Here is a 141,571-nt window from a genome sequence, read left to right on the forward strand (position 1 = left end):
TCTCTCTCTCTCTCTCTCTCTCTCTCTCTCTCTCTCTCTCTCTCTCTGAGATTTCTTAGAATGACTTACAGGCTGCAGTCTAGCTAATACTACAATGGCTGGCTGTGAACAGAAGTCTAGAAATCTAGTAGTTATTCAATCCACGAGGCTGGATGTCTCGGCTAGTCTTCAGTTTACACTTGAATCCTGAAGAAGTAGGCTTTAATGCCCGTGACGGAGTGGACTTGTTAGTAGAGTGAAAGCAAGCAGGCAAAGAGGAAAAGCTTCCTTCTCCCATACCCTTATAAAGTCAGCAGAAGGTGTGGTCCAGATTAGTGGTGAGTTTTCCTAGCTCAAATGATCTGGATTAAACGTGTGTCTTCTCACCTCAGGTATGGATTCAAAGCATGTCTTTTCCCTGCGCAAAAATTCTTGATTAAAAGTGTGTCTTTCAGCTTCAAAGATCTGGATTAGAAATTGGTCTTCCTATTTTGAGTTAAGTAAAAATTCCTCACAGGTGCACCCTCCATTTTTGGGTTTTAGTTAATTCCAGATATAATCCAGTTGACAACCAATAACAGCCATCACAACTTATTTTCTAAGTCATGTTCTGTAGGAGGAATGGTGGTGGCTACCTCTATGTAAACGTAAATGTTGGGGCCATGCAGCTGTAAAGGCATCTCCTGCAGGAGGACCTAACTGAAGACTGCCTGAGAGACGGAGGATTGCTGACTCAGACAGTGCCAGCCGATCCAATCGGGAACTACTGTTTAGAAGAGATACTTTCTTGGGACCAATGGGGCAGGGTAGAGGGTATTAAAGGCGCTTGGAGCAGTATTTTGATGAGCCTGTGACTGCTCCCAAAATCAGGACTCTGAGCCATATCACTTCCAATCCCTAAGGGCAGGTAGGATCTGACAGCAAGTAGCCCAGGGCACAGGCAACAATTCTCTTTTACATTTTTTTTTAAAAAAGATATCTCTCACTTTTATCTTTCTGCTCAAATCTTTAAGATATTTTTCCTTAGTTTCACTCTCTTTGAAGCAAAGAAGCAAAGATGAAAAACCTTATCAAGATCTCATCCTCATGCCAGCCACATCTGCTGATAGCCTGTATCTGTGACCCCTTTTTGTCATTGATAAGTTGTTCCTAGTCAAGCCTGGTCCCTCTGACAGCCCATGCATGTAATGGCTACCACCCCTCTCGCTCAACAGAATACCTCAGTCACAATTTCTGTATCCCTCTTATCTGCTGTTATTTCTCACTGATAGACTGCATCCTTTCCATCACCTTGCAAATATGCTTCTTGATTGACTGGGTCATTTTCATTCTTTCTTCCTGATTGATTGGGTCATTTCCATCACTTGGTAAATATGCTGTTTTATCACCAGCTCCCAAGATTTTTTTTTCTTCTCCTTTGACTGGAATTTTCCAACCATCGCCTTCCTCAATTTCCTTCTTCCCATAAAGCTTGTATCTGCCATACCCACTGGCCTCTCAACTGTTCTCTCAAGACATTCTCACTGGGGTTTCACATCTACTGCTCCAAGATCCTCTCTCTTCTCAAAGTCTTCTGCTTTGCCTGCTTTTAAGTCAAAGGTCATATCTTCGTCTTCATACTACCTGACCCTTGACACCATTCAATAACTATTCACTCTCCTGTGCATGGAATGTTCCTTTCACTTGGCTTCTAAAACACAACTTAATTGAGTCCTTTCTGTTTGCTTCATGTTGTTTCTCACTCTTGTTGATTCTTTATCACCTGCTTGACCTTCAGATTCTGGCACATTACTCAACACAATCCTGGGGTCTCTTCTCCCTCATCCTGTACTCATCCCTTCAGGGATCTACTTACTTCATAGAGACAAGATTCAAGTGCTTGGTAACTACCAAGAACTGATATTCTTCTTCACTGATGAGGCTTGGAAAAGTCTGCCGAGCTGGAGATTATTTTGACTCCTAGTCTAACCTTTGCCAATGGAATACAAGCAAAAGAGACTTGTACTCTCAAAATTCTTCCTGTCCATCATTTAATTTTCCTCTACATTAGCCAGCCTAAGCCTCTGTGGTGGTTTGTGTAGGGATACTCATATATTTGTATGCTTAATTCCTAGTTCTGGAACTGTTTAGGGAGGATAAGGATGTGTAGCCTTGTTAGAGGAGGTATGACCTTGGAGGAGGTGTATCCCTTGGGGGCAAAGGATCTCTACAATTTCTAAAGCCCATCTCAGGCCCAGTGTCTCTATTTCTGCCTGCTGCTCATGGATAAAGAACATAAAGCTCTCAGTTACTGTTCTAGAGCTATGTCTTGTCTACTTTTTGCCATGATGTTTGTAGACTAATTCTCTAAAACTTTAAGCAAACTCCCAGTTATATATATATATATATTTTTAAATGAGAATTTCCTTGGTCGTGATGCCTCTTTACAGCAGTAGAATAGTAATTAAGACTGAATTTAATAATACCAGAAGTTGGAGTATTGGATGATCATGGACTAATCCTCTAAAACTATAAGCAAGCCTCCAATTAAATACTTTCTCTTATAAGAGTTGCTTTGGTCATGGTGCCTCTTCACAGCCACAGAATGGGAACTGATACAGCCCGGGAAAGACTCTGTGAATCATAACCTATTTCTACTCATCGTGGACTGGACTTTAAAGGGATGAGAAACTCAACTCATAAAAGGCATGAAAGTTGAATTTTAACTCCCAGCTTGTCACTAGGGCCTAGGTTCTTCTGTCACCACATTGGCATAGAATGTAGACTTTGGGACTTTGGATTAGGTAATCATTTGAATGTTTAATGGGTCACCCATAGTAGGAATTTGGAAGACTTCTGTGCTGAGGGTAGTGTGGACTGTGCAGATCAAATGCTTTCAGAGAGAAAGAATGTTATTGGCTAGATGACAGACTGTACTTACGATTGATCAGCAAAGAATGTAGCTGCTTTTTGTCCTTGTCCTAAAAATTTGAAGAATACATTGAAGAGTTTTGGATTAATGCTGTTGGCAGAGGAGACTTCAAGACAGCCTAGAATTGAGTCTGTCAGGTTGTTATAGTAATAACACTTATAGAGATCTACCATGAAAAAGAGTAAGCAGGAAAAAATACAAAACAAAATGTACAGTTTGAGGAGAAGGGAGCACCAGGAAGTGGAATGCTGGAGTCAAGTTCTTTAAAAGTTTCACGAGAATGTCCTGATGCAAAAAGGAACAAAGAGAATAGTAACCTCAGGGCAAGGTTCCATCTAGATAACCCTACAACCTGCAAAATAAAAAGGCCTGAGGGATTGACTGGGCCTAAAAAACAACAGAAAATGTATGCAAATGCAATTCAAGGAGAAGGCCAGGTTCTTGTCCCAGCAAGCAGAAGGACTTGGCAACTTCAGTCACATGGTTCTAGTTGACAGTCAAGAATACAGGAGTAAAGAAATTATGAGATCTTCCTCCACTGTCATGGGAAGCCACTGAAGCCAGAAGTATGGCAGGAGAGTCCCTGCAAAGGGGCCTAGAGAGGTCACTGTATGAAGCTATGAATGTGAAGCTGGATTTCAATCGTGACCCCAAAATGTTAGAGATGCTAGAGCCATGGGATACCTGCATAGGAAAGCTGCAGATAACATGTGAAATCAGCTCAAGAGAGAAAAGTCTGCTGTAGTCAGCAAACCTGGAATGGAAGAGTTATCTAAAAAAAAAACCCTTTCATATCAGACATGAAATCACAGGATTTCATTTTTTATCAGTTTTAGACTTGCTTTGATGCGTAATTTCCTCACTTTGCCCTGCTTCTTCCTTTGTGGAATGATAATGTCTACTCTGTGCCATAATATGTTGGAAGCATGTGATCTCCTTTTGTATTTTGATTCAACAGGGGATATAGTTAATAGAATGTCTTGAGTCTCAGAAGAGACTTTGAACTTTGAACTTTTAAACGGCATTGAGACTGAAGAACTACGGGGATTTCTGAAGTTGACTGAATGCATTTGCATTATGATATGGTTTCAAGACTCTGAGACTGAAGAACTATGGGAATTTCTGAAGTTGACTGAATGCATTTGCATTATGATATGGTTTCAAGACTCTGGGGAACCAGGGAAAAGAATGTGGTGGTTTGAAGGAGAATGGCCCCCATAGGCTCTTATATTTTCATGCCTAGTACTCAGATGGTGAACTGTTTAGGAAGGATTAAGGGGTATGGCCTTGTTGGAGGAGGTATGCCCTTGTTGGAGGGAATGTATCACGGGGGATATATTTTTGAGGTTTCAAAAGTCTCTGCTAGGCCCAGTCTCTGTCTCTCTGTCTCTCTCTTTTTCTCTCTTTTTCTGCCTGCAGGATCAGGATGTAAAGCTCTCTGTTGTCTGCTTGTCATCATGTTGATCATGGACTAATCCTCTAAAATTGTAAGCCAGCCCCCAGTTAAATGCTTTCTCCTGTAAGAGCTGCTTTGGTCATGGTACCTCTTCACAGCAACAGAAAAGGAACTGATACAGCCCCTGAATGACTCCCTGGTGTCTGGGACCCTCCAGTGGCTATCCCCAGTTCCTCTTCCCACACACCCCCCCTACATATTTTTGTTTGGTTTCCTGACTCTCTGTATCTCTCACACATCTCCTCCAGTTCCTGATACTGTCCCCTTATTTCCTCCTTCTCCTTTCTCCCTTCCAGGTACCCCTCTCCCTCCACCTCCTATCATCATCCTGTTTCCCTCTCAATGCAGGACTGAAGCATTCACGTTCTGCTTCCTTTCTTCTAAAGTCCATACGGTCTGTGGGTTGTATCATGGACATTGTGAGCTTTTGGACTAATATCCATTCATCAGTGAATACATACCATGTGTATTCTTTTGTGTCTGGGTTACCTCATTCAGGATCACATTTTCTAGTTACATCTATTTGCCTGTGAATTTCATGAAGCCCATTGTGTAAATGTACCACATTTTCTGTATCCATTCCTCTGTTGAAGGACATCTGGGTTGTTTCCAGCTTCTGACTATTATAAATAAGGCTGCTATGAACATAGTAGAGCATGTGTCCTTGTTATATGTTGGAACATTTTTTGGGGCATATGCCCAGGAGTGGTATAACTCCATCTTTAGGACCAAATGGGGCTGACTTTAGCTGAAATGCATAAAGAAGGGGGAGATAGAGCCTGTAGGGACCACCTTCAGTAGATAGGTCCCCAGTCAAGAGATGGGACCACCTACCCATCTCAAAGCTTTTAACCCAGAAATGTTCCTGTCCAAAGGAAGAACAGGGACAAAAAGATGGAACAAAGACTGAAGGAAGGGCCAACAGGTAACTGCCCCACCTGGGGATCCATCATGTCTGTAGACACCAAACCCAACACTGTTGCTGTGGTCAAGAGGCACTTGCTGACAGGAACCTGGTGTGGTGGTTCCTTGGGAGGTCTGGCCAGCAACTGACCAATGCAGATGTGGATGCTTGGAGCCAACCATCAAACTGAGCTCAGGAAACCTGGTAGGGGAGCTGGCAGAAGAACTGGAGGAGCAGAGGGGGAGTGCAACTCCATTAGAAGAACAGTATAGGCTGGCCTGACAACCCAGTTCTCCCAAAGTCTAGACCACCAACCAAGGAGTGTACCTGGAGGGATCCATGGCTCCAGTTACATATGTAGCATAGGATGGCTTTGCCTGACAGCAATGGAGGGGACTATTGTAGTAAATTATTTAAAATCGGCCTCTTGTTAATCTGACTACCTAAGCTGCAGTGGCTCTGCCTAGCCCAGCTGCCATGTTTTTCAGCCTAAGGCCATGTGTGTGCTGCAGCTAGAACCGGCCCACCAGAAACACCAGCCCTGCCACCCACTAGATGTCAGTGTGAGGGATGGCTCTGCCAATCTTCCATGCTGTCTCCACAAGGCAGGGCATTGCCCAGACCATTCCGCCATCCATTCGAGCCCAGTAAGAGAATGAGACTCTAATTCTTATAAATTAATCAAAGGCTTTATATATTTGATAATGATTAATAACAAGATGCCCATACAAGGAGAGTTGTATCCCAATTAGCTAACCTAATTATAAGTTTATAAGTTGTTCCCTACAAGTGCTCTCCTTACCCGTGTGGTTCTCCATCCTCCTAAATCTCTGCCTTCTCTAGCTCCTCCTCTTCCTTTTTTCTCTTCCTCTCCCAACTCCTCCTCTTCCTCTCCTTACTCCTCCCACCTTAGCTCCTCCTACAGGGGAGGCCCTTAGTTCCGGGGAGGTTTGATGCTCCAGAGTAGAGGGATGCTGGAGTGGTGGGGAGGGAAAGTGTGGATGGATGGGGAGCTTCTCATACAGGCAAAGGGGAGGGGGGAGGGGGAATGTGGGTGGGGGATTGGTGGAGGGTTAACCAGGAATTGGGATATCATTTGAGATGGAATGATTAATAAAAAAGAAAAAAAAAAGATTTGCCTTGGTCACGATGCCTATTCACAGCAACAGAACAGGAACTAATACAGCCCCTGAATGACTCTGTGAATCACAACCTATTTCTATCATCATGGATTGGACTTTAAAGGGATGAGAAAGTCTACTCACTAAAGACATGAAAGTTGAATTTTAACTCTCAGCTTGTCATCAGTGCCTAGGTTCTTCTGTCACCACACCAGCATTTTACCCATCTCAATACACCAATCTACAGCCTGATGATGTGGAAACTCCTGAGACTCACTTAGACTCTAAACCTGACTATTCAATTGTCTTTGGTACTTCTCCTTAGCGGTAACAAACATCTATGCTTACATAAAAGAGATTATATCTTTTACTTAACACCCCCAAAATTCCTAAAAATATCTATACGAGGTACATCTACCTCTCTACAGCAGGTTAAAAGGAAGTTTCGCTCTTTCAGTGCATGAGAGAAAAATCAACTTACAATTGACATGTCAGATACATTTCTTGGGGGCTGGAGAGGAGGTTCACAGGTTCAACACATCAACGTCTCTGAGTTTGGTTTTCAGAACCCACATCAAGTGATGTGTATCTACAGTAACTCCAGCTCAGGCTTCCAATGGTCTCTTCTGGTCCCTGCAGTCCCTACAGCCACACCCCTAAACATACACACATGCTTAAAAGTAAAAATGTTAATTACTATTTTTTAAAATGGGATTCATTGTTTAGTCTGAATCTGAGCTTTCTAGTAACACTATGAAACTGTGTCTTCGAAACACACATAGAATTTAAATATCTCCCAAGTCCAACCACTTCCTCAGATCCTCCGTACTTCCACATTCAGTCACCGGTGCCATTCCTGCCTGCATCGCACAAGGCTGTTAGCGCATTTCTATCTTGGTTCTTGTTGCCTTTAAGCATCCCCTATGTGCAAGAGTAAGAGGGATTCATTTAAAACAGAAGGCACCACGTGATTATACTTCTCAAGTTTTCTGAATGTTTCCCTTGGTGTGGATAGAGTCCTTGCTAGGGCCTGCGGGGTTCTTTGTGCTGAGGTCTTTGTTTCTTCCCAAGTTCCCAAGATCTCTGATACTCTTTGGTTTATATGTTGTGTGTGTCTGTGTGTGTCTGTGTGTGTGTGATTATATGTGTGTGTGTGTGTGTGTATGCAGTGTGTGAATCTTTGTATGTGTGGTGTGCATGTGCTTGTAGGTATGTGTGTCTGTATGTATGTGTATGCTATATGTGTATGTGTGTGTTATGTGTGTATCTATATGTGTGTGTTTCTGTATGTATGTATGTGAGCACACATGTGAGTGCACATGTGTCTTTCATCACATTTAGATTCTAAGTGCAGCCAGGAAGAGTAGAGTGGGTCCTGCCAACTTAACCACCAACTGTCAGAGGTTAAGTCACTTAGCTTTTTTGAATAAATGACATCATTTCATTGTGTTGCAGGGTGGTTTGAGAATTCAGTGTGAAAAGTATCATTTTTGCTTGTGAATTCAAGCCGGCAGAAGACAGTTTCCATTAAGAAGTCATTTCTCTGTTGAGTGAAGACTTAGCTTTGGTCAAAAAGAGAGGTGTGCAGTTAATCTTATTCACCTTAATTACAAATTCACACAGTGGGAAAGCTTTAGCTAAGGCTGAGTTTCTGCTGAATTGTTCTCCTTCTATTTATTTATTTATTCATCCATTTATTTATTTATTGTTTTATTGTTTTATGCGTACATTTCTTTGTTGATACAGGGTTTTACTATGTAGATAAAGTTAGCTTTAACTTGGCATTCTTGTGCCTCAGCTTATAGGGATGCACCAGCATCCCTCAGACTAAGTTTCTTAAAACAAACTTGAGGCTGAGTGTGGTCCTTCACACCTCTCATTCCCGCAGTCCTGAGAATGAGGGAGGGAGATCATGAGTTCCAAGCCAGCCTAGGCTGCATAGAAACATACAGTCTTCAAAGATGGAAAAGGTATTACACACATACACACACACACACATGCACACACACACACACACACACACACACACGCCAGTTTATAGTTCAGTAAGTGTTAAATATGACAACTATCGGCTTTTGCAGATCAAGATTTTGAATGGAAAGATCTTTATTCAGCTAAGGGTTACATGTTAGATCATGTACATTTTGAAGAAAGGAGATTTTAAAATGTGACCATTTCACAAATGTGAATAGCGTGGTGTCTTTACCTGTCAAGATCATTAGGTTTTGTGGAAAGCATGGTGGGACAGGTGGAATGTCTATTTAAAAATCTGTAACAGGGAACCCTACAAAATCTGTAGCTTTTTGAATGCTGACAAGAGCATACAAGTGAAAACTAACCTGATATCAAGGATCACAGAGACAGCACAAGAATACTAAACAACATATTACATTCATGCAAGTATCCCCAAATATGGGTGGAGGAATCCCAAACTCCAATGCTTAGGTCCTAGGTATTATGGAATACAGACCTGAGCCAGAATTGTCTAGTGTAGAGTCATTCTGAGGTTCTTGCCCAGTGATCTAGCTCAGGCCAGGCTGGTTTACTAGACCTACACTAGGCACTGTCCTGTAAAGAGAGCACTGGCGCCCTGCTGTGGCACCAGGGGGCCACTACCACTCACAAGCAATCTGAATCCCCTTCATCTCAGTGGTAGTGATGATATGCTCAGCCCTCTGGAATTCTTGCAAAGAGAGGTTTCCACAGTTTAAGGTATGGAGTCCTTCTGAGCTTTTCTTCACATGGAGGATCCGAGCACCCAACTCTTCCCTATCCCCCAACTCTGTATGGCTGTTAACCTAAGCATCCTCCAGAGGTTGTTGAAGCAGAGGCTGGGGTGTAAAACTAAATTTTTGTTGTTGTTTTTGTTTTTTTAATGTTCAATAATGACTCCAATCTCATTATTTTTTGTGGGCATCTTTTCTCATGCTAAATTTAGAATTATTTTTCTAGCTGCTTTCTCTTGTATCTAGAAATGGTGCTAAGTGCCTTACCATTCTTCATTTTAAAATAGTCCCAGGACCCTGGCGTGTTTGAAGGCTGCAGTTCAGGAGTGATTCTCATCAAGGCCTCTGCTGACCGCTGACGCTCTAACAGACCACTAGGGGTGAGGAGTTGATGGAGCCAGAGCATCACTGAGAAGAATCCTAAGCACTTTGGTGTTACTTGAGGGAAAGCGTCTCAAACCTGTAATTATAATTCCTGGAAATAATCTAGAATTCTTCTAGTGCAGCTGGATCCTCACAGCATCTCGGTAGGGAAGGATAGAGACACAAAACCCTCAGCATGAATCAGGAAGCACTAGATAGAAGTGTGTCGTGGGCAGCCAGAGTGGCTTTATGTATCCCACCTGTGAGGATGCCCGCCGTGAGGAATGACTGAAACCTCATGGCTTCTTGTCAAACCACACTCGTATTGATCCAGCACGCGCTTGGTAATCTCATGTTCCTCACACTGTGCTTGGAACCAACAGTAAATAGGCATCAAAGAGCTCAACCACCTGTCAATGCTTTTACAAGAGCCGTGTGGGAAAATACAGTGATCAATTGCTGAGAAGCTACAAAAGATACATCTACGGGCATTAAAGCAGGTGTGAGGTGAGACTTCCTGGAGGTTAGTTACCTTTGAGATGAGTCCTCCAAAAAGATGCATCAAAGTGTGAGGCAATGGTGAACCAAAGCTCCTTCGTATCAGTAACAGAATGAGCATGGCCCTGCGGTAGGAGCAAGTGAGACCATTCATAGAGCATGGGGGTTAGAGAAGCAGAGAGGGAGGAAGAAACATGGGTCACACTGGGAAAGTCACTGTGGTATTATGGTCTTTTAAAATGGTACTGAAAAAAGACACTAGACAAAATCTGACTGTTGCATTTAGTCACTCTGCGGGTACAGTTGACAGCAGAGGTCTTGGGCTGAGCTCCTCCATGGGAGTCTTTGCAGAAATAGCCTATGTAACATAGGTGCCACATTAACTTCCCTCACTGTGGCAAACCCCATAAGAAGGAAAAGGATAAAGGATAAAAGATTTGCTTTAGCCTTCAGCGAAGAGCATTCAGTCCATGGTTAGTTGATGCCGTTGATTTGTGGCCTGTGGCACAGCAGCAGGGTTCATGATAGAGAAAACTACATACCTCATGGTGTCTAGGAAGTGACAGAGAGATGTCTCAGGGTCCCCATATGCCCTTCAAGGTTTTACCCTCAGTGACCTAACTTCCTATCCTTAGGACTCACCTCCTAAGGGTTCACAACCTTTTAATGCCACTCCACTTAGTAACCACACATAATATGTGTGATGCATGTGTGTGCACACACATACTGCATGGTTGAAATTCATAGGATAGGCTCAGGTGTTTGCTGGTCCTCGTCTTGTCCCTTGTTTGAAAGGGGTCTATTCTTGTTCACTGGCGTATATGGCAGTCTCTTGGGCCTGGGAGCACCTGGGGAATCTCCTTTCTCCAGAGGAGCACCGGGCTCACAGATGTGTGGTACTGCACCTGGCTCCACCTGGATTCTGGGATTCAAACTCAGGTCTGCATGCTGGCTCTCCCTGGGCTGAGCCATTTCCCCAGCCCCAGAAGGTTGTTCTTCTTAGTTCCCTCCTTTCACCCACAAGACTGAATAAAAAGATTTTCCCAAGTTTTACAAAAACCGATTAGTCTTTGCAGTAGCAGAGATTTATAAAGTATAGTGACTCCAGTGTATCTGTGACCTGTGTGGATACTCTAGACAGTGATGTGGAATGTCATTCATTCTATGATGCACAGTCTTTCTCAACAGCTCATGCCTAGGGATAACTGTCTGACTGTGTGCTTGGTCCCTTGGATATCACCACACCGCAGAAACTGGCTGCTTACTCTCCGCAGAACTTCATCCTATTAAGAGTTATATATAGTTTAAACAACCCTTAAAATATTCTTTATTGTTCTATTTAATAAAAAATCTAGGATTCGTAGTGTGGAGTGGAACCAGCTTTGGCAAGGTCAGGCCTGGGTGTGGATTCCTTCTAGATCTGTAATCTAGAAGGGTGTTCGTGTGTGTGCAGTGCTTCACCTGTAAAATAGATACAGTTTCTCTCTCCCAACTTTGGTATTTGTGATAACCAAAAATTCAAGTGAAAGTGCTTTCCCAGCGCCTCTTAAGGAGAGAGGCAATCCGGGAAGAAAAGCACATTACTTTACAAGTCCTTTCTTAGAAAGGGGGTGAGGGATGATCATTGATATGAAACGCCCAGCAGGGAGAAAAAATGTTGAGTTCTATTTGCCTTAGTGAATCTTTACAAGAAAACAGAAATATCTTCGCAGTCAGTTCCACTTCAAAGCTGAAAAAAACTGATACATCAACAGCTACCTTCTGTGTGGATTCTGTATCAACCCTGAGATTCATTCCATTCCGGGCTAGAATAGTCCCTGCCTTTCCAAGGCTCAAACGTTCCTTGCTTGCCTCTACTCAGATGGCCTCTCCGGACTGACATCTCACAGATTCTCTTAGAACTTTCTGTGTCAGACTGAAGGGTGTGTAAACAAGAGCCGGAACCATGTGGAAAAGATAAGAATTTTATTTCATAAATTTAGGGGAAACCGTGTGGGTTAACTGGGAGGCAGACGGTTTGCTTTTGGTTCCTTTCAATTTCTCACCGTGAGGACACCGGGACAGTGGGATCGCAGGCAGGGCACCTGGCAAGGCCCCTGCGGAAGGTCGGGCTCCGGAGAAGGGCCAGTTGGCGCTGGGAGAATCCCGCTTTTCCAAACCGCAGCTCGTCCTGTAATTAGCCGAACAAGTCCGTCTAAGCTGGGCAAATCACTGGTTTTCCACGAAATAGTTATGTTTCTGATGCCCTCAGACAGATTCACCTCGAAGCCTAAAAACAGAGACTTTTTCTTCCCCAAAGCTGGGGGAGGCAAGAAAAGTGGAGTCCACACTGTTACAAAGAGTGGAAAAGCGGAAAGACAAGGGTTCCGGGAGAGCGTGGGAGCGCTGAGTTCTCAAACGGGAGTTTCGGTGCGCAGAGAACAGGCTGTGTTCTTGTGCTTTTCTCCCGAGGGGAGCGAAGCGCAGCTTTCCTCATCTTTCGGAGGACCCGAGCGGCTTGGCTGGGTGAGTTGGTCTCTGCAGACCCGGCAGTGGCGAAAGCTCCCCAAGTTCCGCCGCGCCCGGCGTCGCCTCCCTGCCTGAGCCCGAGGCGCCTCCTCGCGTGCCAGCGCCCCGGGGTGTCTCCTTGCAGGAGCCTGCGGGGGGAGGGGACAGGGCGCGACGCGTGGGTCGCGTCGGTCCCAGCCCTGATGGACGGCCGACGCTGCCTCCGGGGCGGGGACAGCTCAGGCCACCGTGCGCACCGCGCACCTAGTGCACCCACAGCTCCGGGGCTCCCGGGGACAGCGGCTCTTAGTCCGCGGTGCCGACTAGAGAGCGGCGCGACCTTCGCCCCCGCGACGACTGTGGGCTGCGGCAGGTGCGCGTCGCACCGGGTCCCCGCGTTCTCCCGCCCCGCCACCCGGGCGCCGCGCCCGCCCCGCCCCCGTCCCCGCCCGCCCTCGGGCCGCCCGGGGCAGGGCCTGTAGCTGCCAGGCATGGGAGGGCGGCCGGCGGCGGAGGGTGGCTGAACGCGGCCGAGGGACCGCGAGGTGGCCTCCTGTCTCTGCGCGTTCCCCTCCTGGCCCTGAGAGGTTCACAGTCAACGAGCTTGCTGGCTGCAGGGCCCCGGCCCCGTGGAGGCGGTGGCGTGGTACTCTCCCCGTCCCGTAGCGCTGTTCCCCCGCGATGCGCTGAGGGCGCCCAGATCCCTACACCGGCGTCCTCTGCTGCGCCCAGAGCTGCCGACCCCATGGGCCCCTCGGATACCGCGCACAGCATGCGGGCACCACTGTCTTGGCTGCTGCTGCTGCTGCTGTCTCTGCAGGTGGCAGTGCCGGCGGGCGCGCTGGCCGAGACCCTGCTGGACGCACCCAGGGCCAGGGGTGCCAGCTCCAACCCGCCAAGCCCTGCCAGTGTGGTGGCCCCGGGAACGACGCCGTTCGAGGAAAGTCGGTTGCCCGTGTTCACCCTGGATTACCCCCACGTGCAAATCCCTTTCGAGATCACTTTGTGGATCCTACTGGCCTCCTTGGCCAAGATTGGTAAGGAACTGTACCCGTGGGTGGGGGCGGGACGATCGGACTGGGGATCCTGGTGGGTGACCCGCCAAGTAGGCAAGTAGTTGGTCTCAGATAGTGGCCAGCTCCTCCTGCACCAAGGCAGCCTTGGACAGACAGATTAGCTCCTGTGGTTGAAAGATCTCCTGTTCTTGACACTTGCCTTGGAAAGCCGGGAAAAGACTGGCCCATAGCATATAGACCCGCTGCTGACTTCTGCTTTGAATGTCAGATTTGACAGCTCTGTGCCAAAGTTGAGGGAGACGTGCGTGCTGAGTCAGACAGTGTACAGCTAGATTGTATATATCGTCTACAAGTAGAGAGGAGAGCAGAAATGGGCAAGATCTTGGATGGGCAAGGGTGCATTGGCGAGACACAGACCCTCCTCATGTCCCTGACTGATTAGGTGCTTAACCTGGGACTGTGGACACCTGAGTGCTTGCCGCTACAATACCAGTGCCCTGTTCCTTCTCTCTGGACTCTCTCTAGAAAGCCTTTTCTTTAGAGGTAACTGGATCCAAGGAGACCAGCTATTCACAAATAATTAACCCATCCCCAAGCTCAGCCCCCGTTTTCTCATCTGTTAGCCTGATTACTCCATCATAAATGCACACTCACAATTTTACTCTGTATGTAGTATTAAAGTAATTCACTATAGCTGTACTGTTCAAAACGTATGAGGTCAGAAGAGTATGATGGTTTTTATGTTTTATGCATTCACCTTGTGGGATGCAGGTTTCCATACATCTCAGCCTTTCTAGAAAATCTTTCTGATGAGCAGGGAGAGACCCACGGATGGTAACAACACAGGAAATGCTCCTCGCACAGAGAACAGAGGAGTATAGCAAATGAATTATGGCTGTGGAGAGATGCAGGGGTCACATCCTGGCCAGACCTATACAGACTGTTTTCAATGATGACTGGAGTCTGATCAGTGTGAGCTGTTCCCCAGAAACAGCATTCTAGAGAGAAACAAAAAGTGTGACTGGAAAAGGGGTGAGTCTAAGCAGGTGGCAGGGATGGTTTCTAATAGTGTAGGACTTGCAAGCTAAGCCTGGAATTGACTTCCAAGGTTAGATTAAATCTATTACCTTATAATGGTGGTAAGCAGAGGTGTTCTACACTACATAATGACTCTGCAGTCTGGAATTGCTGGCTCTGGCATGACTGACTAGCTGCGTGTTTTAATTCCATCTGAGCAATGGTATAAGGGACATGGATTTCCCTATCAAGCAAACAGCCACATAAGCTCATGGCCTCTAATAATAGCCTGAGATGCTCTCTCTCTTCACATAACTGTCACAGCATCCCTGCCCTGTAGGGATGTGCAGGTGTGAATACTCTCACCCTATAGAGCTGGAAACCAAAACTGGAATGTTCACACTGTGACCGACAAAGTTGGACCCACCGAATTCACACAGGTAGCTTGCCCTTGGGTCCCTCCCTGTGTCTGAGTCAGAGCCCAAGAGGGCTGCATTTGTGACCTTTTCCATTACTGCTTTTCTGCTCTGACACCCTCTTCTGTTCTTCACCCCTGATTATTTTAATCAGATTAATTACACTAATAACAGCCGCCAGTGGGCACTTAAGTTCATTATCCCTCATTTTCACAGCCTTCATCCTGGGTAGATATGATGGCCCCACTTTGGGGGAGGAGGAAGATGAGACATTAGAAAGCTTTGCTGGTGGGTGGAGAGACCCAGTTCCAGGCAAGAGGAGGGACCTCATCTTTGGTCCTCTCTAAAGGCTTGTTCTGGAGTAAGAATTAGAGGAGAGTGGATCTGTCCATTAATCCAGGTCATCAAGGCAGGCGTGCTGCTGGTGACAGTGGTGACTGAGCTCTAGAGAGCTGCTGTACTATGTCACTTTTCTGCTATCTCTGTGTTTCTTGCCTTCTGTCTTAATCCCTGAGTTGTTCTCTTGTGTGGCCTTTGGGTGTCCTCTCAACCCAGCTGTGGTATTCCACTCATCTTAATGGACATCATGATCCTAACTGTGTAGAACTTGGTTAAAAGTGTCCCTACTTGTGTGAGTCCAAGTTCACGTGCATGCACCTTCATGTCTCAGTTAACCATGGTCTTAGCCCAGTGACCTGAACTCCCTGACCTTCTGTTTCAAATGCCACCATGCCCTCAAGATGCTGGATTTGACCACAATTATAATACATTGCACATGTATCCTCCAAGTTCATCTGCCTTCCTTGGATTCTGTACTTCTCTGGCCACTGGGACAGGGCAGAGATGACAACATACCATTCTTATCCCTTTCTCAGAGAGAGGTTCAAGTTGTCAGGTGCTGGCTCCCTGATACAAAGGGAAAGAAATAGATCTCAGAACAAGAAGCAGAGTTTTCAAGTTAAAAAGAAACTCTGTTGTTTGGAGTCTTTTGCTATTTTCTTCCTATTTTGCAACCCAGCCTTCTCTCATCTCCTTGGCTGCTTCTGAAGGAATGTGCAAATACCCAAATATACCGAAGTCTCCTTTCCACACATCCTCAAGTCTTTCTCCAGCATCACCCTGACCCCAAGACCCTCTATTCTTTGTCTGGCTCTGAGCAAGACTGCCCAGGTACTGCAGAGCAATTTCACAGGCCAGGAAAATAAGTTCTGAAACAGAGACTGTGGATCTTTGTGTTAAATGTTTACATTTTATTTATCAGATACAGATTATACACTTATCTATCACCAAGACCAAAGTATCCATGCAGAATTAGAACTGAAAAAAAACAACCATTCACATTGTCACTGCTCAGCTTCAGCATCTAATGCCAGTTCTAACTGTGTAGAAGTTTATTAAGCTGTATAGACGTTGGGTCTGGTTCATGTCAGAGAATGATATTTTTATTTATTTTCAGGATTTGATTTTTAATAGCAAGGTTTACTTGAAAATTAAACAGGTTCTCTTCTAGCTTTTGTGTTGGAAAGCTTTTGTCTGAGGGCAGTTCACTTATGTAGGTAGCTTAAGTCGCTCACATTTGGGAAAGGTAATGGAGTTCCACACGAATGGAGATGTGAGGTTATGGGGCTACACAGAAGGCAGCTCATATAGAAACCATGGTTTCTGTTTGGGGCATTTTAATGGAAGTACCTGGTGTGCCAGGACTTACCTGCTCAGAGAACAGGGAGAAACATTCCCAGTGATTAATCTAAACAAGGATGAACAGGTTGCGCCTAGGAACATTTGTAGGAGGTTTAAATACCAGTGGTGAACTTAGAATGGCTATCTAGATTGCACTGCTTCAGGTCTTGGAAGTATTCTTAGATATCAGAAAGCATGCTGGTTTGTCTTGTTTTACAAAAGGCCTAAGTCAACTTATCTTCTCCTTGCTTTATCTGATTATTGGAGGAAAAGTCAAAGTCCTCATTATTTGGCTAGAGATGTAGGTCTGCGGTTATAAAATGTCCTGCAAGTCTGATCATAGAATTGATGAGATGGGTATGTGTAAAACAGTTTAGCTGAATGGAGAAAAACAAAAAACAAAAAAAAAGAGCACAGTGATGTTAGCCCACCTTAGGACAAAGCACTTCCTTGCCTTTTACTTAAGACCTCATGTTTGTATACATTATGGTCTCACTGTGCAGGCGTTTCTGGCAATGCGATTCTTTTTTTGTACAGAGAAGTCCACACACCTTACCTACTGAATCTTATGTGCAAGGATATAGTTCCAAGCTGACCTTAAGAGAAATCTAGAGGAAGAAGCTGAGCACAGATCCTTCCTGGGCTTACAGCTGTCTGCTTTGCACTCTTTCATGAACTAGGCCATTAAGGGCTGTGATTGCTCTAACCTGAGTGAATATGGTTGTATATTCTACTTCTGCTCAAGGTTCAGGGACAGAGCACTAACTCTCATCTTTATTTATTTATTTTTCCCAATCTGCTTTTATACCGTTTTAATTACATGCAAGTATTAAGGTCAGTTCTAGGTTGAGGAGCTAGCAATACAATATAGGCAAATACTCAAGGAACAAACAAGACAGTAAACACAAATAGTCAAAGAATAAGCAAGGCAGTAAACAAAGTCCTGTGATCACTCCTGTGATCACTATTTCTAAGGGCTTATCAGGATGACCAAAATATCTGATCCTATTTCCCTGTCCTAGACCAAAGTCATTTTCATGCCCTGAGTATTACAGGACCTTGGTATTCTGAAAAAAGCTTGCAAATACTGGAAGAAGTAAATCAGGCTTTAAGTAGAAGCAAGAGGGTAGTGGGCTTGATTATTGCTGGTAAAACAGCTTTAATTACACCACTGCTTCTGCAATTGCTTTGACACAAGAGGTTAAGACAGCTACTTTTGTTAATCATTTAGCCAAAAAAAAAAAAATGTTACTAATGTGTTGAGTATACAAGAGGATTTAGATAGGTGTTTGGAGCAACAGATGGATGCTCTTTATCCTATTCAAATTATTGAAAGAAGGTTCAGAGTTTAAGAGTAAGGAGCCATCTTGAGTGTCATGCCAAATACCAATGGATGTGTATTACTTCTAAAATTTACAGTAATAGTCATTATAATTAGGAAAAAGTAAAGACACTTGCAGGGTATTTGTCATAATTCTAACACCTCTCTGGATGTTTTAACTTTGCATAGTGAGATTATGAATTTAAAGAATGCTGTTCCGCTGAGCTTTGATGATGCAGACACTGCTGATAAAATTATTCATGGCCTGAGGTCAGTATTGTCATTTTGGTCAAGCTTCAAGAATGGCATATATAGCTTGATCATTACCTTTTGTCCTGGGAATATTTCTATTCCTGCCCATCATATTAAAAAGCTTGTCTTTAAAAACATCAACATGTTGTTAGCCAAAGTACATGGTTTGAAACTGAAGATGGACCCCCAGACAGCTAATTAATGTTATTAATTTAACAGGCTGGCAAGCCAAGGATGGGTAAATTCTGCACAGAGCCTTACCAACCTAAGATAGAAGTGCAGTGGTTTTGATGATGCATATTCCATTAGGGGTAAAAAAGGCATTCTTGTCAGAACGACCTAAGACAGGCTCACTCTTGTGTGAGAAATAAAAATGAAAGAGCTGTGGAGAGTTTTGGGGGCTTGGCAGGGATCTGACATTGTCCAAGGACAAGGAAATGGGCTTCAGGCAGGAATCTGACATTAGGCTATAACAAAGAAGTAATTTCAGGCAGAAATCTAAGTCTTAGGCTAGTACAAGGGAATAATTTCAGGCAGGACTCTTATCTTTAAAGTAACTGAACTCTGGTCTTTCTTCCAGGATTCCTTGTATGCCCCTGTACAGCACTGGGGTCTCACTGAGGTTGCTTTATTTGCGTTTTCTACCTTGCTGGGTACATTATATCATTAGTGTTGTTGTTGTCATAGTTGTTTTTGTTATTGTTATTTCCTGAAATCCAAAACATTTGGCTCATGAAGATGTTTGTTCTGGGCTTTGGATGCCTTGAGTTTAAAACATGAGTCTCAAAAGTTGTATATGTTCTTGGATTTAGAGATTTTTATCTCTGAAAAAAAATGTCTCCCTGGACTTGCCTTAGGCTTTGTCTAGTTTGTCCCAAGTTTGTATGCCATCTGGAGAGGAGCATGGGACGAAGTTCATGGTCTTTGCATTTCATTTTGTATATACTGCGTGTCTGCCACCATGAGCTTTGACCTAATAAAGCCAACAGGGTCCAGTTCCTTTTCTCTTGAGAGCACCACATATGTTCAAGGTTGCCCATATGTTTTCAGTCTGAAAAATGAAGGCAGTAGATATTTTGTTTCTTCTTAAAGATGAATTCATGCATCATAAAGATGATGTCAGGAGATTAGAGTCACAGTGTTCTCATCTTTACAATAACAGCAGGTGGTTTTTTTTTTTTTTGGTTTGTTTTCTGTTTTGTTTGCCAATTGAAAATCTTAACTGCTTATCAATTTTAACAAGAATAACTATTTACCATTAGTGAGGTGCTTATTTCTTGTAGAATTTTCATGTGCTTCGAAGCCCCCAACACACACACACACACACACACACACACACACACACACAGACATGTTTTCTTTGTAAGGCTATTAAAACTTGGCTTTGCTATACAGATATGTTTGATTTTGGCTGATGATTCTATTATTCTAATATCTATGGTAGTAGTGCTATTTGGTTTATCTGTGGTTTTTTTTTTTTTTTAGTCAGTTGTGAGTCACTTATATATTTATATCATTTAAACTTTTACTATTGCTTAAAAATTTTTTTAGAGACCTTAAAGTTCTTTATTCATGTGCCCCTTTCATTCTTAATAGCTTTATTCTTGTCTCTCATCAACTTGATCAAAATTATTTTTTCTCTTGTATTTTAAAAAATCATTCTGCGTACTGAGCTCCAGTTTTACAGCCTTTGATTATACTCTTGGGGGTTTCTTACTCCTGTTTACTTTGGATTACTTATTTACTCATTAAACTTAAAGCTTAGATCATCCATTGTTGAGTTTATTTTTCAATATTATGGCAGTTTCACCTCACAAGGGTAATTAATCCCCCCAAACTGCTAATAATGGGACACATAATTACTGCTGTCTTAACTATGTATCAAATACACACATTTTTCTGACCATCTGCTCCAAAATTAACATGTACTTGTGCTAAAATAACCCAATAAAATGGGCAAAATAAGTTCCTTACCTTACTCCTTACTCCTAAATAGCCCTTTTGTCTTCATTCTCTCTAAGATATAAGAGTTTTCTTGAACTCATCAAAGTTAGTATGTGTCATACCTTTAAGACAATGTCACAAACAAGACTGATTCACGGTATTTTATGTTTATATGTATTAATCTTCATTACAAATAAAACATAACTCAGAATTTATTCATATGACTGGATAATATCACAGCATGCTTAGCCTCTAGAGTCAAAAGAATATCTTATAAAGTAAAATTATTAAATGTCAATCTCCCTGCAAGGTGTTGTGATTCAAAAGTGTGTTCCCTAGCATGGTGACAATATGCACACTAAGAGAAATGTTCCTTTCTGTCCTGCTTCAGGCTCACAGCCGTCTTTGATATATAGACATTCACTGTCATCTTTGATATATAGACTTTTACTGTCTTCTTTGATATACAGACATTCACTGTCATCTTTGATATATAAACATTCACTGTCATCTTTGATATATAAACATTCACTAACATCTTTGATATATAGATTTTACTGTCTTCTTTGATATACAGATATTTGCTGCCATCTTCCCACATTTAAAAAAATCATATTGATAAACACATTGAGACTATTTTTTCCAAGATTTATTTCATTTTTATTAATTTTTTTTCATTTTATTTTATGTGTGAGTGTTTTGTCTGCGTGTATGTACATATACCATGTGAGTGCTTGGTGCCTGTGGAGATCAGAAGAGGGCATTGGACCTCTTGGAACAGTCTCCTAGTTGCTAATTTCTATGTGCATGCTGGGAATCGAACCCAGGTCCTCTTCAAGAAAAGCAAGCACTCTTAACCACCGAGCCATCTTTCCAGCACCACAACTGTGTTTTAATTTGATTTTTAAATTTGTACAGCACTGGTTACATTTTGATTGGAAAGGTAAGCTGATGACTTCTACAGTAGTTTCAGTTGTTGTGTTCTGTGTGGTTAATGAGGGGCTGTTTTAAAATCAAAATTTTCTATGTGAATGTGAGAAGAGGATAGAAAGTAAAAGTGTTAGTGCCCTGTGCTGTGCACATACCCAGGACATGTATGTGTACACTCACAGGCACATTGGTTCAACATGTATACATTGTGGCATTAAGCTCTTCAATACTGTTACTGTGTTTTGGCTATGTTTTCAGTTCTGGCCTGTGTAGAGTGACCACTAAGAGGGGCTATTTGTAATTCTGTTAAACTTTACTATCTGGTTTACCTCAGTATCTTAGGTATATACACACTTAGTATTGTTACATCTGAGTTCCTTCCTTAGTGCTTTCCTTGTGGTTAAATTTGACCTTTTTTGTATCACTGTTGTTACTCAAAATAGAACTGAATTTTGTAATCCCTTTTCTGTACGGGTGTTGCCATATCCATATTGCTAACACGGGTCCCCTATATGTTACTAGGAAATCAGTCACATAATTTTTATTTAAACGTACCTCATTAAAACTCATATAACTGGGTTTTCTGCCTTTAAAAATGGAAATCTTTGCAGTTTAAAACAGGAATGTTACTACACTTATTGCAGTGATTTATTGGGGCTCATTTTATTCTATGCTTCTACTCAATGTCTTTCTTTTCCTTTTTCCCTCAATATTTTGATGTTGCAGTAGCTTTCTTATTTATCAAATGTATTACTGCCCTGTCTACTCTCCGACCATTCCCTCTCGTCCCCACACAGCATTTGCCATTTCCATGGTTGTTATTGGCCTGTTCCGGAAGATGCTTGAGCTTTATGCATTTTTAAAATCCTATTTCAAACTTCAAGTTGTCTCAGAAGGGATTTCTATAGGTAACGTTTATTTAGATTGATAAATGTGTTCAGCATGTTTTCTTCATGGTTGCTTCCACCTCTTCCTTCTATATAACTTCCCTTCTCTGTGCATACATTCTTCAGTGAATACTTCAGGGATAGCCTTGGTTGTCACCCTTGTTCAAGTCATTTTCTCTTGGTGGCACTGGTTCTACCCAGGGCTTCATAGGTCCCAGACAAGTTCTCTGCCATTGAGCTCTGTCCCAGCCCTCTGAAAATGTCATTAATTTGTTTATAGACTGCAATGAAAAGTAAACTGGATATAGGATTTTTTTTTTCATAAGATAAATATGATGTCATTGCTTTCTGTCTTCTCTCCTTTGGGCCATTGTGTTACCTGAGCTTCAGCCTCAGCCTTGGGTGTGTGTGTGTGTGTGTGTGTATGTGTGTGTGTTTGTGTAATGCAAGTATGTGCATTTGTTTGTATGATATATGTGTGTGTGTTTTTGTGTGATGTATGTGTGTTTTTGTGCATATGAGCATGTGCATGTATGAGTAGGTGTGTTTGTGTGTGCACATGTATATGCATGTGTGAGTATGTGTGCGTGTATGTGTAGATGTGTGTGTGCATGCATGTGTATGCATGCATGTGTATGTGTGTGTGGTGTATGTGTGTATGTGCTGTGTGTGTGCATGCATTGTGTGCATGTGTGTGTGTGTGATGTATGTGTGGTATATGTATGTGTGTATGTGGGGTGTGTGTGTGTATGTGGTGTATGTATGTGTGTGTGTTTGCATATGTATGCCTCTGATTATTTCTGATATTCAGCGGCTGTCTCAATGTGTCCAGCAGAACTTATGTGATTTTTCTGCCATAGAATTTATTACATGCCTTAAAAAATTTTTGTTTTTCTTTCTCCATCATTTATTTTTGTATTTCACTGATTTTTTGTTTCCAATTTACCATACTGCCCGCAGTACACCTCTAATTGGTAGTTAGCCTGCTATATAGGCTTTTCATCTTAATTGTGTGTTCATTTCAACATTTCTGTTCCCTTTTCATGTCTGTCCACCTTTGGTCCATGCTGTTTTGAAATTACTTAATTTTCCTTCTTCCTATTGTTTTTATTTGTTTATATTCATGTTATAGATTCCATCAGCATTCGGGTTTTTTTTCCCCCTAATTTTGGAGGTGTAAATTCTCACAATGAGCACATCTCCAGATCTCATCTTTTGGATATTTATGTCTTACAGTGGCTGTAATTTTTTATTAGGAGCTTAGCATCACCCGGGGATGTGTATTTGGTTGAGTCTGTGGACCTTCTAACTTCTTCATATGAAGTGGTTCTCAGTGTTTTGTTTTGGTGGTGGGTTTCAGTGTTTGTTTCCCAGTCAGTGTTCTTGTACGGATGAAGTGAGTTCTCTCTCTATCTACAGGCATTTTTTTAAAATTTAGAACAAAATAGTTCTTTGAGATTCAGGACTTTATGCAATAGTCCTTCCTCTACCAGTCTAAAGTCATATCACATATTTTTATATAGGTGTTAAAATATCAGGTCCCAGCACAGGGGTCATGGATACAGCTCTGTCTGGAACTCCCCTAGCTCACTGTGGCCTAAACACCCACTGACATCTCCTGCTTTGATTTATGTCCTTATTTCTGATCTCCTAGGCATTATCTTCTATGTTGACCCAAGCAATTAGGCATTGATATTATAATCTGTACTGAGAAGAGGATTTGTTTCCATCTATATTGTTTAATAGTATGATGATTGTATGCAGTTTTTAAAAGAAATAGCTTTTAAAAATGTAATTAACTGATTCACTAATTTGTATATGTTTGTGCGTGTGTGTGTGTGTTTATGCATGTGTGCGCATGCATGCTTGATGTGTATGTGCTGTGACAAGGTGCATAGTACATGTGTGGAGTTCAGAGGATGAGTATGTGGAGTCTCTTCTCTCCACCCAAGCTTCACTGAGTTCCAAGAACTCAGGTTAATTAGATTCGCATCTTCAGGCAACAAGTGCCTTCACCCTCTGAGACATTCTGCCTTTACAGAAAGATTTCTATGCATTGTTTAAAGTTAATGGCTAGGCTGTCATGGCTTCTCACTTTTAAGAAGAGATGCCTGTTCTTCCCTCACTTAAAACAGTTGGGTATGCAAACGGTGATTTGTTGCCTTTGTTTTAGTATCTATATTTCCTTGCTTGTGCTAGCTCAGGAGCTGAAGATGTATTGGAGGAAAATATACCCAGAACCATATTAGAAATAGGGTGATCCAGTTCTATGTTCCCTTCTGGTCTGAGATCTCTGGTGACTCTTCGCCTCCCTGGGTCTCTCATTGGTCAACTTTGGGCCATATATCCATCCCTTGTGCTTCCTAGGTCTATTTGGACCATGTGAAGATACTGTGTATAACACAAAGCTTTCCCTTTTTAACAAAGCAATAGGAACCGAAGCCAAGAGAAGTGTGTGTTTACTTTCTGAAAGCAATGTGTGGCCATGGGTGGGTTGTCGTCATGAATGGTGCCTGCTCAACTGCAGCTTACTCATTTGCAATTAAGTCTTTTTAAAGTAATGAATCATAATTGAGGTACTTCCTGAAATCATTCCTTATGCTGTCCGTCACCTGTCATGGGCTTCCTTGTTTGGAGGTGTCTTTATCTTCTTCCAGCTCGCCACTCATCCAGCAGACAGAGATGGCAATTTTCTGTTAAGCTCTCCACGTGACTGTGCTTGACTCACACTGGACAGGCAAATGCCGTATTATTTCTTCATGTCGGCATATAAAAGCTTACAAAGAGAGGAAAGTGAAGAAAGGCATGATTGTATTTGGAAACTTATACTGAAGGGTAGTTCAGGGTGTGTGGCTTGCTCGTGTATAATTAATTAATTAATTAATTAATTAATTCAGTCAGTCAGTCAGTCAGTCAGTCATTTATACATTCACTTGACTAGCCATTAATAAGTACCTGGGTTTGACCTCTGTAGAAAACACCTTTAGGTGTGTGTAAAGGTTTTATTTTGTTGTTGCTTTTGCTGTTTGAGTCTCCTGTAATTCAGGCTGTCCTTGACTCTTCTACAGAGACAAAGAACTCTCTATTCTCCTGCCTCTGCCTCCAGCTGGGATTGCAGACATGTGCTACCACGCCCTGGCAAGATTTACTTATCCATGTAAAGTACCTCAGGCAACCACAGGGCTATGAAATAGCTCCATTTCCATGTTTCTGTGTCTCAGTCACTGATAATTCTGCTACTCCCAATTCCTGAACTGGTTTCCCAGGATCCCAAGGCTGGAAACCTGAGCACTATAGTGAGACCAGCCTTGTCTTTTCTTGCCCCATTGCAGGGAAGAAATAGATGGGACTCTCATAGTTTCTTTCATAAGATAATAATAGCTGAGCAGGACACAACATTAATTCCACCAGCTATTGGTGACATGCTTACTTAAATGATCACCATGTTACTTACTTCTCATAGTAATGCAAAAATTACATCCAAAATTTCAAAACAGGGAAGAAAACACAAGGTTCAGGGAGCTTATCTACATGGCCCCAGACAGCCCAGTTGGCAAGTGGTTGACCTGGGGCCACCATTAGTTCATCATTCCTCTCTATGTGGGATTACCTGCCTACTTCTTGGAAGAAGAAGCATATTGAACTACAAGTAAGTCTCTGTGTCTGTGGGGCCTGCTTCTGTGTAGAAACAACTGATCAGAAACACTGCAGAAGTACTGGATCTATATCAAACACTTGGATATGAATGGAATTTTTTTCTTGTTATCATTACACTATGGTATAGTATAGTTTAAACAGCATTTACATTGCTCATGGGTCATAAGTCATCTAGAGATCACTTAAAGTGTACAGAAAGGATGTGCATTAGTGAATGTAAATATTGTACCAATGCATCTAAGAGACTTGATGATGTGTGTCCTTTGCTGATGGAGAAGGATTCTGGAGCCAGCATCCAGCATCCATTGGTCGTGAAGACCAATGGTGTCATATGCTCAACCGTGGTCTCCAGAGCACCTTGGTGGACCTGACCTACCGATTCCTTCCTTGGAGACAAAGAGCTGTCCTTGAGACCCATGCTTGGCCCTTTCATCTCTTTTGACCAGGTTAGACTGTCACTGCAAAATCAGACTGCAGTGGTAATTTCACCTGCTTCCTTCACAGGGTAGTTGTGAGAGCCAACCGGAATAATACACAGAAACAACTGGTGGTCTGGAGTGAGGAGTAATATGGTTTCCTAGCAACACTCTAAGTTGAGTGAGATAAAAAGAGCAAGGAAGGAGAACCCATTATCAGCACCAAAGCTAGACTATACATAGAATTTCAGAATCTCGAATCTTGAGGCATTCTTTTTATTTTTACTTTTTTGGTGGTATAGAATGTTTATGCTTTGAGATACAACAATCCTCCCTGCTCTGTGATTTACGCCCTACAATTCCATTTACCTGTGGTCACGCATAGTCAGGGATTAGTCATCTCCTTAATTTCAATGGTTTTATTTCTTTCAAGAGAGAATAATTGCATCAACCTAACTAACTCAAGTAAATTCCTGTAGCTATTCCAGTTATCAGTAGCAATTGTTGTTGAGCTCATACCTTTTCTAGCTTATAAGCTCAAATTTATCATCGGTGTGAATGTTCATGGGAAACATAAGATACGTAAAAGGTTTCATACTATTTCTGATTGCAGGCAGATCTGGGAATGTGTCCCTGTGGATCAGGGAGGATGCTGAACAAACTTAATACATTAAGGGGTCAAAGTAAGAGGAACATGGGCTACTATATGGATTCTAATGAATATTTATTGTGAAAATTCTAAATATGCTTTTTTGTTGTTGCATGTATGCATCCTATGTAACAGACCATCATGCACATTCAGGCACAAAAGCACATACAAATGACATGCGTTCTAAGATGTGGTCATTATGAAGGAAGGGACAGTGTCTTTTTAACTCATGGTCTTGAACTGCATATGGTACATATTAAAGAACCAACAGCAAATAATTATTAAGTAGGTGAATAATAACAAGAAAACCTTTTTGTTTCTCCACATGCACAGTGTACAGTAATTAAGGTAATGATACACCCTGTATGACACCTGTGGTTTGAATTTATTGTCCAGGCACATATATTATTCATTTGGCCTTTCACGATCGAATATCTTAGCCTATCCACTTGCTTATCCACTTATGATGGGCATTCTATTCTTGAATGTACCTGACTGATCCTCTAAACTCTGGTACCCAGAGACCCAGCTCTGCCACTCACTTAGCCATGACTCCAATGTCACAGGATGGCCCTCACTTGCCTCTCTTATTTCACCTGTGAAGTGGGATACTGAAGATGACAGCTTCTTCACTCAGCTGTGCTCACAGCAGAGTCACCACACTTCGAGCTTACTGTCTTAAAGACCTCAGACACGTGGCTAGCCTCAGGGAGAACAGATGCCTTCCTCCCTTCCCAAAACATAACAGCACACTGGAGAAATCCGTCCTGTCCACTCGTTTCATGGGAAGTCGTTCGACTATTTAGATGTTCTGGCCTCCTGCTGCTGGTGTTATGAATAGGCTTCTATCCAAGTCATACATATTTCAGGTTCCAGCGTTGCATAAGAGAAAATGAGGAAAATCATCTGCCCACTTTTGCTTAGTTTGCTGTGAAAATGAAAGGCAGAAAAAACCCATCTCAGTCACTAGATTGTCCTTTGAAACTGAAGGCTGAGCAGCCAGGCTCTGCATGCGGGGGCTCTCACAGGCAAGGTGTGCCCTTCCCTGTGAGAGCAAGCTAGCTCTGTGACACTGCTCTGGCACTTCCCTGGCAGCCCAGAGCTGTCATGACTATCCATGGATAAGTCAATAATGCATGAGCAGTGGAAATACAACTACAACTACAACTATAACTTTAACTTTAACTATAACTACGTCTATATAACATGCATAATGTTATATTTCCATATATGTGTGTTCTATGTGCAATTACTTAGGAATTTTATGCATTTAATATACATGTACACATATATGTATGTATGTACACTCACACATATTATATTGACCATTCCATCTCTCACTATCCTCTCTGATCCTCTCCACACTCCTGCAGAGCTCACTATGTTTCCCAGCATGTGTGCCCCACTGCATATGATGAGAGCTGCCAAGATGAGCAAGAATGGAGGGTTATTTCCCTAAGAAGAACAACTTACCAGTGGCGACACCACAAATAATATGACTTGTTCCCTCCCAACAGCTATTAGCTGCCTATAGGGTGTGAGGGATGGGTGGGACCTCATGAGCCTCCCCTTAAGGATGATAGAATATTGATAGTCCCATGGGGTGGGGAATACTGGGGGTGGGAATGTTTAGTTTTTATGATTTTTGAGATAAGGTTTTGCGTCCTAGGATAGCCTAGAACTCATGATCTTTCTGCCTCCAACTCCCAGTAGATGGGATAGCTGCTGTCCATCATTGAACTCAGCTGGGTCTTTTCCATGTGATTTTCACTTCTAGTTTTTGTGGTCGGCAAGACTGCATTGTTAATGTCAACCCTAAGCTACATCCTTAGTAGAATGGCATCCATCGTTCAGTCTGGAATATGATGTTCACTGCAGCTCAAGGGACTCACAGTTTCCAACGAAGTCAGCAAACATCCTGTTTGTGTGAAACAGCGCTGATCTCCCAGAGTACCTGTATTCTGCTGCCTAGGTCAACCTTCTCAGCTGCTGGCACCCCTCAGTTGGTCATCTATGTATGAGTGAGGGACAGTCCGCTGCCTCTACAGAGGCTCGGCACACAGGCCTCTTGTTTTTGTCTGGTTACAATGTTATAGTTACGACCAGAACTTCCTTTTCTGCTCAGTTATTTCACAACTGCAATCTACTCTGTTCCTCAGGATAGAATAGACTTTCTCTTCTCTTGTCTTGCGTTCCTGCTGATTTTCATTCATGTACAGACACTCTAAGGCAATGCTTCTCAACCTTCCTCACCCTATGACCCTTTTATGTAGTTCCTCCTGTTGAGGTGACCCCAATCATGAAACTATTTCTTTGCTACTTCATAGCTGTTATTTTGCTACTGTTACGAATTGTAAATATCTGATATGTAAGCCCTGCAAAAGTGTGGTTCAGCTCCAAAGGGGTTATATCCTCAAACAGTTCCACCAACTGGAGACCTAGAATTCAAACATATTGGTCTCTGGGGCCATTCTCAAACCACCACCTTCCACTCCCTGGCCTCCAAAGAGCCACTAGAGAAGAAATATCTCCCCTGCCCCTGTGGTGGCTGCTGTTGAGGGCTTGCAACCACTTAATTGAGAAGTGAGATTCGATGGCAATTACTGGCAATTGTGGATTCCTTTCCTATACTTCCATCTATTTATTTTAAGTAACTGGTCACTTTGCTTAGCAGCCAGCCTCCTGGAGGAATAAACCTCAACCATAAAATAAAGCTCCCACCCAAGGTGGTTGCAGGGGTGGGGTGGCCTCCTTAGAAAAACTCATATAACTTACTTACAAGGGCATCAGGATACAAATAAGGAAACCCATCCATCATTTAGTAACACGTGATCTAAAAAAAGGCAAGTCCTAGGTTTAACCTCTGCCCCAGAGCAATACAGTAAGAACTACTTTGAACTATTAACCTTCATGGAAAGTTTTAAATTCAGCTTAAAGCACACCCAGGTCCTGTTCCTACCGGTCCAGCTCCTTCCCTTGGCTAAACTGTGCAAAGGGCGGGCTCAGAAAGAGTAGCTGGGACTTAAGGACACCAGAACTCTATTATTGCATCCAAACAATGCCTCTGCATTGGAGGGTGTCGCCTGGGAAGGTTCTTTCCAGGTGGAACTGTCTTTTATTAAGTTCCATGGTTAAATGGTATTGCTAAAATGTGGAGTTGGAATGGGGACACAAAATACTCGGGGGGGGGCTAGACCATGAAGAGAAACTTAGAGAATATAAAAATATCTCAACAGGTTCTCCACAAGTTGACTCCACTCAGACTTCTCCCATGAAACATGAGACCAGTATTTTTCTAAGGAAGAATACTTAGCATGTCCAAAGACAATACTCTCCATTTTAACAGCAGGATCTCGTTTCTCACCTGGCTATATGAGAAATTCCCCTGACATCCACTGATTACTTTTCTCCTCTTGAAGAGGTGCACATTTCCCACCCAGAGAGGATACGTCCAGAAAGCTTTGCAAACTGTCCAGGGTCATTACTGTTATTTTCTGGAGTCAAATTAGACTGTGACTGTGCTCAGCCGTATTTAATTACCAGGCTTTCTAAAAGGTGTCTCTCATGTATTTTGCTTTCACTGTGCTGTGCTCCCAGAGAATTGTGCATAATTCCCAGGATGGTAACAGAACCTGTGCTCTTCTGCTGACTGGTGAGGTCTGAGTATGCTAGCAGAAAACACTGGCCGTCTTCCAAAGCCCTTACAGCCTTCCTAACCCCAGGCTCAGGGGGAGATTAATTTGAGATGATGCCCATCAACAGGAAGTGGCCATCCTGTCTAGGCATATAATTGGTTTGCATTTCATATAAAGTTCAGAGCTATTAATTACCTTAAATCAAAAGTGAGTCCTGTGGTTGATGGAGAAGCCACAGGCTCTTTTGTTTGTAGGTTTCTGTGTTACACCTCCTCTGTCCTTCAGCGGGAGGCTCAGCTTGCTTTCTTAGGCTGAAAGGTAAGAAATCAGCTTATTTTGAACAAGATCGAGATACAAAATGAATCAGTACCTGTGGAAAGATGTTTGTTAGTTGCTCCTTTAGATGCTTTCTGAAGGGCCAGGACAGAATTCTTGACAAGAGGAACTTCACAAAGGAAAACTTCTTTGATCTCATTTTTTGGAGCGGTGGGGCAGAGTTTATGCTGGTAGAGAAGCAAAACAGAGGGGTAGAAGTGGTCAGTCACACTGTGCCCACTGTCAGGAAGGTTGGGATGTGAACCCTCCTACACAGCTAGCTTCCTCCTTCTGTCTTTCATGTTTTTTTACTTAGTCTGTGTCCCCAGCCCATGAACTGGTGTCATTCTTATCCAGGGTGGGTTTTCACCTTTGAGTGACACCTCTCTAGAAATGTCCTCACAGACATGCCCAGAGCTGTGTCTTCTAGGTGATTCTAAATCTGGCCAATCTGACAATGAAGATTAAATGCCAGAAGTCTACCCTTCCTAAACTTCACTTTCGAGCGCATCACTTCAATTCATAACACTCCCTCTCCACCCAGTCCCTGAAGTCATATATCTATCTCACAATTCAAAATGTGTGCAGTATACCTCTAAAAGTTTCCATAGTCATGAACAGCCCTGTTCAAAACCCCAGAGTCTATAATATAGTCTTGCCTGAAACTCAAAACAATCTTCTAACTGTAAGCCCCTCTAAAACAAAACAGAACAGAATATCTAGTATACAATGGCAAAGGGCTTTATTTTGGGTCATGGTTTGTGGGGCTTGGAAGAGATAGAGAAGGCATGGTAACAAGATGGCTGGCCATATAATGTCCACAGGAGCAGAAAGAGATGAATGGTCAGGAACTTGATATCTCCTTTCTTCCTTTTTTAATATTCTAGGATCCTAGTCCACAGGACACTGTTACCCACATTCAGGACGGCTCTTTGCATCCTGAGTTAATCTTCTCAAATACTCACAGACATTCCCAGAATTAGTGTCCTAGGTCACTTCAAATCCAGTCAGACTGATGGTCAAGATTAACCATCATTTCTGCTCTTGTGCATGCCTAGAAATCAGCACTGATGCGGCCTGGGAAAGCCGTAGTTGTCACTTCACTGAAACATATTTAGGTTTTTACTAGAGTGATGCCTTGCTTGCTGTTATAAGACAGGGACTCCAGCATGGAACTGACCCTTTTAGTGTGCTTTGTGTAAGCTCAGCACTCTTAGCCCACAGGGGAGCTTCATCTGGGACTTCTTCCCTAGAATTGACACGAGCATTAGGAAACAGAAGATATCCTGGCCCTGGGAGCTCCTGCTTAAGTTCCCTATATGCTGATATATTCAGTATTAGGCATTATACCAAGAACCCCTCTCCTGTTACTATTCAAAGCAGAACATTTTCCAAACATCTCTGTGTGTAAACAAGAATTCCCTGTTATTAGAGGGCAAATGGACCACGTTTTCAATTTTTGTCCATATTGTTGCTGAAAGCAACATCTTTGGCCACCACTGTCAGAGAGGAAACGCTCTATCAGTTATGAATTCAGAGACTTCCATAAAGCAAAGGAATCAGAGAAGTGTAAGCTTTATAAATTTTTTTCTTTCCCTATCTCCTCATTTCCTTCCTCCCTGTGTGTGTATGTGTGTGTGTGTGTGTGTGTGTAGTTGTGCATACTTATCTTTATATGTTTCATATTCAAAAGATTTTGATTCCATGAAGAGAATTACCAAGTTTCTGTTTAAAACACTAAGTATAAAATTTCTAGTTATAGATATTGGAGGAAATCTACTGAAAAAAATTCTGACTCATTTTATAGAGACTTAATCCATTGGACCAAGCTCTTTGTAAACAAAAAAATATCCTTCTAAGATTTGATCTAATTTTTTCTAATTACCTTGACTGCAAATAATAGTCTGAGATTGAAGAAAGGATTAAATGCAGCCAATAATTAAACAAGGGCATGAGTCAAACTCTGTTTCCAGCCCCGGCTCTGTGATCAGCTTATGATTCTGCTGTTGTCCATGGAGAAGGGGGTGGTGCCGACATGGCTGTTCACTGAAGAAATCCTCTAATCTCATGGATGTGAACTTCAGTAACTCTGTGTTATGCCCTGGACCTGCAGTGGCCTCATCCACTGATAGAAAGCAATCAGCTCCAACTATAGACCTGAGTATAGAGAGAGATACCTAGGGCTATGAACAGCCAAACCTTCCCTTACATGGTCAAGATGCTGAGATGGAAGTCTGTCTGATAAGCTTCATTCATGTTGAAGTGAAGATTAGGACTCTAAAAAGAACAGAGAGGAAAATGGAAGGGTTTGCCCAACACCAGCCCCTATCACAGTCAGAGAAGTTTGTGATGCTTGGTTTCCCCAAACTTCAGTTTAGACACAAATAAGCCAGCAGGAGCTTCCTGGGTGTCTCTTTGTTCTTTTCAGGATGGGGGAGAGGAGGAAGGAGTGGGAGCAGATGATCTGTAGAACCAACTGAACCCTAACCTGCTAAAGAGTTGCTCTGATGGTTGGCATCTTACAGAATTGAGTGTGGGGTGTGTGACAGAAGACAGGCCCAATTCTGTTGGTTTTGTTGCAGGGAGACATGTAGGAAATTCTCAGGATGAAATCTCTCCATTTCTAAAGATGAACTCATCTGTAGAACTGCTCCATAGACTAAGTAATGTGGCCGGGCAGTCTACTGTGGCATGTCAGGTTATAAACTAGCCTAAGATATGTCATGTGACTTGAAAGTTTGCTTTTATTGAAGATGTTCAACTTACAGTGCGTTAGTTCCCAATAAGTCTAAATCGAAGATATCATTAATTCAAAACACAATTAAGAAACCTAATCTATGGAATAGCTTAGCTTAAGAACATAGTGACCAGCGCAGTGGTTCTCAACCTTTCTAATGCCAAGACCCTTTAATATAGTTCCTCATGTTGTGGTGACCCCCAACCACAAAATTATTTCATTGCTACTTCATAACTGTAATTTTACTACTGCTATGAATCCTAATGTAAATATTTTTAGAGATGGAGTTTTCATGACCCACAGAGAACAATGAAACTAGGGTCTTAGTTGTTTCCCCTTGTGACCACATAGCTGACTGGGAGCTGGATATCAGATGCTCACAGGAGAAAACTGGGCCATGACGCTCAGAAAAAGATCAGTACTCAAAGTCTGGTTTCCATTGACTGAGTAGCTGTTCATAGTCCACTGAAGTGAATAACAAGCAAACGAAAATCCAAAACACGGAGACTTCATCATTTTTGTGACTTCAAATACACACTTCAGGGGTCTAAGCCTATTCTGTGGGATGAGTGCCTTCAAGGTGAGTGGGAATTTATTTGACAGCCAAGTTAACACTGACGCAACATAGTGCATTTTCCTGCGCATGCAATTACAAAGATAATACATGCAAAGGCTCTGGGTACACATCAAGCAGGAGTTCTAACACTGAGCTGCTTCCCTAGATTCTAGCAGTAATTAATCACCTAAAGGAAGCTGTTCCTTTACTCTTGCTAAAGAGAGGCAGTTGCCTTTAGCTAGGGATAAAGATCAATGAATTTTGCATTTATAAAATTCTTATATTGTAAGTATTCTTGTGTTCTTTTTCACTGAGCATTTTTTATAAACTTAAGGAAGAGCAAGAGAAACACATGTGCTGTGAGAGGTGGGGCTATCATGGCAGCACATGATGCTGTGGGAGGCGGGGCTATTACGGCGTCATATGGTAATCTACCCAAACATTTCCCTGTTTCTTTCCATTTTGCTTTGTGTATTTTTAGAAATTACGTTTTCCTTTGAATTGCCAATAGTTCCCATGTTTCTTTTCCCCTTTTAAATAGTCCACACAGCATACATTTCAAAATGGACTCCAAAGTGCCTTAAAGAGGCTCGGCTCATGCTCTGTGTCAACAGATCAGTCTTTTCCGTTTAGCACATCATTCTGGTTACCACCAAATACCCATCCGAGCGAAGCATCCTCTCTTCCACCTGCTTGTTTAGCAGTGTTTACGCAGTTAAATCAATATTTAATGTTGCGTTTACAACATTATTTTATAACAATGGGAAGGAGGAATACAAATGAAAGTGAAGACTATTTTCTTCATGATGATATACCATATAAAAGTCGTCATCTTGATTTTAATGAAATAATTTGATGACAGGGTCAGCAGTGATATCTTTTCCATCTTTCACAGCTATGGGCGGTTTGTACCTTCCTTCCTTTTCTTGGGAAGGGGATGGAAGTGGAGTATAGTTGTGCAATTAATATCCTCAGAATTGGCTTTACTGACTGGGGAGGGTTCATTGCTGTGCAGGAGACAAGAGAATCCGACATCCTGCCTTTCTGATCCTGCCTTTCTGATGCTGCATCAATGGCTTCCAGAACTCCTGTAAGTGTGGAAGCTAAATGGCCGGCTCAGACCTTGCTAGGGGCAAGATCACATTTTCATCTGTGATGTTTGGCTGGAGTAGAGCCGTTATTATTTGAAACTTTTCTTTCCTGCTAGGTGGATTCTTTCTAGGTCTCTTATCCAGAGAAAGCAGATCTGTGTTAGGTCTTTGGTTGTTTCTACCTACTGGAATATCCTGGCTGCTGGCTTCTCTAGTTCAAGTGTAAAGATATTAGAAGGAAACAAATTAATACCAAAAAAAAAAATTCCACATACAAACGAGAGGCTGGACTGGTGGCTCAGTGGGTAAGAACACTGACGCTCCACAGGGAACCCAGTTTCAGCTCTGGGTTCAGGTTGGTGTTGGGAAGCAACAGCAAAGCCCCTCAGTGATCTGATCTGTCGACACAGTGCATGAGCCAAGTCCTGGAGTTGGAGCCACGGTTCTTCTCATCTTCCATCACTCTCGCCCGTTTTGCTTCATGGTTAAGGACTGAAATTTTCAGGTGTGACAAATGCCAAGAGAGATGTATTCCATCTTACCGGAGACAGAAATCTGTCCATCTTCGTTTAACCTTAATTTTCTTACCCTTTATTTTCTTCAGACTTTTAGTAAGATGAGTTTAAACATTACCATCATTTAAACATTTTTGTTTCCATGAATTTTTTTGTTTGTATGTATTTTAATTTTATTAGAGTTACATGAAGCTGTCTTCATGCAAGTACGTAATGTACTTCCAGCATAGTCCCCAGGTACTTGACTCCCTCCCCCCATCTCCCACACGTGCACATTGCTCCCATCTGCTCCCTTGACAGGGTTCTCCAACCTTTTGAGTTCTTAGGGAAATTGTCATCTGCAATGTTCATGTCCAAGAAACACACAATTGGTTTACAAAAATAGATAACTAAGTCTGGTAGTTTTTTTAAAATAACTTTATCATTTTGTGTTGGGCTGAATTCATAGCTATCCTGGGCTACATGTGTGCTGAAAGCTATATGTTAGACACTACTGAAAACTATATCATTCCTATTTTTTTTGTTATTTATACAATATTTGATTTCATGTATCTATAAAGACTAGAATTCACAATTGAGAGAATGCCTGCAACATTTTTTTCCCTGAGACTGGCTTTTAATTCACTTATTATTATCTCTGATTGTATTCATTTTCTTACAAATAATATACTTTTGTTCTTCTAATGGGTGAAAAAAGCCATACCATGAGAATAAATTCTATTTTCTCCACCTATTCTTCTGTAGATGGCCCCTTATCTGGACTTATAGTTTTGTTCTAATGAGTCATTAGAGGTGCAATTAAATCAGGTGTTAGCATGTGAGGCAGCCCCTTCTGTTTGTGGAATTTTTATACTTTTTTCTTTCTAATATTTTTAACCCTGACCTGAAGAAGCCAGCAGCCAGGAAATGTCAATGGGTGCAGACAATCACAGACCTAACATTGGTCTACTTTATCTAGACAAGATAATAGTAAAAAGCCTATCTTGTGTATGTCCCATAATTTAGTGTGAATCTGACACATGACAAAAGAACACCCATGTGCCACACACCTCTGACATGTTGACCTGAAGTTCTTCAAGCATGGGCACAAGAGTGGCATTGCTGGGTCACATGGCAAGTTTTGAGTGTTTTGAGGAACCCCCTTGCTGATTTTCATAGTGGCTGAGCTAGTTTACAAACCCTGCCCCAAAGTACAGTACGTAAAAGGGTTTCCCTCAGACATCTTCCTTACAGGGGCAACATTTGTGCATTATTTGTTTTCATGGTGACTTCCATTCTGACTGAGACAAATTCAATCCCAATGCAGTTTTCTCTTGCATTCCTTTGATTGTTTGAAAACAGTCTCCTCCTCTCATTAGCCTGTTTGTTGTGTTGTCTCTTTTTGCTGTTTAGAGTTTTGGGTTCTTTGTGTACTCTAGCTCTACATCCTCTGTGAGAGGCTACCTCTTCACTGGATTGCTTCCTTGCATGAAATTTCACCTCTCTACTGTTGGCTATTGCTTGAGAAGCTGGCATCCTGATCAGACAGTGCTTGCCCACACCTGTGTGTTGAAGTGTTCTACCCCACTCTTCCTTAGAAACTTCAGAGTATCAAGTCTCACATTAAGGTCTTTGATGGATTTATGTACATGTTTATAAAGGAAGAGAGAGAGAGAGAGAGACCAGGACCTACTTTTTATTCTTCAGTGTGCAAAGATTTAGTTCCAGCATCATTTGTTAACGAGGCTTTATTTACTTCATTATATAATTTCAGCATCCTTGTCAAATGAGGTGGTTGGAGCTGTGAGTGTTTACATGTGGGGCTTTGGTTCTAGTCTACTGATCTATATGTGGGTTTCGGTGCTAGTATAAAGGCCTAAACATCTCCTACCTTAATATTCTTTATGTTCTTCAGGGTGATAGTCACCCACCTCTTAAATTATGACCACCTGGGAATTTTGTTGTTTGCTATTTGGATATCAGTCTCATGTAGCCTAGGCTTGCCTTGAACTTTCTTTGTGGCTAAGGTTGACCTGGAAACGCTGATTCTTCTGCCTCTTCCTCCCAGGTGCTGTGATTATAGGTGTGGACGACTGCACTTCACCCGGAGTCATTTTACAGTTGATCTATAAAAGAAATGTCTCTGTGTGCTTCTGTTACATCTTGCTATCTACACGATTTTGTAACGCCAATTAAGTTATGCTGTCTGTCCTCATTGGTATCTGGCCTCTTTCTTTATGAGACATTCTTCTGCATTTATGTGCCACTATCTGGATTTATAGTTTCATTCTTATGATTCATTCATGGTGCAATAAAACCAGATGGCAATGTGTATGGCAGTGATTCAGAACAAGTATGACATCACATCTTTAGGAAGCCATGGCTCTTCCATAGCATTCTATATATGCTGCCTGCTATTTATTCTAGGTAAACCTTTAAACAGAGTGATGCTGTTCACGAACATTCTGGTTGGCATTTTCTGTCTCTCTTCCTGTTGTTCTCCACCTCAATAATAACCTACTAAATAATTTGTTGGTCAAACTAAAACTGTGAATCCCTCCTTGACCACCTCCCCTCCCAACCATCTCAGAACTCCCCAGGCTGGCATCATATTATGTTGGAGACACAGTATTCAAACTCATTGATCTGACCCTCTCTCATGTACACCTTCCTCTTAATGAGGGACACTTCCCAACTGTTGAAGAATGTGCTGACAGTAGCCAGATGATCCTTTACAATCATGAATCCAGTCATACCTGCCTCTGTTCACGAGCCTCCTAGGGCTTCACATTCTTCTCAGAACAGATCCAAAATCTTCTCCTGGCCCCAGAATTGGCACATTCGGCATTTGATTGTTCTTTTCTTTCTATGATGCTCTCCTTCCCTCTCTGAGATGCTGCCAGACTGGCCAGAAGTCTCCTAGCCCAAGGCCTGTGTTTTTGTTCTTTTCATTCATGCATGTTTTGACTCCTTTACCTCACTTGGGATTTTTGTCTCTCCCGGACCACACAGATATGAAGTATTCATGAGAAGGAGTCTCTCACCCTTCTCTTCTTTCTTCTATGTCCTCATTATCACCCACTTTTGTACATGCACTTAACTTTTGTGTCTTAATTACCATTGGATGACCACTACTCCCCTTGTGCTAGCTGTAATGACTAGTGTGTGGTCACAAGAAATGTAGATTAGAAGAAACAAAAATAATTTGATGGGGTAATGATTTCTGCTTCCTCCAGCTTCTTCCCATCACACACAAAACCGTAGTAAATATCCCCAGTGGAATATTCTATGCCTTTTCAATCCTATGAGCACAGTATGGGAAGAAATAGAAATTCTTATTATCTGAGAATTTCTTTTTATTACCAAGTACCCATTCTGTCATCAACTCCTCCTTCTGCTGAGACCATCTTCCACAGGGTTGTGGACAAGGCTATGTGCAGTCCGGGCTATAATAAGCATCTCAGTCTTACGTTTATAGGCAACTGTTTTCTTTACACTGATAGTTAATCATATTCATTGGCTTTGGTTCTTTAGGTGTTTCGATCTTCTTATTTCTAAATTCTAGTCTCTGGTTTCTTGAAGGTGACTTCCTTCTGGTTTTCTATGTATGAACAGGAGGCGATGCCAAGGTCTCTTCACTGGTTTTCTCTCACGGTGGTAGAGAGCTGGGTCAACAGGTGTTGCTTACGTTAAGATCAGTGAAGATCTTTGCTGCTGGATTATAGTTCCTCCAAACAGGTCATGGCAAGTCCTTCTGGACCTCGTCTCTCCCTGAGCCTACTGTTTTGCTTCATTACTCGAAGAATTAAAAAAATCCTCCTCAATACATCTTAATGTCACCTTCTCCCATGAAGTTTTCTCCTATGTCCTCATCTGAGCTGCTTCTCACTCCCATTTCTCTGATACTTGTTGTATCTCCTGTATGATGGCATTGGTCATTGTCTTGCTTCCATCATCAATTATTATGGGCACATCTTATCTACTGGACTAGAGATACATTCATTGAATACAAGATATATTCATCTTCTAACTCATCCAACCCTCACTGGTAGAGGATGCTCAATAAACCGATGATTAAGGGCCAATTCTTGTCTTTGTGCCTTTCCAAAGTCCGTCCTGGGTGGGAGCTCATTAACTTTCCCTTCAAGTGGCCAAGTCATGTGGGGAAATCAAGTAGCATCTGACTTCTGTTCTAGGTGACTTCAACAATGTTTGGTGCTTCATTTCCATTTTCAAAGTTTGCAATGCTTTTATTAAGATCAGTGTTTTGTAAAACCAATAGGTGTAACATTCAATGAGAAGAAAGCCTATGTACACAGAGCTAAATTATGTTTTAGAGTGACTGTTAAATTAACCTTTAAGCCTTAGTTTATGACTAAATCTTATGGCAAACCTACAAGCCTGGTAGTATGTTTCTAAATATATCTTTAATTAATGTTTTATTTTCTTTAATAAAAATATCTTTATTTTAAATAAAAGAATACATTTTAATAAAAATATATCTTTAATAGATTTTAATCAATTCTTCATTATTTATTGAATTCTATTATTTTGTATAGTATGTATTTTTTTTTATGTCTTAACCATTTGGATTAGCAGTTTATTTAATATGATTTACTTTCAGAAATAGACTCTTCAGTATTTATTCGAATTATATTATAAGAATTCTTGGAATATCTGATTAAACTAACACTACTATTTTCTATCTGTTATATATAGCCGGTTTGCTTACAGCACTTTCTGGAGGTGTGTGTTTAGTTGCCATGTAAGTGGAGATACTTTAAAAAAATAAACATGTTTTAGGTTTAAATGGCCTTGCTTATTCCTTTTAATACCTGAAAACAAGTTTCCATAGTACCCACTCCTTGTTCTTCTCTTTTTCCCCAGTCAGGTAGGCATGATTTACATAGACCATTACTGAGTCTGTGGGTAGCCAGCCCCAGGCCCCAGGGCTGGGCCAGGCAGCCATAATCACTGCACAGTACTGCCTTGGTGCCCATGGGATTGTTCTGTGCTTAACTCAAGCTTGGCAAATATTTGTTCATCCAATAGATGCTATTATATATTTTTTTTTCAATCTGCTTTGAAATACAGAACAAAAATAAAATGGAATAGGGACATTTGCATCTGTCTTTAGCTCATGCTAATGTAGCTCCCCAGAGACTCTCAACTACTCCTTTCTACTAATCCCCTGTCTCCCTTGAGCTCTGTGTGTGTATGTGTGTGTGTGTGTGTGTGTGTGTGTAAATGTCCTTGCTATCTGCCTTGCCTGGTTGGTTTTTATTTTGTGGTTGTTTTTAGGTTTATTTTCTATGTTTTTTTTTTTCTGATTTTGACTTTTACATTGTTGCTCTTTGGTGGATCCTGCTATCTGAAGCTTCCTGTATTTTTTTTTTTCTGCATTTGCCCTCTTCCCAGAATTTGATAAAACAGGTTATGGTAGCTACAGTGAGAAAAGCAGATGTTTAGTTTTTAAGCTCAGTTTATTTCTAGATTTGAATGTAGAGAGAGATTAAACTCATGTCACTCTCGGGGAAGAGTATTATACATTGTATTTTTATGTGAGTATACTCCTGTTCTCCTACTGAGATTTGTTACAATAAAAACAAAACAGTAAAAATTTAAAGCACTATCATTGCAGATTTTTATATGCTGGTAATAAAAATTGAATGAAAAGAAATACGATATCCCTCAAACAATAAACAGAAGGTACCGGGAACTACAAATAGCCTGCACCTGGGTAGGTAAGCACAGAGCAGCCTACAACCCAAATATGGATTGGCATTGTATGGCCCACGGGCTGAGGGTCATTTCTAAATGATCAAAGCCAGATTTAAATAAGAACATGGCAGCATGTGGAACTGCACGAGAGTCTAGTTTCAAAGTTCGTAAAAAAAGCTTCACTGAAACAAGGGCGCAGGAATTCCCTTTGCTGTTACCCATAATACATTGCTCCATGTACTCTATGAAGACAAACTAAAATGCAGCCTATATGCTATAACTATTTACTCTCTGGCACTATGCTGAAAATCTTGGCCACTCTCTGAACTGCACAGTATTATTTCTGTAGTAGTTCATATCAGTCTCATAAAAACCAGCAACAATTTCATCCGGTGTTCCTATCCAATGCCTGGTACATTTCTAACTAATACTAGGAGGATTGAATATCCAGGCACAGTCACTTCTATCTACTGAAGTTAATGTCACCTACACAAAATACCCAGAGGGAGAAACAAACATACATACATTATGACTGGTAATTATTTGTATGTGTGTGTGTGTGTGGCTGATATTTAAGAAGTCAGTTTAAAAAAAAAAACAACCAAAACTATAAAAAACGACTCAATTTGGTGATCAACTGATTCCAGGTGCTCACTGAAGCATAGATGTGGGAGCACGAAGTCTTGTTTACCAGAGTGTCACAGTGTGCCCTTCATGCCTCTGCTTCAGTTCCCTGAAGGGCACTAAGCTGAGGACGCCGGTGACCGGTGACTGCCTTTCACTTAATCCCATCTTGATCATGGAACAGCGGGGCAGATTCAGTAGCTACTGTCCTATTTCAGGAAACGGTCACTCAATCCGGTTTGACAGACAGGAGCGTTTATATAAATTCCCAATTGACTCACAGGTGTTCCCGTCTGATGCTGCCTGCGCTCCTGGTGGATTTTCTTCCCGTGCATATATTTGCAAATATCCTTCCTCCTTCTTGGGTCTTCATCCCATTGGTCTGGTATTCTGATAGCCTCCTTCTATGCTCTGTTCTGTTTATTTCTCCTCCGCTGTTTCCTATTGGCTTAGGTTATCCTCCCGCTTCCTTGGGCCTTCGTCCCATTGGTCTGGCCTTCTGATTGCCTCCTTCTTTGCTCTGTTCGGTTTGCATCTCTGCCGTTGTTTCCTATTGGCTGAGGTTTGGGTGAGAACGAGGACTGACAGGCATTCCCGTTTAGGATACATGGACAGCATCTCTGTCTCTTGTCCCTTGCTTCCAGCCCATATGTCATTTCCCATCCTCCGCTTAGAGGCCTTAGGAGGTCCACTCTCCTTAGTGTGAGAGAGCCCCTCCCAGAGGCTGAGTTAGGGAAGGAAAAGGAAACATCAGGAACAGGAGTGGGTGTCTCTGAAAGCAGGCCTCCTCCAGTGCTGCTTTGCCTCCAGGCTTCATGATGTTTGTCTGCATATCATTAGAAGTGTTTTCTCCGGCTTTTTCCTATGAAGTGACGGAGGCCGCTACAATTCCGGGGACTGGCGATGTTGCATGGACAGTTGCCATGCTGTGTGGTCTGTAACCCAGTTATCACTGAGGATTTTTACCTGGGAGGTATATATTTCACTATATAGATGAGTGAGAAGAACCTAGGTACACTTGTCACCCAAGCACAGCCCTATACCAGAAACGGGAGGAGCTGCACTCCGAACTGGCATGGTAGTCCAGTGTGGCAAATTTGAAGGCCCACGGCTCTGCTCAGGGCTCAGTTCCAGGAGGCAATGGATTGTGCTTGGATCCTGGGTTCCCCCAGGAGGCTGTTGCTGGCATGCTCTTATCATACAGGAAGTGCTGGCTGTGAAAGGAGGCAGCATGTGGAGAGATGGGGTTTTGGAGGACTTCTCATTCCATTTCACAATGAGGTCAGTGGGCCAGAGGCCATGAGCAGGGGACAGCTGCACCCACTGGCAACATTAATTCCACTTAGTAGTCCAACTTGCCGGGCCTGTAGTAATAAAACAACCCACAATAGGTCATTTAAATACCCCACATACAGATGTTCACTTTATTGTGTAGAAATTATTACTTTATATTCTTCCAGATTCTGTTGTTTCAGCTCATGAAGTCTCACAGCTCAGCATGTCATGCTGCTTGAAGGAGAGTTTCACTTATTAAAACAACGATGGCAGTGGGTCTCTGGGGATGTATTCCGGCACGTCCATAATATACCTTTCCTATAATTTTGACACCTTTTCGTCTTAGATCATTCCTGATGCTGCTGTAGACTGGGAAGTTTAATAGAAAAGGCATCTATTTTCTCATGTTTTTGAATGCTGGGAGTCTTAAGACCAAAATTGCAACCTTTGGCCTTTAATAATGATAGTCTCATGTGGCAGAAGGCAGAAGAGCAAGGGAGGAGGGATGGAGTCTCCCAAACACTGAAGGAAGAAGGCTCTTCTTTAGCTCAGAGTGAACACAGATCTGCAAGTCTCCTGTCTCCAAATGGCATCCTGTCTTATCCTTTTCACAAATGAAGTGGGTTAGTGAAGGGTGAACAGAAGAGAGCCTTCTTTACATGGGACAAGCAACTGGAACAAGGTAAAGGGTAGGAACTGTGTGGGAGTGAGGATCCAAAACAAAGCAAAACAAACAAATAAAAAAAAACAAAAATATGGGCGTGTTTACACACACAAATAAAAACAAACAAACACCCAGAAAACAAAACACACAAACAAACCCCCCAGGAATCTCTTGAGCTATTTCGTGACGGTGAGAAATCAGAGGATCCCAATGCTAGGCCTCTCAGGTAGGCCATTCGATGTCAACTGTGAGTAGTTCTTTCTGTTACAAACATACAGAGCGAGTAGATCTCAGACACTGTGGGTCTCACAGGGCAGGAAAGTTGATCCCAGGAGCAAGAACAAATTTCTGGAGCACTGAGGGAGGAAGGAATCTGCCATCCTTCAGCCACAGGTTGAGTTTTGAGTCAGCCTCTGAGGATCTCAGCGATCAAAGCCGTCTTCCTAGTTGAACAAGTCTCGCTATGGAGGGCACCACATGACACGGATGCAGGCAGACTGTATTGACTGGGCGTGTGGAGAGAAATGAGGTGTAGGGATGAGAACAGTGAGGAAAGAGCCGTCAGGCCTGAGGGGTTGTGGTGTCGAAGGGCAGCGTTTCCATTATCCTGTCACTGCAGTGATAGAGAGGTACACATGTGATCCTTGGAGGGTGCCTCGGATGCGCCTGACATGCCGGGTCCTCCGGAGGGCTGAGGGCGCCTCAGATGTTCCTGTGCCTTACACACATGGTCCTCAGGAGGGCGCCTTGGATGCTCCTGGCATCTGGACCCTCTTTCCACTACTATGGTGACTTCCTGATCATCTTTGTACAGGTACAACCTTTACTACAGTGTCTTGACGTTTCCTGTTGCCACTATGCTGCTGGCCTCCACTGAGCATCATTGCTGAGGCTGCCCAGTGTACTGGGTTCCTAGTTTAAATGTCACGGTCCCAATCGTCTCTCAAAGTTCCCTCCTCTGCAGTCTGTTATATTGAATTGGGCTCGCTAGAGCCACAGCCTTTCGTATTCTGCTTTGATTCTAAATCATGAAGTGTCTCAGGGTGGCCTTGCAATCATAGGGTCTCCTGAAGATACTCCCGTTGATCTCCATGGGATAAGTCACATACCATGCTGCCCTCATGTATTTGCCCAGTCAATATGCCCTTCCCCCGGTTTACTCTGTGATAGCCACTTCTTAGGTGTTCTCTATGTCAAAGGCACTCAGGGCTCCTGGACAGAGTAGGAGATAGCTTTTTCCTTCCTTTCCTTTCTGGTGAGGCACTTATGCCTGTCTAGGAGTTTAGTCTTTAAAGTCTGCCCAATGCTACCTCCTTGTGTATGTTTTCTTTAGCAAATAGCTATAGGCACCTCACTCACTTGTATCAGACTGGAGTAATTCAGAGATATACCTGTGTCTTCACGTGTTTGAGAACTCTTCCAGAGACGGAGATCACAGTGTGTATATATTTTTCATAAAACAGTTACTTAACATACCTTTTCTTTCCTCTTTTGGTTTTTTCCCTGATGGTGTTTCTCTGGGCAACAGTCCTGGCTCTCCTGGTCTCAAATGTAGACCAGGCTGATCTTGAACTCACAGAGATCTGTCTACCTCTGCCTCCTGAGTGCTGGGATTGAAGGCGTGTGCCACCACAAACACTTCTTAATGAGTTTACTTCGTTTTCGCTTAAGGATCCCACATCTCAAAAATGTAACATGTTTTGTATTAAAATAAAAGGACATGAGATTAAAGATAAAGCAAATACTATCTTTTATCAACAGGAACACTAGCATACACGGGGACACGCACAACACATACACATTAATCGCATAGTTCTATTTCATTTCCATACAGTATTTTAGAAAAAGATAATAAAGGTATAGAAACCCCCACATGGGGCTATGGATACAATGGGTATTTATAGCATTTGATTTCTGGCTTAAAATTCAGTTTGTGACTCAGTAGTATCTCCTGCACGTATGTAAATAGGTAAGTGTATAGCTCAGGCTAGCCACGAACTCATAATCCTCCTGCCTCTGCCTCCTTCAGCAAATCCTACCGGCGTGCACCACAAACTGTAAACCCCTGGGTAACTAAAGTCATGATGCAGACTTCAGGTTGTTCTGTATAAAATGGAAAAATAATAAATATTTTTTATTAACAATGTTTAAGCTTGCTATTAAAAAATAGGTAAGTGTAACTTTTAAAAAGTGGGCTGTTTTGCAATATGGAAGCCAAGTATAGTGATCTCGGAGATTCTGAAGTTATATCCACTATTGCTATGGGAACTAATACCCCTCCTCTTTGACTCCTGCATAACCCAGGCTCTGTGTTTCTCCTAAATAGGTTTCCATCTCTATCACAAGTTGCCCACGATTGTGCCTGAGAGCTGCCTTCTCATAATGGTTGGGCTTCTACTTGGTGGGATTATCTTCGGTGTTGATGAGAAGTCTCCCCCGGCAATGAAGACAGATGTGTTTTTCCTATACCTCCTGCCACCCATCGTTCTGGATGCTGGCTACTTCATGCCCACTCGCCCCTTCTTTGAGAACTTCGGCACCATTTTCTGGTATGCTGTGGTAGGCACACTGTGGAATTCCATTGGCATTGGGGTGTCTTTGTTTGGCATCTGCCAGATTGAGGCATTTGGCCTCAGTGACATCACCCTGCTCCAGAACCTGCTCTTCGGCAGCCTCATCTCAGCTGTGGACCCTGTGGCTGTGCTGGCTGTCTTTGAGAACATTCATGTCAACGAACAGCTCTATATTCTGGTGTTTGGCGAGTCTCTTCTCAACGATGCAGTCACAGTGGTGAGTGAACACATCACAGAGTATGTGGGAACCACTTATTACTCACATTGTAGAAGGTTCTCCAAGGATGTAGAGGAAATAACCAACCACGCTCATCGCCTCTTACTGTATACCTGGTGTAGGGAAGTATCTTCCCACCTGACAATGGAACAGTAGATTCTACAGCAGACATCAGCTTCCCTCTAAACCAAATCATAAGTGTCTATCTAGAAATAGCATCAGACCCAGGCTGAGAGCTCAGTCCCCCAGACTGTCTCTTGCTCATCTTCAGAGGGTAATTACAAACCTCAGTTTGCTTGGCTTGTTGTTTTAACCAATGGGCTGTATGATAGAGTTCCCACACCTTCTCCTTGCTGGAGTAACTCACAGAGCTCATATATATTGGTTTAATGCATCAATGCTGCAAAAGATACAGATGAAGGGGTGTACCAGGCAAGACATGAGGGAAAAGACATGAAGCTTTCACACTTCCTTCAACACATCGACTCTCTACACGCGAGCTATCCAAAAGCCCTCTGAACCTGCCCGTGTGGGTTACTTTTACACAGGCATAATTGATAGTATCATTGGCCATAGGTTGATTACATCCTTGGACATAGGTTATCAAGTTCACCTTCCACCCGTACTCTTCCATGTGGTTGGAAGATGAGGATGAAAGTGTCAGCTGTTGAACTTTGCCTTGGTCTTTTTCATGGGCAGATCTCAATCTTGCTAAATCTGTAGCCACCAAACAATCAGTATGATTCAAAGACGCTGGCCACTGAGAAAAGTCTACAGACTGGATGTCTGGGAAGGGGAGGGAACATTGAGGACATATTTCATAATATCAGAGCCCTTCACTTTGATTAATGATCTTGTGTTGTGATCTTGAAACTCTTGACATACATTTTAATTAATTACCAATATTTTATTTATTAGGGTATAATTAGCTACTTGTTTTCATTTTTCAAGGGGCCCCCAAAGAATGTACAGCCAGCACCTTTATGAAATACAAAGCACAAGCCCCAAGTTACAGAGCATAAACATGATTGTGGTCATGGTATCTCTGATGGCTTAGCACTGTGATGTTTTTTAAAGTAACGGTCTTTGGTAATAATTTAAGATATCTCAGATCCCTGTGAGAAGGGAGGCCATTAGTGTATACAAAGTGTTCAACACTTGTGAATTAATGTTTACTAGGGAATCTTCTCTCTGGGAACAGTTTGTCTGCTGCTGATGGCCGTAGAGAAATCTGTTCTCAGGTGTTCTTTCTTCTTCTACTAAACCATCACACCCCTGACCCTCATCACATTCTCATAGCCAGAGAACACCTCTGGCTCTCATCATGTTTCCATAGGCATATATATATTTCTATTATATATATAATTTTATATTATATAATATACATAATATAATTATATATAATATAAAATTATATATATATGTATATATATATACATATATATATATAATTTTAATTCTTTCTTGTCACATACAGAGTCAAAAGTTGCCATTAACTTTAGCAGAATTCACTTCCACCTTGCCTTCTGAACTCAGGCAAAGTGTAGGTTGGATGAGGCAGGTCCTACCCTGATCCCTGGACCTTCAGAGAGCTCTCCCTTCAGTACTTACAGTCACATGATCCTGAACAGAGAAACTGGTTAGTTTGCACCAGTGGTGTCAGAGGGAGACTGGAATGGCAACCATTGACTCCTAATGAACAGCTCTCTCTTGGCAACTCTTTACACAACCTATGAAGGCAGTCTTACCACTTCGTAGATGGAACTGAGGTGGACAGATTCAAGTGCGTTCGCTTCACATAATCTCAGTCCTCTCCCCACTAGCTCTTGCCTTTCACATTCATGACTCATTTGATAATGTGCATAGGAACACACATGGTTCTCTCTTAGTGATATTTTATTGAAGAGGCAGATCCCTGAAGTAAAGGAAAGGTTGTTTTTTTTTTGTAATCTGAAAGGATGTGCACTAACTTCAGTTGGACTTTATTATGGAGAAAATAATTTGATAGTTAATAAGTCATATAATTTTAGAACAGTTCCTCAGATGGATATTTTTTCAGACAGCAAGTTAACTTACTCAAATAACCGAACTCAATTCATACATTCTATTACTTATTAACAGTGATTGGTCATTAACTTTCGGTATTAAATTTTAACTAGGAACTGCCATAACAGTGAAGACATTTTATAACTCATTCTAATTTCCTCAGGCTTCAGGTTTTCTCCTGGGACTTATATTTATATGTAAATTTTACCCTTGCTAGAGGAGATTATGGACCTGTGAATGTGGAATTGTGGGAGTGAGTCTATTTAATGTGAAAGGAAACTTATAAAGAAATAAGAGCTCCTTGCTATATTCCTTCTAAGGGAAAGTTGGGTTGTTTTCAGACAAAGAGAAGCTTATAGGGTCTCTATCACCCCAAAAATGACTCGTTCAGTTAGCTCAGTGGTCCACTCTGAGTTTTTTCAGAGTCAGATTTCAGGAGGAAACTGGATAACTCACAATTCAAAGTGTGTAAATGCAGTGGGGGATGCCAAGATAGCTCCTGCACTTCTTCTCAAGGAGGCACAACCATGAGCTGCTTTGTGGATAGAGATGGATGGCTGCCCCAGTGAAGGCAAGAGACAGACAAAGAAAGTATGTGTTTAAGTGGAAGGTCTTGTGTATGACCAGGACCTATTGGTTTTCTGTGATAGATTATGTCTATACTTCCAGGCTCCCTCAAAACATACACTCATGGAGTATCAGAATAGTCTCTCAGTTTTGCTACCAAATAATGGCAAAGATAAATTCCCTGATATTATTTCTCTCACAGAATTGATTACATATCACACTGAACTGAATCCATGTTAGGAACAACTAGACTGATGGTGTAAGCAGTTATTTGTCTTCTCCCCAGAGTCCTTCAGAGGACAGAAGTAGAGACATTTTACTGATGATCCTTGACTCAATCCCAGAGTTGTATCACCAGGAAATATGAAAAGCTGTGAAAATCTGGATAATGATGCTTAGAGCCAAATGTGTAGCATCACCCGGAGTCGAAGATTGAGGGACATCAGTCAAACAGAGCAAAGCTGTGTTACATCAACCAACCCCTTCCTTATCATGATAAGCTCATCCAGAAAGGTTAAAGAGAAGAAACTGTAGCACCAAAGTATCTCAAAGCCCAAGCAATACTGAATCTAGAAGTTACAGACCAAGCACACCATGCTCTTATCAAAGGCTAGAGTAAACTAGAATCACAATTGAAAGATTGAAATTGTTTTCAGCTGGTACTTGTAAGTTAACCCTTTATGTTATTTTTATGAATACATTTTCAAATCCAAAGACAGTCCAAATTCCCAGATATCAAACATATTCTACTGTTTCCATGTGGTCTCTGACAAATTGATTTGTTCTCCCCCAGTAATGTATAGCATCATGCCTCAAACCCAATGCAGCCATTGAGTGTTCTAATTTTCTAAGACTCATGGAACTTCCTTGAGTGTTTTCTTGTTGTCTACCTGTAGCTAGGCTTGGTAAAGGACAGCTGTCTTTGAAGACAGAAGTTAGTGATGCATCTTGGTGGTACCTTATTGTGGGGTGTGAGTGAAGTTTCACCTAAGGATGGTAAACAGGGAACATTGTATGTTCAATCTAGACCTTGAAAATCACATAATTATTGGTAATTCATGATATAAAGTAATCATATTTTGTGTTTCATAATAAAGTGATTTGCATGCTAGTTTCTGTAATAAACAACTGTATTTGCATAATTTGCTATGTACACCTTCACTGAAGCAGTGCACATTTAAAATCTGAATTCAAATTGTTTAGTTCATAATGTCACATGCACACATCTGTAAATAATCACAACAAATGAGCCTTAGAACATATGACAGGCTGGAGAGCACTCAGCCATCACATTGGCCTATTAGTAATTTATTACAGAGGTGTCATTGGAGTTTTAATTTCTTAAAATACATGTCAACTTTGGGCCAACACCTGAGATGTTTGTATCACCCACACTCATCATTATAATACACACACGTATTCATATGTAAATTAAAACTCCAAATCTCTTTTGTGTATAGATTATCTAAGATAAAATTAGAGAGCTTAAGTGAAATGAACTATCTGGGTAGTTATAATTAGTTCCAAAAGATTCACTATAAAGCAAGTTAGAACTTATAAAGGCTCTCCGATCATAGATTATGCTTCTACCTTACCATTCACTCTGGCATGGCACTGGTATCTTGACAGTAAAACTGGTCAAACTGGACTTCTTGCCCATTGCCCCAAAGTAAAGTATTTGTGAGTGAGCTTCACTCTTCCAATATTTAGAGCAATATCTGAAGCAGAGTACCCTTCGGTACATTGGATGGGTTGAGTAGCTAGGAAAACAGGTTTGGAAGGGTCGTGACTGTGCGACTCTGCTGACAGTTATTTCATGACTCTGCTGACAACAGTTATTTCATATGCAGCACATTCACGCTCCCCAAGCAGTCTTGTCAGTGTGATAGATGGAGGAAGGACAGAGGAGGAAAAGACTGTCTGTCTCTCTCTAGGAAGAAGTTTCTTATCTTGTTTGGGGTAAACATGGTACTCAATTGAAAGGCAGCCAGTACAAAATGGCAACGTGGCAACTGGTTTCGAGACCTTCTGTGTATTGCAGGTCAGAGGTAAGGACAATTCCCAAAGGCTATAGGAATCGTGAAAGGCCCTTAGGAAGAATGGAAGCTTCAGTAATGATGTTTTTGGAAGACAGTTCCCTAAGCCTGGGAACTGTCTTCTTAGGGAAACTGACAGTAAAGAAAAGCACAGGAAGGAATAGGGATATGTGTTGTGCTTTATATAATAGTGGGGAAATTCTGCCTCTGCCTTTTTGGTGTGTTGTGGAAAGCAGTAAATCAGCAAGGAAGGAAGAAAGGAAGCAAGCAAGCAAGGAAGGAAGAATGAGAAGGAGGGCAAAATTTATGTATTAAGACTTATCAGAGTTAGGCAACCAACCAAAGACACTGAGTCTTGGGAATAGAAAATGTAAAATTCCAATGGTTAGGGTAATAGACTAAGGGAGATATGGGCTCTCTAGTGCAGACTGGTAGAGTCTAGGACGGACCTATAGCATCTAAGTAGAGCCAGAGGGAGGCTATCTATACAGAAACTGAACTAATTTACCATCAAAAACACTGGGGAAAGCCACTTCTTCTGAGACACTGGTGGCTGTTACCTTTGTCTTTGGCAGTTTGGAGGCAAGAGATTCATGTATCAGTTCTTAATCTCCCGAGAAAGCAGTGGTGGCCCAGAGTTGCTACTGTACCGGAATTGTGCAGCAAACTTGTGACTGAAAGTAGGAATTGGTACATCCACCAAGTAGCATGAAAGACAGAAGTCCTAACAAGGTGGATGACCCAAGGAGCTTGTAATCCAGAGGAAAGGAGGAAACATATTTATGTCAAGCCTATGAGGTAGTAGACTTTGTCAATGACTGAGATAGGGCCAGGGGTTCACAAGCATTGGGACATGGCTGCTTACCAGGAGGCTGCTACTGCATGAACTCATGTCAAACCTTCAAGACTTCATCCAGGTCAGGAAACTTTTACTCCAACATTACTTCTGACATTGATTTGTTAAAACAAAACAAAACAAAACAAAACTTGATTGATTTTCATTTTCTGAGAGCCAAATGAAGGCACATCTCAGCCCTTGTTTCCAATGCCCTCCCAACTGGCTTTAAAAAAAATTCTCAATGTTAAATTCCACAGTGAAATCAGTACAGAAGACTGGTGTGAGTTGAAGATGTCTCAGTGGCGAAAGCAATGAGGCTTCAAAGTCAGTCCTTTCCCTTCCATGTAGCGCTGGGGCTTCCACACACAGATGACAACATGTTGCTCCATGTAGCGCTGGGACCGCCACACATGGGTGAAAAGATATTGATTCACAGCTCTGGGGCTTCCACATATGGGTGAAAACACATGGGCCACTGAACATAGAGTAGCCCTCTTGAAGTCTAATTAAAATCAAGACTTCTAAAAAACCAAACAGGAATGGTCCTATTACTTAAGAGGCATAAAGTGGGTGTGAAGCTACAACATGTTTATACTATACATGATCACATACCATGTATAGATGACCTCTTTAAGAAACATCCTCAGGACTTTACATGATAGTAGGCATGTGCTGTGTATGTGAGTGGATCAAGAAGACGGGATATGAAGTGAAGATGAGTTTCCAGGAAGGAGGAATCCTTCAGCGGGGTACTGGGAAGCAAGTATTTGAAAATATACCTGCAGGGAGTAGTTGAAAAAATAATGTTTTAGGAATAATTTGAGTGATAACTTTGTAATATTCTCTTCTTCACGTCTCAAAATATTTATTTGAAAAGACACCAAAACAGTTTTTTGTGTATTGAGATCCAGAATTTGATTCTACGTGGCAAATAACTACACAATGATTTCCCCTGATATTGAGCAAATCTCCTTCAATGATTTTGTCTGTACCCAGGGTGATCGTAGGGAAAACTAGGAGGAGTATTTTTTTCTTTCTCATGTGTAGCATATGGTCTATTCCCATGGGCGCATGTGGTGTGTGTGTGTGTGTGCGTGTGTAAATGTGTGTGCAAGTGGAGGCCCAAGGTTAACACTGGGAGTCTTCCTCCATCATTTTCCACTCTTTTGTACTGAGGTAAGATCTCAAAGCTGGACTCAAAGTTTGATAATGGCAGCTGGCTTCTGAGGTCCCGTCTCTTTCCCCTGAGATTACAAGCAAGCCACCATGCCAACTCTGAATTTGCCAGGATGCTGGGAATTCAAACATTGATCCTCATACTTGTGTGACAAACACTTTAACCGGTGACACGTCTCCATCCCCGGAGGGATCGACAAGTGTGCTTTCTCATTCCCCCAGGTCCTGTACAACTTGTTCAAGTCCTTCTGCCAAATGAAAACTATCCAGACCGTAGATGTGTTTGCTGGCATCGCTAACTTCTTCGTCGTGGGGATTGGAGGGGTGCTGATTGGCATCCTCCTGGGTTTCATAGCAGCGTTCACCACCCGTTTCACCCACAACATCCGGGTCATTGAGCCGCTCTTTGTCTTCCTGTACAGCTACTTGTCCTATATCACTGCTGAAATGTTCCACCTCTCAGGCATCATGGCGTAAGTAACTCACCGCTAACAGCTCCTGATTTGTGCGTTTCATTGAACTTATGCATTCTAAGATACTACAAAGAGTTATGTAAAAGACTAGATTTCTTATCCTGAGAACAACTAGAATTTGATTTCTTTAAAATTCTTTTGTTACACTGAAATGAAATTATCCAAATTTTTTTAAATTATGCTATTATTCAAATTTATGCTAATGCAATCTGGAGTTTTGACATGAAAAATGTGCTAAAACTAAATCTTGAGTTTCCTATGAAATATAATCATGAACTTGATTGTTGATCTGGATCAGATACCAACATTTTATGAATCTGATCCCCACGCACCTTGAGGGAGGCTGCAAAATATTCCAGTAAGGTTGCATCATATAAACTGCCCGTGGTGTTCTAGAGCTCTTTCTGTGTGTCTAATTGAATGATCTTACACACAGTGGGTTTGTTGGTTCAAACCATTCAATACAGGATACAGTGGATATGATGGTGTAATTTCAGGATAAATTTAAATAGATTTTTAATACATAGACTTCAAAATAGATTGTTTTAAATATGGAACTTAAATTTTTGGAAGGGGAGTTTAAATTATTTTGAAGTAAATAAATAACTTTATGAGTTAAGTAAAATTAGTTATTTACAAAATAACATATTTATTATGATATATTATTATATAACATTATATATTTGTATATAAATAATAAGTAATCAATAATCTCTGTTTTAGTCACTATCTGGGAGGAAGGTTTGTAAAAACTTGTCTTTGTAAGCTGCAGATTGGTAGTGTTTGGATCACATGGTTCTTAGGGTGTTAAACTGAAGAGAGCTAGTCAATGGAGAATTTTCCCCAAAACAATACCATTGTATGATGGTTACACTCTTCCTAGGGTCAGTGAAAAACACCATATTTAAGCATAATGTAATCTTAATGTAATATAAGCATAATCTCCTACCTAGGTTTTGCTTTGACATTCAGTTGCACCCTGTAAACTGTAGTCTGTGTGACAGAGTGTTAGAGTTTGCTCTGTAATGTAAGCCTAATTCTTTCTGCAGTTTTCCTTCAGACCTGCTGTAGGTCCTATGTTGGTGAGACCTAGATTAGAAAGTGTTTGGGGTCATGCCTCCTGGCAGCACATTCATTTCAGAAGCAGATGGAGTCTGTGGGGCAAAGGGGCAAAGGGAAGAAGCCAAACTCACCGTCATTAAAGCCACGAGTTAAAGGTTGTGTGGTTTTCCCTTTCAAAGAGAACCTAAATAAAGCAACGTATTAATCCAGTTTGACCCAGTAATGAAACGTTCCTGGTTGCTATTCATATCACTGTGTGACTTCCAGTGTCCTCACTGTTGTGTGAGTGGAATCATTGAAAACGTGTGATTGGCTGATTACAAGGTCTGTAGTGGAATGTGGGCTGGGCCTGGTGTCTAGTTCTAGAAACAGGTTTATAGGAACTTTGGATTTCAGAATCTGTCTATGGACTGTGTATATGACGTGTTTAGAATGCTCTAAGTGCCCATCTATAATTAATCATTTTGTACAGTGTTCAAGAGTGGAGATGGGGATCCCTGAAGAAGCTGAGTGATGGAGAAGTTGGGTGAGGGTGGATGTGGGCGTGGCAGCAATGTTAGGGAGGCCTGGAGTATATTGGGCTTAATTCTCCCCAAATCACCAACCACTAGAGACCAAGTATTCAACCTTATACTTATAGAGGACATCTCATTTAAACAACCACATCTACATTGTACCAAATTTAATAAAAGAACTATTAAAGAAGAGATCCCAAGAGACTAAAAGTATTGTGTACAGCCATTATCCTCTGATGGTAGGTGGTAGAGTGTATGTACATCAATGCACTAATTCTCTCAGAAGTGGGGCTCTATGTTCTAACATGCCATGGTCAGTATGCTGCTCAAATCATGAGTGGGTATGGTGCTTCTGTAGTGTACGTTAACGGGTACATGTGCAAGCACTGTCCGTGAGGTTCGTTGTATGAACTTCCAGGTTGTAGTTACTAATATCCCTAGGACACTACTGGTCAGGGCATACAGCATACCCATGTCATGAGAAGGATGCATCCAGACTTTTCTTATGGAACTAACAAAATTCTTTTGGACTTAAATTGCACTGAGCTTAGAAATTATTCTCATTCTTCCTCTTACCTAGACTCTTGTCATAAAAAAAAAAATTCTAAGTTTAATGGAAGTTAAGATGCCAAGGATGCTGAACATGTTAGTTCTCTCTATTGTTTGCTGAGAAGAGAGTGTTATACCAGGAATGCAAATAGGCAGGAGGGTAGCCAGGTGATCTCAGATCCTACACTCCTCCCTAAGGACTTCCTTACTATTTAGGAAACTTAGTCTACTTCTGCTTTTCATCCTCCCTGGGTTTCTCCCTAACTTCTTCCACCCTTCTCTCTCCTCATATTGCCCTTGTGGACTCTGGCTTTTGGTCCAGGAGCTTGACCTTAACTGAACTCTTAGAAAGCCAGTTCTGGAATGAGCCTGTGAAATGATCAGGCAGTTAACACAAGAGTCTGGTTGGAAAGAAACTTGCACTGCAGAATAAAAAACTTAGCTTTAGGCTGAAAATAAAACCAGACTTTCAGGGTAGAAAGTCGAATTTGTGAATTGATTATAATGAGATAGCACAAGCAAGTGTCCTCTGGACATTCAGAAGGCTTGTTTCTGCTGCTTATCATCATGAGACTGTTGTTTGATAGCCACTCAAGACAATGAAATCAACTACTATATGATGGAGGTATAGCTGTCTTCTGAGCTTCCCCGGGCATTCTTAGATTCAGATTTGGATTCCCCTTTTGTGGTGTTGCCTAATGCTTTGATACTTCATTGAATATGAAAGCACCATTTCTACCTACAGTCCCTTGTATTTTCAGGTAGGATTTAGGGGTGTGTGTATGTGTGAACTTTTGTCTCTGTGTTTGTGTGTATCTGTGTATGTGTGTGTTTGTGTGTATCTGTGTATGTGTGTGTGCTTGTGAGTGTATGTATGTTCATGTGTGTATGAATGTGTATATGTGTATTTTTGTGTGTATATATGTATATTTCTCTGTGTGTATATGTGTGTATGTGTATATGTGTGTGTTCGTGTGTTTGTGTGTGTATATATGTGTGTTTCTGTGTGTGTGTCTGTCTGTGTGAGTATGAATGTGTGTGTGTGTGTGTGTGTGTGTGCATGTGTGTAGGATGCATCGTTGTCTAAGTGGTTTCAAGTTTACTTTCCATGACAGTAGGACTTAAAGTAACGGGAAGGTTTTCATCCCACTCTCTACACATATCAACAGCCCTGGACACTTTTCCTTATCAAAGCACCTTTGAAGGGACAGGAAGGCAACTAACAGGTCTTTTAGGAATTAAAAATTCTTGGCTTCATGCATATGCTTTGAATTTTATGTCAGAACCTGCTCATGGTGACTCCCCAGGCGATGGGAGATACTACCTTCTTTTCTGGAAGGCTCTACTGAAGTTTGTTATCTCCCTTTGGATACCAGGTTCTGGTGCTGAGCTTGTACCACGCACAAACCCCAGGTGTCAGATGAACATGTTCTACTGAAGAGAGGTACTTGACCACTATGTAGTTTATAGTGCAGAGAGAAAAAATGGCTTTCCCTGTGCCTCCCACCCCCAGGCACCAGAAACTTCAGAAATACCTCATGTCTTCAGAGAAGAGAGTTGATGTTCAACATTCTCTTCATTTTTTAAAGAGTAAATAATTCTATAGAGTTTCTCCTCTGAAGGATGCAAATATTTTCTATTTGTTGTTCAATTATTGTACCTGATTTATTGCAAAGAAAGTAGGAATCAGTAACTTTTTAGCATCATTTAATGAATGTGTACACTGCAGGCCTACTTGGCCGCAGACTATCTTGGTGGATATTTATAGCTGTACTCTGGTTCTCTAGAGGCTGAGCCAGCCCAGTCCATGTTAAGAAAAATGGGGAAGGGAGAAGAGACATAAAAAAGAAAGAAAAAGGAAGTTCTAAAATGCAAATGTTTCTAGAATGTTTGCCACTGCACTGAGGTCTCGGTGCAGGTCCAGCCTGTGGTTGGGGTGGTCACTGCTGCAGAAAGCATCCTCTTCTCTCTCCATGTTTTTCTTTGTATGCCTGGCAATCATCTTTTATTTTACACTTCGAGAGGAATGAGAACACTGATCTTGTTTTCTATATTGTACTGATTCTGAGTACCTTTATTAGTTCTTCATAAAGGTTCTAAGGAACCAGGGACATAGGTCGTTGACAAACAATACCATTCATCAGAAATGTGGTAAAACTGAGCAGATCAAAGTCTCGAAAGGCTATGGTAATTTGGGTTTTAGCTACTTTAACTTTAGGTGGAAAATAATTGAGAGAAATGTCTAATTGGTCCATTTGCAACAGATGGGGGAAGTGGGAAGAACCATGTTGGAGAAGTTTTGGGTAATGTAAGCTTGCGCTGCTGGTTCAAATGATGAGTTAGGGCTGTGGGCTTTTCTAGGAAAGGATAGCTGTGGGCTCAGCTGTCCTCGACTCATTCATTCTTCACTGTACTTTGCAGCATCTGGGAGCTTATCACTTCGAGACTCATGGGTATGAAGTCATTTTTCTCCATGTTAGAATGAGTAGGTCTTTTACTGCTGTTGTCAAAAAATAAATGTAAAAACCTTAGAAATCACAGGAAACCACAGGGTTTGCACATAATTTTTGCACAAGCCGTCACAATGATGACATATTTTAGACACAAGGAGTATCTTGAGCATCCACCCTCCAGCAGATAGAGTTGGCAGGAAGGAGTCAGAGACCAAGCCTGGAGCCCAAGGTCTCTGACTCATGGTCTTGCATTTCTTCCTGGGTTACTGTGCCTTACAACACACAAGAAGCAGTAATTGTATTTTCAGTTTTGGCTTACCCCTTCACTGATATCATACCTGGACATGACCAAGCTCTTTGAAATCAGATATGACTAAGCAAATATAGTTAGTTATACAGTAGAAATTGGTAAATGGTAGAAATTTTGTCAAAATTAGGCAACGAATCAGGCAGACAAGAGGAAAGTAAAAAGAAGTATTACAATCATCTGAGAACCTTTAGGGAAAAGAGAAAACAAAGAAACAAACAAAAAGCTTATTATCTTTTATTAGCCCTTACCCAAGTTTGCTTCGACAATAGGGCAAGAATTTTTTTTTAAGAGGGAATTTGAAATGGGATAGCCCAGAATTATGTAGGTAAGTTAAGAACTCTTTTGTATTTATTTCTGTGTTTTTAGTTGTTTACTTAGAGTCAGCTGGTGAATAGCAGGATTTACATGGTATTAATTTTTCCTTCTAGCCTGTCTAATGTGGTTGCCACCGCCCACACATGGCTTTTGATCACGTGAAATGCAGTTAGCAAAAATTAATTGTGCCCTAAGAGGAAATGTTTGGCATCAGTAGGAAAAAGAAAACAATTATAGAAAATCTTGTTAGTGACTTTTATTTTAATTAGACATTAAAAATTATGATATTTGGCCATTTTGGCTATGAAAATCAGCATCACCAATTTGTATATATGTGTGCTAAATTGTGTGGGAATAAGGAAACTCAGTTGAACAATTGCCTCTATCAGAGTGGCCTGCGGGCACATTGGTGGGACAGTTTCTTGATGGTTGATTCAGTCGATTGATACAGGAGGTCAGGCCCACTGTGGGCAGTGCCACTTGTAGACAGGTGGTCCTTGGCTGTGTAAGAAAGCAAACTGAACAAGCCATAGAGAGTCAGCCAGTATTTAGCAACCTTCCATGGTCTCTGCATCAGTTAGAAACCTCTTGGGGGTTTAGATATAAATATCTTCAACATTCCATCTGGACTGCAGCTCTCCCTGGGTAGAGCTCGTGAGCCCTGTGACAATCAGCAAAAGGAACCAGAGTCTGTAGTCTGGGCTAGCAGCTATTTTTGTGAAATGGATTTGTAAAGTCATGTAAGTTTTAATATTAAAAATAATTGGGTTGCCTCCTCTTCTTAGAAAGAAAACGATGTCAAAAAGTGTTATGTTCAGCTGTTTGCGGATACGGAGCATGTTCTTCTTATCCCAGCATTTGGAGAGTGAGCATTTGAAAGGACCACCATGAGTTGGAGGACAGCCTGAACTACAGAGTTGAGGTCCTGTCACAAAAGCCAAAAACAAAGAAAGGGCACTGTTTTTGTTTCCATCTTCTTTATAGATGGCTGGGAAGTGATTAGTGTGGCCCAGTGTTGAAGATAATCTAGGCTGGGTTTTAACCCTGATGGCCAGCCTTCCTTGCCTCCGAACATACTTCTGATTCTGCGGGCAGGCCACACTGGTGTGTGGTGGTGGCTGTACCATCCAAATACACATTAGTTTCCCAGAATTCATCAGTAGGATGAATCAAATAAACTATAAACACTGTGCCTTGGCCTACTTAAGAAAATTCCCATGGTAACATTTATTTAAATCAGAAGAACATTGACACCATTTTCCTAGCAGGACCTAGTTACCTGGTTATGGTGCTGGGCTCCTTCAGTACCAACATGAGGGCAGATTTGGGGCATAACTGGAAATTCTGCAAAGAAGAAAATATAGTGATATTTGCCTGCTAAGTTAAAAATGACAAAACAGTTCAGTAAGCTGTCTCAATTCAAGAACTTGTTCTGCCTTGTCTCCTTAAAGAACAAAGACACACATGTGTCTAAGAGTGGATGGTTTCTTTACCAATCTTTACATTCCCTTTAAAGAAAAGATATGTGATATCACTGTTGACTTATGCTTCAAGAATACCAAGTTAAAGAAAATCACATTGCTTTCTATTAATATTTAGTTCAAACCATAAAACGAGATAATGAATTGTAAGTAAAACTTATTGATTTATTGCTACAAAATAATTATCTTTTCTTCCCAGAACTTTTTTTGACATTAATAATGAAGTGACAGTAACTTTCTAACTAGAATGATGTTTGACTTTATTTCGGTATTGAGTGGTTGGCTCCAAATAAACAGTTTAAACTGTAGAAAAAGGCAAAGGATTTTATGATTTAGTTGTACAACATTAAACAACTTAGAATAAGTTATTCAAATACAAGGGTGTCATAATTGTAGGGAATCTTAAAAGACTCCCTAAAACCCATAGGGGGAAGGCTTTGTTGCCAACCTATAGGACATAGTAAGATCTTCTGCAGTTAGGGCTGAGTGGAAGAAAATCATATCACCTGGGGTGTGCTCCTGAAGGGGATACTGGGAGATGTGCCTCCTTCCACTTCTCAGCCACCGTAAGGTAGCTTCTCTGACACATACTGGTATACTTTCTCACAGGCCCTAAGCAAGAGGGCCAGATGACTACTGACCGAATCTCTGGACACAAATAAACATCTCTTTTTTAAGGTTAAGTGTCACATGTTTCTATTGATAGACATCCATCTATCACAGAGTCAAGACGTGGTCTTCCTGTGACCTATTGGGCACCTGAAGGCGAGTGCCTCACCTTGATTTCCAAGACCTCAATTTGTTTTTAATTCGTCCTTTGCATGGAGAGGCCATATCTTGGGTGACCCTGAGGATAAGCTGTGTCTCACAGTGAACAGCCATGTGACATTTCTCTTCATGCCAAAGCACACCTCTCTCTCTTTCTTCCTGTGCCACTTCCTTTGCAATTACCAAAGCTCCGAGTTTTCACTGTTCTCAAGAGAACTGGCCAAGTGGCCGAGCCTGCCTTCCCATGAGTCCTCACACTTAATCCAAAGCTATTTGAGGTAACTTGAGTCATCCTGTGCTCTCGTAGCCAGGTGCCCAGTTCAAATAGGAGAGTAAAGTTCTGTGAGTGTGGGGAGTAGAGACAAGGCATGAAAAATGAGGGCTGCTGGATTATGCGAATAAGTAAAGCCCCTACATGGACAGGTATGGATCACTGGGGACATGACACCAAGAACTCCCTTGCTCACTAAACCATCTCTTTGTCCACACTGGCCTTCTCTGTGTCATGAATGGGTATCTCAGAAGCATTAAGGAATAATGCACATAGAAATTGGGTTTTGTGTATCTGCAACCCAGCTGCTTGGAGAGTTGGGGAGATGTAGCCAGCCAATTCCTGTTAGGAAATATTTCAAAGGAAAGGCAGTGGCTTGGAGAAGTATTTGAATGGAACTATCAAGAGCAACCCTGAGTCATAAAATGTGAGGGCTGTTGCCAGTGGAAGACAGTGGTTTTACAACTGGCTTGCCTGAGACAGCCACTCAATGCACTCTGACTACATGTTATCAGGGGAGGAGAAATCACATTTAAAAATAGGATAGAAATGATGACACTTTGGGTGAGATCTCACTGACGAAGAGAAGAACATTCTGAGAGGGTGGGGAAGCAGAGTGGAGACACTGTGGGGTCTCCAAGGAAATGAACTCCAAGGAGGGGAGGAAAACTGTCTCTCACCTTTGTCAAGTAGGTATCTGAGACCCATTCTATGCTTTCCCCACAGAACGGATATACTTGTTATTCTGTTACAATAAAAACAGAGGCAAATACCTCTGTGTCTCTTTTACACCAAGGTTTCCATTGGCATGCAACTGATCATTGTATGGTTCTAGGGGTGGTGGGGGGGTAAAAGCCAGAGGTCATAGCCTTAGGGCTACTAAGTGGACCAACTGCCTCTAGGGTTGAGTAAGGTGATTCACCTCATGTCCCATGCATTTCCCTGTCCCAAGCCAACTGACTGTGTCCCATCTGCTTTCTTAAAAACGATGGTACATTTAGAAAATACTTAGCAGGACCATTGCATACAAACTCCCAGATTCTCTTGGATGAAGCAAGGCATCTGTGCCTTTCCAAGTGTTTTCACTATTTATGTTGCTCACAGACACACTCTTCTAACACACACACCATAAGAGACTCCAGGAAGCAGCCACTTGAGCTCATGATTCCAGGACACAGGAACAACCTTGAAAATGCTTCGTACCTAAGAGTGTCACAAGGGTGTTGTGTGGCATCTCCCACACCGAGTGCCACCTGTGATCTCTATCTTTACCATGACCATGTGGAGGGCTCCAGTTTCATTTCTGTGTTAAGAGTGGACCAGATCTTTAAGGCTCTTTGAAAATATTTCTCAACACTCTCCAGCTAGTCACTCAGCCTCATAGTCCTGTGATTCCTTACGGTTTGTTGAATTTTAGACAATGACTTATGGTCCTTTGTGTGATCCTACTGCGTGAAATCCCATTTACATCAGGTTCCAACAAGCAGTATGTAAGCACAGAGTTGAATTGGAGTTGAAATAAGTTGAATTGAAAGCCTTGAAAGGTAGAGGAAGCAATATGTGGTCTGTGGGAGAGGACAAGGTAATAGGAGTAACCCACCGTTTCCAGTAGTTAAGGTGACTCGAATTTTTTTCATACTTTACAGAAGGACATTCAGTTTTTATGCTTGAGTCTTCCTCTGAAAACAATTTTATTTGCATTTTGTAATATGTCAAACTCACTTTCTCTTGGTCGCTGGGTTTCCTGGAAGAGACAACTCACTCTATAGTAATTTCATGCTCTGGAATAATTAATTTACTTCACATGAGTGAATTCTTTTTCTGAGAATCTACACTGTGCCCAGAGGCACCATAAAACCTGGATTTAATCAATACAGAGAAAGCTACTGAATAGGTCTTCAACACTTCAAGGCTTGACTCTGAGTATGCCTTCATGTTGGCAAAGTTTTCATAGAAAATATAGGAATTTTTGTGTTATTCCTGTGATTTTATTTACACATTTTAGTATCACATGTGTATTTGTAGTGTGAGCAAATTAACTGTGCAACAGTGTATGTCCTAGAACACTTCAAAGCAGCTCTGATTCTAGAAAGAATCTCATAATGCTAAGATCAAAATTGAAATTAGAAAATAGACCGATCTATTTTTAAATGTATTTATTCTTATAAACTTCTAAATAATAGGTATTTTCCCTATAAAAACACAGAAGCATGTCTACGTATATCTGTCCAGAAATGATACATGCATTATCTTTATAACATATATGCACATTATATATACATATATATGCATATATGCATATGCATACACATTATATTTACAACCAGAAACCTGCCTCCAGCCCCTGATTTCAGTACTAATGCTTGCTTCCTTTGGTTTTAATGATCATAACCGTCTAGCCAAAGAACCTGAACTTGGTAGCTACTCAGGTATAGAACCAATACAAATCTATACTTTCTCAAAGTACCCATAAATAGAAGAAATACGCAGTCTAGAGAAGGCTGCTAGCTTCATGGGCTGCTATAATGGAATCATAGCCTCCTACAGATGAAGGTAATCACTGGAAGAATTTTCTATTCACAGATAGTCAAATGACAGATTGTTTAAGTAGAAACTCTGTCTCACCCTTGAAGACCCTGTTGAGGTAGTATTAGCTAGCATGATTTTTGCCTATGCTATATTTTAAGCAATTCCAGGATAAAGAAAACCTCAATTGCCAGTGGATGCAAAACCCACTAATTACAGTGATTTTACTTTTCCATCTCTAAATTGGTGATAATCACCGTACAGTTATGTTAAACTGAGGTAAGATAATCACAGAGCAGAACATTTGACCTCTATGTGGTCTCTCTTGATGAAACCTAACACCTGTCAAAACATGTTCGTGTCTTGGTGTGTTATGTAGACCAGGTGCTGGAATGGGTTTTGAAAATGAAATGACAAGCTATCAAGGGAAGCCAATTATCCTTATCCTTTTGGCTTGCACCCTTCCAAATCTGTCCTGTGTGTATGTGTCACTCCTCCAGAGGTTCTTGTCTAGAGTATAATTCAGCTCATGTCAAAGTACCATTCCTATTGAGAGCATGTCCATGTAGTAACTGGTCAAGATGCATCAATGATGCCTGCCATATACAGAGTGGGAACATTTTTCTTGCTCCTCATGGACTTAGGAGATATACATAGGGACAGAGATGATGGAGACCGGAGACAGTTACATTCACAGATAGAAAACACAATGTCTCCTCCTGCCTACAGCACCGGGTAGGAGCTCCCAATGGTTATGTATAACTATCGTTTTCTGACCCAGGACTTCATTTCTGGTCTTGCAGGGTTGTCATTCCACTCCCCTCTGGCTTCCAGGGCTTTTCAGCAGTTTCCTGAGCATGCCAACCTCTTTCTTTCAAACTTCTGTGCATTCCTTAAATGGTGCTTGTCCATCTGTGAGTTTCCCATCTATGAATTGCACTGACAGTGTATCAGAAATATTTGTAAAGGAGGATTGCATAGATTTGACTGAGTGAGGGTGATGGGCACTTACTTAGTGCTTACATTGTGTATAAGCAATCCAGGGACAGTTTATAATGTACAGGGAGTGTGCTTAGTTTTTCTTCAAATACTGTCATTTTATGTAAAGGGCTCAAGAATCTTATTATATCCAGGGACTCTTCAAAATGCACCACTACAGGCAGGGAAGGGAAGCTGTGCTTCTCTTCCATTTTTTCTTTCTTGATGGCTTAAAATTGCACAAATGCACCCTCTTCTGTGGTCTAACTAACAATTTCCTTCCCCAAACTTCTAACAAGTTCTTTCCTTTGATTTTACATTATTATTTACCCCTTGAGAATTTCATACGTGTATATACGTGTGTTCTAATCACATCCAGCCTCAATTCCCTCTTTCAATTCCTTCCGAAGCCCCCAATACCACATTCATCTCCAATCTTCATGGCCTATTCTTTAAATAAAAATATAAAATAACAACCCAGAGTCTATGTAGTGTGGTCTCTATGCACATGGGGGTAAGACCACCCACTGAGGGAAGATTTACCCACCAGGGAATAAATCTCTGAAGAAAACTGATCAGTCTCCTCCAGAAGTCATCAATCACATTCTCATGAGCTCCGCCCACTCCATGCTCAGTAGTGACTGGTTGATCTTGAGAAGTTCTTCGGCAGTAGTCACAGCGTCTCTTCACAAGTGTCATTGGTTATGAAGACAATGTTAATGCATCCTTTCTGTTCTTGCTTGCATCTGGTTCCTGAGGTGTTGAGGGACAGTGGCTGTTTCTCCCCTCAGACTAGGAGCTTTTGGAGGCTGAATGTGTGCTCTATTAGCCTTCATAGATCTTCATAGACCACAGCTCAGAATTTCTCACCAGGAGATGCTCCGAAAATTTTGGTTGATATAAAATATCTATTAATACTCATATTGCCTACTGCTACAAATAAGAGAGCTAACTATGCATGGAATAAGGGATAACTCAGTGAAAAGAGCTACAGAGTCAGGTCATACTGGGAATGCTAAAGGTCAATATTTTTTAATGACGGTGGAATTAAGCAATTCAACTAGAATTTCCTAAAATATGGAGGCTCTAGTTAGACCGTTCTTTTGTCACACTAAACCCAGGGACGCACACCTGAGTCAGATATTTCCATAGAGCTAAGGAGAGTTGGTCACTGTTCTATATCAGTTTTGTAAGCGTACTGCAATTCTCTAGAAAAATGAAGGGAAAGCAGGTTTGCTGGATGGTTAAAAATGGTCTGTTCTGAAATGTAACCAGCCAGAAGGGGCTGAGGAGGTTTTATTCCTCTCTGTTCACATGACACTGGTTTCCTTGCTCCTCCATAAAATACCAGCTTCTTTGTTGTACCTCCAGACCAACTTCTTTGTTGCTTTGTGTCCTTGTGACATGGATTGATCTGCAGTCACACCAGAACGGCAAAATCTATGTGGAGAAACACCTTCCAGCCTTTGATTGAGTGGCCATAAACATCAAGTTTACATGGTTAAAGCAGAATAGCAATATTTGGAAATTTTACTCCAACCTTTCCATGCATTGGTACTGTAGATGAACAGGTACTCCCCAAGCAAGGTGTTCCTGGATACCAGGATTATACTCATCCCCCAATGTGTTCCTCCTCATGAAATGATGCAAAGAGTGAAACTGCTGGATTACAGTCGGGGTCCAGCCAGCATGGACATCACTCCCGGTCATGTGGGTGATACAGCATTACAGAAGTCATCCACTGGAAAAGATTCCAATGTCCAAGCTACATCTTGAATCATATCTGAATGATCAGTGTTTGTTCAGTTGCTTCCCATCAGGAAGTAAATATTAATTTTGCTGTCATTATTTGCTTATTGTTTAAGTAATGTGGTGTTTATGATTGTGGAGGGGTGGGTAGCATACTCACACAGCCTTATTCCTGCCTCCTCCCCCAAAAAAGGTTTTCAAATGATGAGTGAAAACTTTGAAAGTGAAGAAAAGAAGGTCTTGAATCTGGGCTGAAGAAACACAGAGTTAGACTGTTCTTTTGTCACACTAAACCCAGGGATGCACACTTGAGTCAGATATTTCCATAACACTAAGGAGAGTTGGTCACTGTTCTATACTCGATAGCAGATGGTGTTTCCCTTTAAAAATAAAAGTAACAGAGGGAAATTAAGTAATGAGAATTTGGTAATCATTATTCTCCACAGCTGTTTATATATTTATAGATCTCCTTGATCTTTAAGCATCCTCCCCAAGGGATTAGAATATTTTAAGGAGTAATATGGCCATTATAAGTTATATTCAAATTTTATACTTTCAATGTTGAAAATAAACTCCTTTGTCCTTGTTGCTGACCCTCTTTTCCCTATAAAAGGCTGCAATCCAAACAAGTTAGAATTTTAGCTTGGCTTTTTCATCATGTTTTTTGTACTAGGGAATCTTGATTCCTAAACATTTGATTTTAAATATTCAAGTAAGCTGAGCCTGGTGGTACAGGGCTATAGATCTAAAGGAGGTTGAGGCAGGAGGATTGCAAGTTCAAGGCTGGCATTAGAGAAACTTTAAGGCCAACTTAAGCAACCTAGTGAGACTTTGTCTGGAGATTACCGGTGAAGGGGCTGGTGTAGACGAAGATGCTCATCAGAGAGAGTATGCCTGGTGTTCAGAAGCCTGCAATTTAATCCCAGTTACTCCTGCCATATCATGCCAAACCATGAAGAAAAAAAAAGCTGGATTTCTGAGATATAATTAACCAGGAGTATCCAAAGACTTCTACATCCTAATTCATAGAACGTACTAAATAACTTACATTATAAGACACATGGGACATTGCAGGTGAGATTCAGTTAGGCTCTTGAGATGCAGAAGCAGCAATAAACCTCACGGCCTTGGTGTTATCACAAGACCCTTATGAGAGGCAGTTAATCGTCAGAATCGAGGAAATGTTAGGGACAGACTGATGATGTGGCTACAAGCCAAAGATTGTGAGCAGGCTCAAGAAGTTAGAGCACAAACAGAACAGAGTCTCTTTAGAAGCTTCCAGAAGGAGCACAGCTCCCATCACCATCTTGGTTTTTGATTTTGACTTATTCAAGGAAGTTCAAATAGACCTTGAAGTGCTAATTTCTTACCATAGACATAGGAAGCAAATACAGATTGCCTTGTTCTTGAGACTAGAGGGGTCAAGGCTTGGCAGGAAGTGGAAGCCTTCTCATTAGACCTCTGGGCTCACTGAGAACTCCCAGGTGTGAGGGTAAGGTCTACAAACAGCACTGACTTCCTGGATGAGTATTTGGGCACCACCATTTACTAGCTGTGAAATCTTGAGTCTACCTTTGTTCTCCTATTTCCAAAAGTGGGGGTGACAATAGAACTTGCCTCGTAAACATGTTATGAGGATTAGCTGACACAGCCCAAACAGAAAATTTACTCAGTCCCTGGCTCCAAGGAAAGGTTCCTCAAACACAAATCTGTATTGTATAAGCCCTCAGCTATGCAGAGGCTTGGCCATGTTTGTGGCTGCCTAGTTTTATTAGCTCATTTTAAAGGCTGCCCTTTCTTCTGGAAATGGGCATGAATTATACTGTCTTCACCCATATAAATCCAAAAGAAACACTTTTTTTGTTCTGATGGCAGTAGGGCGGTAGCATTGTGCTTAAATACAGGGTCCTCACAAAGGTGGAGTATTTGTTTTGTTTCATATAAAAACAATATGAAAACACTGATGTGAGGAACAGGTCCCTTCTGCAAGGACACAGGCTTGCGGCTCTCTGCCAGCTCTGGTCTCAGAGCATCTCAGTTTTGCATTATTCAACTGTCTCATGTCATAGGGGGAAGCTTTTCTTACAAACAAATGTTTGGGTTAAGGAGGCCACCTCATAGGCAGAAGACAGTGAAGGCAACTTTGGTGTGACTCTGGGGTTGAACCAGATACACTGTGCCTGGCAGTTGCTTTATGGCTCAGTTACACTCAGTGGAAGCTGAGGCAGCTCACCAGAATCCCATCTCTCTGTTTCCCCCTCAGCTCATTATGATAATGAAGTCCTGTGGCCCTAAATGGTGAATACACCACTTCATACAGGACTTGGTGTGTGCTGTCACATGCATAACACAACTCCATCTTTGAGTTGCACTTGAGTTGGTTAGGGAGTGATATCCTGGAAAGATATGACCTTGTCTGTCCACATAGCAGAAGATACTGAAGATCATGGCATGCTCTGCAGATGATGGGCAGTCAGGGTATGAGGTGTGAACCAGATGTTCGAGATACAGTGAGGGAAGGATAGGAAATGTGTGGTCCAGTGAAGGAAACACACAAGGAATGAGAGTGCCCACCTTGCCAGGATGTGTCTGATCTTTCTCTGAGGTATGCAAAGATGCCATGTCAGATATGCTACCCTAAGAGTGATAGCCAGGAGCACAGTGGCCCCAATATTGTGAAGAAAATGCTAGAGAAAAGAAACAAACCCTCTTTTTACTTAGGGATTCCTGGGGCCTACCTTGAATTTGCAGAAACAGACCCAATAGACTAGTTGAGATGATGCCCAGAACATAGGCATTGTGTTAAGGAGATGGCTTAGTGGGTCCAAGGCACGTTCATGAGGAAGAATCCAACATGGATAACACCCAGTCATACAGAGAGGGGTTTAGTTAGGGAGAGTGGGAGTGGAGGAGAGGATCCCACTGCAACCAGAGAGAGTGTAGGGTTCTATTTTGTAGTCAAGGTTTTTAGATAATATAGGGATAAAGTGTGTACTGGTGGAAGCGTTGGTTTTATGGGATGATAGTGGGTTTCAAATTATTTTGGACTTATTTGGGATGCTCAAAAGACTGCTGATGGTGATGGTGACGATGGGTTGGTAAGAGAACATGGGTATATAATAAGCAAGCTGAAGGGACTAGAGAGCTGGATAGAGCAGGGTGCTTCATACCACAAGTATTAAAGAAGATCTTCAGAGAGGGCGAGGGTTATATGCAAATCCTGTTCCTTTACAAAGTCCACAGGCCATGAAAATAGAGGGCTTACTTAGGTGTCCCTACAGGCAGGAGGCAGTGTGATTGTCTGGGGTTTAGGAGCCGACTCTGGCATTCTGACTGTGGTAGACGTGACATTTAAATGGAAGACACATCTCCCCTCTAGGATCACGGCGTGTGCAATGACAATGAATAAGTATGTGGAAGAGAACGTGTCTCAGAAGTCCTACACGACCATCAAGTACTTCATGAAGATGCTGAGCAGCGTCAGCGAGACCTTAATCTTCATTTTCATGGGCGTGTCCACCGTTGGGAAGAACCACGAGTGGAACTGGGCTTTCGTCTGCTTCACCCTGGCCTTTTGTCTGATCTGGCGCGCACTGGGTAATGGACAGTCCTTTGCTCTGTGAACAGTCGGTGACACTGGCACACAGGGGGGGAAGCTTCTTCTGCCTTTATTGCCTCCTTTCATTTCTTCTTTGTCTTCATCTTCATCTTCTTTGTCTTCTTCTTTCTCTTCTTTTCATTTCTTCTTCATCTTCTTTTACTTTCTCTTCCATCCCCTTCTCTTTCTCCTTCCCCTCCTCTTCCTCTTTCTCCTCCTTTTCCTCCTCACTCTTTCTCCTCCTCTCCCTCCTCTTCCTCCTTCCCCTCCCCTCCCACCTCTTTCCCTCCCTTCCCTCTCCTTTTCTCCCCTTCTTCTCCCCTTACCCTGCTCCTCATCCTCTTCCTCCTCATTCTCCTCCCTTCTTTTCCTCCTCCTCTTTCTCCCCTCTCCCTCTTTCTCCCCCTCCCCTCCTTGTCTTCCCACTCCTCTCTCTCCTCCTCCCCTTTCTTCTCCCTCTCCCCCTTCTCCTCCTTCCTCACCTACTCCCGGGTCTCCTTTTCTCCCTTCTGGATCCCTTTCCCACTGACTTCTGTTTCCCCTACCGTTGTTCTGTTTTCACACCCCCCCTTATTTTAACTTTTTCCATTTTCTTTGTGCTAATTTATCTTTTCCAGTCTTTTACTGTAAATAAAATTAAGCCTCTCTTTTTGTCTCTAATCATGATAGGTGGAAGCATGTTATCCCGATAAAATAAGAGCAAGGATCCAAGAGTCCCCAGTATTTGCAGTTCTGGGGGCAGGGTTGGTGTGGGGTGGGCCTCGTGGGTCTCTCCTTAACACACTATACAATCACAGAGACTCAGAATCCCCAGTCCATATTCACAAAGTCTGTTCTCTCTTTGTCCATAGGCGTCTTTGTTCTGACTCAGGTGATTAACTGGTTCCGGACCATCCCTCTGACCTTCAAGGACCAGTTCATCATTGCCTATGGAGGACTCCGTGGTGCCATCTGCTTTGCACTCGTGTTTCTCCTCCCAGCGACTGTGTTTCCCCGAAAGAAGCTGTTCATCACGGCTGCCATTGTTGTTATATTCTTCACCGTCTTCATCCTGGTGAGTGTAGCTTTCTTCTAGAAAAGTTCTCTCCCTTCCGCAGGAGACGCACAAGTTCCGGTTTCCGGATGAATGAGGTCCATGGATGTGAAGTCGCATTAGGTGCGTTGAAGCTTTGGGAGCGGTGCGAACTGGGAACATGATATTTCCTGTCAGGGTTCATGTGCTGGATTGGGTACGGCACTACAAGAGTCCAATTTGGTCACTTGGCCCCACAGAGGGAACGGTTATTTTAGGAAACTCGGCTCAGGGAGTAGAGTTTACTGCTGGAAACTGACGAACTGCGCACTCTAATCCTTGTCATTTGCCTTGCTCTCCGACCTAGTAAATGTACTTGCTGAGTGCTGGTTGGAAGCCATGACCTTCCAACGGCTACTTGACCGGAAGTACCGGCTGCTGACAGTGCTTTCCCTGGAGCAGGGAAATGGTGAATCCAGCATGTTGTGAGGAAGCAGTAAGCAACTTGGTCAATATGCCAGCTCTCAGATTGTAATTTACTCTTATTCATTCAGCAGAGAAGTATTTGTCTTGTGTTCTGTGACAGGCACTGATATCAGAGTTTAGGAGTCTTCCTGAGCCAAAGGTTCTTGTCTTTGCAGAACTTCCATTGTTGTCAGAAGTTAGGGGAGAAACCTGATAGCAATGTGTGGAATATATTTAAAGGAAGATATTATACAATAAATGAGACAGGTATAAGGAATGGAGAGGACACCATAGACAGAGGGTAGGTTACAACTCTAAAGCGATATTCACAGAAGGGAAAGGTGAGGGTTATGACATTTGCCAGTGGGAGGTGGAGACATCCAAGCTGAGGAACATTCCAGGCACACGATCTGGGGGAGATCTTGTTTCCCAAGCAGAATGTTCTTGGCTGGAGTACAGGGTGGGCTAGAGTAACACAGAGGACATGGTGGAAGCTTGTATTATTTGGGGCTGTGAAGAGATTTTCCCTTCTCCAAGGGAAGGGGACACAAAGTAGAGTCCAAGGAAGACTGCATACAAACCCTGATGGTGGCCAGAAAAGAGGTAAAATTCCAAGGTACCCTGAAGGCAGAACCTGCAGGATCTCTCTAGATGTGACGTGTGTGTGTGTGTGTGTGTGTGTGTGTGTGTGTGTGTAGAAAGAGGATTCGCTGGTTCTCAGGGCTGATGCCTGAGTAAGGAAAAGAATAGACTTGTCCTCAAGTGAAGAGGGGAGGTCTGTGCTTGAAGGATATCAGAACTGGGGGCAGGTGGCAGTTCAATTGCAAGCTTGTTGGGCTCAGGGTATCTGGGAGACTTATAAGTGCAGACACTGATAGAACAGGTATTGGAAGCTCAGGTTCAGTAAAGAGGGCAGTCCTCGACTGATGGTATCTGAAACCACAAAATGGAGCAGATTTTCCAGAGAGTGAACATTTACAGTAAAGAAACAGAGGACACCAAGGTTGAGCCTTGAGGCCACCTGACCTTAAGGCCTTAGCAGAGAAGGAAACTAACACAAGGTTTCTATCCTGCCTAAGCGTCTATAAATGCATCCTAGATACCTTACCCAGAGCATCATCTGCAGTATGAGTTCCTGTAACTCTCAGAACCATTCTTGCCACATAACTCCAAGAGCTTAATGCCCCTGATTGTTAGATAAAGGAAGTGAGGCCCAGAAACTGGAGTGAACTAGTTTTGTGAAGTTGATCATCACCTGGTGGATCTTTACCCAGAGAGGAGAACACAAAGATATTGATGGTCTTGTCCCAAGCCAGCATGTATAAATGTGCCTTGTCTTAACAGAAATGCTTTAAAGAAATGGAACATTAAAATAGGTTATATCAAAGTGTGGGTGTGTAAATCGGTTTGTGTGGACATGCTAGGTGATGTTGACATAGCGACTGAATTTCTGTGGACATTCTCTGCACATATTCTCACCACCACTCACATATATTATAACCTAGCAAATGCTGCCTCTTTCAGTGCATTAGAGGTTTCCTTTCTTACTCAAGAAAAAAAAAACCAGGCGTGCAAAGAGTCCTCAGCATTGCAGTACAAGCAGATTCTTACAGTCCGTTCTCCTCCAGGCAGCCCAGCTTCACTTGTCAGCTTCAGACCACCCAACATGAGAACAGTGGGCTTTGTAGAGTCCTGGCCATGGACATCCAGGAAACCCTGCTAAGGTTGAGATGACACTTTCCATTACAGTTTTTTATAGATCCCTTCAGGGGCTACCACAAGGTGGTGAGCATGTCAGGGGTCAGATTAGAGCTTTCCTATGTGTGTCATCTCATTTTGTCCTCAAAACAATCCTCTGAGACGAAGACCAGCATCACTTCCCAGGAGCAAACTCATTCTCAGAGAAGAAAATGACCCGAGGGTGAAGTACTAAGCCTAAGGCTGACTGTAGCCTCAAAAATACCAAGCTCTTTCTGCTCTGCACCTCTAATGCACTGAAAGAGGCAGCATTTGCTAGGTTATAGATATATGTGAGTGGTGGTAAGAATATATGCAGAGAATGTCCACAGAAATTCAGTCGCTATGTCAACATCACCAGCGTGTCCACACAAACCGATTTACACACCCACACTTTGATATAACCTATTTTAATGTTCCATTTCTTTAAAGCATTTCTGTTAAGACAAGGCACAAGTATAAATGTTGGCTTGGGACAAGACCATCAATATCTTTGTGTTCTCCTCTCTGAGTCAATGAAAGATCTTCAGGGACAAGAGCCTTCATGGATTTGTTGCCTCCGTTGATAACAATGCTTTCTGGAATCCTTTGGAGCACCCACCTGAAGTTGAGCACAGTGACCTATTTTCCTAATGAGTACAAGGTGTTTGTTGTAGGGAAGTATGATACAGAATACAAGTGAATGAATGGTGTGGTGTGGTCACTACTGCTCTTGAGTGTTATGTGCTGTATGTAGCTATACGGAACATACCTTTAGACAGCTGGCAGCTCAGGTGCTCCATTTGCTCCAGTCTCACAACACAGGAGATGGAGGCTTTCAGTTCTGGGGTTACAGGGCTACAGGATCACTGACAGAGCTTCTCAGCTTCCTGTTGTGTGTATAGGCTATTGCTAATCACACTGTACATGTGCAATATTTCATTTCCATGACAGTTATAGTCTTAAGAAGTGCTTGGGCCATGTAGGCTGCACCCACTCCCAGTACTTTTCGGCTGCATTGGGTGGGCCCCTGGGAAGTGGACCTACAATAATCCCGTCATTGGGCTAACTCACAGCCATCTTAGTCCCTTGTAAATGTTCAAGTTACCAACCATTTGTCAGTTTGGGGTGTAATATTGTCATAAAGGAAGGCTCCCCAATGTTAGCGGCCATATCAAGAACGGCCTTGGTTTAGGAAAAAGCCAATTTTTGTTGGGGTGATCAAGAGGCCAAGCTCTCTAGCGAGATAAACGAGGGCAAAGCCAGGCATACCAGGAACCCTTCTGGAGGGCGTGGGAGTCTAGGGTTCGACAGTAGGGGGAGGCAGGGGAGCTGGCAGCTGTGTCAGTCTCCTTCGGAGTCACTTCTGGATCCTCTTCAATTTTCAGCTGATGGTAATGAACTTCAACCGTCTTGTTGATGGCAGAATCAACCTGGTCCTTTCACCCACCTCGGGGTCCCTTGACATTGCCCATCGTCGACAGCCTAAAGCCTTCAACCATCGATGTGACTCGTCTCACATCAATGTTTTGGGGTTGTGAACTTGTCTAAGACCCCCCATAATTAGACATCCAAATTCAAAATTCACATAGTTGGGATTGATCATAAGACGCCTTCTCTAACTAAACAGAGAAGGGGGAGATGCCAGAAGCCAGGACCCTTGCCCTTACCCTTACCCCCTACCTTTCCCCACCTGCACAATGTCCCCTGAAGCTTGGCAACTGCAAGATCCTGCTTGGAAACTGCAGATAGACTCAAAGCAGTGTACCATATCTTCTGAAGAATAGCAGGGAGACCATAACTCAAGCAGTGTACCATATCTTCTGAAGAATAGCAGGTAGATCATAATTCAAGGCAGTGCACCGTATAGACCATGACATGTTTCAAGGCACAGGCCAAGAAGATTCTGTACTTTTCCACCACCTGGCCCCTCTTACCCCCTCCCCTTGTAAAACATGCTATAAAAAAGCATTTCATGTTCAAAAAAAAATTAAAAAAAAAAAGAAAGTAAAAGAAGTGCTTGTAGCGGCCAGGCGGTGGTGGCGCACACCTTTCATCCCAGCACTTGGGAGGCAGAGACAGGCGGATTTCTGAGTTCGAGACCAGCCTGATCTGCAGAGTGAGTTCCAGGACAGCCAGAACTACACAGAGAAACCCTGTCTCAAAAAGTCAAAAAAAAAAAAAAAGTGCTTGTAGCAAGGGTTTCTTTTGGCAGGCATCCCTCACTCTTTGATAGGAGAGTGAAATATGAGAGACAAAAATAGAAGCTGAGTGATGGTGACTAGAAGCACTACTGAGGGTGCTTGTGCATGAGGGTAAGGTATAAGGGTCCCAAATGGAGAAGAAGGAACACAGTCAACAGGTAGGCAGTAGGAGCCATGCATCGGCTACTTTGAGTGTGGTGGACTTGTCAAGCTAACTAACCCTTTAGTGAAGGTGCACTTTAGGGGTCAGTGTTTAGACTGTGCTAGTGCACACAGGCCAGTCTTTCCCATTATAATCTCTTTCTGATAGCCATATGGAAGGAGAGGCCATAGCTCTCCACGTTATACTAATGTTCCTTGTTCTTTCCAGTGGGTGCATACCACTTGATTATGACCACCCCACTCCTTCCCGTATTTCTCTCACCACTGTTTCTCTAGACAACACAAGACACACATGCAAATTTACACCAACATCCTTCAAAAAAAAATAATAGATCCCTGAAATAAAACTGGAGAGAAATCTTAATGATGGCAAGAATAGCTAGTTACAGATCCATGCAAACACATCCATATTTTCAAGTAAGATATCTGTTTTCTGCCAAATGTCAGCTTTTATGTTGCTGGACCTATTATCAAAATTTAAAATTTATTTGCGTAGAGGTGTTTTTAATGCATGTACGTTTGTGTACCACATGGATGCTGGTACTCTCACAGGCCAGAAGATGGCATCAGGTGCCATGGAAATAGAGTTACAAACCATTATGGGCTGCCTTGTGGGTGCTGGAAATGAAACCCAGGTGCTCTGTGAGAGCAGCCCATGCCCTTAGTGACCAAACCACCTCTCCAGAAGTTCCCATTATCAAATTTTAAGATCTATTTCCTTCTCCTTACGTCAGAATTTCTTGAAGGATAAATTCCTCCAGTCTGGTACATTGTTATGGCTGTCTTCAAAAATAGGTGAGACATGAGTTATTACTTATCATAACTTGTCATGATAATTTAAACATTGCTTAAATCATGCTGCTAATTTGAGTAACACATTATGCTGCCTTTGAATGCAGCATTACTTATGGATCTACACATGCGCAGTCTTGATGTCTAGACATTTGAGTTTATCTTCTTTTCAACAAAGTAATATTTCAACCAACAGGTCATGCTCTAAAATTGTATTAGAAATTGGGTTCTGTGAAGCACAGAGCACAAAATGAGAGTTTAATAGGGCCAATCTGATCTGTTCTTTTGACCTCGTTCCATGTATGTTCTTTCAGTCTCAGTTTACCTAGCTGTAGGATGTAGATTGTGGGACCCTTCTCTCAAGTGTTGTAGGGGAATATGTATAAACAGTGCAATACCTGACATAGAGTTTTCATCTTATTATTCCATGTAAAATATTAGGATAAACAATAATAGAAGAGGGAAGTGGTGTCATTCAGTATGCTTTGATTTGGGCTGAAAGGTAGAGTACAGTAATCCTTACTCACTTATCCCTAAAGTCATGTAGAAGATCTGAAGAATACTACAAATATGTCCAGAAACTACTCATAAATTAATGAACTAGATTTAAAAACAACAACCCATCAGCTTTCTGTTGCCATTGCATGTTGATGACATAATTTGCATCCTTGTGTAGACTGTAAGGCAAGCAGGTGGATACTGACACCAGTCTGATGGATCAAAGACAGAAGACTTTATTATTCATGGGAGAAGTAATAGCCAGAATGTTATGTCAATTTCCCTGAGACCTTGGTTCCATGGAAATGGCACAAAGGGCTCATGAAGGACAGATGCCTGTGTAGTGGCCTGCTTTACAGGAGGGGTATAGAGCTTAGGAATTTATCACTGTCTGTGAAGGATGATGTTGTTTTATTTCTCAAGATTGTTCTTTGCTCATACCCTTAGGAATGCCCCTGGTAAAAGGCTCTTTGTACATGCAGGAGCCTGGGGATGCTTAGGGCTCATGTGCTCTTAGTGATAAATATTTGATGATGTTGCCTACCAAACTGAAGTGATGGTACTCGCTATCTAATAGACACTGTGAGGCCCCTACCATGTGCTCTCTTTTGTTAAATAAACTACCATATTTAATTAATGTAACATTACCAACTGGGTAGGATTCCATAGACATCAGGATATTTAATATAGTCCTAGATGACATGAATAGGAAGATCCATTTTTTTAAAAAAAATGTATGGAAACAGTTTAAGATGTGAAGAGAACAGTGAAATTTATTGCCCAGTGTTTTCAACTGAGCATTCAGAGTTAATTTACTGATGATTAACTAGGGAATTATTGGGTCTATAGGGGGAGAAATAATTTCTCTATAGCTATGTAGGGTTTGTGATCTGGAATTCATGATAGAGGCCTGGGGGATGGGAGACCCCAACTGTGGAGTCATCTGAAATAAACACATTTTAAAGAAATGAGATGGGAAGAAATTAGTCATAATGAGGGAAGAAGAAGAGGAGGGGGAAGAGGAGGAGGATGGCGAGGAAGAGGAGGAAGAAGAGAGAAAGATGAGGAAGAAAAAGAGGAAGACTAGGAAGAAGAAAGGAGGCAGAAGAGGAGAGAAGAAGATAAAGAAGAAGAAAAAGGAGGAGGAGGAGGAGGAGGAGGAGGAGGAGGAGGAGGAGGAGGAGGAGGAGGAGAATGTTCTGAAGGCAGAGACTTGAGGAAGCTGGATAATCTCAGGAGAGTGAACACAGTGGTTGGTGATGAGAGAAACATGGAGGGGGGAGAGGCAGAAGCCCAAGGGTAAGAGAGTTTGCACAGAGGAATCCATAACCCTAGAAAAAAGCAACAGCATCCTGGGTGAGGAATGCCCATGCTCACAGGAGCTCTATGATGAGAGTGACCTCATGACTAACCGGATCCAAAAGAGAGACACTAGGGGCAAATGATCTTCCAGGAGAAGGATGACAGGCAAGGGGCACTTGACAAATATGGCTCTCATTCCAGTTTTTGTAAGATGAGATCTTCAGCTATACATTTGATTGTAGAAAATATTTGTTTCAGTTTGCTTACAGAGTTTAAAGACGGACTTCTGGTATACCCCTCTATCGCTCACAGTGCCTTACTCACTTGGACTTGAAGCAGGATCTGTTCTCTTATTGACCCTGGAATTCCTCTTGTCTTGGGGTAAGCTGGAGGCCAGCAAGCCCAACAATCCTTCTGTCCCAGCTCTCACAAGCACAGCACTATTACTGATGTGTGTACCCATGCCTGACTGTTTCTATGGGGTCTAAGGATCTGAATTCAGCTCTTTATGCTTACGTAGCAAGCATTCTCACACACTGAGGCATCTCACCAAGCAAACAATGATAGGTTTTAATAATAAACTTCTTGTAAGTTTTCTAGGGAAATACTTGCTAACTCAGCATGGAAATATTAGAAGCCCCTCTTTGTCAGTATTAATTCCACAAATAAGAACTTGTTTTTTTCCTGCAAATGGACCAAAAGAATGCTTATTTTAACCAAACAACAGGTTAGGCTTTCCTCTTCTTTTCTCTCATTGTTGGCATGAAGCAGAGATAGAACAAGGTAAAAATGTTACTCCCAGTAATTCTCTATCCTTGCTGTTAGATGACTCTGAGGAGGACCCCAATTTGTGGTGCTGAATTTGTTGTGCCAAGGTTGAGTGACAGGTGAGGATTTATTTGCACTTTGCAAAGAATTTTTTCATATTTTGTTACAAGACTCTGGATTACATTTTAACTTTTTCATCCTCCATAGATAGCAACAAGCTATCTTACTTCTTAAAAGTCCTACCTAATGGCTTCCCCTGTAACCCAAATTAGAAATTTTCCAAAGGGATAAAATAGGTGACCCATCAGAGGTATCATCTCTCTGTGCTTCCAAACCAGAGGCTTTGGCTCAGGTAATAAAATATCCTGATTGGTCAGGCAAGGCAGGCACACATGCCACATGCTCTACTTCCAAATAGATGCCTGAAAAAGGAAGAAGAGAGAGAGGGAGAGGGAAGGATCAGTGTCTCACAAATGATTTCTACTTGGCATGATGCAACAACTGAAAGCAGTTTCCAGAGATGAACACATACTTAAAGGAATGTGATTCTAATTAGATGTACAATCTTTCAGTTATTAATTGTGAACTTAGATGTGTTATACTTTTACCAAGTTGAGTTGATCTGGGGGTCTCCACACTCACTTCCTGGACTTGGTCAGTGTGGTTTACCCATTCAGTTCATTGACTTCAAGTCTGTCTGGCCAGTAGTAATTCAACATGAGGGTTGGAGATGACCAATCTCTGTGAGCTCCTATGGACTCACATTAGTTGATTCTGTGGGTTTTCTAGTGGTGTCCTTGACCCCTCTGGCTCCTACAATCCTTCCTGTCCCCTCTTCTGTAGGATTCCCCCAAGCTCTGTCTAATATTTGGCTCTTGGTCTCTGCATCTGTTTCCATCAGTTGCTAGGTAAAGCCTCTCAGATGACAGTTATGCTAGGCTCCTATCTGCAAGTATAGCAGAGTATCATTTACAGTGTCAGAGGTAGACTCCCTCTCATGGCATGGGTCTTAAGCTGGACCAGTCATTGGTTGGCCATTCCCTCAATTTCTGTCAGAACCATTTGGAACGACTAAAAGGCAAGCTAAAAGTGGTGGCTCACAACCGCAGCAATTTTAGTAATTGAGAGGCCGAGGCAGGAGGATTGATAGCAATGTCAAAGCAAGCCTGGGTAACACAGTGAGTTCTAAGCTAGCATGGGCTTGTCTCAACTCAACATCGAAATACAGGTGAAAGGTGAGATGGAAATCAAATGGCATACACTATACTTAAACATAACCCCTTCTCTCATCAAGAAAACAATCCATCTCTTGTGTGCAGCTTTCATGCTATGTATTCTCAAGCAAGAACCTGGTGCTCTTCTTCCACTCCACCTCTCCTGCCTCTTTTGGAGCCAATATCAGACCTTATATGTGTCACATCTGGTAGATTGTGTTGTGTCTGCTAATTCCCCTTTATTTTCCTTTTTGAAAAAATAAATTCTAGTTGCCTTTACTGTTGTAGGTTAATTAAAGATTGCACAAGTTCTGTTACACATCTGAATATTACATTATCATGCTGTGTTGTGTGTAGGCATTAATTAAGAGAAACTGTCATTGTAATCTATTTATCCTATTTAAAACTTTAAAGTATTTTAGAATTTCAAATATTTCTAATATCCTTCAGGTTTTACCATTCTCCATATAAGGGTTTTATGCAATTTTCATAAGGCTTCATATATTTGAATATGAAAACATAGAAGTATCTAATATGACTTAATATGTACATAGTTTCTCCCAGTGTATGTGCCATACTTCATAGTAGGATATGTTAGTTACACAAGCATACCTGTAGCCATAATATGATGTAATACATGATAACATAAACATGGCTATTATATGATTATTGTTTATAGTCTTTAAGGTATGGGTTGTGTGTGTTTATTTTTCTACTAGTCATTTTCTTGCTATTTCTGTAGGGAAGAGATCTCTTAAGTTTTAGAACAAAGATACACACTGTCCATCAGCAACGAATTCTTGGCACTTTGTTTTCAGGACTTTCTGACTTTTCTCTTGGCTCTAGTTGGAGCGTAACATGTGAATCTATGCCTGACAGCAGAACCTAGTGCCCTCTGCCCTCTGTGCCTCTAATGGAGACGCTTTTAATGTTTCATTATTGAATGAGGTGTTGACTATGAAATTTTACAGACATCTTTTTCAGAGTATGACTTTCTTTTATTCCCCTACTTTACTCAGGAACTTATAATTTTCTCAGGTTAACCCCTGAGTGTGTCGAGCTCGCTCTTGCAATGTTTCCCACTTCTGCTCAGGGGCTTTCCTAAGTCTCTGCCAGGAGCTGATGCCAGCACCTTTCAGGATTCTTGCTGAGCACTTCTTCAGTTTGAAGCTTCTTTGGCTCTCTCCATGTGTCTGTCCTTCACTCCGTCGGCCTCCTTTGTAACTGTGCTGGGATAGAGAAGACCTTCATTTAGACACAGTCCTAGAGCCTTGGTCCCTTGCTGTTCATCTTCATGTTCTCATGCCCAAACCCCAGGGCAGGCACACAGAAGCAGCTTAGTGAAAATTGTCTCTGTGGAATGAACAAATGGAAAACAATCACTGGAGAGTTTTCCTCTGGTTAACACAGTGAGCAGCCAATTCCTTCTAACTTCATTATTTCCTACAGTTCTTTTCCAATTCTTGCCATTTTTAGCATCTGCTTTATGTTGAATGTAGTCTTATGAAAATCAGACATCTGTGGAAAAGAAAGATAAGAATAACAAAATTTTGCATTTACCATCTTAACCCTTAGCAACAGTCTAGCTTTCGTTTGTGGTTGGCGATTCTTAGGAGATGATAAACTATGATTCAACCTTTCTCTATGAGGAAACCTTTATTTATGTACATATTTTCATGCAGGGAATAACCATCCGGCCACTGGTGGAGTTTCTTGATGTTAAGAGATCCAATAAGAAGCAGCAAGCTGTCAGTGAAGAGATCCACTGTCGGGTAGGTGCTGACTGGAAAACAGCTTAATAAAGAAAATGTGTGGTAATGAGAGAAACAGCATTGTGCTATTGTGCACTGCTGGAAGGAAAAGGGAAGAGTAGAAGGCTCAAAGGGATGGGAGAGGCCTCAGGAAGGTCTGTGATAGATGTGGACTCCTCATAACCCCATGGTATCCAGTCCAAGCCAGCTAAAGTACTGAACCTGCAGAGAGAAAAGAAAGCCTCCAACCTGAAAATGTTTCTACCAGCTATTTCTTGTCATTTTGAAAATTACAATCAAACTTACGATGATCAAAGTAATGAAAATATTGCCTCAGGAATTGAAGATAAATGGTTGGCTTACTGCTTCCAGCCAAACCAACTGTGAGTGTCCCTGGAGTTAGGCATGATGCCATTGGGCTGAAAAGGACCCACTTGTAAGAAAAAGCCAACGATTAGCCCATCTTTCTCTTTGTTTTAGTTTTTTGATCACGTGAAGACTGGGATTGAAGATGTTTGTGGACACTGGGGTCACAACTTCTGGAGAGACAAGTAAGAGGCCAAGCAACATCCTATCATAGTGGCTCTTGGTCACAGTCGGGAACAAAATATAAAAGACACTATTGGAAACTTGATACAGTTAGTTGTACTGTTTTTCAGCCTGGGAATCCTGTGTTGTGCTATTGTGGACCCTTTTATGGTTACTCTTAGCTATAGACAGGCATAGTGATACATACTTGCGATCCCAGAACCCTAGAGTCTGAGGCAAGAGGCGCCACATGAGCTCAAGGGCAGCTCAGGCTACTTAGAGACTGTGCCAACTATTACAAAGACATCTTAGCCACAGCAGAGTTATAAAATTGTTATAAACGAGGCAGGAGCTTATTTCCCTATATGAATACTGTGAAACAGAAGACCCTGGCATAGCAGATGAGAACGACACTCCATGTTCCCTAGAGTAGAGCCATTAACTGGGAGTGGCCACCATACTTACCCTGGAGGCAGAATTGGTCCTTCAGTGTCACTCATTTCAGGTGCAAGATGGAAGAAGGACCATTTAAAGGCAGAGCATCTTCTGCTATCATTAGCCAGAGTCCTCAGAAACTGTCAAACTGCTTTTCTATGCAGCTTCCATGACTAGAGAGAGACTTTTGTGGTCATTCCTCACTGCAGAGGAAACAAGAGCCTCGGTTAATGAGTTAAAAGCCAAGGGTTCCATTACTGTGTATTCTGCCACATTAGGATGAGGAGCATATCAGGGGCAGAGATTTATAACACCAGGGGATAATAGTAAACCTGAAGGGAAAAAAAGCAAACAAACATGAGCTTACATAGAAGGATTCATATATCTGAATGTACCTGTTATAGAAAACACACACACACACAGAGTTACTTCATTTGTTATTGTTTTGTTGTTTTTGTTTGTTTTGGTTTTGGGCTTTTTGAGGCAAGCTTTTTTTGTGTAGCCCTGGCTGTCCTAGAACTCACTCTGTAGACAACCCTAGACTTGAACTCCCAGAGATCCACCTGCCTCTGCCTCCCAAGTGCTGGGATTAAAAGCATGTACCACCATTGTCCGGCCTGGATTTACTTTTATAAAAAAGACTCTGTAGTGGTCAGACACAATTTAGTATCGACATGTCTTCATAGTGGTTATAAATTGAAGTGGGAACAGTTGACTAGACAGAGCAATGAAATCAAGAAAGGAAGGGTTTCTGACAGCTGCATTTGAAACATGGGGCCCAGGAGCTATCCCTCATCAGCAAATGGGAGCCCATGGTGGGTATCAGAAACAGCCATGCAGGCAATGTGGCTAATGCTATCAGCAGGCCTCTTTGCTTACAGAGTGATCTGTGAGCATCTGTGCACATATCACTGGCTAGGCCAGACTTCTGAAGAAAAGAAAAAAAAAGCACAGAATTTAAGCTGGAACGTGAAGTCAGAGTGAGACACTCTAGACTGTAGTAAGATATTTCCCCTTGCTTTTTCTTTCTAACCGGCTCACAGGAATTTTACTCACTCATTGATATAAACTTGGCCATTTGCTGATCTATGTATTTAAGGTGGAAGAATTTGGATGCTTCTGTTTGCTCACACAGTGTAGTACGTATTGGGCTATATATGATGTATATGTCAGAGCATCAAATTTTATAATACAGAAAACAAAGAAATTATATTGTAAGCAGGTGTGTGTGTGTGTGTGTGTGTGCATGTGTGTGTGGTGTGCGTGGGTGTGTTGTGTGATTGGAAGAGGAGATATGAGAGAGAGAGAGCCTTTTTTTTTTGTTGTTTTGTTTTTTTTTGTTTGTTTGTTTGTTTTTTTTTTTAATTTTTTTATTGGATGTTTTATTTACATTTCATATGTTGTCCCCTTACCCCATCCCCCACCTACCCAGGAACCCCCAATCCCCTCACACCTCCTCCTTCTTCTTTGTGGATGTAACCTCTATCTACCCCCCCACTCCCACCTCCCCACCCTCAAAACTCCCACCCCCTGGGGCGTCCAGCCTTCATGAGGTCAAGGATCTCATCTTCCACCTGTGCCCAGCAGGGCCCTCCACTCTTATATATTCAGCTAAGGCCCTGGATCCCTCCATAAGTGCTCCCAGGCTGGTGGTTTAGACCCTGGGAGCTGTGGTTGGTTGGTATTGTTGCTCTCCTCATGGGGCCACAAATCCTTTCAGCTCCTTCAGTCTTCACTCTAACTCCTCCATTGAGAACCCCATGATCACTTCAATGGCTAGTTGTGAGCATCTCCCTCTGAATTACAAAGACGCTAGTGCCAGAGCAATTACAAAGCTTAAAGCATTGTTCATATTCGTGGATGTTACACAGGTCCCCTGAGCTTAGTCTTACTTCATAAACTAAGGAGAGATATTTTCGCAGTTAACCACCTGGGAGCACAAGGCAATAAAGCTGACTAAGCCTGCTCTGTAAAACTCAGGACAAACTGCCACTTCTCTTGGGCAGCATTCATATTTTTTGGGGGGTGTGTGTGGATTAAAGCTAGCCTTGTTCTCTCTCCAACCGTGTTGTATAGTTTAGAAATTTCCTCACAGAGATGAGACCATTTATGTGCCAAACCAATACGATATACGTTCTTCTTCTCTTTGTTTTATCTTCTCCCTTTCAACTCTACATGTTGAGTGAGAAGCGTACTACAGACCAGCGAGTTTCCTTTCAGTGGCTAAGACTGGGTTTCATGTTCCCCCAACCCTTGTGCATCAAAGTACAGAGACTACAGACATGTGTAGGCACTTACTATATCAGCAGCCCCATGCACATATAGGAACAAGAGGTGACATCCTTTTGGCTTTCTATGGCTGTGATATAAACCAGGACCCAAAGCAACTTGTGGAGGAAAGGGGTTAATTCATCATATAGCTTCAGTGAACTATGAGGAGGGAGTCAGGCCAGGAGCTCAAGGGACAGAGACATTGGAGGAGCACTGCTCCCTGGCTTATTCCTAGGTCAGTCTGCTTTTCTATAGCACCCAGTACCACATGCCTAGGAGTGATGCAACTCACAGCTGACTGTGTTCTACTATATCAATCAATAATCTGGAAAATAGCAGTTGTATGAAGGTACTTTCTTAATTGGGGTTCCTTCTTCCTAGACAGTGCTAATTTGTGTCAACCTAACAACAACAATAGCAGCAGCAGTAAAAATCTAACCAGTGCCAAGAAAGGGGTGGTGAGGCTAAGATGTGGGTTTGAAGTAGAACTCAGGTGAAGGTCAGAGGAAATCCATGTGTCCTTGAGGTCCACGAATGTCGTGCAGGCAGACTTGCAAGAGGAAACCTTGTCTCTGGAAGCAAATATCACTCTTCCATGATGCTATTCATCAGCAACAAATAGTCTTAATTAATCCACAGCATTTTACAATCCCATGTTCAATTCCCACACAAACTTCAAAACAGGTTTTTGATTGGTGTCTACTGCACAATCATCAGGAAAGCAGATACAGGACACTGGGTGCTGACACAGCTGTTTTCGTATCAATTATGAATATCCGCCCGAGTGTGTACAGAGCTGTTGACACCACCAAAAACGAACATACAAAAAGAAGTTATGCTTTGAGCATCTTGGCTATCTTTCCTTTATTCCAAAGCCCCGGTGTTACAGAACCTCATTGGCCCTGGAAGAGAATTCTTGAGGTGCTTGATATGATCAGCTGAGAACAGGATGAAAGGTGACACAGTGGTGACATTGCTCCGGTGATGTGAAAGGCAACACCCATGTGGAGCTTGGCAGAACGAGAGGGGGAGAAAGCAATGAGAAAACAGTCACTCCCTGTGTAGGACAGAGCAGCTGCCCCTCCCATCTCTGTCACTCTCCATTTAGTTTATCTCTGGTAAAATCTAAAGCAATAATAGTCATACGAGAAGTGCTAGAGGCCTTGCATTACTGCAGAGAATCCTGGCTCCGGGAGCCTGGCACAAAATTCAAAATAAACATCAGAAAGAGGAGGCCCAACTTTTGCATAGTAGTGGGCCACTAGCACAGCGCATTCAGGGCGGCTTTTTAATTATTCAGCGCCCTCCAGCACTCAGAACAAAGAAGCAGTGCCAAGAATGTGTGTGAACATCGGTTTCCCTCACAGCACAGGTGTGCCAGCCAGTAAACCTCTTTAGGTCGACGATGAATCAATGTTATATGCCCATTTCTTTCTCAGCAAATATTTATTGCCTATTGTTTTACTTAGACACTGGCATGTGGAATTGCATAACCAAATCTACAAAGCCAGCTGATCAAAATAGCAGTCATTTATTATTAACCTGTGTGAGTCTAGAAGTTCCACGTGGGCTGGACTGGGCTGGGCTCATCTGGGCTGGGCTTGTTCTTACTCCTGCAGGGTGGAAGGGAGTCAGCTGATCCCGCCAGAGTTTGTCTCACATGGTAGGGGTAAAATAAGGACATCATTTACGTCCTGTTCACCTTGGTTCATAGACATGATAGTGTGTGCCTAAGGTGGTGTGGACATGCAGGATCTGGGATTCCATGGCAATCCTCTCTCGTTGGTCATTGTGCCAGTTTAAGACTCTTCGGTCATGATGTTAGGAGGAGGCTATTCACCAAAACAAGTAACAGTATTGATCACCGTGAGTAGGAATAGGCAAAGGTCATTTAGACTATGATGGAAAGCTATGGTTTGGTTTTGGAAGATTTGGATATAAGAAGGCCCTGGGACTGATATGTCTGTAATACACAAGGTTAAACTGTGCCTAACTTAGATCTCTGCAGTGGGGATACAGAAGTGGAGAGAATCCCGGTAATGCTGATTTTACCTTCAACTTCAAGAGACGGATGCTAAGATGAATAAGAAAACTACATACCATGCTACAGGATGATAGCTGCCAGGTAGAAGACTATATCTGGACAGTGAGAGAGGAGACAGGGTGCAACGATGTGGGGAATAGACGAGTAGAAGCTGTTGCATTTGGAAACAGCTCACAGAGGTCTGGCTCACAGAGGTTCTTTTGCGATAACTACTGCTGAATGTTACGGGGAGACGTAAGAAAGCATTTCAAGTAGACAGGACAATGACTATAAAGACCCTCAGAGTACAGGTGTCAAGGGACAGAGGTAGGAAGGACCCCACATGGGCGGAACTGCCCTGTGGGCAGAACCATGGTCTACCACGAGAGTATGACATCATGCTAGTATTCAGATGGCATTTTCAGAGACTAGTTTCTGTGCTGAGAATATACTATACGGACAGGGACACCTAGTAGGTGCCCAAAATCAGTATCAAAGTCCAGGAAGAAGAAAAAAGTACAGTGGCATCTGGTGACGGCGCTACAGGTGCTGAAAAGTGGCCACGCTTTTATATATATTTTGATGGTGGAACTTAAAGTGATCGCTGACCGAGTGGTATGGAATGTCAGTTGGCCAGGGCTACCATCACGAAGCTGTACACAGTAGGAGGTTTAAATAACAGAAATGGGCCATCTCACTTTTATGAGAAATATAAAATCAAACACAAGATGGTAACAGGGGTTTTTCACCTCGAGGGCTTTAAGGAAAGGAGGTGTTGTTCTTAGCTTGCAGAGGGATGTGCCCTCTGAGACCCTTCACACTTATGTCTCCTTGAGTATCTGTGTCTAAGGATGCCCTTCTTACCAGTATGGCAGTCACACTGAGAGGACCTCACTCTAATGACATCATGTCAACTTAGTCATGTTTGTGAAGACCACATCTCCAAATGAGGTCTCAATCTGACACTCTAGGAATCAGGCATTCAACATGGGAACTTCATCCCATATCATGGAATATAGAAGAGAAAGATTACACAGGATGTCAAAGAGTTTGACCTGGTAGAGACCAGGGGAGGGCCAGGGAGATGAGGTCCATTTAAATACTCAGAGTATGGACACTCGTTAACTACATCATACATATGTCATATATATGTACACACAAAAGCATATATAAAATACACATATGATAAGACTACTTCAATTTTCCTAAGGTTTTACATTGGTGAACTTTTCTTGTTTAATGAGCTATCATTAATTTAAACTCTGATTTTACGTATTTGTAGGTTTAAGAAATTTGATGACAAATACCTTCGGAAACTTCTGATTCGGGAAAACCAACCCAAGTCTAGCATCGTGTCCTTATATAAAAAGCTTGAGATAAAACATGCCATTGAGATGGCAGAGACAGGGATGATAAGCACTGTCCCCTCCTTTGCATCTCTCAAGTGAGTACCACATTGTAAAGGGGAGCAAATGTAAGTAAGTATGCACTGGTATGGTTTTGAGACCTGTGATAATAATAGTATTATAGTAAAACTATACTATGTACATTATAGTATACATATGTATATACTATATACGTTTATATATACTATATATGTAATATATATAAATTTTAAATACTATATAATAACATATACCACATATTTATATACATTATATAATATATACAATAATATATATTATATATATACTATAGTACATAACATATAATATATGTATATGTACCATATACTATATACTATAAACTATACTGCATACTACATACTGTATACTATATACTATATAGTGCATACTACATACTATATCATTTATAGTATATAGTGTATTATATTGTGCATATTAAACAATGTGTATCATATATGATATATGCTATCATATATGAAATGTATATTATAGTATATATAGTGTACATAGTATTACATATCATATACTGTATATAATATATATAATGTATATATACACAATAAAATATAACGGTATAGTATAGTATAGTATAGTATAGTATAATAATAGTATTGATGTAAATCCTAGAGTGATGGCTTAAGATCTCAAAACAAAGTTAGGTTCTGGTTAAATGCCAGAGCTCTGGGTGTATAGTATGTCTGTCATGTTTATATTTCATTATGCTGTGTGTTTTGTTATATTGGGAATGGAAAGTCCAAAACCACAGTCATGTTTAGGTTGTCCGTGCCTTTGTCAAATTAGTTGTGGGAAGCTCAGTACTGGATGAACGGGAGTTAGAACTCTCTCAGCCTTGTCAAATGGACTGTTCTCAAAGTGTGTTAGATTTTGCTCCTGTGGCTACCCAGAATGCATCTGTTTCTTTATTGAGTGTTCACAGCTGTGTACTTAGGCTTGGGGAAGTACACATGGTTTCTGGATGCAGTGGTTCCCAGCCATGACTGAACAGTGGAGACACCTTGGGAGTATAAGAGATTATAAAGGGCCTGGGTGTCACTCTGAAAGAATTCAATCCAGAATCCCTGGATGGGCTTAATAAATTAAATTATATTTCTAATTGGATATGTGCTAATTAAATTTCTATTGGAACTGATGATTCTGTACTTTCTGCTAGGAATAGTGAATAGATAAGACTGTGAGTCATTCTTTTTAAAACCAATCACATAAGAAGCTGGCTGTGGTAACATGTACCTGCAGTCACAGTGTCCTGGGGCCAAGGTTTCAGGAGGGTGAGTTCTAGGCCAGCCTGGGCTACAACAAGAAACTGGGTATGGGTGAAGTATGATATAATAGTTGTCTCTGGAACCTGATGCACAGTTAATCTTAACAAGAATGATTTTATCACTGAGATAAGTTTTAGAAACTTAATTATTCTAAAACTGAGTACTTTAAAAATATTTAGAATGTTTGGAAATATTGAGCAATTCCTAATTGCTCCTTTTGAACTGAAATCTTACTCTGAAATAATGACGTTATAATGCTAAAGCGGGAATTCATGATTCTAAAATACTTCACACGGTAAACACATTTTCCCCCTAACCATTTACAGTGACTGCCGTGAAGAGAAAATAAGGAAGCTCACGCCAGGTGAAATGGATGAAATTAGAGAGATATTATCAAGGAATCTCTATCAAATCCGTCAGCGGGTAGGAAAAATTTATGCACCAGAATACTTAATTTTGGCTAAAAACATGCTTTCCAGCTGGGCTCCATGAATAAGTTTCTCTGTAGATTTCTGTCCTGGTGACTGTCACATGGGCCGTCTACCCTTGTTCTCCCAGCATCCCATCCGTGAGACTCCCTAAGTCCTCCCAGACACCTGAGCTGAAGCATCAAAGGCCCAGGGGTTGTGATGCTTTGGTTTTAGAGATAAAGGCTAATGAACTGATTGGTTTTATATATTAAAGTACATGTGGGTCTGGGAGCATACATAGCACAGAGACAAAGAGGGTGCCCTGCTCTTGTAGAGAACCTGAGCTGTATTTCCAGCACCCATGCAGGGTGACCCACAATTGCTTGTAACTCCAGCTCCAGCGGGATTCAGTGCCCCTTGGGCATCAGCACACATGTGCACATACCCCACACAGACACAGACACATACAGATAATCTTAAGAAGAAGGTCTGATAGGGCCGGAGAGACGCCTCATTGGTTAAGAGCACCGACTGCTCTTCAGAGGTCATGAGTTCAATTCCCAGCAACTACGCACAGTGGCTCACAAATATCTGTAATGAGATGCGATGCCCTCTTGTGGTGTATCTGTATAAATAAAAATACATCTTTAAAAAAAATCTTATAGCTTAGACTGTAAATCTATCAACTCTTCATAAAGTGCTAGAATTTCTTCCTGTCTTCCAAGCTCCTTTCACTGTATTTCCATCATTAACACTCTATTCTAATAATATGCAAATGATATGTTAAAAACATGCCAATCATCTTTTGCCAAGAGTCCTTTAGCAGACAGCTTGTGTTAACTCCTTTGAGTCCCTCACAGAGCTAGGTGTGATTGTTGTCTCCATTTCAGAGATGAAGAAACTGAGGCATGCTCAGCCTGGCAGAGATCATTTCTATTTCTTCAGAGTCTACACCCGTAGACATAGCTGTCACCATTTCATCCATATTTGCCTTACCACCCCTTTCTCTATGACTCTTTCAAGGGCAGCAACCTCTTGTTTAAAATGAAACAAAACAACAGCGGTTGTTTCCAGGATAATCTAGGGCCTCTACTGCCTACCTCCACTTTATCCAACATGATTCCATCCATCCACGCACTTAGACTCTCACGGAACAACAGATTCTCTGCTCAGATTGCCCTGTGCAGGGTGGACTACCTCTCTATAGTTAGATCCAGCTCCTGCATCCTGTTATCTGGCCCATAGCCTCCCAGGTTTAAGTTCTTGCCAAGGATCATACTATCCCAGCACTATTTTAGATCAGATAACACGTGGGGCTTATGCAGTGCATCTGGTTGAACATTTGCCTTTATGGTTTTATTAGACTTAAATGTCCAACTAGGTAGTAATCTCCTTGAGACAGAAGTAGAATCTAAGCCTCATTGCCTTTTTCTTGGCTCGCAGGTCCTAATATATTTCAGAACATGGGTTACTTCCAAGATGTTCATTCCTATTTTATCAGGAAATGAACATAAGCAGTAACTGTGCTGTATGTGGCATCTGGAGAACCTTCATTTAGAGGTGAAAGTTGCTGGTGGTGACAGAACATCTCACTATGACAGCCCTGAAATTTGAAGGGTTGGTGCCACCAAGTGTTAGTACAACTTGTGTTTATGACCACAATTTCTACTCAGTAGAAAATGTGTTTGAAAATTATTTTTGTTTTGTTGTCAATCATGGCTGAAGCGTACATAGCAGACGAGGTGTCTGTGAACTAAACTCCTTTTCTAATTTACAAAGCTCACACCTTTCAGTAAAGAAAAGCATACTTGCTGACTTATGAAAGAATTAATTCTTTCAAAATCAGAGTGTTAACTTTGGGACTCTGGCTTTCGATTTTGGTTTTGTTCTACTGGTGTAAAGTCAAGGAGAACCAGTGGATCCTTTGGTAAAAATATCCCATATGCTTTTGTCATTTCAGACCTTATCATATAACAGACACAACCTGACGGCGGACACAAGCGAGAGGCAAGCCAAGGAGATCCTGATTCGCCGACGACACAGCCTTCGGGAAAGTCTCAGGAAGGACAACAGCTCAAACCGCGAGCGCAGGGTAACCATTGACCCCAGAGTCACAGGACTTCCAAGGGCAGAGCCCTCAGCTGTTCTTCTCACCAGTTGACAGGAAGAATCGTTGGCACTGCTGGTTAAAATGGCTGCCAAAGGCCAAATCCCAGATACCCTGGGATGGAACAAATAGAAAAGTCTTTTTACCATGCATAGAGTCATGCTCCTACAGTCTCAACTACTTGAAAGGCGTAAGCAGGAGCACTGTGTGAGGCCAGCACAGACAATATAAAGTGAGACATACCTTAAGAAAAAAGGACAAACAGTAATTCATTCCTTTTATAGTATTTCTTTTGCTTTTGTTTCATTTACTTGAAATCTTAAGTGACCTAGGCTGGCCTTCAACTCCTTATATAGACAAGGATGCCTTTGAACTCCTGATTGTCCTACCTCAGATGTCCGGGGTCTATAGGCCTGCCTGCAATACTCCACCAATTTTATATTTAGAATCTAGTTTTGCCATAAAAATTTAGCTTCTGGCAGACAGTTGCTGGCATTTCTGTCATCTGAATAACATTTTCTATTTCTTTTACAGGCATCCACTTCAACCTCCCGATATTTGTCCTTACCTAAAAATACAAAGCTTCCCGAGAAGCTGCAGAAGAAGAATAAGGTTTCAAATGCAGGTAAGGATTCTGCCCGGAGCAGAAACACCTTCCGGTCTGTTGGTCTGTTTATGAATGCTTATGAAACAAAACTTTCTAGTTTTCTTCATTAAGGACCAGCCCAATCCCTAGTGATCCTCAAATAGCAGCAACAGGCTGCCCTGTATTAGCACTGTGACTGTACTTGACAGACTTCTGTGCATATTATAAATAATCCAATCCCGTGTTTTTCAGAATGACCCTTTAAGTATAGCAAAAGCAAATCCTTTTAACTGTGGACTTATTAAACCATAAATTCAAAGTTGTAAATAGGAAGATATATGACATTGATATTCATACACTAATTCTAATGTATTTTCATGGAGTGGACCGTAGCTTTTACCTCCTTGTTTGATGATAAACTCATGTACACACACAAGCTCTTCTCTGTAAACACCATTTTGCTAAAATATGAGAGGTACCAATTCATACCTCTTTGCAAGCACCTTTGCTTGTTTGTTTGTTTTTGACTTTATTAAGAAGAGGTTCCTTAGGGCAGGGCAGTGGTGGCTCACGCCTTTGATCCCAGCACTTGGGAGGCAGAGGCAGGAGGATTTCTGAGTTCGAGGCCAGCCTGGTCTACAGAGAGAGTTCCAGGACATCCAGGGTTATACAGAGAAACCTTGTCTCAAAACAAAACAAAACAAAACAACAACAACAAAAAACAAAACAAAACAAAACAAAAAGCAAAACAAGAAGAGGTTACTTGTAGGAATGGAGCAAGGGGCCAGAAACAAGAAGCAGGGAAATAGAAGGCAAGATGGCGACTATTTGTAACTGTCTGTCTGGTTACCACTGCGTTTCCCAAGAAACAGTCAATTCAAGTCATGCCAGCTGATAGGCAAGGCATGGTTCCCGTTAGTGGTCTTCCCAAGAATTCCAGCTCCCAGATGGGGGTCTAGTGTCTACTCACACTTCTTCCCTGGGCTCAGTAAGTGTGCGCTGTTGCTTAGGTCCTTCTGTGGAAAGCCAGATGAAGGGAAGAATCCAAGTAGCAGAAAATTCTGTCAGGTTGACTGCCAGTGTCAGAGACAGAGCTGAGCTCTCTTAGGAGGATTCTGGCAGCAGCCAAAGACAGAGCCAAAGCTTCTCAGATTGAATTTCAGCCCCAATACTTACTTGCTAATATCTGTTGGACCTACAACCTTACTGTAAAAGTAGGGGGAATGAAATGGGGTCAGTGAGGAAATGCATTTAGCAATTAAAGAAAGTGCTTCAAAATGATCACAGACACGCTCTTGTGACACAGATGTTCAATGTCACTCAGCTGAAGTTAGAGTGAGATTTCTGACTTCCCCCTTCCCCAAACTCCCCCAGGAGGGGATGGGACTCACTGGGGTTTTTGCTGTGACTTGTGCTATCACTGTTCTGCTCTGCTTGCCCACACTGCCCTTCTATTCTGTGACAGATGGAAATAGCAGCGACTCGGACACAGATGCTGGAACCACTGTGCTCAATTTGCAGCCCAGGGCCAGGCGCTTCTTGCCAGATCAGTTCTCAAAGAAAGCCTCCCAGGCCTACAAAATGGAATGGAAGAATGAGGTGGACGTGGGTTCTGTGAGAGTGCCCCCCAGCGTCCCTCCTCCAGCGCCGCGCAGTAAAGAGGGGGGCACCCAGACACCGGGAGTGCTGAGGCAGCCCCTGCTCTCCAAAGACCAACAGTTTGGCCAGGACAGGGAAGACAATTTGACTGAAGACGTTCCACCCAAGCCCCCACCAAGGTTGGTGCGACGAGCGTCAGAACCCGGAAACAGAAAAGGCCGCCTCGGCAACGAAAAGCCATGATATGAAGCCAAAGCAGGCTTGAGGTGAATGGGATAGCATGGTTGTGACTTGTTACTCAAGCCTGATCCACCGTGGAATTCGTTTAAAATCCTCTATCTAGAGGCATTCTTTGGGAATTAAAGTCAAGCCACCGATTCACGGGAGGAGCACTGCTTATCTATCCCAAGAAGATGAAGGACAGAGGAAGGAAGTCCCACAAAATGACTTTTGTGACTTTTGGCTAGTAAATGTATTCTTTCAAGGCCTGAAAGAAAAAAAAAGTGTGCCTTTATTGAACTTGAATGACAGAACTTGAAAATTTTAACGCACCTTTGTTGGTGAAAATTTTAATATATTACAAAGATGCCTCAGATTTATTTATGAAAAAAATGTGTTTATCTGTAGTGCTCATTTTTTTTTAAGAGAATTACACCAAAAGTGGTGAGAATATTTTTCCGAGGAGGTGAAGGTCAGCTCCTAGAGGTGGGTCCTAAGTTTCAGATCTCACCATTCCCATCCTGAGCTGATGGACCACTTGGTGAAGGAATGTTGTCCCTAGATGAGGCCTTGGCTCACAGTAATAGGGCACTGGTGTAGGCAGATGAAATGGCGTGTCTCTCAGAGTGTGGGTGGGAAGTCCCTGTAAAACTTTAAAACAATGAGGTTCAGACTGCTCTTGGTCCATTCCTGTGTTTTCCGTGGCTTTGGAGTAACATGTAATCTCCACTCCCCACCCCACCCCCCTTTTTGCCTAGGTACAGAAAGATTCGCTTTGGTAAAATCAGCCCATGCTGTTTAAAGACTTAGTGGCAGCTTCCGAGAAGTCCTACCAGTGAGGACCTCTTGTGGCCAGTGCAGAATGGGGCGGCCACGAGAGACCACTTGGGTTTATTTTGTGTGGTGCTGGGAGGAAAGGGAGGGGGTTCCTTTCATTAGGGATCCACGGCCACCTGCCTGTAAGATTTTCCTGTAGTGTATCCAGAGCTACAAGCTAGGAAGGATCCCACCGTCCGATGCTGAAGTGGTGAGTCTTCGGGTTTGACTTTGGATAAGGAAGCACTTTGGAGAAAAACCCCCACTTTTTGCACTAGTCTTTAATTTGTTACCTCTTCGCCTTTGATAATGTAGTGACTCAAATTTGTCATGAAAAATTAGATTCTATTCTCTGGAGTACTTTTGAGGAGTATGGCAGAGAGAATCGGTGGGACGCAATCATTAAAGATTAATATTTAAACCAATGTCTCTTAAGCTGCAGATTTATTATTAAAGATTCATATTTTAAGCCACTGTCTCTTGAGCTGAGGATTTATTGACTTCTCAGGTGTCTTCTGAATTTATTGTTTTAACACTTTCCTGGGTTTACATCTTAAATGAAGCCAGTGATATAGTTTGTATCAGGGATCTTTTGGCCACAACAGAGGATACAAAGTAGTTTGGGAGGGTTCTTTGCTTTTTAGTGACTGTGATAACCCACTCTGACTTAAGAGCCATTGTGTGTGTGTGTGAGGGGGGAAGATTGCCATTACTGGTGATTACTGTGGGAAGCCCCAGCCCACTGTGACCCACACCATCCTGAGTAGATGATCCTTGGTGATACAAAGGATTCTGTAAGCTGAGCATGAGCCTGAAAAGCAAGCCTGTAACCTTCCCTCTTTGGTTTTGCTTCAGTTCTTGCCCTGACTACTCTTAGGGACTGTGACCAGAAGTATAAGATGAAATAGCAATCTTCTCAGACATGGCTGGCCTCAGGCCAGTCTGATCCAGGCAATTCTTCAATTGAGATTCCTTCTTCCTAGGTGACTCTAGGTTGTGTCAAGTTGACAACCAACTTAACCAGGACAGAGAGTAAGAACACGCCAAGGTGAGCATAGGAGCAGCTCTGTGGCCCCTTCACTACAATTAACGTGGGTTTTCTTGTGTTCCTGTCTTAAGAGGCTGCTAGGCCATCACATGAGCCTGAAAATAATGCACAGTTAGAGCATCACCCCAGAAGACTAAGAGGGATCCATGGGAAGCCATGTAAAAACACAATTGGAAAGCTACATGCTTAGAACTCTGTGCCAAAAACAATCTCCATTTTAAATGACTATATTTTTATAAACCGTATATTCCTTCTGAGAAAAAATCAAAACCTTTTATTGGTATTTTTACTATAGAAATAGATTCTTAAAATGCTATGATGTTTATTTTCCATAACACATGTCACTGTGTATACTAATAATTCTTTATGACTTCTGACAAGGAAGGCTGAAGTTGAAAATAACCTTCATATAATTTTACTGGTTTTCTATATTAATAAATATTATAAAGAATAATAACTTTTCTGAAACTGAAGGAAGAATCATGAACCAGCATGTTGTGACATTTTGGGTTAAATTGACCCAAATTCATTTTTCACTAAGGAAAACATCATATTAAATATGAATGCCCAAGTAGTTTTATCTTTTTTTTTTTCTGGGACAGGGTTTCTCTGTATAGCCCTGGCTGTCCTGGAACTCACTCTGCAGACCAGTCTGGCCTCGAACTGAGAAATCCACCTGCCTCTGGCTCCCAGGTGCTGGGATTAGAGGCATGCACCACCACTGCCCGGCTAGTTTTATTTTAATTATCAGTTATTTTTTTTAATTTGATGACAAAGTCAAAAAAATAAATTTGATGTTAATTTTTTTTCTCTAGTTGCTTCTTTTAATGATTACTTGATTCCAGTCACAATAGAAAAGGGTACTATAGACACGAAACTCTTCTTTGTTTTTTTTTGGTCTGTGTAGCACAAGCCTCTCTCTCTCTTTTTTTTTTTATAGGTTTGGGTTTTATTATTATTTTTTTATTGGATATTTTATTTACATTTCAGATGTTATCCCATTTCCCCATTCCTCCCCCCCACCCAGAAGCCCCCATCCCATCCCTCTTCCTCCTGCTTCTATGAGGATGTGCCTTCAAGAGCAGTAACAACATAAACTTCTGAAGTATAGAACTAGCCTTAGTCCTTAGTAAATGATTCCCCTTACCCAAATATCACCTAGTTCCCCGTACAAGCACTCTAGTTCCTGGAGAGTTTTGAGAGCTCCCCTGGTCATTGTAAGACACTGTGAACTGCCCTAGATGTGAGAGACACAGCTGATGCTTTCGGGATGTCGGCAAGCGAAAAAGACTTGGCACCAAATCCAGTACTCTTGATACTGTCTACTCTGTGTACATGGCTCCAAATGCCTGGGCTGGAATTCATTGATCCATTTCTGTGTAGTGGGGATGTGTTTATAAAAAGTATAGTCAGGAAGTTATCATGCCTTCCCACATTCTGTATTTGGGTTAAAACTGACATTTCATCACCTGTCATAAGTACTGTATTAGTGCCAGTTCAAAGTGTGCATTACTAATACCACTTTGTCTAGAAGAAGTGACAGATGGCACTATATGTGACCCCTGAACACCACTAGGGCATGGGTTTTGGGCCCCTTGAGAACATGAAAATCTTCAGAGACCCAAGTCCGTTGTATAAAATGCTCGTTTACATAGAACCCAAGCATGTTCTCTTTACACTTATGGATCTTGAGGTGATCCATAACACTTAAAATACACCTGCTCCTTCAAGAGTACCCCTCAGTGTTTAGGGGAAAATGACTGGATATCTATGTATGCTCAGCAGAGATGCACGTTGTTTTTTGGTTTTTCAAAACAGGGTTACTCTGTATAGTTCTGGCTGTCCTGGAGCTCACTCTATAGACCAGGCTAGCCTTGAACTCACAGAGATCTGCCTGCGCTTGTCTCCCAAGTGCTGAGATTAAGGACATGGAGCATCAACATGTGGCTTTTGTGTTTGTTGTTTATTTGTTTGTTCATTTACATCTTCCATAGCAAGTGGATGGGAAATGCAGATGCAGAAACAGTCTGCGTGGAGCTAGGAGAGGAGGATGGTCCACAACCACACCTTAATGAAAAGGCAAACTTATGACTCCCAACTGGTACCCTGGGCTTTTGTTTCGTTTTCTCTTCTTGTTTTAGTATAATTGTTGAGAATTTTATACATGCGTATAATAAAATGTGATTGTATACACCTCTTAAATGTACCCTCTAGCTACATATCCTCTTCCTCTTCCTCCTCTTGTTCATTTTTGATAACTCATTAGAATCAAATAGTGCTGACTAACCATATTGCATGGCTGTGTGGCTATTCGCCAGAACATGAAAAACCTACTGGTAGACACACAGTTTCCCTCTCCCAGCAACAGCCAGTAGCTTCTCAGAAAGGAGTGAGGCCAGGAGACCCCCTCCCCCATCCATGCTGGAATTTTCACTGGCTTTGTCATGTACAAGTCTTGCATAGGAAACCACAGCTGCTATGAGCCCTTGAGTGATACATCCAATCCATGTCCATGAAAAAAAGAGTATAACTGTGTGTGTGTGTATGTGTGTGTGTGTATGAATATATGTTATATATTAGAATATATAACATATAACGTATATGTTATATATTATTATATATTATATATGATATATACACATAAGCACACACATATAAATATATACATACATACATTTACACACATATATACATACATACATACATACATACACATATCCCACTTTGGAAGCAGAATGCCTTCTAAGAAAATGGGAACCTGATTGGCTGCCAAGCACTCACCATAGCTCTTTGTCTCTCGTACATAGCCCTTCCCTCCAGAATTCCTAAGCAATCTACTCCACTAAGCTGACATCTCCAGAGAGTGGTCAGCCACTCTAGCTATGTGTAAAAGAAACACACGTGTGGTCAGTTGAGTTAGCCGCTAAGCAGATAACACATTAATGCACCTTCAAAGTGTCCTTTTCTATTTCAGCTGAAAGTTTGTGTCAATGTGCAAGCTGAGCACACCCGGAGCTAAGCCTAGCCACCGTCTTAACACTCCACATGTATTCTCTAAGGACTTGAGGTAACCATACCCCAAATGGGTCTACTTTCTTACAGTATGACTGTAACTGACCATGAACTGGAATATACCCACCCTTAAAGTACCTTCCTATGTGAATACATAGAGTCCCAAAGAAACTCCGTCTTGCCTCCTTTGTTCAAGAAGACTATTGCTTAGGAAAACTTACTCTGGGCCAGTGGTTCTCTACTTTTGAGTTGCAACCCCTTTGTGGGTTGATGGGGCTCTTTTACAGGCATCACATACCAGATTCCTGCATATCAGATATTTACATTGAGATTCCTAACAGTAGCAAAGTACAGTTATGAAGTAGCAATGGAAAAACTTTTATGGGTGGAAGTACCCACAACCTGAGGAACTGCATTAAAGGGCCGTGGCAGCATCCTTTCTCCTAGGCTCTCTCATCTTGGCTGTACTTACTTTGACTTTGCATTTACCAGTTTGCAACTGTTTACAGTTTTGAAGTTTTAATTCATGTTGGACTGGTACATAGCTCTTTTCATTGTTTTCCTCTAGTTTATGCAACTTGACAACAAGGTCTTTGCATCTAGGTTAACTTCTTGCCAAGCATATCTTTTGCACATGTACACTGTTAAAAGAAAAAATGTTCCTGTTTTGGTGAAAAATGTCTCAACCATGTCTAGAGCAAACGATGTCCCATGAAACCAGAGCACCAGATCAGTCGCAGACACATCAGTTTTAAGTATATAGATTTGATTCTTGTTTGTACTGGACACATTGGGAGGGTTGCAGTTTGTGAAAGAGAAGAATTTTAGAATACGAAAAGCTTTGAGTTATATTTGAGCCAAAATCCTGTTCCTGTCTCATTATAGGAAAAATACTAGATTCTTCAATTTTATGTATAAAGAGATCCTCTTAAAGGATTCAGAGATAGTGCCTGCTCCTGAATATGAAATATTGCCTTCCCCTTCCAGTCTAAAGGCAATCATTATATACCCTGAGTCCCTACCATGAGTTGCAGATTTTATGAAGTCTTGTATGAACCTACCAATTTATATGTTTTCATCCGTGCATGGCATGGGACATGTGACTAACACATCATGAGAGCAGTTGCTTCTTCCTTCATCCCAGGGCATCTCTAAGTGCTTATGCTTGGCTAGAAAGTCGCTTTCAATGCAGGTACCGCTTGGCACACTGAACATGCCGTTCATTCCAAAGAGAAGGTCCCTTAAAGATACTGTGACAGTGACAGCCAAGACCACTGTTCAGCCACAAAGAACAAACTGGCATTAGGAATAAATACTCATATGGTAGCAGAACCACAACCAGACATGGCAGTACCAGATTTATCTTGTGCATTTCATACAAGTTTTATTGTAACAACTAAGTTTGGGACCAGTTCAGTTACATAAGCTATCACACCAAACAATTAATGCTCTCAAACACCTAGCATTCAGAATGGAATATAGTAGTTTTCTTTTTAAATAACTGAAGTCTCTCTTCATGTAATTTCAGTTATTTCTGGCCGAGATATGAAACACATTGAGTGAAAATTCTGGAAATAAATAACACACGAGTTTTAAATGCACACCATTGTGTGCAGAGTGATGGACAGCTGTTCTATGCTGTTCTGTGCCTTGTCTCAATATTAGCCCTGCATGTTGCCTATATGCTAGGGACTTAGCAGTTACCTTGGTTATTACTTGGTTACTTGGTCAACTGTGTGGGCATACATTGTTTGTGTTCCTAGAGGTCCCACCACTCAGAGGATGCCATTTACATCTGGCAAAGGGAAGCTTGGAAGTGCTTGCCGTTAGCCTGTTATCACAAAGGTGAATGTTCTTAACTTGGGACAAAAGAATAACCTATTAGTAAAATTGTGAAGCATGATAGAGATGTTCACCCTGCATTTGCTTTAGTACCTCAAAATGGAAGCAGTGTAGCAGCGAAGGTGGGAAAATTTGATATCTGTTTAGGGGAGGAAAAATAAAACAGGCTGCGTAAAGTTTGACATGGGTTATAGTTCCAGAAATATCCTTTGATTCTTAGGATGAACCTATGGCTGTGTACATATAGGGCACCTAGCAGTCTTAGACAAACAAGCCTGAAGAGAGGTGACCTCTGACTCCTGACCTCTGACCCAACTCCACCCATGTCTCCAATTGCCACCTTCCATTTCGATCCTATTTATTTTCCTTAGGTGACTACACTGAAGAAAGGATTCTTGTTTATCAAGATAGAAGGATTTCATTTGACTGATAAAAATACATTTTTTCCACTATTGCAATCCAGAATTACCTTCTATCATTGCTCCGTGTTTGTTTGTTTTTGTTTGATAGTTTGTTTTCTTTTTTTGTTTTTTCAAGACAGGGTTTTTCTGTATAGCCCTGACTGTCCTAGAACTCACTCTGTAGACCAGGCTGGCCTCAAACTCAGAAATCTGCCTGCCTCTGCCTCCCAAGCACTGGGATTAAAGGCATACGCTACCACTGCCCAGCCTGTTCTGTGTTTTGATTAAAAAAAAAAAGCCATATTCTGTTTTAAAATATTTTTCTTTTTTTTTTGAGAATTTCAAGTGTATTTTTTTTATCACATTCACCCCTCCCATGACTTCTCCCAGGTCTATCTCTGCCTCTCTCCCCACCCAACTAACTATTTTCTTATTTGTACTGCCCAAATACTCTTAGATGTGGAATAGCCAGGAGGTGGTGGACCTGTAGGGGCCATGCTGTTAAGGAAGAAGACTCTTCATCCCCATTGCCAGTGGCCACCTACCATCTACCAGTAGCTCCTCAGCTAGAACTGGGGCTTCTTGCTTCACCCCACCCTGCTTCCTACTCTACCCAGTGATCCTCAGCCTTGTGTGTTAGGTATCTGGACCTTGTGGGTCAAGGTGTACATTCAGATAGAGAACAAGCATTATGTTTCTCTTTTGGCGGGCAACAGGAAAGACTTAGGCACAACATCACTCTTTATGCCACTCAGCTCACTGTTGAAGCCTTCCAAATATAGCTCCTGGTCCCGTCTTTTACTTGTATCTCTAGACTGAGCTGTGTGCCTTCTGCTCTGTGGGAAAGCCATGTCTTCTGAAACATACAGTTCCACAGCATCTATCTGTGGCTGGAACATTGAGAGTGGACAGGTAAGCTCCCTTCACAAACACTCCGTGTCTCTAAAGCAAGTTTCCATACAGCTGCAAGTTAAACTACACAGAGGCAATTTTCCCTTATACAGGAACAAGTTAATGTGGCTCACCCCAATACTTCAGGCAGGATTATGGACCTTATGCAAAAGAATTTAAAGAACAGGACACACGTTAAATGAACAGATTTAATTTCCCTGAGATTTTACCCCATAAAAGGTTATAAACACCATACACCAGACTAGTGGTTGCCAAAGTTTTCTGTGTAAACAAATCAGTTACATGGTTCCTCAAAGTGGCCCCTAGCAGGTGTATGCTGGAGCTGGAGCATGTATCCCAGGACATGATGGTCAAGGGACTATACTTTGAACAAGACACCAGACAAGATGAAATGTGAGCGATTGTTTACCAAATAAGAAGACAGAACAGAAAACCATCCCATTAATAAATTCCCAAAGTTACCTAATACAGGGTAACAAGTGTTTCTCTAGATAGTGGTTGATTTGAGTTTTCAATATCTCCATGTTTCTTATTAATTTTAAAGTCTCACTGAACTTGTTTCACGTATGGTTTTAAGAAAACAAACATGGCTTCTGTAAGCGTTTGTAAGAAAAGTCCACTGTCTTTGAGAGTACAATCTTGGTAGAAATACTTCTGAAACCTAACCTCATTGTGTCATACCATCATCAGATTAATCACTGGCCCTCTGACCCCAGTCTCCATGACAATCAGATGCGGTGTGAGGTCATGGCCACCTACGCCATGCTTTGGCCCCTTAAGAGTTCTTAGTGCCTGTGTTAAAATTCACAGTGGAAACAACTTAAAAGTGAATTGTTTTTCTCGCAGACAGAGAGGAAAGGGGAAGGCATTCAAGCTAAAATAAACTTCCAACAGTCATAAATATTTGAGTTTATCCCACATAGAACATCTAAAACATGAAAACATCCTTTTGCTGATTTATAAATAGTAAACATTAGAGTTATGAGAATTTAGTGCATTGAAGAACCACTCACAATTACATGTTGTGTTAGGTTGAAAGTGAGCATCACGCACCAAAGGAATAATCAAGAGAATCATACGGAATGTGGATTTTGGGTCTGTGATCCCAGAATTTGAGGTTGTGGGGGATTGAGGGTAGCGCTGCTATCCAAAGTTACTAAGTCACAAGGAGGAGAAAAGGCAGCCCTGAAAGTTGCTTGTTCCTGGTGCAGTCTGACTCCTGAGAGGAGGGAAAGGTGGTGTACCCCAGTTGGAATCAGTAGGTTTAAGGGGCACGACAGTTAACTATTAAAAACAGCGCAGTCTCCCAATTTTTACTTTAATCAAAACTATATCTCAGTGTACCTCCCCCCTTCGTGAGAAATGGCCACTGGGGCTTAAAAGCCCACAGGTCTGACCTCAGCGAGGCCTATGTATCTAAATGTCTGGGGTTAAGGGCTCAGCATCTGATGTTACCAGCTGAGACAGCATCAGGATGGTCTCTGGGATTTGTGCAGAAAAGCTGCTTTTGGCTTCTGGGATTATGTGGAGCTGAATCCCAGACAGGTGGCCAGTCCGGGATTAACACTGAGGCTTCCCTCCACATTCCAAGTCACTCTCCCACCTCTTGTAGCATGCTGCCTTTCCCCAGAAGCAAACGTTAACTTTACTGTGCCCAGGTGCAAAGATTAGCCTCTCAGGCAAGCTTTTGATACGGTCGACCCCAGGAGGGCTGTGCTCAGTCTAAACTTTCCTATATGCTGCTGACTTCTAATTGGCTCTGCTGGCATACCTGTTCAGGTAAGACCGAGTCATCTGGGAATAACTGCACTTGCACCACCACCCACTGTCCCTGAAATGCCCATCTTTGTCCCCGAGTTGCCTGGTTCGAAATCCGCTTCTCCAAGTGGTCCCAATCCTACTCCTGTTTGAGTCTCTCGCTCCCTTCCCCACCGAAGGAAGGTCTGTTTAGAGTCATAATTAAAATAGCCACCAGGGCTAAAGCAGCACCCAGGCTTGGGGGGCCACAGGGACTGATCTCCTGGGCCACTCCAGAGAGAAGGGGGGCAAGGATGCGGCTTACCGCAGTCACAGACTGGCCTACGCCTATGATGGTGCCGCTGGTCTGGGCTCCGCCCATACTCAGCTGGAGGACTGTGATGCAGGTTCTCCCAATGGCGGTAGTGAAGGACAGAAGCGTTGAGGAGAACACCACCATAGCCATGGAGCCGGTCGTGGAGAAGAGCAGGAGCAGGAGGCAGGTGAGTGCATTGGAGTGCAGGAGGACCATGCGCGAGTTGTGCCTGTACAGCCGTAGAATGGGCCCCACGGCGAAGCCGGCCAGGTTCCCCAGGGCACTGGTATAGCTGATGAGGTACCCTGTGGTCTTGGGCCGTAGCCCAAAACGCTCCTCTAGGCCCAAGATGAAGTTACTGTAGTACAGCATAACGGCCACTCCCATCAGAAAGCGCACGATCAATATGTCCCGCAGTGCAGAAAAGATCAGGTTCTTCATGTCCTTCAAGGCCGACATGATTTCAACCCAGGGGGCCTTCACTTTCCTCTCACTCTTCCTGGCCATAGGGGTGGTGGCTGCTCCCTGTAGTGTACCTTCTGACTTTATGGGTACTGTAGTGTGCTTCCCATCCAAGTGCCATCCATTGTCTGGGATGTTGAGGCTTGTTTCTCTCCAAGGTAACAGCCAGACTAGACCTATTGAAAGGTTTGGGAGACTTGTTAGGGTGGCCAGGGTGCTGGGTTCTCACAGTGGCTCCCAGGGAGGAGCCCTATGATGATAGGAATGGGTATTTGTGTTAGATCGAACACCTGTGTTTTATACCAGATTTACTTGGTTGTGTCGAGTCTAGCTTTCCCACCGTGCCTATGATTTTGCTGTGGGCCTCAGGATCCCAACAATGGACCCCTGAGTTCTAGAAAAGCTATTGAAACTACACATGAAATAGTCACCGTGTTCTCACTCATATGCTGGTTTCTCCGGTGGTATCACTTCATAGCTACACTCTCATGTTCATTAAGGTATCCATGTAAAGGCTTTTCTCAACAAACTTTCTAACTTCCTAACTACCTGTCCACTCATCTATCCATCCATCTGTGCAACTGTACTCAGTTCCCAGAGTGCTGTTTCAATGTGCTAATGACACTAGAAATAACCAAACAAACAAGTCAAAGCCCAGTGATAAAAGCCTGCCCTCGTAAAACCCAGACCTAAAAATAGGCTTAGAGAGAGGACAGGGGCAGAAGGTCCAAAGTCATCTTCAGCTACATAAAAAGTTGGAGGCTAACCTGGGCTACATGAGGCTAACCTGGGCTACAAGGACACTTGGGTAAAACTGCTTTTGTGTAAAATCTCCCTGGTTTCTGTAACCAGGCCAGAAGCTTTGCAGGTATACCTTAGACTAGGAGAGAAGGGAGGAGGTGTTCTCATGCTTCACACTGATTGACAGCAAGGCAGGAAATGAACTTGTCTGTCAGACACCATAGTATAATTTCTTAGTGGGAGAAATACAGAAAAGAGGGCATGATGGAGCACTGGGATAAGAAAACCAGAGGCTGTATGCTTGCTACCTGGCTGAAGACCACCAGGAACACCAGGATTCTGCACCTAGCTGGATCCTTCTCCCACCCCTCTTGTATGTCCCACCTTGCCGCAGGACTGCCTATTCCCAGATATCTAAAGTGGGAGAAAGAGACCTCTCTTATTTAGCCAGCATAGTCAGGAACACATGCAACTGCACATTCCTAATACATCTGACATTGGACCACAGGCTCAGGCTGAGGCACTGTACCAAACAGCGCTGACACTGGGATCTAATGATGCAGAAAGTGGCTCTTCAAGTAAAACAGCCACCACCTTCATCAGAGCAGCTGTGTCTGCTCGTAAGAATTCATGACACACATACACATACATGCCAATAACAGAAAGGGGAGAGGCTATGAATCTGAGAGTAAGTGTTGGGGATGGAAGGACTGGGAGGAAGGGTACGAGGGGGCCTGGAGGGAGGAAAAGGAAGGGAAAAGTGATATATTTTGATTAAAGTTTATTTTAAGATATTTTTTAAAGGAATTAGTCATCATGCAGACATTTCCCTTATAGAAGAAGCTTGAGGTTCCAGGGCTCCTCCCAACCATCTCTGTGCAATTTTACTTTAATTACACAAGACATCAAGAAGTGTCAGAGGAGGTTCTAGACCATGTAGGCTAGGAGAAGCTGATTAAGAGGGTCTGCATCTACGTCAGTGCTAGAAGCGATCGTCAGCCTGCTGGCTGCGGACTTCCCAGTGTGACTGCTCAGAATCACTTACACTACTGACAGCTGGCCTCGCCTAAGCTCTGTACCAAGAAAGCTCTATAGTCCACCGGCTTCCAAGGCTGAACTTTGGTGTTGCTTTCTGCTTCCTTCTTGGAACGTTTTAAGGAGGGGTAGGCATCCTTTAGTCTTCCCTGAGAAAGAAGTCTGTCTATAAAGAACCTCCACCGTCATGCTTCTAAAAATATTAAACCTTTATCTTTTCTTTTATCATAAGCTTGTGTTTATGACCTGGGTGGAGGGGGGTAAGGGTCCAGATCCAGATAGAAATTATAAAGTGGTTCTGTCACAATCGAGATTAAACACATGGACTTCACTTCCTGGATCTCAAGTTAACCCAGCATGGAGTGTATTGCTCATTATTGTGCTCCAAGGTGAAGGTTCAAACCCCTGAAGCAAAGTGGCATATGATTAAATGGATGGGCAAACAGTCTGCTTGGTTTTTCTCTCATTTGCAAAGATGTTTATCAAGACCTGTCCACGCTGTGGTCTCTGGGCAAAGAGGAAGAGTCTCTGAGCGCCTAGCTCATTTGAGGGCGGCAAAGTGCGCGAGGCATTTTTTATTCATTGAATACCATGGAATACATCCAGAGACATACGTGGCATAATGTCAGCCCTTGTGCAGTATGTTGTAGAATAGCAACAGGATTTTGGAGGTGCTATGAAAAGCTCTGTTTGTTCAGAATGGCCAGACAGAGAGAAATGAAGCAAATATCTGAAGTAAACGGTGAAAGGAGTGCTGAGAAAGACACATGAGAAGAATGAGGGCTGCAGAGAAGGAGTTGGGCAAAGCCTTTCAGTGAGAGCCAGCCTGCATGTGTGAGGTAGACCATGAAGTCTCTACAGCTGTGCAGATGGGAGAGAAAACATGGCGCTGCCTATCACCATGTAGCAGGCCTGACATCACCCTAACCAAGGGTTACAGAGGGGGTCTGTGGCTAAACATGCATAACTGCTCTCTTTAAGAAACAAAAAACAAAAAACTTTCATACTTTATTGAAAAACTTAAGAGATCTATTAAAAATGGAGTTGTTTTCATATAGATTATAATAACTAAGATAATATATTGTTATCAAAGAAAATGATGGAATTGGTCCCTATCACTTGTCATACACAAGAATGAAGGCAACATGGATTGACAATGAATGTAAGACGTAAACACAATGCCTTTAAGAAAAGGGAGGAAAGCCACTTGTCAGAGCTGGGCTTTGCAAGGGTGTTTCCAGTACACTATCACAAAGACAGGCCACAAAAGCACACAGGGACAGCAGACCCACAGCAATCTGAAAGGTTTCCTTCACAGCAGGGAAACAGTCTCTGAAGTCAACGGAAGATGAAAAAAGTAGGCATTATTTGTAGTACTCAAATCTGATGAAAAGTTAATATTAAGTCACATAGAACCCCACCACAAAGCAGAGATGTGGAGGACACAAAGTCCCAATCCGTATGAGGGATTGTTGGTAACTGCTGCTGGCCAGGTGAGAGAGAGTTTGCTCTAGGGGTGTGGTCCCTGGTAGGTCTAACATCCTCCAGTGAATTAACACTCTTACAAGTACATGGGTTGCACTAATGAGATTTTGTTGTTATTGTTCTTTTTTATAAAGATATAAGCTGATTGGATATGGAATGGAGAAATGAATTTCCTCAAAATACAATGTATGGAATTCTTAAACAATTAAAAAAAATAAAACGATTTTATCTGGAGAATAAATGTATCCCAGATAGAAGGATCAAAATCTAACATTTTGCACTGTTGCCTGACATATTTGTACCCAAAATATTTCACAAGTGTAATAACATCATAGCAATTAAATTTTTATAAAATTGTTTTTGAAAAGTTAAAATCTGAGCTATACAAGGTATTCTTCCTTCCACTAATAGCAAAAAGGCGAAACAAAATAAGAGTTAGCAGAACTTGGATAAACACGACTCCAACAAATGGTCAGCAAGTTGGTGTCCAGCATCATCACTAGCAATCGGAGTCCAAGACACAGCCATACTAAGGTGTTACCTCCTCTTCTAGGGAATTCCTGAATGGCAGTGATGCTGTGATAGTGAGAAAGCCTACACAGGCTGGTGGGATGCAAACTTGTCCAGTCATCATGAGAGCAAGAGAGAGTGCTCATGGAAGGGATGGCATGGGCATCCACAAGTGTTGCTGGTTGCTGGGTGTGAGGCTTGTTGTATAAAAAGATACATATTTTATTTCATATTCCTCCTTTGGGAAATGTTATCCCTGCCAAGCTTACCAGGGAATGTGTTCTCTGTCAAGGTTAATAACTTCATGATTATCAGAGACAGCACAAGTCTGGGAGGTGAGCATGTGTCTATATCCTTAGCAAAAATGGTAAATGCTGTGACCCTCAGGACAGTCCTTAAGGTTGTGGTCAAGAACTCTGAAAACATGAGTTCAAAAGTATATAATTTCTCAACTATGCATAATGTAAGGATGCAATATGAATTATATAAGGGCCTTCACAAACCTCAAAGAACAGAGGCAGCTGTGCCATAGCCAGCTTGTCAAAAAGATAGAAAGGCAGGCAGATACCTGAGTTCAAGGTCAGCCTGGGACAGAGAGAATTTAGGCTCAGGTGTGGTGGGAGTGTTGATCTCAGAGCTGGATCCCACTTAGCTAGCTTATTGTCTGTGCTTAAAAAGGCTGGCCTCTAAATTAATTTGCAATGTTAAGAAAAATGTGCTGGCTGGCTTTTCCTAGGAATCAAGGGGCTAAGGTCAAAAAAATGCTGATTGGTAGGATAATCAAAAGGAAGCCTGGGGTAGATGATTGAATTGATAGGTAAATAAAAGACTGGGCTTTGGTTTGAGGGAACTGAGCTGTCTGGTGATCTTCAGAAAGCTATCTTGAGCAGAACACAAGCTGCCAGCTTGTACCTACAATTTGTTTTGTTTGTTTGTTTGTTTGTTTGTTTTTGTTTTTGGCACTGTCGAACACCTCTTCTTCGGGATCCCTTCTCTAAGCTGAGGCTGGTCCTTGGCAAGAGAGGATCATCAAATTAACTTTCATTCTTGAACAACTCTACCTACTATATTATTATCATTATTATGTTAATGTGTATGTGAGTGTATGTGTCCCTGTGAGTTATATGTGCACAAGTAGGGTCCTGAACTCTGCTGTCTGGGTTTGTGGTGCTGCAGCAGCTGGGTTCATTACCAGCAATGCCCAGGTAGACATCCCTGGTCTAGACTGCCACCCTGTGCCATGTTGATGTCTGATAGTTGTGCAGAACTGGCCCCATCCTTTGCCTGGGCCTCATGAGAGAACTTGTCCTGAGAGCATGAGAACAGGAAAGCTGTCCCTACCCTTCACCAGATGTAGTACTTGGGAGAGTGGCTGCACCCTTGTTCAAGAAAGCCAGTAGGGCTTGCCTTGGTTACACAAGTTACGTATGAGCTAGCCCTGAGTGGGTAAGTATGGGGCTGCTAGCTCAGCCACCTGTCTGATATGCTGGTTTGAATATGCTTGACCCAGGGAGTGGCACTATTAGGAGATGTGGCCTTGTTGGAGTAGGTATGGCCTTGCTAGAAGAAGGGCCATATTTACTGTATGTATCACTGTGGGGGTGGAATTTGAGATTCCTATGCTCGAGCTCCACCCAATGTGGAAGACAGACTCTTCCTGGCTACCTGCAGAAGCCAGTTCCCCTCTACTGTCTGCATATCAAGATGTAGAACTCCTGGCTCCTCCAGTACTATGTCTGCCTGGATGCTGCCATGCCTGACAATGATGGACTAAAACTCTGAAACTGTAAGTCAGCCACAATGAAATCTTTTATGCATAAGAGTTGCCTTGGTCATGGTGTCTTTTCACAGTAATAAAACCCTAACTAAGATATCTGCTATGTGGTGCTATGGGCAAGGGAAAGATGCCCTACTCCATCCATTGCCTATGCCACTTCTAGTGGGGGGAAACCTGGCCCTGCCCCTCACCCGCTGCAGCATTCAGAAGAATAGACCCTGCACCTCACCTGGGTAGTATGATAGAGTTGGCCCTGGTTGCAGGGGATGTAGGTGAGCCAGCCCCAAGGGAGTGAGAGCAAGAAAGGGCATGATCCAGCCCTTCAACTGATGCAGCACTCAGCAGAACAGGCCCTGTACCTCATCTGGGCAGCACAGTAGAGCTGGCCCTGATGGCTTGGGTGGGGCTAGAGAGTTGGCTTTCCCCCCGGCAGCCGTGGTATTGGATGAGCTAGCCACACAAGTACTGGAGAGCTTACCCTGGAAGTAAGGGTGCTGGAGAGCTGGTAGGCAGACCAGCTCAGATACCTCCCAGGCCCAGATCCAGAGCTTTGAGTTAGCCCAGCCCAACATCTACTCCCATGGAAGAACTGTTAGAGCTCATGAAGACAGTCCTATAGATAAATCCAAAGCTACAGGATCTCCATGATACAGGGCAACAACAGGATAGTCAAGAGGAGTCTCAGTCAGTTCCAGTATTGTCAGCGTAGCAGAAGCCAGAGGGCTCAAACCAGACCAGCAACTCATTGCAATAAACATTTGCAAGCAAAGAAGTGTGGACAAAAGTGTACCCTGTGAGATGCACTGTGACATATTACAGCTCCCATACTGAGATTTTTTTTTTCTTTTGTGGAAGTGGTTATAAGGGTGGAGGGCAGGTAGGGAGATGAGGGGAATGGGGTGCATGATGTGAAACTCACCGAGAACAGATAAAATGTTACAAAGAAGTGCAAGAAGATAGATGTGGGTAGACGTGTGAGTTTTAAGTACACATGCCCAACAGTGAACTCACCGGCATTGAGGAGGAAGACAGAGCAGCAAATGAAGGCTGTCACATAGAATCCACCATCCAGTTCAGTCAGATATCCACCAACCAGGGGGCCCAAGATGAAGCCTACACCGGAGACTGTGTTGAACTGTCCCAGCACAAGTGGCCGCTCCTTCTCAGTGATCAGGTCAGAAAGCAGTGCTCTGGAGATGGAGAGGGTGTGTTTAAAAACACCTGCAAGGGAGAGGAGACGTGCTCTGAAGAGAATGCTCTAGAACCTTCAGAACTCTGAAGGGCCAGACTCATCCGGGCTGCTCTTCATCCCTGAGCCAAGTGGAGTTCTTTTCTTTCTTTCTTTCTTTCTTTCTTTCTTTCTTTCTTTCTTTCTTTCTTTCTTTCTTTCTTTCTTTCTTTATTTTTTCTCAAATTGTAATTCATTCACACAGGGGTTATAAACACAGAAAGGCAGGACGTGGGGAAGGGAATGACAGTGGAGTGTGGATGTTCAGGGGGAATACAGATGTCTTCAAAACTGGGTATCGGCTGGGTGAAGGTTCAGGGGACAAGTCACTATGACTCTGCCTATAACTCGCTTGTCCTTATCTAAGTTGGTATTGTCTGCCAAGGTTACCTATTTACAAGGTCTATGACTACTCAGGCTTGTAAGTTTCCACAAAAGCTGCCTGTTTACATTAGCTTATAGCCATCTGTTTCAATGTTTTTGAACATTGAAACAGATGTTCTGACTGAAACTCTTGTGACGATGGATGACTGTGTCTTCATATAACCAATACCAACTCCTTCCAACTAGTCAGAGACTTGTGAATTTGTTTGCCGACTACCTGATGGCTTCAGCATGACTGTAGGCTGCTGAGGATTATTTGACATTCATGTGAGGAATACTTAGGAATGCATTGATGAGCCCTGGCAATGGGTGTCGGCCATTTTAGTCGACATCTATAAGCTCCTGGCAGATCACTGTGTATCATTTCAAGCTGGAACATGACATGGTGGCTTCTGCTGGGCTCCTTACCTAACATGAATGGTGGAGGAGTATAGTGGGGTGTAGTGCTGAAGACACACCATCAACCAAACAATACTATAATAAATGCAACACCAGGATGCACGTGAACAGCTAGTAAGTGTAATTTAGAATGTACTGGTGGTGTTGGCTTGTGAACCACACTTAAGGAGAGAGCTTCTAAACATACAGCCAACAGCTAAACCCCTGATATATGGAAGGGTGATGTCTATAACTTTCATGTCCCACATGTGTGACAATTTCAAATGAGCTGTGTGTTAGTGGGAGAGCGCTCTTCTCTGTGGTGTTAATGGAGCTTAACTCGATGAGGACCGATGTGCAGTGTTGCAGCCTTGTGACTAGGGTAACAGAGTCTAGTCATGCCATACTGGCTAAGGAAAGACAACTGATGAGATTTGGAGCTCAGGATGCTAAGAAAGGCAAGGAGGGATATAGTTTCCACAGCAGGTCCCCACCTACCAAACACCTACGGGTGAAGTTTCCAAGAGTTGACAAAACATCTCACTGAAGGTCCAAGGTGAAAGCTATCTCAAGGTGTTAGGAATAGTCAAGAACAGTCTGGAAGAAGGAGACCAACCCTAGGTTCTCCTACATAGTAATACAGTCAGCAATCAGGTCTCCAGGGGGCTTCAGAAAAGCTTCTGAGCTACATCTTAGTGTGAATCAGAGCTAACTGAAGGCATCTCACATGGTCTTAATTGTCTGAACATGGAGAGGCAGGGCAACAGAAAAGAGACAGATCAGGTACAGCAGAAGAATTCACAATAACAAGTCTGAGAGGCTCTGTCACAGGCGAGAATGGGAACTTTGGATAAGTTACCAGAGGGGCTGCCGATAGTAGATGCTCAGGAAACAGCAACAATAATCAAGTGATCACTGCCACTATTACTACAGCCGACTGGTCTCTGTGGGTGAGCACTTGTTAAAGAGGCATTGTGCAGCAGGCTCAGGTTCACACAGAGACATACACTGAGAACACAATCCACTGGGATCGGAACTCACCCACGGAGACTCTAGCCAGGGTAAACAGGAACACATTGGTGGACATTCCAAGGAGGAGATAGCCCAGGGCACTGAGCAGGAGGCACAGCAGCAAGGAGAACCGTCTTCCGACCACATCACTCCAGCAGCCCTGAGAGGAACAAACAGAGGTCTCCAATACCAACGAGTACCACTTAGACACCAATACAACATGGCCCCAGGAGATGTCAGGGAGTTGGAAATGCATATGGTTGTATCATGCCCTGTGCCTCATGCTATTTTCTCTAGTCATACACAAGGTGAGACACGATGCCTGATGGTCCAGTAGCCAAGAAATTCACTGGTCGGTGAAATAAAAGGTCAAGTCCCAAAGCCTCATTTCCGTCTTTGTTGTTATTGTTTTATGCAACTACGCTCCATTTGGGAAATTAGAAAACACTGAAAATGAAAGTGAATGGGAAAAATAGACCCTGTGGTCCCAAATCTATGCAAGCACAGGCCAAGGTAGAAGAAAGAGGCTCAGAGTGAGGGGTGTCCTACCCAAGGTGGAGGGCAAGGGGGGCTAGGGGGCCAGGACAGCTCTCTGTTCTGATACTTCCTCTATCTCTCACAGCTACACCCCAGCTAAAACACATCAAGCCTTCCAGCCAGGTGACAGAGCTAGTCAGAGAATGTCGGAGTCACTGCCTGCGGCTTTGTCAGCCTGTCTGTTCTTCTCTCTCTTGCTAGAGTTTAGAGCACTTGAGTGTTAGGTAGATTTAATATTTCTAAAAGATGTATTATTATTTTATGTGCCTGAGTGTTTTACCTGTATGAATGTCTGTGTTACATGTTCATGTAGAACCCAAGGAGGACATTAGACGACACTTGATCAGGCTGGACAATGTGGCACATGCCGTTACACTCTGCACTTGAGAAGCTAGGCCACTCTCTGTAGGCTCAAGGCCAGTTTGGTCTACCTAGGGACTTCCAGGATACAAATAGCTACACGGAGACAATTTGTCTCCAATAGAATAGAATAGAATAGAATAGAATAGAATAGAATAGAATAGAATAGAATAGAATAGAATAGAATAAAATAAAACAAAACAAAACATTGTGCTTTCTGGAAATGGAGTCATAGGCTGGGAGTTGTGCTGTAGTGGTAAGAACTGAACCTGGATCCGCTGAAAGAGCAGAGAGCTCTCGCAACTGCTGGGCCTTTTCTTGAGTACATGCCAATTTAGTGTCTTCAAAACTTGAAAGAAAGATAAATCAAGGAGTAATTGTTTATCCACTTGACAATATTCATAGATTCTTATTCAATGCCTTTTAAAGCTATTCCTTGGCTAGGAAGCAGGGAAAACACAAGCCAAACATGAGATGCCAGCAGTTGCTTCCATCAGTCGCTCCCAGCAACCTGTGGGACTAGCGGAACTTCCTGGCTGCAGACACTAAGGCTTCCAGACCTCCAGCGGGTTGCACGGGGAGACAGATGGGGATGCTTACTGACAGTCTCTGGACTTCAGACTACTAAGTAGCCAGAAGAGGGAGAAAATAACTTCTGAATCCCTTTGCTGTACCATCTTTTGGATTCTTAACCAATTAACTTTAAAGTCTTACCAAATGCTCTCATAAATAATAAGTCAATTAGCTTAGTACATACTCTTCCGTACAGCATTGTAGAAATGCAAGTGGATTTGACTGTAGTCCATTATATGAATCAAATAATGGATGATAGCTTCTGTTTATATTCTTTTTCTCAAAAATCAGCACTGAGTCACAGGGTCAGCGTGTTATGATGTAATATATTCTCCCTCAACATGTACTCAGTGTGCCTCACAAAAGAAGCCATCTGAGTCTTTGAAGCACACATCTTCCCAGGGGCCAAAAGGCAGAGGACAGGATTCTACTCAGTCTCTTACCTAACAAAGCTGTGTTTAATAACCACCTGCATGCCCACTGTTCAGTAATCCCTGAGCTTCCATTTCATAAACGCAGGGTAGAGGACCTACAGTTCCTAAAAGCTGGAGATGGGCTGCCCGATAGACAATGGATAGCTTACCACAAAGGTGCTGGAGAAGAGTTGCAAAATGCCGTAGGAAGAGCCTGAAAAAACAATCGGTAATGTTAGAATAGAAAAGGTGTGGGCATGGCCGGCAAGAATTGAGTAGAAATCGGCAGGAAACTAAGGGAGAGGTCATCCTCAGGAAGCTAAACCGGTCTATGTCTTCTCTAAAACAATTCAAAGGCCCCTTCAAAATAAAATGTGAGCAAGTGGATGAGAAGGACAACAAGGGCCGGTCTCGGGGACTCCAGAAGTAGCCCTGCTCTGTCTTAGAGAGCACACATCAGAATACTGGAAAACTGTGACCCAGCACTGAGTTATTAACACCAACTCACATAGCTCAAGCCTTTTAGCGGTGAGAGAAGAATAAGAAGAGGGCCCTTTATATTCATGACTGGAAATCTCATAAGCAATATGTGCTAACTACAATGACAGAGGGGAATGTCAAAAAAATGAGCAAATTTTAAACAGAAAACGCTTTGGTTATTTAAGGAACTTATAGAGTTCCTTCCTTCCCCTCCCTCGTTATGCAACAGGTACATTTGGCTTTTTCTAAAGGTTGGTAGGCTTCTGGGTGGTCAGTATAATTGAATGTACATATGTTGAGAGGGATCAGGAGATATATGTATATATATATATATATATATATATATATATATGTATATGTGTATGTATGTATATATGTATATATGTGAATGTATACAAATACATACACACACACAAAAAGGTAATGTGGAAAACTGCCTAACTTCTTTTGCAACTAGTGAAGGACTCTAGGGCAGTTAGCATTAAGGTTTTTTCAGTGCTTAGCATGCACAGTTCTAAGCACCAGGGATTCCCATCTCTTTTACAAATTGAGAAAATCTGAATGGAATTTCATGCTACATGGGCAGAAACTCTATCGGCTTCTAGAATGTGCTTGTGGTATGGGAAGCTTCCAGCTAGTTTCCCAAAGTGGTCACCCAAACAAACCCGTTCCTATTCGGTATGACTTCCATAGGCTGCCCCTCTGGACTCAGATTGAGTTCCAGAACTGTGCTTGTGGACAGGTGGTCAGAGGCTGTGCCTTGACTGCAACATACCTGGCCCAAACTACCAGAAGCCCAGGAAGCAGAGCTTCTGTCAGTCTGCATAGGCTGTGGAAATAACTCAAACCTCAGAAGCCTTCCTGAAGGCAGGTGGTTCAGGAAAAATTCAGCCCATTTGCTTCACGGTGTGGTACTTGGAAACAGGCTGCAAAGTCATTTCGTTTCCTGTTTCCTTTTGGGTGAGGTTTGGGTAAGGGCTGAGTTATTTTTCAGAGCATTTGAAAATCAATGTTTTGCAAATAAGCGGGTTTACAAACACCCACCTACTATTCCAGCAACTATGGGGCTTACTCCAAGAGATCTGACATGAAGATTCAACAATGGAACCACCATGCTAACACCAAACAGGTCCTGTGAAACCAAAGAGGGGCTCATTAGTACTGGAGCTTAGCACTACTTTAACTGATGACTCTAACACTATAATTCAATTTCAAATACAAAATGTGCATCTAAACTTCTGAGGAAAAAAAGAAACCATAACAGTAGAACACCACAGCCAGATTAAAAGTTATGGTGGAATCCAGGTAAGTCTGAATGCCTGACTAGTTTGGAGGCCAGGGTCAGTTTTCATTTCAGCTTCTTTGTGACTAGTCTTTAGCATCTGTGGATGCACAGCGCAAGTCCCCCACCTGAAGCAAAACAAGAATAAACTGTTTTCAAATTACAGAAAAGACCTGACGGACCAGAGTCTACTTTTTACAACAGTCTCATTATGTAGCCCAGGATGACCCTGCTTGTGCCTCAGCCTCCTGAGAACTGATGTCACAAGCATATTCCACCATGCTAGGCTTCAAAATCTGTCACACATCAATACCTGAGCCCAGGAAAGCACGCGGATGGCAGAAGCCTGGTGAAATACTGATATTCATGGACTAAGAACTATGGAGAGTACAAAATAGGCCCATGAGCAAGAGCTGGCGATATCACCTTTGCACTTGGTGGCTCTAAAATATCACTACTTTTACCAGGAAAGCTAGTCTTTCTTCTTGGCTGACTCTTTCTTCTTGGGAAGTTCTAATGTAAAATCTCTCCTCCTTTACTGCAATGAGTACTTCCTTCCTGATCTACACTTCCTACAGAGCCACCATTTTTCATACGATGCATCTGACAACAGCTTGTGTGCTTGCACCCATTCATAAGAAAGTCAGCATGATGGGACCACTAACCTTCCCCTGCACATCAGGGTTTCCCAACAGAAAGTGATGAGTACACGTGAGCTTCACTGCTTTGTATGGGGAATGAAACCCAGAGTTTCTCACTATGGGGGGGGGGGCTATCTCAATGCAGATAAACTGTCATTTGCTACAGGCTGGGAAGAGGGAAGAGAAACTGACCAGGTATCTGGAGAAAAGCAGATGAAATCATAGACCTCAGCACCATTTTAGTTTAACCAAAATGTGGCAAAGGAATGAGTTTCACTATTCTGAGTGAAAAAAATTTAAAATATCAAAAGTATATCGAGAGCTAAAACTAGAACATTTGGCAAATGACTTCTCCAATCTTATGCCCTTCCTCTTTCAATCAGAAACCATTTTCTGAAGCCTTGGGGGTCTCAGAGTACACTAAAGTAGCGACTAAACTGCGTGTAATACCATCTATTACTGCAAAAGTCAGCATAAGCTCCTTCAACAATACATACAGCTGCATACGATAAGACCCTTTACAACATTTCTCACGGAAAAAAAAATCCTTAACCTTTTAAAAACTATTTGGAAATCATATGTATTTCCCTCAAGATGTGTTCTTGGATATATTATTCTCTTCAATATATTATTACACTTCTCAAAATTTTACATCAAACTGGATTTACCATGTGCACGGCATATGGAAAGCAGGGGAGGCTGTGAGTATCCAAGTCTGTGTTGGAAGGCTGCACAGAATGAATGATAATATGAACTGCTTGATTTCATTGTAATTCCCAAACTATTCTGAATGCTAACTCCTGGTAGTGGCTGTTACCCTCCGGGTGAAGTCTGAATGTTCCAAGTGAAAGCCTGAGTCTTTTCCACAAATAACCTAGGTGCCCTCTGTTGGTAGGGCCTCAGCAGGTTGGAGACACCGATCACCCTGAGTGGATGGCAATCAGTATCCTTTCCCAGAACAATCCACACTCAGCAACTTTGAATTCTGAGTAACTAGACTACACAGAGGAAGTAAGCCACGTCTCCATCCCTAAAGTGCAACCAAAAAGCAAGGGTGTTAGACTCTAAAGTCAAGACATGGAGGCTAAGAAGGGAAATTGTGTATCTAGGGACCTGCAAAGCTATGGAGGCAGAGATGTCTCTCAGGCATGGTACTCAATACCTCCTAGCTCTGTAAATACAGACATTTGGTGAAATCTACTTTCCTCAAGATTCTAACAAGTATTAATTGAATAGACCCTTTACCAACTGTTGGACAATTGGCAATCCAAACAGAGGCTGTCTCTCAGCTCCTCAGCTACATGGTTCAGCGTGCTAACTCCTAATTCCAGCAGCCCTTTAGTCTGGAAAAAATAGTAGACTTAATTTATTAGGACAGGGAACAATTCCTGTTTATCAGGTTCAGTGCCAATCAGATAGATACTTGCCACAGAGTCTTTTCCCATTGATCATTCAACTAACCGGTTCCATTTGCCTGATGAAGGAATCCTACCGTAATGATTCTTCCTGCTGCTTACAACTCCGGGCCTATTGAACCAAACCTAGACTTGAAAGAGGAGCCAGTGTGAATCAGGGTCCCTGCACTGAAAATGGTCCAAGACTAAAACTGTAAATTTTCTGGAAGCAGAAACTGCTTATGATGTCAGTGCTCCAGGGCATGTACCACACGCGGCAGGCATTCAGAAACTGTATGAATATTCATTAATAATAAAACTTCATTAATAAGCGGATGAATGGATGGAAGGATAACTTCTTAAGCTTCTCATTCTACAGGGCACACCAATACACACATGCACATAAATTATAACAAAACAAAAACACGTGCCATTTTGCCAAAGGCAGTTGTGTGCAGTTCACCGTGACTTCCAATTTCCAACTTCAGGACCTCCAGTGTAGACTGGGCCAAGGACTCACACCTGAGGTCGGTAGTGAAAGGGCAAGAGGAGGCACCTCACAGCACATGTCAGGCTCCGAGCTGGAGCTGTGTAAATGCCCCAGAACTTGAGGTAGGCGCAGCCCTTCCAGGACCCGCTTCCAGGACCCCAAGTCTGCAGAGACTGCTTTTCCTCAGCCCCGGGGCGGGCACTCACCAAGAAGCCTATCAGGTAGAGACAGAGCAGGAAGCGGCGGGAGCTCACAGCACTGGACGATGCTGTGGCCATCACTGGGGTCTCCGAGGCTAGATCCTGCCCCGAGAACCGGTGCTCCCGGACCCCCAGCGCCATCCCCACTCAGGCTGGGGGTGCGGACAGCCTAGCCGCCTGCAAACCACGCCCCCACCACGGCCACGCCCAGGAGTGACCACGCCCATAGCGGAAGCGATCTGCGTGCGCCTGCGCAGATGGAAGGTCGCGCCGCTGACCTGGCTGCCAGCCTAGTTTTGTGGTGGTGTCAACCGCGGGCGTCTTAATGCAAGATCATAGAATCTTTGACAAGTGACTGGCGTCATCTTTCCTCGCTCCCTGGTGGTGTAACGCAGGAAGGAATTGTGTCTTTTTTGTTAGTACCAGGTTTTCTTCAGTGGTAGCCGTTCTGGCTTTAAGGATCACAGACCCAGGGCCCTACTTCCTACTTGGCTTGCCAGGTCTGGGACAAGTTAAGGTGGCTATGGAAGCTTTCCTGTGCATTTGAAAAACAACGGGCAGTAATTTAGAGAGACTTCTAGATATCTGAGATGTCTGTATAGTATTAGTTAGCACTTCTTCGTAGCTCTAAAAGGGAAACAGGACAGAAATAGGCTCAGAATTGAGCCTCAGGTAGTAACTGCAGCACACCACAAAGAGCGTGAAGAATTGTGAATAATAAATATACAATAGAGAAATACACAAAGTTATAGGACACATGGCATAAGGAAGTGTGCACCTTGGTGTGCTTGTTGTGGGATCTGCTTAAATCCAGCGGAACTCAAACTTCAAATCCATGCAGGTAACAAAAACTTAACTGTAATCAATACACTACTGATGGATCAGAGCCACAGAAAAGACGGGAGAGCTGAACTATGATCTCGGAGAGATGTTGTATAGCATATTTAAAGCAGGAAACCATAGAGTGGGGAGCTGGGTGGGCTGTAGCATTATCAATCATATTTTAAGATAAGGGGTTGAGCAAGGTCGTTCCCATCAATCAGGATAGGAGTTGATTTCTGGACCTGGGAACATGAATTCTGTTTGACCCTGCCAGAAAGATGGAGAAGTTGTCCCTGGGATATCTGGACTCAGATAACTGTTTCCTTACAACAGAAGCTGTTCAGCTATTGGGAAGTCCCCAGCTCCCTAGGGCCTTGGATCTTGAATTTACTTTCTTCCTGTGATTAAATGGAGTCTGAAAAGGAAATGGTAGTACTCAAAATAAGTTTCTTTTGCTCGTTCCCAACGTGCTGACCAAAGAGGTAGAGTCTATAATGCCTTAGACTGGAAGATGGGTGTGACCAAAACATCCAAACACACAGATGTGGAATAAAAGGGTTTCAGTCGTCTATAGCCTAAAATGCTTCAGCAGAATTTGGAGGTTTCATCCTCAGAGCAGTGGATGGAAACAAAGTGGATGCGTGATATTTAATAGTTGATGAACTATTAACCATTGTCAGTTGCCCCTTTAATTGTGTGAGTGCATGTGCGTGCAAGTGAGTGAGTGCGTGCTTGCCTGCATGCGTGTGTGTGTGTGTGTGTGTATGTGTGGTGTGTGTGTGTGTGGTGTGTGTGTATGTGGTGTGTGTGTGTGTGGTGTGTGTGGTGTGTGTGTGTGTGTGTGGTGTGTGTGTGGTGTGTGTGTGTGTGGTGTGTGTGTGTGGTGTGTGTGTGTGTCTGTGTGTGTGTGTGAATATCAGGTAAGATGCCTTGCCTGCAGGAATCCTTGGCTGTGACTGATTGCCACAGGATCTGGTGTGTGTGTGTGTGTGTGTGTGAATATCGGGTAAGATGCCTTGCCTGCAGGAATCCTTGGCTGTGACTGATTGCCACAGGATCTAGAGCAGAAGAACATCAACACCTACTACAGCATTTCTTAATTTTTTTCATGGAACAGAATAGAATTAGTGCTTAAAGTCTTACTTGATTCCCTGCAATTGAAAAGAGCCATGCCTGCATTCCCTCAAGTTATTCAAATCATAGACAGAGCATTTTGACTGAAGAGCCCATCCAGGGTCTTTAGGCATTTATGTGGCTCCAGACCATAAATCTTTACAGCTTCCTTAGGCAACCATGGCACTTCAGTAGTATGTCTGTCCACAGCCCCATGGTAGTGTGACTGTCTACAGCCCTGTGGTAGTGTGGCTGTCCACAGACCTGTGGTATTGTGGCTGTCTACAGCCTCGTGGTAGTGTGACTGTCCACAGCCCCGTGGTAGTGTGGCTGTCCACAGACCTGTGGTAGTGTGGCTGTCTATAGCCCCGTGGTAGTGTGGCTGTCCACAGACCTGTGGTAGTGTGGCTGTCCACAGACCTGTGGTATTGTGGCTGCCTGGTGAGTGCTCCATCATCACAGCAAAGTGCCAGAATTATAAACAGAGCTGTTTTCTTAGGCTCATAGTTTGTAACCTTCTAGTGTTACGAGCAGGGATCTGGATTTAGAGTACTCTTGGTAAAGTGTCCATATTCATTTGTCCCAGGACAAAGGTTTGCATAAGAACACATACTTACAAATAGCAATGGAGAACATTTATTGAGAAAGGAAAAGTAGCCTCAGGAATACAAGTGACCTAGTGGTAGGGGAAAGACCTGTGTATGCTCAGAAGCACTGAACCTTGAGGCGTGTGCACTTATGATCATTGACACAGCATGTCCCTGGCCCTCATTGTATATTGTGGCTTTACTCATTAAAGTTCTGTTTGTTACAAGTAGCCTGAGTAGAGAAGAGCTCTCTCTCTCTCTCTCTCTCTCTCTCTCCCTCTCCCTCTCCCTCTCCCTCTCCCTCTCCCTCTCCCTCTCCCTCTCCCTCTCCCTTTCCCCCCTCTCTTTTTCTCCTTCCTTCTCCTCTTCTACCTTCGCCTCTTCCCCCTCCTGTCCCCTCCTCCTCTTCCTCCTCCTTTTTCTTCTTCTCCACTGGCTTCTTTTATATGTTCATCTTGGTATGGCTCTTTCAGGTTCCTGGTCTCCTGACACACTAGTCCAGGGTCAGTCGGCCCTGCTGCTGACAGCTTGTGCAAGGCAACGTCATCAGTGCAGAGTGTTATGGAGCAAAGGTATCACTTCATGGCTCTGAAGCAAGAGTAGGCAAGGAAAGGATGGAGGTCCCACAGTCTCATTAAGGCCCTTACAAGTATGTGCACAATGCAAACTTTAGCACTGGAGGATAGTGTGCAAAAGAGATCACTCAATTACTAAACATTGTCTGGAATTGATGCTAATTCTTAGGGGCTCAGAATGTCATTATGTTCCACCAGTCAAGGTAGAATTATTTTGGGAGTCCCCAAGTCTAGATTTCCCTAGATTCCGAAATCTTGAGGAAATCACAGACCCCATAATATAGCTATGCTGCAGCTTAGTTCTATTATGTAAAAATGATAGATTGTTCTAGTCTGCTTTCTCTTACTGTGATAAACAACCATGACCAAAAGCAACTTGGGGAGGAACTATTTCAGTTTACAATTACAGTACATCATCTAGGGCAGTGCTTCTCAACCTGTGGGTTGTGACCCCTTTGGTGAGTCACTTATCAGATATTTACATTGTGATTCATAACAGTAGCAAAATTACAGTTAAAACATAGTAATGGAAGGATTTTATGGTTGGGGTCACCACAATATGAGGAACTGTATTAAACAGTTACAGCTCTGGAGGAAGCCTGTACAGTAAGAAACACTAGTCACTCTATTATTTGGGCTGTATAATTCACTAAGGCATGATACTGTTCACAATGCTGCTTAGTTCCTTTGTTAAACCCTAGTATGAGAGACACAGAACAGTTCTCTCAGTTGCCCTGGAAAAATACATGCTTTCTTTAGCACATACAGATTCTTCAGGATTGCTTCTGGGTCTTTGTACAGAGTATACAGTCAACCGTCAGACACTCCCTTCCTGGATTGTGTGTTCTCTGTGTCTCTGCACTTGTTTCTCACACATGCTATAATAGATTACCATAGACTGGGTGATTGAAAACAGCAGCAGTTTGTTCTTTTGGAGCATCGGGAGCAAGAAAGATACAATTTGTATCGCTGGTTGAATACTGTGGACAGAGGGTGTATTGGCTGATTTTGTGTATCAACTTGACACAAACTGGAGTTATCGCAGAGAAAGGAGCGTCCCTTTGGGAAATGCCTCCATGAGATCCAGCTGTAAGGCATTTTCTCAATTAGTGATCATGGGGGAGGGCCCATTGTGAGTGGTACTATCCCTGGTCTGGTAGTCTTGGATTCTATAAGAAAGCAAGCTGAGCAAGCCAGGGGAAGCAAGCCAGTAAGTAACATCCCTCCATGGCCTCTGCATCAGCTCCTGCTTCCTGACCTGCTTGAGTTCCAGTTCTGACTTCCTTTGGTGATGAACAGCAATGTGGAAAGTGTAAGCTGAAGAAACCGTTTTCTCCCCAACTTGCTTCTTGGTCATGATGTTTTGTGCAGGAATAGAAACCCTAAGACAGAGGGCTGTGTTCCTTTGAGGAGATTCTCATAGAAAAGCTATTTCTCTATTTCCCTTTTATTTATTTATTTTTTTCTTCAGCTTCTGGCAGTTCATTCATATCTTGGCTTAAAGCTGTATCACCCTGTACTTCCATTGTCTAATCTTGTGTGTATGTATCCTATGTTCCTTCTCTCCCTTTTTAAGGTTATATTTTATTAGACTTAGGGTACATTGGATGCTCCAGAATAATCACCTGTCCCAGTTAGGGTCAGCTGTCAACTCAAAACAGCCCAGAGTCATCTGAGGCAGTCTCCATTGGGGTATTGTCCCGATAAGACTAGCAGTCTGTGGGGAATTGTCTTGATTATTTATTGATTCTTTATTGATACTGGAGCAGCCATGATACTATCCCTGAGCAGTTGGTTGTGTTCTGGGCCATGTAAGAAAGAAAGCTGATAGCAAGGCAGAGAGGGAGCCATCAAACAGCATTTTGCTATCATTCCTGCCTCTAGGTTTCTTCCTTATGTTCTTGCCTTGCCTTCCCTAAGTGACGGTCTTAGTCAGGGTTTTCTAGAGTCACTGAACTCATAGAATGCCTCTATATATTAAAAGAATTTATTGTAATGACTTAGAGTCTGCAGTCCAACCTACCCAACAAGGAGCAGCTCTAGCAGGAACAGCAGGGCCTCTTCTATGTAAACACTGGGGGCAGCTCAGCTTAGTTAGGTGATGAGGTCATAGACCGAATCTGAGGTCTAATCACAGACACAAAGTGTAGGAGGAGTGAATTAGCATACCCTGACTTGCAGACCATAATGTCCCACTCATGTGCAACAGCTACATCTGCATTTTACAACCTTAAGATCTGCCTGGCACTTGGAGACCTGGCCAGCCACTGAGATTGTGGTGACATCTCAGGGGTGAGATGTCATGGACTAATGCGGCATGGATGGAGGACATAAAGGCACACACTGATCCAGCAATAATCGAGTCTGTTTCCCTTCTGCTTCTCATCCAATCACTCGTGTCATTGATTCTGTGCTTTCTGACCCTCTCCCTCCAAGGACCATCCTGAGGGGCCGAGGGCTAAGGCAACAACTGAGGAGCGTTGATGGTATCAGCCTTCTTCATTAAGTACAAACTCAGAATCGTATATAACTAAAAAGTGTATACAGGTGTGGCAGTGCGTACCTGCGGTCTCCGTATTCAGAACATATAGACAAGAGGATGATCAAGAGTTCAGATTATAAAAGACACGAAAGTACCAGGGGAGATAGTTGGAATGAGAAACAGGCTCAGTAGATGTGGGAGGGAGACAAGGACAGTACCATGGAATGAATATGACCAAACTACACATGCACATAAAGGGAATGCCAGAATGAAACCAGTTATTGAATATAATTAGCACATGTGAAAAAGCACACTTAGGAAGAGTTCGATGTTACTGTCAGATACATAGCAAGTACAAAGACAGCCTATGCTACGTGAGTCCATGTATTAAGAAAGGAAAACAAGAAAAATAAAAAGAAGTAACTAGGGAATGCATTTGGCAGCTTTGTAGGCAAGAGATAGGCAGAGACTGTCATCAATTTTGTCCTCAGCTCCAATGAGATTCTTCCATGTTCTCCTATGATACCCAACCAACCCTTTCACCTTTATAAAATGGTGTGGTGTTAAATGTGACCAACAGATGGCGCTGTGGGCAACTACTTGAGCCAGGAGACTCATTTGATCTCTCTTGCTTCTCAAGTCTGGTAGCCAGAAAGAAGACCTATTTGTGGTCCTTAGTCTTCAGTGACTTTCACAAGGGAGCAACGAGGAGGCGTGCAATGCAAGAGCCTTCATGCTGCTGGTTGTGCCATGAAGAACCCTCTTGTCTCTGACCCTGTGGTTTTGTTTTCTGCTTGCAATTGCGATAGGCTGGTTTTAATTGTTTTTGTTTTATTTTTTTTGAGGCAGGCTCACCTGTAGGCCAGGCTGACCACAAACTCATCATCCTCTTGTCTTTATTTCTCAGCTGTTGGAAAGGCAGGCACTATCAGACCAGAATTTCTAACTTGTTTTTTTTTTTTAGTTATTATATGATCAAATTAAAGAGACAAAACAGATACCTGTACATTGAACCCTTAGAAGTATTAGAAAAAAATAATTTAAAAGATAAGAAAAACAGTTGATAAAGATAAGGAGAACTATCATGACAGAAGAGTGAATATTATAACAGCCATTCTTCATTTTTTAAAGATTTATTTTTAATTATCTGTGTGTCTATGTGCACATGAGAGTAAGTGCCTGTGGATGCCATAAAAGGTGTCAGATTGCCTGGAGCTGGAGTTACAGGCAGTTGAGGGCCTCTTGACATGGGTACTGGAAACAAAACCAAGCCATTTCAAGCCTTTAATGTCCAAGCAATACCTCCAGCACCTACAGTAGCCATTCTTGTTCTACTGATGCTTAAATTTTTTTTTATCTAAATTTCAGAGGCTATGATGTGGTACTGGTGGGGCTGCAGGATGGCAAATCCAGGTTTGGAAAGAAGTTTGAAATCTCTTAGAAGGTTAAGGTTAGACACAACTACCACATGACTAGCTACCATACCTCGATATGTTTGCTCCAGAGACACAAGGGCTCACACATAAACAAGGCTTTGTATACTCAGATATCCATTCAAGCTTTGTCTGTAGTAGGCCTGTGCTGGAAACAACCCAAATACCCATAAACAAGTGAAGGGCTGAACAAAGTTGGTGGACTCATAAAACCGACCACTATTAACAATACAAATCATGAACTCTGAATCTCTTGACAGCATGGATGTGCCAACATAGTTAGACTGAGTAAAGAAGCCAGATCAAGAAAAAAAAAAAAAAACCACATATTCTGTGCTTCCATTCATAAAAAAAAAGGATATACTAGTACTAGTCGGGTTCTCTAGAGTCATAGAATTAAAGATAGTCTCTATATAGTAAGGGAATTTATTGTGATGACTTACAGCCTGTAGTCCAGCTCCCCGACAATGGACAGCTGTGAATGGGAAGTCGAAGGATCTAGTAGCTGCTGAGTCCCACAAGGCTAGTAGATTCCAACAGATGTTCTGGCAAGTGAATGCAAGCAGGCTAAGAAGAGCGAATCTTCCTTCTTCCAATGTCCAGAGTAGGTCTCCAGCAAAAGGTATGGCCCAGATTAAAGGTGTGTGTACCGCCACACCTGGACTTGTTTTGTCCCAGGCTGACCTTGAACTCAGAGATCTCCTTGCCTTAGTCTCCTGGGATTCATAGCCACTATGCCTCAAGATCTCCATGTCAAGATCCAGGTCAGAAACTTGTATCTCCCAGCCTCAAGATCAGGATCACAGGTGAGCCTTCCAATTCTGGATTGCAGTTTATTCCAGATATCGTCAAGGTGACAATCAGGAATAGCCATTACAGAGGACTTCTAGACTAATACACAAGGAGCTTAGAAGTTCCGCTTCCATTCCCCCAACAAAAGAAGGAAACAGACATGGTGCAGATATGCAGCCTCACATTGCTGTGTCAGGGAAGTGTGTCACAGGGCAAGCCACCACCTGGAAATCCTGAGGAGGACTGGGAGGCTTTCAGCCAAGCTTTGTAGGAGCAGAAGATTCTGCAAGGACTACATTGCATGGGGACTTCTTTGGGGGGTGATGAAAAACTGAAGATTGAGTGACCCAGTCAATGACCTGGGGCTGGTGAGGCCCTGGATCTTAGGAGATCCTACTACACCTCTTTACTAGGCCCGAATAATTCCTAAGTGGGTCCTAAATATTTATCCCTACACTCACAGGTAAGTATAGCTCCCAACCTTCACCAAAGAAGCTTCTTTTGCAACAGAGACCACTGGAGAAATCCATAACTGCTTAAAACACAGATACCAGCTGATCATGGGATTGCCCAGACCCGACAGTACATCTGTAGCACAGCTCCTCCTGAGAGGTCACTGAGGACAAGTGGTTGGAAAGATAAAAGTTGGAAGATCAGTGTTACAAGATCTTTGAGCACACCATGAACCCCAAGACTGTGTTGTTTACCAGGGGAAAAAAATCCATTTCTTCTTGTGGTGCGGGTCAGTTCTAGCACACACATTGAATCCACGAGTTTTCTGAATATTGTAAACAGGATTAAATAAAACCAACCATAGGTCAAGAGGTGATTAAGCAACCAGTTGACAGGGAGTGAACTTAGGGAAAAAAACATAGAGAGTAAGAAAGAGATCAGGAGGATGGACAGAGAGACACACAGGAAGTAGAACAGCTTGTAGGGGGTGGGCATTCAGTGTGAACTGTTGAGATGGCATAGGGAAGGAGAATATGCTTTCTCCTTCTGGAATATCAGCTAGGGAGGAAGGTCAGCGGGCTGATTTCTCTGCCTCCCTAAGCTAGCAGTCTTTCACCCCAGAATTTGGTTCCAGAGTCTTTATTGGTAAAATCGAATGTTTGAGATTTTGTTTTAAAAAACCAACAGGCTAGGAAATCTGCTGTGAGACTGTGTGCCCTAGAAATGACAAAAAAAAAAAAATTAAAAAAACAAAAACAAACCACTACATGATACCTCAACAATATGGCTGCTTGGGCGAGGACAATAATAGACATCTGAGGATAGAAGACGGAGACATCAGCCTTGAACAATGGATGACAGGCAGCTAAGGGATGCTGAGAGCAGGAGCAGTCTTCCCCAGGATAGAAGCTGTGAAATGATGTGATGTGCTCATCACAGAAATCATGTACATGAAGCAAGCAACACTGAATAAAACGTGTATCTATCCAGGAATCTGAGAGGGATCCTGGTAAGGAGACATAGGAAACATTGCAGGCAAATGAAGGGAATCGAGGGAAATGACATAATATTTTGAAACAAAAGAAAGAAAGAGAAAAAGGAGGAAAAAAAAGCAAAAGAAGTAAAAGCACCCTTTGGGCTAGAGCTATCTTAGGTAGCCTTAACTTTGTATGGGTTTTACTCCTAAGCTCCACACAGTCCTTATGGTGATGAGCTGAGAAAATCCTCACATTTCCTGCAGAATGAGGAGAAAAATGATTGTTAAAAACACAGCTGGAGGCTGGAGAAATGGTGAAGACTGTTTGGGACTTTTGCAGAGGACCCGGGTTTGCATCTCAGACCTACATCAGGCTACTCAGAACCACCTGTAACTCCAGCTCCTAAGAGTTCATCATCCTTTTCTGTTCTATGGGGGCACCTGCACATACATGCTACAGACATATGCAGAAACAGAAGCAGACAGACAAGCAAGCAGACACACACACACACACACACAAATACAATCTTTTAAAAATTAAAACACATCTTGGGGTAAATTAACCATTTTATACATGTCTAGAATACTCTCCATAACAAAGGTTACTCTCTCATGGAGAGCCTGGGAAGAGGAAAATCCCACAGTTTGAGCTCCCTCTAATCTTTCTGTTTCGAATTACTGGAAGAAACCATGTTAAGAAAAGATTTTAAGATGAGGCTGGGAAGATAGCCCAGCAGCTAAAGGGCAGCTCATCAGGAGTGAGGATCTGAGTCTTACTCACTCAAGAACAAGCTTGGTGGCAAGCACTTGCAATCAGTGCTCAGGAGACAAAGACAGGTAGATGCCTGGGTAAGCTGGGTGGCCAACCCAGACTACTTAGTTCTGGCTGAGTTAATACTAGACTGTGTCTGAAAAGATAAGATATACAAAATCCAAGGGATGGCATCTCTGGTACTTACATACACATATGGGCACAGGAGAGTGCCTACACATGCCTGCGCGCGTGCACACACACACACACACGCACACGCACACGCACAGAGAGAGAGAGGGGGGGGGGGGGAAATACACACTACTCCTAAGCACGCAACCTAGGGACTTTCATACCCTGAAAATTAATCGTGAGATGACAGACTATTTTCCTTTCTGAACATCTTATGAAAATATCAGCAGGACTCCAGTGTATTAACAATGAATAAGTGAGAGAGATGTAAAGCAAGACTTTTATTACAAAGAGGTTTCTAAGGGAAACATAAGGCTCTAGCGGGGAAACCAAATGAAGAGAACAATAAGAGATCAAAGTCTCTGGCATCTCCAAAGACAATAGTAAGCATAGCCTGGCTCTTACCTAGGTCACTGTGAAACCTTATAAAACAAACCTCCTGAGGTTCTTACCTACTTCCTTCATCTTGTCCTCTATGGGATCCACAATGCATGGTGGCAGATAAGAGGAACCACAGAAGAGAAGCATCAAGCATGTGAACTAGACTGAGAAATGACAATGGTTGTGGAATTGACAGGGGACATCAGATAATCGTGCTTAGTACAGTCTAAGGGAGAGTAGACAATGTGTGGGAATTGGTGAGATGATGGAATTATGTGGAAACACCGTGAGAGCATGAACCAGAAAGAACTGGTAGGTCTGACTCCACCAGTGAAAGAACTGTAGGACTGTGAGAAAAGTAAATTGAAAATCCCCAGACTGAGAAGGGAAGAGGATTTTCTAGAAAAAAAAAATGGAATTCTCATGAGTCAGGAGAGTTTGAAGAGCTGTGAGAAGTGCATATTAGAATACATAATCCCGAGGCATGGTCACCACAATGTCTACCACCTTAACCACCACCACCAGCAACACCAGCACCACCTCCACCACCATCACTACCACCATCACCACCACCACCACCACTACCACCACCACCACTACCACCACCACCACTACCACCACCACCACCACCACCAGCAACATCAGCAACACCACCATCCCCATGACCACCATCACCACCACCACCACTACCATCACCACCACCACCATCACCAACACCACCACCATCACCACCACCAAACAGAAAAACGTTGCAATAAGCCAGAGGCCCAAAACCCGTTTCCTGCAGGTGCAGACCTGTGGTCCTAGCTCTTAGGAAACTGGGAGAAAATTGTAAGTTCCAGGTCAGCCTGGGTTACGCGGTAAAAGCTGTCTCCAAACCAAAACCAGAAAGAAAATCCTAACACTCAGCCATGTGCATAATTTTACTGTCACACAGAAGATGTGAAAGGTAGGCTAGGGGCCTCCTGTGTGCACCTCCTGTGGTTGTAAGTGACGTCACTGATGTTCATGGTTTTGTTGTTTGTTTTGTTTTTCTGACACTTCTGTGTCTTAAGGACATCATGCCATTGGGTGTTCCTTGTAGCAAAGATGTTTTCATTCTGAAATAAGCCATATTGTTCCGTCTACCTCATTCTCCTTGAGTAAGATCACACCCTCCCAGATGTCAGAGTCAAACCTTATGATGTGGTAACTAGTGGGTCTTTGTGTCCCTTACAGGGGTCACACCCAGTGCTGGGGAGGGGCCCTGGCTCCGAAGCTTGTGCTGGGGCCGCCTCCTTGTCAAACATTTGCAGTGTGCCCCCTTTCTCCCTGATCTGTCCACCAACCCATGTGACCCCTGTACCTGTACCGGTCCCTAAATCTGGGACCATACATTGGCCAAGGGAGGAAACCACTGCTGAGTGACTTGGCTTCAGGTGCTACCATGAGTAGCGTCTCTCTTTTCTCAGAGTCCTCAGAGGTGATACCTCTATTGGAATCAGGGATCTGGGTGAAGAACTCTTTCCAAAGATAATACACGTATCCACACAAATAACTCTCCTTATGAAACAGAACACACAACTTTGTAGTGTTTCCGTTGGGACTGAAGATACTCTGAATAGATTCTCGTGTCTCCCCTTTACTCCCTTTGGCTGCCACAGTGTTGAAACCCTGGTCCTCAAGAATTGGTTTTTCCATTTCCTGGCTTATTGTGCATAGAGAAGCAATGAGCCTAGACAGGATCTCTACACAATACAGAATCCGTTGGGAATTTGCCCAGGCATGACACAGCCAGGTCATACAGTAGACCAGTTTCTAGATTTTGAGGAGACCTCACACTGATTTTCGCAAGGTTGCACCAGTTTGTATTCTCCATAACTTTGAGTAAGTTTCCCCCTTCCACCACCCCATGCCTGCCAGCATGTGTTAATCATGTGTTGTTTCACTTACCAAGTCTGACTGGGATAGAATGAAATCTCAAAGCATTTTTAGCTTGCATTTCACTGATGGCCTAAAGGTATTGAACACTTAAAAAAAAAATGTGTCTCAGACATTTGTATCTCAGCTTTTGAGAATTTTCTGTTTAATTCCTTGCTTTGTTTTGTTTTTGTTTTTTTAAATTGGGGAGTTTTTCTTCTTGACATTTAGCTATTTGAGTTTGTTGAATAGCTCACATGCTAGTGTTTGGTCAGATGTGAAGATATTCCCAGTCTGTAGGCTGCCTTTTCCTGGCATGGTGGTGTCCTTTGCTGTAGAGAAGCCTTTTAGTTTCATGTGGTCACATTTATTAATTGTTGATCTTAATTCCTGTGCTACCAGGCTCCTGATCAGAATGCTGTCTCCCATGCCAAAAATTCAAGTATATTCCCTTGTTTCTCCTCTATCGGACTCAGGGATCCAGGTCTTATGTTGAAGTCCTTGAGAGTTCTGTACTGTGAATGATAAAGAATTTTAGTTCATTTTTGATACTAGTTTGACTAGTATCATTTGTTAAGGGTGTTATCTTTTCTCCTGCTTGTCAAAATTCAGGTGGTCTGTAGGCATGTGGGTTTATTTGTGGACTCTGAAAATCCACTCCAGTGATCATTGTGTTTGTTTTCTGCCTTGCTGGTTTTATTACCATAGCTTCATAGAATGATTTGAAACAACCTAGATATCACCTGATGAATTGACAATGAAAACGAAATACAGTTACACAATTAACTATATCACTCAGCTCTTAAGGAAAACACTATGAAATCTGCAGATAAACGAATGGTTCTGGAAAGAGTCATCTTGGGCGAAGCAGCCCAGTCACAGAAAGACGACTGTCACATTTTTTTTTCCCTCCCGTACATGGATGCTAGCTTTGAAACTTCAGATACTTATGTTTCCTTTGGAATATCCATTAAGATCAGGAAATTAGTGAAGGGCCATGGGGAGCCAGCACTTCCTGGATGGAGATAGAGCAGAGAGCAGTAAATGAAGCAGGAGGCATTAAATTGGGGAAGAGATGGGCGAGCAGGGTATGGAGATAGACTATGGCAAGGAATAACTAAGACCTTTTTTTAAAAGTCCTATGGGAACCTACTGATATACAGGCTTCCTAAAATATTCATACATATAAAATGATTTTTAAATGAAATTACCCTGTAAAAAGGCAACAATTTTTCTACCACACACAGAACAAGCTAACTAATAAACCCTGGCAAGAATGGCTCTCCTCTATTGAAGTTATTAGCCAATGTGGCTCCATAGACCCTCCAGTATTTGAAAAAAATTGCCAGTGTTTTTAGTTAGCCTCTATAATTGTATAATATGATTGTCTTAGTTAGAGTTTTAATGCTGTGAACAGACACCATGACCAAGGTGTCTTTTAATTAACTCTTTTAATTGGTGGCTGGCTTACACATTCAGAGATTCAGTCCAATATCATCAAGGCAGGAACACGGCAGCATCCAGGCAGGCATGGTACAGGAGGAGCTGAGAGTTCTACATCTTCATCTGAAGGCTGCTAGTAGAATACTGGCTTCCAGGCAGCTAGGATTAGGGTCTTAATGCCCACACCTACAGTGACACCCCTACTCCAACAAGGCCACATCTACTCCAACAGGACCACGCCTTCTAATCATGTTGAGCTTATACAAACCATCATAATGGTAAAATTCTCTTACTGAAGATAATAATGTGTGTGTGTGTGTGTTATTTATATGATGTATATTTGCATGTATGTATGTATATATGTATATGCACATATATATATGTATATATGTATATATGTATGTGTATATATCCTCTAAGAATTTTCATGCAACATATTTTATTATATTTACTGCCCCCTCTACCCTTCCCATTTCCTCTTTCTCCACCCTCCCTACTGAATGAACCAACCTAGAGTTTTCTTTCTTTCATTCTTTTTTTTTTTTGCCAGTTAAATCTAGTTCATGTTACCCAACAACTCTTGGGAGTAGAGCCTACCTGAGAGTGTGATTTACCAACAAGAAGTCGCATCACTAAAGCCAGCTGACTCCCCTTTCCCATCATCTATCAAATGCAGACAAGGCCTCAGCTGATGGGGGATGTTGAGCCCACCTCCCGACTCTACCCTAGAATTTTGCCTTGCTTGATCTTTGCACAAGTCTTGAGCATGCTTCACAATCACAGTGAGTTCATATTTAAAACCATCCAAAAATCCAGGATTTTCTCAGGGAATCACACCTTGAGAAGACGAGAGGGCTGAAACCTGGCACCAGCCAGAAAAGAACTTCTCTCCTAGAAAGGGACTTCTTGTCACTCTGACACATTGCAAGACTTGCAGGAGAGACTGGATCTAAGATAAGATGAGAGGCTGGACACACTTTGACCAGGATACTTAATCATGCATATTTCTTGCCTTCTGTCTAAGCTTAAACCTCCTGTCAGGGCTGGGAAGGTGGACTTAGGAATGTATTTGTTGCTCTTCCCAGCATGGCTACTTTGAATAGACCTCTCTTTTTCCCCTCTGACAATTAGTTGCCTGATAGGCCTGTTGAAGATGGGTTGTAGGGTCTAGCTCCTCAGGGCTGCCAGGGCCCAAGCTCGTATCCTAAATAATCATTCTTTCCAGCACTAGTTGGGCAGCCAACCGTTTTTAAAAAGTGAAATTTATTTTTGTAGTGTGATTTCCTCTGTGTGAGTTACTGGAATAACCCTAAGTTAAGTGGAGAATAGTGCGAATTACTGAAGTGAAGGCATCTAGAAACCTTGCTGGAGTTAATATTCAAATGTCAAAATCTCAACAGATCACAGCAAGCAATAGAATGCAATTTTGCTAATGACCAGCAGATGGCAGTGTTCAAATCAATTCTAGTCAGTTCAGGGAGCCAAAACCAAAGCCACGAGTTGCACTGTAGAGTTTGTTACTATTTTACCGTGTAAAATAATGGAATGTCTACAGAGAGTACTTCAAAATCCGTATGGTGTGTCCGTGGTAGTACGCAGAAACCAATGTCAGCTTTTGAGTACCTAGTCCCATTAATAAAAGTAGTCTAAAATTTACTCAGAAATAAGCCCAAGGAAGCCAGGCAGTGGTGTGGTGACACACACCTTTAATCCCAGCATTTGGGAGGCAGAGGCAGGTGGATTTCTGAGTTCCAGGCCAGCCTGGTCTACAGAGTGAGTTCCTGACAGCCAGGGCTACACAGAGAAACTTTGTCTGAAAAGCAAAAAAAAAAAAAAAAAAAAAAACCCCAAGGAAAATTTTATTAAAATGTCAGAGGAAGATAATAAAATACATAAGGTGAAGTTGCCAGCATCTTCTGGAGGAGAGGTGCACAAAAGAGATTTGAGATAGGCCTGAGGTCAGGGGAGCTGGGCGAAGGCCCAAAGCAGGCCAGACATTTAGGTTGGTGTCTGAAAAAGAAATTGCAAAGAGGAAAAGGAGAAACATGCTCATACTGAGTTCAGAGGACACCTGGCTCTGGGTGACGGATTACGCAGTGTACCCATGGTTAGTAATAGAGACAGTTTATTAAAAAATAAGTGAACAGTGAAGAATGGAAGTAAGTCAGTGCGTTCAGGCAAGAGCCCTGAAAAGCCATGAGGCATACAGCCATAACAGGACCTTGATGCAGTACCTGCCTCTTCCGTTTGTATTTTGCTGACCTTTTTCATGCACACTCTTTTCTTTAAATGAAACCCTGGTGACAAAGGGCATCATGTCTTCCTTTGCAAGCTAATGCCCATCAAATAGTAATTTCAGCTTTCAGACTCCTGTGCGTATTCTCCTACCTCAATGGGGAGCAGTGTGTTGCACAAGAACCATTAACTAAGACACTAATGTACCCATGGGCTTATCTTGCTAGGCCAGTTATTACTCTAATTTTCAGGCTTCAGAGCTGGGTAAAGGGTAGTTATAACTGCTTGCTGCTTGGATTTAAGGTTAGCTCCACATGAGGAAACCATGCTTGGTGTTGTCAATCTGGTCAAGAGCCCACAGCTAGGGAACTCACAGGCCCTAGAGTGTACGTACTACTGCTACTAAATGCATCAAACCATCCTCTTAATTCCTATCTCTGTTCCGATAGATTAGTGGAGCTCTCGGGCCTCTGATGAGAAACGTCTTTATGCAGTAGACGACAAGCCACACAGAGACCCGCGACCAGTTAAAGTGCTAAGAATAAGGAACACCAGAATGCTCGGCCCTAATGGGATGCCTGTGTCACAAACTCCTCCTTCCAAAGCGCAGGGATTGTTGAGGAAGGACTAGAAGAAAGCACATAAGAGCCAGAAGTGGTGGATGCCTGCAAGGAAGCTAGGCAGCTGTAACACAGAACTCCCGGCAGTAGTGACAGCTCGAATAAGCCTTCAGCAAGCTCATGCCAGGATAGTTCCACTCCTGTTCTTGGGAGGATCCCAGTGATCAGACAGTCCTACCTGGGTAGTGGAGCATATTAACAGGTTAGGCAACAAATACGGTGTCCGTGGTTTTGTTTACTTTACCGAGCCTCATTCCAGCTGGGTGTTTGGGAAGAAACAAACATTTGAAGCGGTGAAGATCTAAGGATGCTTAATGGAACAAGTAATTGGTTTAGAAAGAACAAGACTGAATTTGGTGTGTGTGTGTGTGTTTGTGTGTGTGTTTGTGCGCGCACGCGCGCGTCCACAGATTCCATCATCAGGATTTGTAATCAGGAGGGGTAGGAAGCTGGCAGTGCACAGAAGCCTCCTTAGGTGATTGGAGGGACTGTTGTGTTCTGAGAAACAAGGAGACAACAGCCAAACGGACATAGTCTGAATGACAAAGAGCATACAAATACATCTTTAAAGCACACTGGCATATTTAGATATGTAAACAGACAAATGAACTTCAAAGAGACAAGGGCGAAAAGAAACAGAATTTTTTCTGTTGTGTGGTCTGTATGGATAGCGGGCATGGTTTGTATTTTAGGAAAATCAGATATTAAAGGTGACAAAAAAAGGAAAGAAATCTAGAAAACAATGTATCTGAAACTTAAATCCACCTGTGGGATAGTTATGTAGAAACAAAGTGGTTCATGAGCCACCAGAAAACAGGTTTTTATGACCCTGTGGAAGGCTGAATAACATTGATTTTTGTTCTCACAGGAATTATATTGCCATGGCTATAAGTGATCTTAGACATCATTTGATTTTAGATATCAAGTGACTTTTAGATATCACTTGAAGGTATGAGTTATAAACCTGGACCAAAAAAGTTTCCCCTTCCACTGAATGTCCACAAGTAACGAAGAGGCTAATTACAAATTCTATTGTTTTCTAAAGCTCTCTTGGCTCTGGGTAGTGGCGATTTACATTTCTCTGGGTTGTCATGCTCATTTTAGCCTAAGAGGGGCCTGTTCAGATGCTCAAGCAGGAAGGCAGAACAGAGCCTAAAGTTTTCCTGCAGTTCCTTCTCCTCTCCACTTGTATGGATTACCCAACCGCAACAACGATAATCCGAGCTTGCTCCTGCCTAGTTCGTCTCCTTATAGTCAGGGGAAGGTCAGCTATTTTTTGATCCCCATGGGAGAAAGCAAGCTTCTCAATCAGTATCTTAAAATAGTCAGCCATTCTCAGCTGCTGGGTTGGAGCCCCTCCAGGGAGAGCAAAGGGACAGGGTGGAAATGAGAAGCCACCACAGCTCCAGCAAGGATCTGCTCCCCGGACCTTGTCGACTGAAGAGTGGCTTTCTTTCTTTGCTGTTATTACTGAGTAGTTGACTCTTTACACTTTGTTCTTTCTTTCGTTTGGAAGGCAACCAGTCTATTGGAAAATGAGGCTAAATGTTGCCGTTTTCTTCGGGGCTCTCTTCGGAGCGTTGGGGGTTTTGTTGTTTTTGGTAGCGTTTGGATCGGATTATTGGCTTCTGGCGACTGAAGTGGGCAGGTGTTCAGGTGAACAGAATGTGCGTTTCTTTCTTCAAAATACCGATCGATATACTTGATCACAATGAGGGCATTGTCTTTAAGACTAGCAGTGGGGTGTCTATTTTCTTCCAGGAGGGCTTCATGGGGAGCTAGTGGTCACCACTGGGGACCACAGGAATTAAGATGTAGCAGGCTTGATAATACTCTTGGGTATGACAGCAGGCCGTTTGTCTTCTGTGCAGATAGAGAACATCACTTTTCACCATGAAGGCTTTTTCTGGAGGTGCTGGTTCAACGGCGTTGTGGAGGAGAACAACTCCAACATCTGGAAGTTCTGGTACAGTAAGTGCGGCTGGCCTTGTTCCTCTTGCTTTGTCTGAGATAAAAACAAATAGGTTCAAGTGGATCGGATTCCTGATTGTGTAGTGTCAGTTCCATGGCATCAAAAGGGTCACAGACAGATTCCTTCTTTACAGGAGAAATGTCTCCAGGGATAATTTCTAATCTCACATAAAAGTAGGGGTCTGGATATTTATAATAAAACTTGAATACCTGCTGTTTTTCTACCCATATTTAAAATATACTGCCTCTAATTTAAAAAGCAGATTCTTGTCTGTGGTAGTCTCTTTTCAAGTGTCTATTATTGGTATGTTTCAAATAAGTGTTTTGAAAATTCATTTGGCTATAAACTGAATTTTCAAATACAAAAGCCCAGAAATAGAGGTATTATTTTATATTCATAGCTTAAAAGGTTTTTTCAAATCCTTTTTTATTTTTTGTAATGAAACTTAATTACCAGTGGTACCAGATGAAAGCCGCCTTAGTTGGGCTTCACCCAAGTTTGTAGGCAATATCAAGAGACGTCTTCTGTTTGATGCTTGTGTTCCTATAGGGAAATTCAAAGTTCCCTTTTTGAAGTTCAGGAACCTGAAGATTATGATGGATTCCTTGCAGTGTATTTCTTCTGCAGTGTTTATCTTTGAAAAACAGTTCACTGAAAATAGCTAGTAGTCATTTTATTATCTTCAACAATAAATGAACTAGTCACTAGCCTAATAACTAGTTGAGATTATAGTCTTATTTTCAAATTCTCCTGTCCCCCTTGATTTTTTCCCACTCTGCAACTTGCCACGAGATTGTGTAAATCTCCAGCGACCTTATGTGTTTCTTATAGATTCTGTCATCTTAACCATGGTTAGAATGCAGTCTTAGATTTTGAAACCTAAGTGTACATGGAAGAAATTTTAAGTTTCCCGTAAGAGTTATTCCTGTGCTTTCCTCCAACGCAGGAATTCTGTTTCAATTCTTAATTTTTAGCGTTCCATCACCCATGTCTTCTCCCATGATGTTGGAATGGATGTAGAGGAAACATTCTAGTCTGAACAAGTCAAGATCAAACCCAACTCCATTAGATTTCTAAAATGAATATTTGGAATATCTCCTGTGTCGGGCATCCTATTGGTAGGGAGAGGAAATAAACATTAGGTGCAGCTTTGTATCCCTGCTTTCCAGTCCTGTGGGGATGTGTGTTTCTCCCACCAAATTCTAGTTGTTTGAGAAAAACCTTCATTCCGAGTTCCCCATGTTTTCAGCAGAGATTTCCCCTTCAGGCAGGGTTCTGAGCTTGTTGATATGCCAGTAGTTTTGTTTTGCTGGGTGTCCCTGGTTCCTGGGTCCCCTTCCATTAGTCATGAGTCACTTCTGAGCCTTCAGTAATGGACACCGTTGCTTTGCTTTTCTTCCTAGCCAATCAGCCGCCATCCAAGAACTGCACACATGCTTACCTGTCCCCGTACCCCTTCATGAGGGGAGAGCACAACTCTACCTCCTATGATTCTGCAATTAGTAAGTATTCCTGACCTCCAGGTGCCTCCTGGGACCAGCTTGCTGAAAAGATTTTACAATTAAAGATAATTTAACATCTGTAATTATAATGCTTCATCTGATATTAACTCACTAAATGTAAAGCATTAATGTTTTAACACATCATTTATAAGTTTAATTAGAGTACATCTTGATCGAAAGTTGGAGCTATTGTGGCTCACTCACTATTATTTATGCAAATAATTTAAGATGTAGTTTTGAACTGGAAGATAGTGGTGTTTATCAGGAAGGGCTGCTTCCTGCTTATAGCTAAAGTACTCTAGTCTGCATCCTGCTTAATTTTTTCCTGTAATTGTTACAAATGAAATGCGATTATACTACCCTGTTCATAAAAAGTGACTTAACTCTGTACACCATAAAGGACCATCGACAGAATTGACTAGAAATCATATTTAGCACATTGCTTTTGATAACTAAATGAAGGATTAGTCCAAGCTATCAGTACCTTACAGAGAGTCAAATGTATTATTCTTTTTTTTAAAAATCCCAATTTGTGAGCCACCATGTGGTTACTGGGAATTGAACTCAGGACCTCTGGCAGAGCAGTCAACCACCTGGACCCTCTTACCCCCTCCCCTTGTAAAACATGCTATAAAAAAGCATTTCATGTTCAAAAAAAAAAAGAAATTAAAAAAAAATGAAAAAAAATCCCAATTTGTATAATGTTTTGATTAAAAATCGTATTAGCCAAAGTTCTAGAGGGCAGAACCAGCTGAATATATATCTCTTCCTGTATGCTTGGTGGATTGGTTTCGTGCATTCCTGGAGATACCCTGATCCTCAGACTCTGAACTCTTTTAGTGCTATAGACTTGTATGTAATCAAGTGCCATAGACTTGGTATGCTAT

General features: G+C 42.4%; 3 protein-coding genes across 3 annotated transcripts in view; 2 read left to right on the forward strand and 1 right to left on the reverse strand.

The window, feature by feature from the left end:
• The first annotated feature begins 13,019 nt into the window (after positions 1-13,019).
• On the forward strand, positions 13,020-96,276 carry Slc9a2 (solute carrier family 9 member A2). The gene is made up of 12 exons (XM_028775470.1): positions 13,020-13,482; positions 46,069-46,532; positions 53,418-53,668; positions 70,025-70,242; positions 71,095-71,297; positions 82,059-82,148; positions 82,608-82,678; positions 88,667-88,828; positions 90,397-90,493; positions 92,441-92,572; positions 93,122-93,212; positions 94,639-96,276. Exons 1-12 carry the CDS (start codon positions 13,191-13,193, stop codon positions 95,013-95,015), a joined length of 2,448 nt encoding a protein of 815 aa, XP_028631303.1. The 5' UTR covers positions 13,020-13,190; the 3' UTR covers positions 95,016-96,276.
• A 6,920-nt stretch (positions 96,277-103,196) lies between these two features.
• On the reverse strand, positions 103,197-120,635 carry Mfsd9 (major facilitator superfamily domain containing 9). Its single transcript, XM_028775427.1, has 6 exons — positions 120,463-120,635; positions 117,494-117,581; positions 116,140-116,183; positions 114,117-114,246; positions 112,097-112,306; positions 103,197-105,713 (listed from the first exon to the last, which is right to left on the reverse strand). Exons 1-6 carry the CDS (start codon positions 120,595-120,597, stop codon positions 104,920-104,922), a joined length of 1,401 nt encoding a protein of 466 aa, XP_028631260.1. The 5' UTR covers positions 120,598-120,635; the 3' UTR covers positions 103,197-104,919.
• A 17,952-nt stretch (positions 120,636-138,587) lies between these two features.
• The window catches only part of Tmem182 (transmembrane protein 182), a 45,263-nt gene continuing 42,279 nt past the window's right edge, over positions 138,588-141,571 (forward strand). The window contains exons 1-3 of the mRNA XM_028775511.1: positions 138,588-138,877; positions 139,082-139,181; positions 140,586-140,684. Of these exons, the coding sequence (XP_028631344.1) occupies positions 138,746-138,877; positions 139,082-139,181; positions 140,586-140,684 (331 nt within the window). The 5' untranslated portion in view covers positions 138,588-138,745. The remainder of the gene's footprint in view (positions 138,878-139,081; positions 139,182-140,585; positions 140,685-141,571) is intronic.

This window comes from Grammomys surdaster, unplaced genomic scaffold (assembly GCF_004785775.1).
Source record: "Grammomys surdaster isolate TR1022 unplaced genomic scaffold, NIH_TR_1.0 255, whole genome shotgun sequence".
Lineage (NCBI taxonomy): Eukaryota > Metazoa > Chordata > Mammalia > Rodentia > Muridae > Grammomys > Grammomys surdaster.

Coding starts and splice junctions, on each gene's coding strand:
- Mfsd9 (XM_028775427.1), bottom strand. CDS start 120,597: ATGGCGCTGGGGGTCCGGGAGCACCGGTTCTCGGGGCAGGATCTAGCC. Junction 116,184..117,493: donor CATAGTTGCTGGAATAGTAG/GTGGGTGTTTGT, acceptor TTGTTTTTTCAG/GCTCTTCCTACGGCATTTTG. Junction 112,307..114,116: donor CCTGGCTAGAGTCTCCGTGG/GTGAGTTCCGAT, acceptor TCTCCCTTGCAG/GTGTTTTTAAACACACCCTC.
- Slc9a2 (XM_028775470.1), top strand. CDS start 13,191: ATGGGCCCCTCGGATACCGCGCACAGCATGCGGGCACCACTGTCTTGG. Junction 46,533..53,417: donor TCAACGATGCAGTCACAGTG/GTGAGTGAACAC, acceptor TCATTCCCCCAG/GTCCTGTACAACTTGTTCAA. Junction 70,243..71,094: donor TCTGATCTGGCGCGCACTGG/GTAATGGACAGT, acceptor CTTTGTCCATAG/GCGTCTTTGTTCTGACTCAG.